The 144,179-nt window shown below is 43.5% G+C and overlaps 2 protein-coding genes across 3 annotated transcripts; both read right to left on the reverse strand.

Annotated features, from left to right (window-relative positions):
• Positions 1 to 25,550: 25,550 nt before the first annotated feature.
• LOC144499257 (insulin-like) lies at positions 25,551 to 28,398 on the reverse strand. The gene is made up of 2 exons (XM_078221372.1): positions 28,157 to 28,398; positions 25,551 to 25,740 (listed from the first exon to the last, which is right to left on the reverse strand). The coding sequence occupies exons 1-2, from the start codon at positions 28,396 to 28,398 to the stop codon at positions 25,551 to 25,553; spliced, it is 432 nt and encodes a 143-aa protein (XP_078077498.1).
• An 11,993-nt stretch (positions 28,399 to 40,391) lies between these two features.
• th (tyrosine hydroxylase) lies at positions 40,392 to 112,419 on the reverse strand. Of its 2 annotated transcripts, none has more exons than XM_078221233.1 (13): positions 112,336 to 112,419; positions 108,959 to 109,174; positions 93,650 to 93,821; positions 88,729 to 88,817; positions 66,749 to 66,816; positions 65,962 to 66,012; positions 64,196 to 64,341; positions 58,427 to 58,562; positions 47,927 to 47,996; positions 43,928 to 43,984; positions 43,669 to 43,764; positions 42,434 to 42,567; positions 40,392 to 40,551 (listed from the first exon to the last, which is right to left on the reverse strand). In XM_078221233.1, exons 1-13 carry the CDS (start codon positions 112,417 to 112,419, stop codon positions 40,392 to 40,394), a joined length of 1,479 nt encoding a protein of 492 aa, XP_078077359.1. The 2 variants fall into 2 exon arrangements, with proteins under 2 accessions (XP_078077359.1, XP_078077358.1); XM_078221232.1 differs by having other exon boundaries at positions 112,309 to 112,419.
• Positions 112,420 to 144,179: the final 31,760 nt, after the last annotated feature.

A 144,179-nucleotide genomic window follows, 5' to 3' on the forward strand; every position in this document is an offset into this window, starting at 1 on the left:
TTCCAGCCTATCTACATACCAATATCCTATCCACCGAGCTGTCCCTCACAGCTATGATGCTTTGTTCATTACAACCTATTAACTTACCCCCACCCCCCCATTCCAGACCATGTGATCTCCAGGGAGAGGCGAAAACCCAGAGTGAAAAACCCCAGGGCCAATATGGGGAAAAAAAAAAAATCTGGGAAATTCCTCTCCGACCCCCTGAGGCGATCGAAACGAGTCCAGGAGATCACAATGGCCCCGATCGGAAAATGCTTCCCAACCCTAGTCATTTCCACTTCCACGAACACCATATGAATTCCCTGCCCCCGAGACAGGTTCCCAACTATCCGCAGTAATACATACACACTGTTATTGTTGATTGGGTCTTACCCTACTGGAGGGGGTTGGGGGTGGGGGGCACAGTGGCACAGTGGCTAGCACTGCTGCATCACCATGCTAGGGACCCAGGTTCGATTCCTGTCTTGGGTCACTGCCTGTGCGGAGTCTGCACATTCTCCCTGTATCTGTGTGGGTTTCCTCCAGATGCTCCGGTTTCCTCCCACAGTCCAAAAGGCGTGCTGGTTAGGTGCACTGGCCATGCAAAATTCACCCTCAATGTACCCAAACAGGCGCCAGAGTGTGGTGACTAGGTGATTTTCACAGTAACTTCATTGGAGTGTTAATGTAAGACTACTTGTGACATTAATAAATAAACTTAAACATCAATCTAATTTACTGGATGAGCCAGTGAAGAAAAAGGGTTCTTACCATTGGATTCTAAGAACCCAGCAGGTTTATATTAAATTTGCTGTCAGTACTTTGGAGACGGCATACAATCATCCCAAGATATGTGGCTGTTAACAGTAAAGTGTCAGACTAGGTAGGTAACACAGTGACACAAAGTAATCAGAGGGTTGTCTGAGCACCTAACCGGTGCTAAGTTTTCATAGATTGCAATGAAATGTAAATGATCCCAAGCTCAGAATAGTTTTACCTTCTCCATTGTAATTAAGTATCCAAGTTGTCATTTACACTGGAGGAGGTGGGGGGAGACAGATGATTCTCCAGCGCAATTGGTATGTTAATTTGTTAACTACTGGACTTATCACAAACCCACGGCAATTATTGATGCAGGTTTTGTACTGCAATAATGTCCCATTTCAAATGTGGATGTAGATGAATGCATCAACTTCACGAATATGGAGGGCATGTAAGTTTTGTACAATTCACATTCAAAAATATATTCAGCATGATCGAAGGTTGTGAAACTTATGAGATAATTGTGTTCTGTGGCCATGTGACAGGTTATCTGGCTGCTATTAACTCATTGTCAAAGCTATTTTCACTGTTTGTGAGCTGTTTAATTTCCTCTTTCAAAATAGACTAGTGTGATGGTGTTCGGGTATGCCTAATTTAGCAAAAGGATAAATACGTTCGATACTTGCCTTCTCTCAGAATAAGGGCACCACTCATGCAAGCAACTTAATACTATTTCATATTTTTGAGGGGCATCTTTAATATGCATCTATTTAAAATGAAAATCAGCACTGTTACACTCTGATCTGATTTTCCTGCAAATAAAACTGACAGTATCCTGCAGTGCGCTTTGATCAGATGCTGGTTCCTTTCTCAGCCAGGGATGTGGTAGAGTTAAAATTGGCCTCTGCCCCCTGAGTTCGAGAGAAAAAAATCAGCATCCCTTTCCTGCTTCTGATTGCTTTCTAACTCACCATGTGCACATTGGGTGAGGACAGGATGGGTTTGGTTATGTTGCTTCTCTGTTACGTATATATTAACGATCTAGATGACGGGACTGGGAGCATTCTGGCCAAGTTTGCCGATGATACAAAGATAGGTGGAGGGGCAGGTAGTATTGAGGAGGTGGGGAGGCTGCAGAAAGATTTAGACAGTTTAGGAGAGTGGTCCAAGAAGTGGCTGATGAAATTCAACGTGGGCAAGTGCGAGGTCGTACACTTTGGAAAAAAGAATAGAGGCATGGACTATTTTCTAAACGGTGACAAAATTCATAATGCTAAAGTGCAAAGGGACTTGGGAGTCCTAGTCCAGGATTCTCTAAAGGTAAACTTGCAGGTTGAGTCCGTAATTAAGAAAGCAAATGTAATGTTGTCATTTATCTCAAGAGGCTTGGAATACAAAAGCAGGGATGTACTTCTGAGGCTTTATAAAGCACTGGTTAGGCCCCATTTGGAGTACTGTGAGCAATTTTGGGCCCCACACCTCAGGAAGGACATACTGGCACTGGAGCGGGTCCAGCGGAGATTCACACGGATGATCCCAGGAATGGTAGGCCTGACATACGATGAACGTCTGAGGATCGTGGGATTATATTCATTGGAGTTTAGGAGGTTGAGGGGAGATCTGATAGAAACTTACAAGATAATGAACGGCTTAGATAGGATGGACGTAGGGAAGTTGTTTCCATTAACAGGGGAGACTAGGACGCGGGGGCACAGCCTTAGAATAAAAGGGAGTCACTTTAGAACAGAGATGAGGAGAAATTTCTTCAGCCAGAGAGTGGTGGGTCTGTGGAATTCATTGCCACAGAGGGCTGTGGAGGCCGAGACGTTGAGCGTCTTCAAGACAGAAATTGATAAATTCTTGATTTCTCGAGGAATTAAGGGCTATGGGGAGAGAGCGGGTAAATGGAGTTGAAATCAACCATGATTGAATGGTGGAGTGGACTCGATGGGCCGAATGGCCTTACTTCCGCTCCTATGTCTTATGGTCTTATGGTATGTGGTTCATAGGGAAAGCTTTCTGGATCGTCCTAGCTGGAATCTCTAGCATTTAAATCTCAATCTCCTGGCGACCGGAGCTGAGAAAAACAACTGCTTAACTGATGGACAAGAATCATTCACCAACAGTGAGTCTCTTTAGATTCCAATTGGCATGCACCTCAAGGGTGGGGAATGGCAAGAGCATCATAGAATGCCTAAAGTGCAGAAGGAGGCCATTCAGCCTGTGCCAACTCTCTCACAGAGTGTACTATCTTCTCCCCTGCCCTATCCCTGGAACCCCACGCATTTGCCATGGCAAATCCATCTAACCTAGACATCTTATGATACTAAGGGGCAATACAGCATGGCCAATCCACCTAGCCAGAACATCTTTGGAGTGGGGGAGGAAATCGGAGCACCCGGAGGAATCCCATGCAGACAAGGTGAGAATATGTAAACTCCAAACAGGTGGCCCCTGTTAAAACCCAATTCTGGCCAACTCCTCCTATATTTCCGTCTTTGATTCAGCATATATTTCTTGCACCTGCCTCTGTAATGAATAATGAATTATTTTTTCATGAAAGTATGTTATACAAATGCAAAATGTTGCTTACCCTTCCAAAGCATGTGGAACTATGAAATCATGACTCATTAAAACGTTTCCTGTAATTTTTAACTTTACTGTTTTGTGCATAATTCTGCTAAAATTGAAGCAAACCAAATTCATGGCAAGGTTTTCACCCACCTACCTATCAGCAAAATGTCCTTGGTCCAAATCTGTGCTTGATGCTGTAGCCTCTTTCTTGAATGTGGTCAGAGGTTTTGTTAAACAGGAGGATGACAAATTGGTGGGAATATCCTAATGGTTCTCCCACTGTTCCTTTGCAGTAGAGTCCTTTGAACAAATTTATTTTCCAATGGGCTCTATAGTTCTCCTACCAAAGTTGCGGTGGAGAACCTGGGGTGAATTTCCATCCCAAGAAATTCATACTTGTTGTATTAAAGCTACAAAATTCAGTGTAGTTGAGTGATAATTTGCATATATCCTTCAAAGTGTCAATAATAGAAACCACGAACCCTTGAGACCATTTAACCTTGTGTAAACAATCATTGCGAAATTGACCGCAGAGATCAAAGACCACTTTTATGGTCTGTATTCATATTGAAAATTAACATCAAGTGAGCTTTTGCCTTTCTGCTCCATGGTAGGGTTCTGACCTCCCTGAGCTCGCCTTAGGACACCCATGTTGCAGCGTGACAGGTGTACCACCCCGTCAAACTTCCCACCTGCCAAGTGGCATGGGGAATGAGGAACATCTTTAGAACTTCCCATCTAAAAGGTCCTCTTATTGCAGATCATCCTCTGAGGGGCTGTGAACCACCACTCTTTAAAAGCCTGGCCTGATCCAGTGAAAATTAAGGAGGAGTAGGGAATGCCATTCTCCGCAATGGAGCCATCCGGGTGAGGAGTGCCGGGCGCAACCTTTTGGCAGGAAGAAGCCCACAAAGGCACTCCTGAAAATCAGACATCCCGGGAACGGGGTCAGAAATCCCAGAATCAGGACCCGTCATTTTTAAAAGGCCCCCAAATCATCCTGACTTGGTGAAAATTCAGCCCCTAATCTAAAATTTCACTGCATTATTCTACACATGCTGCATTATTAGCTGTGCCATCTTTCAGATGAAACGTTCAATCGAGACACGATATGTCTGCACAGGTAGGTGTAGAAGGAAGAACTTTGAATGGGGAGGGTAGCCTGCTGATTTCCAAACATAAAAGTAAGCTAAGTGGTCTATGCAGCCAATTGTTGACTATTCATGTTAAGTACAGGTAGCTGGCAAATTATCCATGAATTCTCCAACTTCTCTGACATGGCACTGTTTGAGAAAGCACATGGGCATCATTCTGGCAAAGCAAATCACTTAAACAGATTTACTGAGATGGTTGCTTTCACAGAAAATCGCAGGATCTTTGCAGTGCAGAAGGAGGCCATTTGGCCTATCGAGTCTGCACTGGGCCCTGAAAGAGCGTTCTATCAAATCCCACTCTCTTGCCTTATCCCCGTAACCTTGCATATTTTTACTTTTCAGATAGTAATCCTATTCCCTTTGAACACCTCAATCAGACCTGACTCCACCACCCTCTCTGGAAATTCGTTCCTGACTCAATCACACTCTGAGGGAGAAAAAAATCCCTCATACTCCTTTTACCAATTATTTTGAATCTGTGCCTTCTAGTTCATGATGATCTCTTGAATGGGAACAGTTTCTCACTATATACCCCATCGATATCCCTCAGGATCTTGAATGACGGCACAGCGGTTAGCACCGCTGCCTCACCCTGCCAGGAATCCAGGTTTGATTCCCAACTTGCGTCACTGTCTGTGCAGAGTCTGCACGTTCTCCCCATGTCTGCGTGGGTTTCCTCCAGGTGCTCCGGTTTCCTCCCACAGTCCGAAAGATGTGCTGGTTAGGTGCATTGACTATGCTAAATTCTCCCTTGGGGTACCCAGACAGGCACCAGAATGTGGCGACGAGAGGATTTTCACAGTAACTTCATCGCAGTATTAATGTAAGCCTACTTGTGACACTCACAAATAAACTTTAAAAACTTAGGTCTGTTCTCAGCCTCTCTCCGGCAAGCAAAACAGTTCCAACCTCTCAAATCTATCCTAATAGCTACAGTTCTTTATGCCTGGAATCATTCTAATGAATCTCCTCTGTACTCTCTCTAATTCCTTCACATCCTGGCACCCAAAGCCAGGGGATGGAATTTTATCATAACAGCAAGAATTTTATCATAACCGCATCGGTCTGTCCGGTACGGTCCATATTGCAATAGTCCCACACTTAGTCATTTTTTGGAAGGTGGTGAGTTGCACACAGATTTTGGGAGGGATGGGGCCTAAACACACTGACGAATCTGGCTGCAAAATGATCAGGTGGCATTTTGAAATGGCATCTCAATCTCACAGTGCACTGGGAGACTCCCTTTCTCCCCCATGGACATCGGGACCACCCCTCATCGATGGCACATTTCCCTACCCCCTCCAACATCAAGGCAGTGGGGCCCTCCCATTGGGTGCCCCTTCTTGGCCCTTGACATGCCCTTCCACCCCCCCTGTCCTATCCCCCATCCAAACCCCTGCTCAAGTGGGCACTGCCAGCATGCCAGGTGGACACTGCCAGGGTGCCAGGTGGGTACTGCCAGATGTGCACTGCCAAGCCATGTCCCCAACCACCCAGGGCATCAATGGCCTCTGAGCCCCCGCAGTGTGGCCGTCCCGCCTGGTCTCCGCAAGTGGAGACCACTAGTATTTCTCACTGGCCTACGCCGCGCCTGAGGGTCGGCAGATCAGGCTAAGCATATTTAAATGCTACTTTAAATATACTAATCGACCTCATGCAGTTCTGGGCGAGATCCTGTTTGAGTCAATAGAAAGGGACCGGGACAATTGCAAACCATTTGGCGTTGGGTACATTTTTAGGCCAGCACGCAATTTTCTGGGATCGGCGCGATCTGTGCCAGGTGCAGCAAGACCGGAAACTTGTCCCCAGGGTTTCCACCAATCATCTGAAATGGTTATGATGGATGATTGTGAGAACTGCCAAGGAAATTATCATATTTATTTCATTGCTGGTTTTAGGACTTTCTTGTGTGGCAATGAGCGACCAAGTTTCTTCTCTACACTACAACAGTAGTCTACTTCAAAAATACTTGCTTTGCTGTCAAGTGCTTTGTAACAACCTGAGGATGTGAAAGGTTTGATACAAGTGCTACTTCTTTCTGACAGTTAAAACTAATAGATTGCAGATACAAAGAGATCCATTCCAGAAACCCTCCTATCCATCCTTTTAAAGTCTATCATAGCCACTTCATTACGAATTTGCAGTGTGAAGAAGGTTGCACAGGAACTTGGTGTGACGGGGTACATTCCTCTGTTTGCTAAGAGAATACAGTAAGAAGTTTAACAACACCAGGTTAAAGTCCAACAGGTTTATTTGGTAGCAAAAGCCACACAAGCTTTCGGAGCTCTAAGCCCCTTCTTCAGGTGAGTGGGAATTCTGTTCACAAACAGAGCTTATAAAGACACAGACTCAATTTACATGAATAATGGTTGGAATGCGAATACTTACAACTAATCAAGTCTTTAAGAAATGAAACAATGTGAGTGGAGAGAGCATCAAGACAGGCTAAAAAGATGTGTATTGTCTCCAGACTAAGAGAATGACATAGCATCTGCTACACAACTGGGTGCGTGAGTGAGTGAGCCTAGGAAACATTTCACGGACTCACAGCATTGTGGTGAGGGAAAAGGACAGATAAAGTCAAATCGATTGAAGGAAAAGGTGATGTTGATTTTGACTGCGCTCAAAATGCAAAGGAACAGAATGAAATGTTTATGAGTTTGCTATCTGGTGTCAACTAAAGATGTCAGCAAGTGGCTGACTGAGGCCTGGATTAACCTTTTTAAGCATTATTTTAAAGGCTCCCCAGTGCCTGTCCACTATCTGCAAGGCACATGTCAGGAACATGATGGAATATTCTTCGGGCTCTGAATACTTTGCACAAAGAATCTGGAGGCCTGGTCTTTTCTGTTATGCTGGTGGTGCGGGGTCTGATAAATCCGGCAATGGCAGCTCCACAGAGATTGGGGTGCGGTTTGTGATGCGCGATAAATCACACGGGAGGCAGGATGTACCCGGGAAATAAAGGCTTTTATTGCCAACAATAATGGAACTACTATATACAATATACAATCCCAGACTAAAGGGTCACCAGGCAGAGCAGTGACCTTTATACCTCTCCCAGGAGGCGGAGCCAACTGGGGTGTACCATAGGACTACATTAACAGGTAGAACAGCCCAACCCTAACCCCAACAGTAACATATCTACAGACTCATAGTACTGGCCAGACCATGGCTCAGCACTCCTGGTGGTAACCAACAATGGTTCACCACATTCACCCCTCCTTTGAAAACAAAGGCTGGCGGGGTACAAAACACAGAACAAATGTTCATCTGTCTATAAGTTCAAACGGTTTGGGGGACCGCACCGTCGCTGTGACCTCCTCAACACCGGCGATGACACCGGTTCAGGCAATCGCGGTGACGTTCTCTCCAAGGCGGTGTCCAGCGACTCCTCCAGTTCCTCACGGGCCGGTAGACCCCGAGGTGGTGACAATCCACTGAACTCGGGCACGCCTTGAAGTGGCGACCATCTCCTGGACTCAGGCAAGCTGTACACGGGAGTAAGAGGGTTAAGTGGTGGTCCCAATACTGCCCGCGTCGTGTCAGGAGGGGAGATAATGGTCGGGGGGGTCCCTCACTGGGGGTGTGGGAGCGACAGGGGTTTCCAAGCCCCCTGCTGGCGCCAGATCTCGAATCGAGACCGTGTCCTCTCGCCCGTCAGGATATGCCACATAGGCATACTGAGGTTTGGCGTGGAGGAGATGGACCCGTTCAACCAAAGGGTCGGACTTGCGGGTCCTAACATGCCGCCGCAGGAGGACAGGTCCTGAGTACGTCAACCAAGACGGTAATGAGGTCCCAGAGGAAGACTTCCTAGGGAATGAAAACATTCTCTCATGAGGAGTAGCGTTGGTTGCCGTACACAGGAGTGAGCATATGGAGTGGAGCGCATCAGGGAGTACCTCTTGCCAACGGGAGACTGGAAGACCTTTAGACCTCAACGCCAGTAAGACAGCCTTCCAGACTGTAGCATTCTCTCGTTCAACCTGTCCGTTACCCCTTGGGTTCTACTAGAGGCAATCCCATATGAGAGCAGGTATTGCCTCAAGTCGTCGCTCATGAACGACAAGCCCCTATCGCTGTGGATATAACAGGGGTAACCGAACAGGGTGAAAAGATCACGTAATGCCTTGATAACCGTGGCAGCGGTCATATCAGAACAGGGAATGACAAAAGGGAATCGTGAGTACTCATCAAACACATTGAGGAAGTACACGTTCCGATCTGTCGAGGGAAGGGGGCCCTTAAAGTCCACACTCAGTCTTTCGAAAGGACGAGTGGCCTTAATGAGGTGTGCCCTGTCAGGTCGGTAGAAGTGCGGTTTGCATTCCGCGCACACAAGGCAGCTTCTGGTTATGGACCTGACATCCTCCACCGAGTAGGGTAGATTCCGGGCCTTTATGAAGTGGAAGAGCCGAGTGACCCCCGGTCATTGTGGAGAGCCTGTAATCGATTCTCCTGCACACTAGCGCATGTTCCACGCGACAGGGCGTCTGAGGGCTCATTGAACTTCCCTGGACGGTACATGATATCCTAATTGTAGGTGGAGAGTTCGATTCTCCACCTCAAAATTTTATCATTCTTGATCTTACCCCGTAACGTGTTGTTGAACATGAACGCCACGGACCGCTGGTCCGTGAGCAGAGTGAACCATTTTCCCGCCAAGTAATGGCGCCAATGCCGAACGGCCTCCACAATGGCCTGGGCCTCCTTTTCCACCGCCGAATGTCGAATTTCAGGGCCTTGGAGGGTGTGAGAGAAAAAGGCGACGGGCCTGCCCGCCTGGTTAAGTGTGGCGGCCAGGGCGAAATCAGATGCATCGCTCTCCACCTGGAAGGGGATGGACTCATCGATAGCGTGCATCGTGGCTTTCGCGATGTTGGCTTTTATTCCTGCAAAGGCTACGCGAGCCTCTGTTGTTAGGGTAAAGGAGGTAGACTTGATGAGCGGACGGGCTTTGTCCGCGTAATTGGGAACCCACTGTGCATAGTATGAGAAGAAGCCTAAACATCTGCTCAGTGCTTTGATGCTAGTGGGCAGGGGGAGTTCGAGGAGGGGACGCATACGGTCTGGATCAGGGCCAAGGACCCCGTTTTCCACCACGTATCCGAGGGTAGCTAGGCGGCGCGTGCGAAATACACACTTCTCCCTGTTGTAGGTCAGATTCAGGCGAGATGCAGTGCGTAAGAATCTAAGAAGGTTGGCATCGTGGTCCTGCTGGTCATGGCCGCAGATGGTGACGTTATCCAGGTATGGGAAGGTAGCCCGCAGCCCGTTCTGGTCCACCATTCGGTCCATAGCACGCTGGAAGACCGAGACCCCATTCGTGACACCAAAGGGAACCCTTAAAAAATGGTACAGGCGACCATCCGCCTCAAAGGCCGTGTATTGTCGGTCCTCTGGGCGAATGGGGAGCTGGTGGTAAGCAGATTTTAAGTCGATGGTGGAGAACACCCGGTACTGCGCAATCTGGTTGACCATGTCAGATATGCGCGGGAGGGGATACGCATCCAGCTGCGTGTATCTGTTAATGGTCTGACTATAGTCTATGGCCATCCGGGGTTTGTTCCCATTCTTAACCACCGCGACTTGCGCTCTCCAAGGACTAGCGCTAGGTTGTATGATCCCTTCCTTGAGGAGCCGCTGAACTTCAGATCGAATGAAGATCCGATCCTCAGCGCTGTAACGCCTGCTCTTTGTTGCGATGGGCTTGCAGCCTGGCATGAGATTCTGGAATAGGGAGGGTGTGGTAATCCTGAGCGTTGAGAGACTACATGTGGAGCGCGTTGGGCAATTTAGAGGCTGCGGATCTCCCACTGAAAGCGGAGGGAGTGGCCCATCGTACTGCAGGGTTACACTCTTCAGGTGGACCATAAAATCTAGTCCTAGGAGTATCGGCGCGCAAAGGTGCGCTAACACAAGGAGCCTGAAGTTCTCGTAAACCGTGCCCTGCACCGTCAGATTGACCACGCAGCTCCCTAGCACGGTGACAGACCGCGACCTTGACGCCATCGAAATTGTCTGCTTGACAGTCCGAATTTGGAGACCACACCGCTTCACGGTGTCAGGGTGAATGAAGCTCTCCGTGCTCCCGCTGTCAAACAAACAATAAATCTGGCGTCTGTTTACCTGTATGTCCATCATGGACTTTTCGAGTCTGTGAGGCTTGGCCTGGTCCAGGATGATTGACGCCACCGTTGGTTCGTGGGTGCAACTGCAGGCAGCTGAGATGGTCGATGACGGCCCCTGCTGGTCATTCGCGGTCAGTGCCGATCAAAATGGCTGCCCCCATAGGTCGCACGTGGACGATGGCGCCAAAACCTGCGGCCCCTGCAGGTCACACGTGTCTTGCGACTCCGTCGTTAGGAATGGCGACGTCCTGGAATTGCACGTGGTGGACGACCTCGAAAACGCAGAAGACAACGAGGCCGGCTCCGGGGTGTCACACGCCGCACTGCTGTTTTTGGAGGGAGGTTTGGTCCAGCATACTTTGGAATAATGTCCCTTCTTGCCGCAGGCGGAGCACGACACCGCTTTAGCTGGACATCACTGCCGAGGGTGTTTCACCCCCCCACAGAAGTATCACCGCGGGCCACCTGGAGCTGCTGCCGTCGTCAGGTCCGAGGCTGGAAACGCAATCGCGCAGTTTTTCGATCCCGCTGAATAAAGTGGAGTCTGCGGCTGCACTTGCCACAATGTCCCCACGCGGTCGTCGGGGTACATCTCCAGACTTTTGGAGGCCGTTTCTAGAGCGTCAGCTAACTCTACGGTTTTAGTGAGATCGAGGTTACCTTGCTCCAGCAGCCGAAGGCGGATGTACGACGAGCCGATTCCCGCCACGAACGCATCTCGAACTAAGTCGCTCATGTACTGGGCTGCCGACACTGACTTGCAGTTGCAGGCTCTGGCTAGCTGCTGAAGTTCACACACGTACTGTTCCGTCGTTTCGCCGGGCTGCCGCCGTCGAGTGGCTAGAAGGTGTCGAGCATGGATCTCATTCGGCGGTTTGTTGTATTGCTTTTTGAGAAGCTCGAGGGCCCCTTTGTAGTCTGGGGCCTCACGGATCGCTAAGTATACAGCGCCGCTTACCCTCGCGTGGAGAACCCGGAGTCTGTCGGCGTCGTTGGTGACTGCTGTGGAGGCGTCGAGGAAATCTTGGAAACACTTCAACCAGTGGTCGAAAGTGTTCGATGCTCCCGCCGCACGTGGGTCCAACGTAAGCCGTTCGGGTTTCAGCATTTGCTCCATGTTTTCTTTTGTTTTTTTTTCAAAAAAGAATTTACTTGTTGGCAATAAAATTGATGCGCGATAAATCACACGGGAGGCAGGATGTACCCGGGAAATAAAGGCTTTTATTGCCAACAATAACGGAGCTACTATATACAATATACAATCCCAGACTAAAGGGTCACCAGGCAGAGCAGTGACCTTTATACCTCTCCCAGGAGGCGGAGCCAACTGGGGTGTACCATAGGACTACATTAACAGGTAGAACAGCCCAACCCTAACCCCAACAGTAACATATCTACAGACTCATAGTACTGGCCAGACCATGGCTCAGCACTCCTGGTGGTAACCAACAATGGTTCACCACAGTTTGTAAAGAGCACCTTGATCTGAGCTAAAAACAATACTTCCCTGCTACCCCCTGCCCCCTTCCCATTGATATGGGGAACCGCTCCCAAATGCACTGGGCTACCTTCTCCCCCCACCTTCCACCCACCCATGGATAAAGGGCAGTGCCGGGGAAGTGCCAGGACACAACCAGAGCATGTACTCCTCCCCTCAGGGACTATACTTACCTGTGCATCTCTGGCGTGTTCCCCTTGACAGCTTCAAGTTTTTAAAAAGCAATTGTAAACCTTGCTGATGTGACACTGCGGCACAGTGACACAGTGGTTAGCGCTGCTGCCTCACAGCGCCAGGGACCCAGGTTCAATTCCGGCCTCGGATCACTGTCTGTGTGGAATTTGTACGTTCTCCCGTGTCTGTGTGGGTTTCCTCCAGGTGCTCCGGTTTCCTCTCACAGTCCAAAGATGTGTGGGTTAGGTTGATTGACCATATTAAATTGACCCTAGTGTCTGGGGATTAGCAGAGTAAATATGTGGGGTTACGGGGATAGGGTCTCGGTGGGATTGTGGTCGGTGCAGACTCGATGGGCTGAATGGCCTCCTTCTGCACTGTAGGGATTCTATGATTCTATGTTTCTAGTCATCACGTCGGCGAGGGAGGAATTCTAAATGTGGGTGGAACATATAGCAGGATGTCTGCTAATTATATCAAAATTTATTAAAATGTATTGAAATTAAGTTCCCACAGAGGCAGGAATCTCGTTACGTTACCGGCGAGTGACGGAGTACATTAGAAAACAATCAATGAGAATCACATTTTCCGATTCTTGTTAGATTTTGTACATATTATGTTGTTTGCACTCACGATGAATTTGGGTGCAAAATCACCCCCTCAATTTGGCTGGATGAGCACAGCTCCAACAAGTCTCAAGAAGCTCAATGCCATCCAAGACAAAGCACCCACTTGATTGGCACCCTATACATCACCTTAAACATTTACTGCCTCTATCACTGGTGCTATGACAGCAGTATGTACCATCTATCTACAAGATGCACTGGGCAAATTGCTAAGGCTCCTTCAATAACATCTGCCAGACCCAGTGGTGTTCCTCAGGGCTCTGTACTGGGACCTCTGCTATTTGTGATATATATAAATGATTTGGAAGAAGTTGTAACTGGTGTAATCAGCAAGTTTGCGGATGACACGAAGATGGCTGGAATTGCGGATAGCGAAGAGCATTGTCGGGCAATACAGCAGGATATAGATAGGCTGGAAAATTGGGCGGAGAGGTGGCAGATGGAGTTTAATCCGGATAAATGCGAAGTGATGCATTTTGGAAGAAATAATGTAGGGAGGAGTTATACAATAAATGGCAGAGTCATCACGAGTATAGAAACACAGAGGGACCTAGGTGTGCAAGTCCACAAATCCTTGAAGGTGGCAACACAGGTGGAGAAGGTGGTGAAGAAGGCATATGGTATGCTTGCCTTTATAGGACGGGGTATAGAGTATAAAAGCTGGAGTCTGATGATGCAGCTGTATAGAACGCTGGTTAGGCCACATTTGGAGTACTGTGTCCAGTTCTGGTCGCCGCACTACCAGAAGGACGTGGAGGCGTTAGAGAGAGTGCAGAGAAGGTTTACCAGGATGTTGCTTGGTATGGAGGGTCTTAGCTATGAGGAGAGATTGGGTAGACTGGGGTTGTTCTCCTTGGAAAGACGGAGAATGAGGGGAGATCTAATAGAGGTATACAAGATTATGAAGGGTATAGATAGGGTGAACAGTGGGAAGCTTTTTCCCAGGTCGGAGGTGACGATCACGAGGGGTCACGGGCTTAAGCTGAGAGGGGCGAAGTATAACTCAGACATCAGAGGGACGTTTTTTACACAGAGGGTGGTGGGGGCCTGGAATGCGCTGCCAAGTAGGGTGGTGGAGGCAGACACGCTGACATCGTTTAAGCCTTACCTGGATAGTCACATGAGCAGCCTGGGAATGGAGGGATACAAACGATTGGTCTAGTTGGACCAAGGAGCGGCACAGGCTTGGAGGGCCGAAGGGCCTGTTTCCTGTGCTGTACCGTTCTTTGTTCTTTGTTCTTTGACCCATGACCTTTACCACCTGGAATAACTAGGGCAGTGATGCATGGGAACACCAGCATGTGCAAAATCCCTTGAAGTCACCCACCATCCTGATTTGAAAATTTATAATCCTTACTTCATTGTCACTGGGTCAAAATCCTATGTGATAATCTGCACCACAAGGACTGCAATATATCAAGGAGCCAGCACACCATCTCCTTCTACAGGACAAGTAGGAATGGACAATAAATGTCACTATGCTATAATCAAATTATAATCCCTAATCCATTGGTCGCATTCTTCCTTTGTTATATGCTCAGTTGTTTGATAGCAAATAGGCAACCAATGTGTCTCATGCACCAAAAAGATACACATAAGGACAATACAAATTTAAGTTGTTCCTTTTGGTCTTTTTGCATTGCTGCAAGAAGGAAGAGAATATATCAAAATGGAGACAGGCTCGGTTTATATAAAAAAAATACGAGGAATGGAAAGTAATATCCAAAGCAAGATGAAAAGAATGCAGGGAAGAAGAGAGAAGAATGAGGAAGATGTAACATTAAGTCAAATATCAAAATATTAAGCAAATTTTAAAGAAAAGTCATAACAAAAGTAACAATGTTGAGGAAGAGAGAATGGAGAATCAAGTGAGAAGCCAGAAAAGTGGAGCGAACAGATTGGTGTTAAATTAAAAGGGATTCATATCTGAGTCACATGTAAAAATAATAAGGTTCCTGTGGTTCTCCATTGAAATCAAACCTACAGAGATTTTGATGTGAAATGGGTAATAGAAATATTCCATGAGAAAGCCTCCATTCAAAGGAAGATGGCCACAGTTGTTTCTTAAGCATATTTTCACAACCATAATATTCTTTCCTTTGGGGAATAGTGGTTATCAGCCCCGTGATCTGCATTGTGAATGTTATTTCTGTGACCAATAATTCCTGACATTGGACTTGAACCTGGAGTTTCTGGTCCAGAGGAAGGAAGGCTACCACTCTGCCACAAGACCTCCTATGCCAAAGTTGTTAATTGCCAGGGTTGCTCCCTGCAGGATTGTATGGCCAAAATGTCTTCAGTAAAATGCAATCAGGGATGATGATGGAGGAGACTTGACCATAGTTCTCATTAGTCTGTCATTCACAAGTTATAACAGGTGAATTAATGATCTACTGCTGTCTTTAGATTACAAAATGGGGAGGAGATATGGGTTAGGGGGAAGAACAAATCAGAGAGCAAGGTGGACTGATGCTTGGTTGGGAGAGATATTGGTTGGTGCTATATATTAACTTTATTACTTTGTTTTATTTCACTACAATAGGAGGGCCTCACACATCCCTAATTCTGTAATCTCCAGACCTACAATCCTCGAAGAACCCTCTGCCCCTCCAATTCTGGCCTCTTGCATAACGTGGAGATGCCGGCGTTGGACTGGGGTAAGCACAGTAAGAAGTCTCACAACACCAGGTTAAAGTCTAACATGTTTATTTGGTAGCACAAGCCACAAGCTTTTGGAAGCTTGTGGCTTGTGCTACCAAATAAACCTGTTGGACTTTAACCTGGTGTTGTGAGACTTCTTAGTGCTCTTGCATAACCACAGTGCACATCTCCAATTTCCATTTTCCCACCATTGGCAGCTACACCTTTAGTTTCCTAAAATATTGAACTCTTTGAGAGCACCAACATGGATTTATAAAGATACAGCACACCTGATGAACCTGGCTGAATTTTTTGAAGAGATGATTAAGGTAATGGATGGGTTGATGTCATTTATATAAAAGAGTATTAGCTCAAGGCGAAGTTCATGGAATTGAAGGCAAATTATTGAACTGGTTTGGAAATTGGCTGAATGGAAAGAGACAGAGAGATAATGGGCAGATGATCTAATTGGCAGAATTTGACTAGTGGTGTCCGTTAGGGATCAGTGTTGAGGCCTTAACTACTCATTCAAATTGTTAACAACTTAGATGATGAGCCACATAGCCAAGTTTGCCAATAACTCAAAGACAGGGGGCTGAATTTTCTCAAATAAATTCTAAGAATTGAATGGATGAGTAAACTATTGGTTTTCTCACCGGTTTTTCAGCGAGGTAAGTAACGTGAATTTATGGCACTCTGTGCACAACAGGAATCGTCACGTGATTCTCACCAGTGGGGTGGGGGCGGGGGTGGTGTGGAGCCTCAGCTCACCTGTACAGCTGGCTGCTGAGCTCTAGAGGTGCCATTGCACAGGCACCCTGATCTCCCAGAATACTGTGTACAGCTAGCATGGTATGGCGAGCTGGTAAGATCGTGCCCAGGGTGGTACTGTCAGCAGTGTAGATGAAAGCATAAAATTACAATGTTAATAAATGAGGTGAATGAACAAAACTGTGGCAAATAGATTTCAATTTAGGCCATCCATTTTGGACCTGAAAAGGATAGATCAGAGCCTTAAAAATATTAAAATATCATGAATGGAATGATAGCTTTTATAGCTATAGGATTGAAATATAAGGAGCTAGAAGTCATGATACTGCTATACAAAAGTCTGGTCAGACCACACTTTGATTACTGTGTTCAGTTCTGCGCACCACATCTTAGGAAGGATATGTTGATCTCAGAGGGTGTGGAGGGAAGATTACCAGAATGATGCCTGGACTCCAAGGGTTAAATTATGAAGCAAGGTTATTAAATACACCATGGTGGTACTCACTGGAACTTAGAAATGTAAGGGTTGACATCATCCAAGCTTTCAAAATGTTAAAGGGAACAGATAAGGTAGATAGAGAGAAATAATTCCTGCTGATTAAGGGACATAGGGCGAGATTTTACGGCCTCGCTTGTCCCGAAACTGTAAGATCCCGCTTGAGGTCGACGGACCTTGCCATTGTCCACCCCTCACCCGCTCCGATTCCCTTGGGCGGTAAAACTCCAGCCATAATCTAAAAATGAAAGCCGTTCAGGAATGAAGACAGGAAATCCAAAAGAAGGTAGAAGTTTGGAACTCACATCTACAAAGAGCAATTTACGCTGTATTAATTGTTAATTGAAAACTGAGTTTGATAGATTTCTGTTAACCAAAGGAATTAAATGATATAAAGGTGGCTATGTGGAGTTAGGTCACAAATCGCCCATGATTCCATTAAATGGCAGACAGGTTTGAGGAGTTATAAATGCAATGTGTTGCTGTATTGGTGGTTGCTTCTGTTTTTGGTGGGGGGACAGTTGCAGACAACTTTCAGGCTTAAGAATTGCAGAAAGTGGTAAGAAGATGAAGACATATACTTCAGGTTTAGAATAATAAATAGGCACTTTCAGTAACTAAACCAATTTCCTGGAATGCAGAGGCAATCCAACATGAAACAATGTCTCGAATCCGCCGAGGAATGGTAATCATTGTTAGACTACCGCTGTGTCCAGATATTTCTCCATCCTAACACTGCTCCACATTTCTACCCGTGTCCTCTGAAACAGATGTGTCAGAAATACAGACCATAAAATCCCTCAAAGAACTCGAACCTAGTATAGTCAGGGGGCGTGATGACATGCCCAGGCTTTATGACACCAGCTGCCGTATAGTAAGTTAAAAGATCCAGTCAGAATGTTAGTGAATGAATATGTCTGAATGGGTGAGTGGATGAATGGGTAAATGGGTGAGGTGGGTACATGGGTGGAGAGGTGGGAAAGAGGTAAGTGGGAAAGAGGTTGCGGTATGTAATTGAGTTGGGGTACCTGGATGAGGTAAGTGGGTAGGAGGCAATTGTGGGTGGGTGAGTGAGTGGTAAGTGGGTGAGTGAGTAAGTGGTAAGTCAGTAAGGAGTAGGTGGGTGAAATCAATAAGTGGGTTAGTGGCAATCAGGTTGGGGACGGTCAGGCCAAGTTGGGAGGGTAGGCGGGTTGTCAGGTGGATGGTCAGGGGTTGTCATGGTAATGGGTCGTCGAGGGATAATCAGGAGATCGGAAGGTTGCTTGGAGGGGAGGTTGGGATTGTTGGGAGGTTGGTCAAATGGTCAGGTGATTGGGATAGCATGGGGATGTCAATTGAGAGGTAGTCAGCTTGTCTGGAGGGGTAACTGGGGGCTAGTTACATAGTTAGCTATGAGTTAGACATTTCTTTTTACTGTCTAACATTTCCTGGGTTACTATTCAGCAAAGTAAACCGGAACCATCCAAAGCCTCTGACTCCAGCTTAGAGTTGGAGACATTCATAGAGGGTCGCAGGGAATCGGGGAACTACCCATTGGAAGGTGAAACTTCCCAGGCAATTATCAGGTTCACAGGGTCCGATGTGTGCCTCAGTTATACATCCAATCTCCGATGATCTGGAGACTGGAAGATTTGACCCAATACCTTGCTTTTGTGACTATCCACTTGCCTATCACCTCTTGGTCAAGATGGTTTAGTCACAATTATGGCTATTCTGTAGCAGGAAACCCTTATTTTATGATAGATATTTTAGAATGTCCTGTGATTGACCACAATTGAGACTGAGACGAAATAGGATGGGTATGAAGAAGGAGGTTGTCAAATCAGGTTAGGCATCAATTTAAACTGACATTATTTATTTTGTAAGCTTGCACAGTTTAGAGGGTAGAGAAGGATGAGTCCAATGATGATACATCAATCTTTCACCCCAGAAAGTAAATTGATTGCTCTGTATTCCTACTTCACAACAGTGACAACATTTCAACATGACTTGGTTATAAAGTGCTTTGGAATATCCTGAGGTTGTTAAAGGTGCTATATAAATGTAAATCCTTTCCTTTCCTTAGACATTTGTGATTCCCCTCAGCATGTACTATGACAGTCTGCTAAGTTCTTCCCTTCGCAGAGAGTGCTGGGCAGAGAGGGTAAGCAATGTTAATGATCCTAAGATAGGTTTGTTGGGGTTCATGTTGGCAGTGTAAGCTTTGTAATGTTTACAGCAGAATGGATATATTGGTACTTTTGGAGGTAACAAGACCCTTTTGGCTGCCAGAGTGCTCAAGGAATAATTGGGACCTGATCTTTAATCTATACTGAGTTAGCTGGCATTGCCCTTTTGCCTGAGGGTACTGAACCCAGGAATGAAAGGAACTAACTTGGCACAGTTCAGTGATCAAAGCTGAGCTGTTAGTTGTCTGTATGCTTTAGGATCATATTGTGCAATGTCTCTCTCCATCGAGCCATGGAGTAACCTACATCATTAATTTATAGCTTCCTGGCAATGGTATCCTATTTTAATTGCAAGTTTGGCTTCAATCACAATAGACACACGGTATAAATCCTTTCAGGAAATGATAAGTTGCAAATTAGACATTTCCGATTATGGACTCTTCTCATTAATACCAAGTAGCTGTATATTCGTGCTGCATCTTCAAACATGGCCAGAATCCAGATATTAAAGCTGGATCTTTTTCTTGCACATTTATTCCAGCATCTCCCTTATTGCCATGCCACATATGATAGAGAAACGTTTCAAAGATAGCAATGTCACAGATGTGTCACATTTGATTTCAATAATGGACACTTCTTTAAAAATCACTCTTGGAATATGGGTGAGCAAGGCCAACATTTACTGTTGATCTCTAGTTGACCTTGGGAACGTGGTGGTGAGCTGCCATCTTGAACTGTTGCAGTCTATGAAGTAAAGTTATTTTCACAGTGCTATGAGGCAGGGAGTTTGAAGAGTTTGATATATTTCCAAGTCTGGATTGCATGTGACTCTGAGGGGAATTTGGAAGCAACGTTGCTCTTATGCAGCCGAGGTAATTGATGTCACAGGAATTTTGTTGTTTGTTGAAATGTGAAAATCAATTAAAGAATAAAATTAAGCACTTATCATTTGTTTGCAATGGGGTTATACTAGTGACTCTGTTAGAATATTGGTAAATGTTATTGAATCATGTCCTTTTTGCAGGAGTTGTGAAGCTTATAGACTGAATACTACAGTTTAGTGTATTGTGCTTGTTCCATGCTTGGGTAACTGGGAAGGGTTAACAACAGGAAGGGTACCAGGTGGTAAGACCACCCACCAAATGCAACTGATTGTTGATATGAATGAACATTGTACCCATGTTGGGACTTACAGTGCAGGCGACATGCAGGGTCGCTGCCTGAACCCTGTGAGGAATGGGCAAAGGTTACCATCCAATAGACAAGGATGGCTAAAGAAGAATGTCTGAAGGAGAGGTGAAAGTTGACCAAACCCAAAATTGCTAGTCTAAATGTAGATAGCCTGACAGGGAGAAGTAACTCAGCTGATGGCGAGAAAAGAAGTACACATCATTTGGCTCTAGGAAACTAAGAGGAAGGGCAGCAATAAAAGAGGATATAAACTTTACCACCATGGGCAGGATGAAAGAAGAAATGCTTATTGTACTAAGAAAGGAATGAAGGGCATGGTATTGGCAATGGACAGACAAAATCAGTGACAGAATTGTCAAAGTAAGGCTGGAAATCGGGGGTCAAAATGTGAAACATGGTTAGCTGTTCCACACCAGAGAGTAGATGTGGACAGCAGAGAAAGAAGAATTCTGGGAAAAAATGGACAACACAATTCAAACAATGCCAAGCAGTGACAGGCCAGGTATTGCAGGTGATTGGCTAGCGATTGCAGTTGACCTAAAAGGACACGTGGGGACAGAATGAGTGGGATATGAGGTTGTCCATGGATGATATGGTTTTGAAGAAGCCAGTGAAGAAGGATTCATTATCCGGGAGTTTGCCATGTCATACCACCAGGTAATACTAAACACAAAAACACGGAAACTACCTTATAACCTACAAGAGTGGTAGCAGAGAAATGCAGCCAGACTACATTATGGTTAAAAAGGAAGGAAAGAACTGCAAAGTTTTTCCAAGAATGGCACTGCCTACCTAACATAGAGCAAGGAAGGCAGAGCTGATTGCAAAGGGGACAAATCAGGAGCAGCCGGATGGTAGACAGAACATCTGGTGGTGGAAACACAAAGGTCTTCAAGTGAAGGGGGTATTCAGAGAACAGATGGAGAGATGGCAAAGAGAAATAGAAGTTACGGCAGACACCATGGAAGACTGGTGGAACACAGTGGCAGACTTGAGCATGAAAACTGGTGGTGTGAAAGATTATCATGTAGGAGAAAGGCTAGAAAAGAAAGCTGTGTTTAATGGGAAGGGAACACAATGGATTAATGTGGGACTGAATACAGGACCACCCACACATGATGTAACACATGTCCCGTTCCTAGGGGTCAGTCAAGTGTTGGACAGAACTGTGTGCACATGCAAATATGGAGATGGTTCCTTGCTTGAACCCTTTATGGTCTATATGTACATAGTTCTTGTAGTTAATAAGTACAATCAGTTAACCTACTTAAGACTATGAAGATTTCATTAAGACCTACTAAAGGGTATCCAATGCCCTACAACAGATATGATCATCACTCAAAGAGTCAAAGAGGATAACGAACAGGACAAAAAGACAAAGAAGCAATGCAAAGGAAGTGATTGCTAGAGAAAGATCCTGGTTATGGAAGAAATATATGACAGTCTGGATGCAAAAGAGGGTCACAAGAAGTGCCAGACAAGAGTAAGGAACAGTATGGGGGAGATTGAGAGTTATAAAGCCAAAGTTGTATTGGAAGCAATGAGTCCCTTCCTCTTCCTGACTATTATGATGTTCTAACTGAGCAACTGAGACAGGAAGTGTTATAGTCAATGATGTTTACAGATGATATTGTCATTGGGAATGATGAGAACATGACCGACTGGAGAAATGAAGAAAAGCTCTGGAAGACAGGTATGAAGATCAGTAGGCCAAAATCACAATTTATACATGGTCAGTTTGAGCCGAGGGAAAATTTTCAGTGTGAAGGTAGGCATTTTATAGGTGAAGACTTGGAGAAAGTGAATAGTTCCAAGTGCCTTGGTTCAATGATGGCAGAAGATGGAAGTATGAAATTGGAAATTAAGCAATGGATTAGCTCTGGCTGGGATAATTGGAGGAAAAGGAGTGGAGTGTTATGAGATAGAAAAATATAGCTGAAACTGAAAGGAAGAATCTGCTGGACAGTTATGAGATTGACCTTGTTATACAGTGCAGAAAATAGGGCAACATCAAGAGGAGAGGAACAATGACTGGTTACTAATGAGATGTGGATGCTGGAATGGATGCATGGAGCGACAAGAAAGGACAAGATCAGGAACCATTACATCAAGGGGGCATTGAAGATTGTATGAGCATTGAAGATTGTATGAGCTGAGAAGAGACTGAAATGGTGTGGCCATCTGTTGCGGGAGAGAGAGGAAATGTGAGGTGAGTGATGGAGATGGGGCTGCCAGGTTGAAGGCCTAAGGCCAGATGGAGAAATGCAGTTGTGTGAGACTAAACACAAGATTGGAAGAGGAATAGGTGACTGACCGGAGGAGTTGTAGAGCGGAAATCATCTGGCAATATAGAAATTCCAAGTAAAAGCTGAAAGATGAAGAAGGAGGCTGTAGTTTACCTTTTCCATTTGTTCTGCTCCTGTTATCTGTTGTAACATCAGCAACATAGTTTGTGCTGTTGGTAATTATGGATAGTGAGCCTGGAAGTGCCTCTTTGCTTCATACATTGTTAGGCAGCAAACTGGCTGAAATTGGAAATTGTCTATTTGCTAGGCTGTGAGGAGGCAAATGGAAAAGATGGAGGAAGAAGGTGGCATTGACTGGCAGTGTCCTCTTTATTGTGTGACAGCTGCTTCAGTTTCCTTTCTGTGCAGTTGAACCCATGGAGGTAGCTTTGTTCTATTATTGTTGGATAGTTGTACAGAGTATGAGCAGCTGTGTTTATTAACAAAAAGCAGGTAGAAACAATTGGACCCTTGTTCCATTTGATCTCCATGTGATCACTTCTTTGATCGTAATCTAGCTTACAATCCAGTGATAGAAAGGTATGAAAAGCAGATCTCGCATCTTGCACTAGAGCATTGGAGAAAACAATAAATACTTTTTAGTTAATAATCCTGCTAGCTATTAATTTTAGGTTGACGACCCTAATGGGAAACCTTGGACACTATCCAATAACTGCCGTGTGCTGGCCTGTGAAGAGGAAAAGCAGCCTTAGTCCTTTGAACTGTTAGCCATCCCATCACTCATGCCAGCTGGTGCATGTGGGTGGAGTTGGGTGAACTTAATGATGCCACCTCCAAAGCTGAATGATCCTGTCAACTCACAGTTTAGACTCACATCGAAAATGGCCACCAATGTATTTGAGTGCAACCATGCCCTCTATATCTACTGAAGGAAGGAAACTTACAAATAGTTCTCTCTTTGTGTGATTTAAGGTGCTCATCCAAGAAAATGAAAGAGCACACAGGCCACCATTTGATTGTTTGTTATCTGCTTCAGGTAAACAGAGAAATAGGGAAATGTACAATCATCATTTGTTTCAGGCTTTAATGTACGAGAAATTGCTAGAGAATAGAGTTTAATTTAGATAAATGCGAGGTGATGCATTTTGGTCGATCGAACCAGGGCAGGACTTACTCAGTTAATGATAGGGTGTTGGGGAGAGTTATAGAACAAAGAGATCTAGAAATACAGGTTCATAGCTCCTTGAAAGTGGAGTCACAGGCGGACAGAGTGATGAAAAAGGCATTCGGCATGCTTGGTTTCATTGGTCAGAACATTGAATACAGGAGTTGGGACATCTTGTTGAAGTTGTACAAGACATTGGTAAGGCCACACTTGGAATATTGTGTACAGTTCTGGTCACCCTATTATAGAAAGGATATTATTAAATGAGAAAGAGTGCAGAAAAGATTTACTAGGATGCTACTGGGACTTGATGGTTTGAGTTATAAGGAGCGGCTGAATAGACTGGGACCTTTTTCTCTGGACCATAGGAGGCTTAGGGGTGATCTTACAGAGATCTATAAAATAATGAAGGACATAGATCAGCTAGATAGTCAATTTCTTTTCCCAAAGGTAGGGGAGTCTAAAACTAGAGGGCAAAAGTGAGAGGGGAGAGATACAAAAGGGTCCAGAGGGGCAACTTTTTCACTCAGAGGGTGGTGAGTGTCTGGAACAAGCTGCCAGAGATAGTAGTAGAGGCGGGTACAATTTTGTCTTTTAAAAAGTGTTTAGACAGTTACATGGGTATAGAGGAATATGGGCCAAACGTGGGCAATTGGGACTAGCTTAGGGGTTAAAGAAAGGAGCGGCATGGACAAGTTGGGCCAAAGGGCCTGTTTCCATGCTGTAAACCTCTATGACTCTCATGGGCTGTTCAGTTTAAATGGGCACCCTTTTCATAGAATCATAGAATTCCTACAGTGTAGAAGGAGGGCTTTCAGCCCATCGAGCCTGCAGTGACCACAATCCCACCCAGACCCTATTCCCATAACCCCACATATTTACCATGTTAATCCCCTGACACTAGGGTCAACTTAGCATGGCCAATCAACCGAACCCACACATCTTTGGAGTCTGGGAGGAAACCGGAGCACCCAGGGGAAACCCACACAAATACGGGGAGAATGTGCAAACTCCACAGAGACAGTGACCCGCGGTGAGAATTGAACCCAGGTCCCTGGAGCTGTGAGGCAGCAGTGCCACCGTGCCGTTCCCTTGGTACTGGTATGAGTGAATGTTTTGTTGTTTAATCTGCAGTCAATTTTTTCTACTCATTTCAGTTCTTTTCAATAACTCTTAAGATTTTGTGGAAGTAGCACCAATCTAAAGCTATAAAAGGATCAGAGACTTGTACCAGCCAAAAAAGTCCCCAGCATGGGAGTCATTGAATACAGTTTGGAGCATTCCAACTACCACCTGTGAAAGGAGCTAATTTATCCACGGCATTGAATCTTTTTGTGTGTATTACTCCGTCACGATTGTCAGATGAGCAATTGGCCAGCCCATCATTTTAATCCCTTTTTCAGATTTTATACTGACCATCTTTAATCCCTTTTCTACTTTGTGTAAAGCCCTGATTCTCTTCACCTCAACCTACATTCATGGAGTTTGCCTTACCACCATCATTTCAAAACATCTTGGGTTATGTGGGGCCTGTTTTAGCAACACATTGAAGTCAACTTAGGAAGTTAAGAAAAGGAATTGAAAAAGAAAATTGGAGGCATCAGAAGCTGCTCTTTATTTTTAAGTTAAAATATAAGTAATAGGATACAGACTGGTTCAATCTGCGAAAGTGCGTAGAATGTGCTAGGTCATCCATATAAGCAGAGTTTGCTTCATATAAATGTAGGAGGCAGCTCCATCCATTTTAATAAGGGGGCGAAGCAGTAGATAAAAGGCACTTTAAAAATGACAACGTTTTCCTCATAAAAGTAAAATCAAAATTGTACTTTTTATGCAATTTGCCACCAGTTATTTTAAATTTTTGTATGGTTCAAAATCTTTTTTAAATAAAGGACATGACAAAGAACTTGTCTCCTACACAATGGCTGCACACTTCACTTTCTGACATTCACGGTATTTCAATTACTTATTGGTTGCAGTAGCCTTCCAGATCATAAAGGGAGCAAGTATTGTGACAGCAGTGATCCACTATTCCCCTCTTCATCACCTGGCCCAGCCGTTTATTGAATGGAAATTGCTGCTCTGTCTCATTTTCTTGAATGGATTCTTCACCACGTAATGCTGGAAGAGAATAATTCAACAATATTTTATTTCTCCTGCTCTCAGAAAGTCAGATAGTATATGTGCAGAAACAAACAGCCCGCGGCTGTGATCCTATCTGCTCCCGCTGCAGTGAATGAAGATTTGGCTGAGCACCAAATTCTCCATTCTTGCTGGCAGTGGTAACGGTGCAAACAAGATCAGAGAATCCCGGCCAGAGAAGAGAATTGAGGAGCATGTTGTTTTCATGCAGCGAGTATGGCCAGGGCCAAATGCCTGATGGTGTGGAGGAAGCAAATTCAATGGTAACTTTCAAAAAAAAGATTGCATTTGTACTTGACTAGGAAAAATGTGCAAAACTATGGGAAAAGAATTGGGTGTTCTTTTAAAAAAGACAATGGGAAAGAGTAAAGGGCAAGATAATAGATGGGAAGTGCTGGGATTTTCAAAAAAAACCTTTGATATGATATTCAGTAGTAGACTCGTGGTCAGAATATGTTGAGTCAGGGAACAAATAGTATAATAGAGAGCAAGGTGGCTACAAAACAGAAAACAGAGATTAAAGGTTCAGGGTGGTTAGTCAGACTGGCAGAAAGTGGAAATTATTGTTCCACTTAAATTGGTGCTGGATTCGCTGCTATTCACAATTTGAACTCAGGAATCAGAAATGAGCAGTATTTTTCAGCCATCCTCCCACCCCGGTATTTTTCAGTTTCGCCGAACTCAATGGATTTTGAATGACTTCCTGCATTTTCCAGCCTCACCCCCACTATGACTGGGGCTGTATAATTTCACAGTAAGAGTTTTAACAACACCAGGTTAAAGTCCAACAGGTTTATTTGGTAGCAAATACCATTAGCTTTCGGAGCGCTGCTCCTTCATCAGATGGAGTGGAAATGTGCTCTCAAACAGGGCACAGAGACACAAAATCAAGTTACAGAATACTGATTAGAATACGATTCCCTACAACCAACCAGATCTTAAAGATACAGACAATGTGGGTGGAGGGAGCATTAAGCACAGGTTAAAGAGATGTGCATTGTCTCCAGACAGGGTAGACCGCAAGTCCAGGAGGCAAACTGTGGGGGTTACAGATAATGTGACATAAATCCAACATCCCGGTTTAGGCCGTCCTCATGTGTGCGGAACTTGGCTATCAGTTTCTGCTCAGCGACTCTGCGCTGTCGTGTGTCGTGAAGGCCGCCTTGGAGAACGCTTACCTGAAGATCAGAGGCTGAATGCCCGTGACTGCTGAAGTGCTCCCCCACAATTTCACCCATAACTTCACCCACAATTTCACCCATAATTACAAAATTTACAAATGAAACCAAATTGGGTATATATTTCATACTGAGAAAGAATGAAATTAGACATTAATAAACTTGCAGAATTGTCGTGCAAATGACATGAAGTCTAATATACATAAGAGTAAGATGTTGCATTTTGATGGGAAAGAATAAGAGTGTCATAAACAACTTGGGAAATGTGAGTCTAAAGAGGATACAGGAACAAATAGATCTCAAGAGGATAGCTTCACCAGTCATTAAAATTTTCATAAATTTTCACAGTAACTTCATTGCAGTGTTAATATAAGCCCACTTGTGACTAATAAATAAACTTTGAATTGGCAATACAAGTTAATGGAGATCAGAAAAATACAACCAAAGCCCTCCGAAGCGCCTTTATAGTAGAACTGAAAAGCAGGGAAGTTACAATAAACTTGTTGGATCACACTTAAGAATACTGCATACAATTCTGGTCTCCATATTACAAAACAAAAGGGATATAGAGACACTGGAGAAGATGAAGATGAGGATGGGAGTACCAGAATGGAGAGTTTCCAGCTCTCAGGAAAGACTGAACTGCAGTTTGGGAATCTTTTTTTCTAGATAAGACAAGGCTAAAGGATGGCCTAATTGAGATCTTTCAGATTATGGAAGAGTTTCGTAGGGCAGAGGTAAAGAAAATGTTTCCACTTGTGGGGGATCCAAACTAGGGACAATAAAAAGAAAATATAGTCACTGATAAGTCGAATAAAAAAAATTCAAGAGAATTCTACACCCACAAGCAGTTAAAATGTGGAAATTGATTTCAAGTGGAAAAGTCGAGGCAAATAACAACATATTTAAAGGGAAGCTATAAGTTCTTGAGAAAAAAAAGAAGAGAAGGACATGTTGATACGGCTAGATGAAGTAGGAAGCACAGAGAGTCATGCAAAGCAGTGTCCAAATGATCTGTTTCTGTTAGTAAATTGTTTGTAATTCTATGTAATGATGTCCCAATGGCTCATGAGTTTTGAATGTTTCTGTTGTAAGTACTAGCAAAGGAGGGGGACTAATTTGATAACTCCACTTAGCATTCTTTCAAAGTCCATCCAAATGAAAATCTAACCTTCATGATTCAGATGTTGCTAGAGTGTGCTTTCTAATCCCCTGCCAGATTCAGGACAAGCATTTGCATCCCCATCATTACGACATGCAGAAAAGAAATCCATTTATTAATTGTATCCAGAGTTTGGCCAACATACCTAGAAACTGCTCCGTGCCTCTTTTTATTTTAGGTACATAGTAGAAACCCTTTTGTCCACACACAAAATATAGAGTCTCTACTAGATGCGAGCCACACAGGTGCTGTGATGGTAGTGTTTCTAATCCTTTAGGGCAAGAAAAGACGATCAATACAGCCACCAGCACGATTTGGTTCCAAAGCACCATTTCAATGATTAAATGTGGAACTCCCTTGAAAAAGAAAATAAAGAAATCATTGCATGTACATAATGTCTTTTACATCCATGTTATGTGCTTCAAAGTGAATTGATTATGTTTGAACTGTTGCCACTGTGTTTACAGACGGTACCTAATTTTTGCACAGCAAGATCGGAAAAACAGTAAGGAGATAAATGATTAGTTTGACTTGTTTTGGAGGTGGTATTTGAGGGATTAAACGTTGGCCAGGGCATTTCCTTTATCTTCTTTGAAAAAGGAGCCCTCACTTCTACCTTGAACAGATTGGCTTGGCTTCCCAATTTCACCTCTCATCTGAAAGACAATGTCAATCCTTGTCAGCCTTGATTAAGCATCCAAATCCTGAAAGGGTGGGGGCTTGAACATGCAACCTTACAAACAGTTGAGGGTGAGGTTTGCAAAGCTTGTAAAGACCTTGGAGGAGCAATTCGATCAACTTGATAAATAACATGTTAAACCATGTTCAAAGTTTCATTTGGATCTCAATTTAAGAAACATTTCATAGTATTCTTACCTGACCAGTCTGTTGCAGCTTCTCTGAGCCTGTTTGAATGTGTAATGACCACTAAGAGAGCAAGTTAATTTATACAGCAAGCTGCTCATCTGTGTTTTTTAAAAATTCTGTATTTGGCACTTAAAACATTTCTAAACCTTGTTCATCTGGTAAAAATATCGCTGTCTTTGCACATTAGGTAATTGTCAGATTTTGCAACTCATTTAACTTCAACTCTAATTGTTTGCACTGGTAATCTCTATCCTTCATTTAGTCCCAGCATCACAGGCTGTTCATAAAACATGGTCATTTCACTTTCAAGAGCTGTTAAACCTTACTGAACAACTCTGAAATTGTCCACTGGTCAATTAGTAACGACTGCGCCCATTTTGGTAGGTGCTGTTGATATATTAATTGCATTTCATTGTTTTACTTATTAGAGTCAGTGACGAAAAGAGGACACTTCTGAGCACTTAAAGTCCTGGACTGCCCATCTTAATGAACCTGTTGATTTGTTGATGTAGCAGTTTTCTCAGAATTGAACAGAATTGTATTGACGTGTGTTGAGCAATGATTTTGCCATCACCTTTCCTATTACAGGTAGAACCCTCTGATCTCCCCAGATCTGTATGATTAATAGCTCACTCTCTTTTTCCCTCTGTTCAGCTATTTCTGTTTCCCTTTGCTCCCTGCTTTTTCTCATTCTTTCTGGTCCCGATCCAATCCAAAGGTGCCTGTAGTTCTTGTATTTTATAATGTTTCTTTTTTTGAGTCATTTCTCAGGTCCCGCATCCGCAGTTTGAAATGTTGATCCTCTGCTTAATTTTCTTCACTTTTCTCCTTCTATCTTGGGAAGATGTTGGGGACCAATCTCAATTTTGTCTAATAGTGTAAATGGATGATAGTGAATCAGCTGCCTGATTGCATCTCACCGAGTTTATCTTTCCATTGACTTCAATGGGTGAGATGGGAAGCAGCTTGCTGACTCAGTCAGTCATATTCCACACATTTGCACAAAGCCAACATCTAGCCTGTTGACTCCTACTGGGTCATTTTCCATGGGAACAAGCAGCCCCCCAGTACCTCACCCAAGTGGCTGGTCTCCATGTGGGAATCAATTCAATGTCAACAGACCTTTACACAATGAAGGCCCAACCAAGCCCATTTCGAACCAGAGTCAAGGATAGTACATGCATCCCACCTAAACAGGAATCCCTGGACAATAATTAAGAATAGAAACTCTGCCTAGCTTTTTTCCTTCTTCAGCTCTCACCTACTCACATCCTGGCTCAGATCAGCCATTTCAGGAAAAGAATGGATCTTCCCAGCCTGAATGGTTCAGGTCCTTGTCAGACATGAGCTGTCAATCAGGAAACCAAATAAGCATGATATCTAAATGTGTGCTTTTTAACTTGTAGCACTTCTCAGATGTGAGAAGTAATAACATAATTTAATATAAGCCATAGCTTATGTACAAAAAAGGCCTGTAGAAATTTTGGGACAGTGGCTGAAGATATTAGATACTTACCTCAATGTCCCCAAGTCCCTCAGTGCTTTTATCCAAGTTACAGATCACAAGATATCGAATCATAGAATCCCTACAGTACAGAAGGAGGCCATTCAACCCATTGAGTCTGGGTGCAATAGAAGACCAGAATCGAACCTGGGCTGTGAGGCAGCAGTGCTAACCACTGTGCCACCGTGCCTCCCCGATCTTCCTGGAATCTGATAAAAAACCTGCTTACATTTTCATGTACATTTTGGTCAGAGACACATGTTTGGGCAAGGACTAGATTTTACATGTTAAGGTTTAGAGTCAGTTGTTTTCACAAACTGTTTCACACTTTGAATTATTTTGCAGTCCAGTGGCCGCTAGGTATGTAAATGTGCACAGTAATTCTGCAAAGGGAGGATTTGCAGTTTGTGGAATGGATAATGCAACAACAAAGGAAAATGGCATCACTATACATGTATGAAGGCACAGCTGTCCATGGTGAGGTGAAAGGGCAGGAATACACAAGAGGCTAGAGTCAGAGCAATGGATAGTTGGGGTGGGAGGGGTTATAATATGGGAAGAGGTCACTGAGAGAAGCAACTGTGAACGATGGAGTGATTTTAATGTAAGCCTAAAGGTGGGGTTTATCACCATCTCTATGACGTGTTTCCCAGTGGCAAAGGTGGCTCACCATTGGCTGGCAGCGGGATTATCCAGTCTGTTGATGTCCATGGCCTTTTGCGTTGCTTGCCAGCTGCTCCGCCGGGGATCACACTGCGGAGGGGGGGGTGGATGGTTGCCATTGGTGGGACCAGATGATCCCACCAGTGGGGAGGGTCAGAAAATTCAGCCCTAAAAATATGAAATTTATGGCACTGGAAGACCAGTAGCCAATGTAGAACAATTCTGATGGTTGTGCTGTGGGGGCAGGATCTAAATACAAGGAGCAGATGTTTAGGGAGGGTGGAGGGGACTGGTCTACGATAATTTACTCTGTAGCAGGCAAAGGTATGAATGAGGGTTTCGTTGTCTGAGATGGTATCTCTTGTCCCCAAGGAGCCATCCCTCCAGCCACTGCACTCCCTCAAAGATAGCAGCAATCTGAGAGCAGCCTAGAGTGTAGCGATTGTGGACGCTCCGCAGGAAATGGGCACACACCCGCATAATGTGTTTGGCCTTACGTCGCGGATGATCTGTACTTTGTGGGAGTGGAATCCCTTGCGGTTCATGAAAGGCACCCTATGTATACTATGGGAAACATAGAGTCATGTGGGTGCAGGTAAAGTGAACCTGCACTTGGGGTAGGCCAGCCATGCGGGTAACACCCATGGCTTTGGTGTTCTGCCTAGCCTGGTCATGGTCAAAGCTTATGTAGTTATGAGCACTCACAAATAGCACATTGGTCATCTCTCTTATGTACTTGTGTGCAGTGGACTGGGAAATGCCATAGAATTCACTCGTGTAGCCCTGAAATGAGAACTAACAGAAAGGTTCAGCACGGCTGTGACCTTCAGGGCCACAGGCAATGGGTGACCTCCCAACTCATGTGGCACCAACTCCTGCATGACTTGGCATAGGTTGTCTACCCTCTCTCAGGACAGATGCAGTCATCACTGGCATTGCTTCTCCATCATCTGGAGGTATGCCATGCTCCTTCAGCAGACCGATGCCCAGGTACTGCCTCCACCGAGTCACCTCAATATGTGGTCCTGCCCTCCGGTAACTCAGGATGCCCTGCCACCCCCTCCTCTGCAGGGTGCTGGCCCTACCCCCAGTAACGCAGCAGGCCCTGCAATAACACTTGTCACGGGGCTGCCTGATGAGCACTTTACCGTTGCCCCTCATGTTGGAGAATAAGCCTATGTCATCTCTCTCATTGAGAGGTGAGTTCATGCCATGGAGTTCAATGCTTGGGGCTGAGCTCCCAGATTTTATTGAATTCAAATTTCATAATCAACTGGTGGGCTTCGAACTCGGGTCTCTCTTTTTACTAATCCAGTGACAATACCACTATGTCACTGGCTGCCCACCAAGCTGACTGCACCTGGTATTCCAGATGGTCTCCCAACTAACCAAGCCTGAGTCTGCTCAGCTTTCAAGATCAGATGCGATCAGGCATTTTCAGACTAGTAGGGCCATAGGGTTAATTAACGGGTGGCAATCAGTGGCAGAATCACGCATTACAATACTGACTTAATGGGCATAATTGACTCATCAAGGAGGGATCTGATTTGGGAAGTGGGTTCCTCCTGTGGCAACTGAGGCTCACCTGACTTATTTCAAGCTTCCAGGTTACACACAATTGATCATTCACTTTAACCTGTATTCCCCCAACTTTCATGCGAGCAGATCATACGAGCCTTCCATCCTGTACACCCAGCACCCCCCATGATAATATCCCTGATAGGCTGGCCTCCTGGACCATAGGCAGCGCCCGTCCATACAGCTCATGCCCTTCAGCCATCCCTTGCAGTCTGAGGATGGGAATAAATATGACTGGCCCCATCATCTCCTCTGTGTCAGTGTCCTTTGCCCTCATGGAGCTAATTGCTGACCCATGTCATAGACCTCCACATTGCCCGCCTGACCAGGAGTGTCACCAGACCTCACCTTGGGACCTCACCATCATCCCCTGTGCTGACCCTGTGAGTTTCCCCTTTCCCACCGACTTCTAGCTGCCACCCCAGAAAAGCAATCCCTCTGAGGAACCATCACTTAAAATCTATCAAGGGTGATCTGAGATGCACAAAGTCCACACTAAGTTCCCCTGCCCCTCCAAGAAGTCTCTGGAAACCATTCCAACGGAAGGCTTTGACTCCTTTACCATGATACCTTGCACTAAACAGCTGAGGACCCCATCTTAGCCACCTCAGTGGCTCTTTTGGTATCTGAATGCACTGCTGAAAATCTATTAGCTAAGTGAGTTGAAAAGTGATCAGGCCTAGGTAGATGACTGGAATCAAGTATTAGTAGGTTAAAACAATGATTGAACAATGAGAGACCTTCAAAGAGGGAATCGTTTGGCACAGGGGTAGATAAATTCCCATGAGGGGGGAAAGAAGGGCATTCAAAACTAGGTCTCCCTGAATGACAAGAGATTGGTTTCCAGAGACTAGTTAAGAAGCTGATTGACATTAAAATGATTGCCAACATTCATCAATGATGTAAACCCTAGTTTAAACAGTCCAAAGGATAAAGATGGAGGAAATAGTAGGAAGAGTTCAAGTTGCCAGTTGCAGGTAAGTCAGAGTTGTGGGCTTGAACAGAGACATAATGGTCTCTACTAACAGCAACCAGCTGTTTGGGACTAAACATGACTTTGGTGTGGATTTCAAGCACTGCATAAAGTGACTCGCAGCATTTCATGTTAACTTGCTGCCTGAGCTTTGAGGATTTTGAACAACTTCCTGGGACATTTTATCAATACTTCATCAACACTGAAGCTACATTTAATCTTGAGATTCTCCAAGGCCATCACCTCAAAAAGAATGATTGCCACTCTACCTGACAGGAGTCACCAGCAGAAAGGGAGAGCTTGGTTTTGAGCACTATGCTAATACGCCCTTGTCATGATGAGGAATGGAAGGAGGTCATGTGTCCAGACATGTTACTGCTTTGCAATTCCAGGCAAGTTCAAATTATGGTAATCAGCAATTAGGAACGGAATTGTGCACTAAATCTTTCAAACAGGTATGTTTTATTAGAACAGTATCTATTTACTGCCTTTCCTCACTCTCTTACAATAAAAGATCCCTCCTTAATGTTTTAAATCTGCATAGAAATCCAGCCTTATTATTTACGAGGTGTATTTTGGCCACTTGGTGATGACAGTGAGCAAGCTTCCAACGTGTAGCAATATTAGTTGAGTAAAATGTAATCGGCTCGTACCTTACTGATCAGTTATCTTGTTTAGTTGAAATGTTACTTCATTTAAAATACACAGGTTGAGGGAATCGTTAAAATAGCAGTTAATGTTAAAGCAAAGAAATCTCATCTGAATGCGTCAAATCATTTGGTCTTGAATTGGCTGAATATAATTCTTGCTGTCAGCTCCCTCTACTGGCACAAAGGTGAAAATGTGAAATCCTGAAGTAGAACTGGAAAATTCTGGAATCCGACAATAGCTCCTTTAGCAACTGAAAAAGAAAAGCTAGCTGTGGTGGAGAGGCTTTGTCAAAACACACAAAATATTTACTGTTTTTCACAAACTATTTCATCATTCGTAGTGCATTGGGCTTTATGCTGCTGTGATGAGATCAGTCTGCTGCCTCTTGCAGTTGATTGAAGATTGTAATGTGAATCAGGGATGCAATAACTTCTTGATCATATGTCTCCAAACTAACTGGTCATCATTCAAGGCATGCACTTCTCGAAAGACATAGTTTGGGTAATGTCTCTTATCTGATCACAACATGGCACCCCCAGTACTGTAATCCTAATGTGAAACATATCTTTCTTTCAGCTTACAATACCAGCTCACCACTGACCACATTTTCCCTGTCCCTGCTCTGCTTATTCATTCTTTCACTCCTCTGATTTTCAGCTGTTCTTCCCTGGGTGCTTCCCTGTACAGCCTATGATATTCAACAGCAGTTCATTTATCTTTCGACACCAAGGGACAATTTAGCATGGCCAATCCACATCTTCGGATGCCGGGCCATGAGGTTACAGATTGTGGATTTCTTTTGCCCGGTTGGATTTGTGGAGCCAGGAAGTGTTCCGTCTCTCCCCTCCCGACCTGGGAACGAAAACCAGGCCTAAGTTTTTATTTCTAGTTTACCACATTTGGTGACTCCATCCCCTCCTGACTACTTTTTGGTGGTCCAAACTTGGTGACCATACTCAGGTACATTCACAGTAACATAGTGGTTATGTTGCTGACCAGATAACACAAAGGCAGGAATTCAAATCTCTCCGTGGAAGCTGGGAAATTTAAATTCAACTATTTGAATAAATCTAAGATAACAAACTACTATGGTGACTATGAAACTACCAACCAAAAATGAATATCATCTCATAGAAATCATAGAAGAAATCATAGAAACCCTACAGTACAGAAAGAGGCCATTCGGCCCATCGAGTCTGCACCGACCACAATCCCACCCAGGCCCTACCCCCATATCCAAACATATTTACCCACTAATCCCTCTAACCTACGCATCTCAGGACAATGGGCAATTTTTAGCATAGCCAATCAACCTAATCTACACATCTTTGGACTCAAAGTCTGGGTCACTAATTTCCTTTAGGGAAGGAAATCTGCTGTTCTTTATGTAACTTCAGACCCCAATAATATGGTTGGCTCTTAACTGCTCTCCAAAGAGACAGACCAAGCCACGTAATTGTCTCGAGTCTGATTAACAATGGACAATAAATGCTGACCTTGCTGGTGTTGTCCACATCCCAGGAATATTTAAAAAATGGTGTCACCAAAGTTTCCCCAGTGATAACCTTTAACCACAGCTTTTCATAAATGCTGAATGGTTGAAAGGACATGAAGGATTTGACAGCAGAATACGAGGCTATCACGTCAGACGTCCAGTACGTGCAAACCACTGATGTGACACGTGAGGGCCTGAACCACAAAAGATATCCTTATTTTCTCTTGACTTGCTCACAGCAAGTGTTGGGAGATTAACCTTGTGACTCCAGGACAAGATGTGGAGATGCCGGCGTTGGACTGGGGTAAAAACAGTAAGAAGTCTCACAACACCAGGTTAAAGTCCAACAGGTTTATTTGGTAGCACAAGCCACTAGCTTTCGGAGCGCTGCTCCTTCATCAGGTAAGTGGGAGTTCTGTTCACAAACAGGGCATATAAAGACACAAACTCAATTTACAAAATAATGGTTGGAATGCGAGTCTTTACAGGTAATCAAGTCTTAAAGGTACAGACAATGTGAGTGGAGAGAGGGTTAAGTGGAGAGAGCGTTCTCCAAGGCGGCCTTCACAACACACAACGCAGAATCGTTGAGCAGAGACTGATAGCCAAGTTCTGCACACATGAGGACGGCCTCAACCGGGATCTTGGGTTCATGTCACACTATCTGTAACCCCCACGACTTGCCTGGGCTTGCAAAACCTCACTGGCTGTCCTGTCTGGAGACAATACACATCTCTTTAACCTGTGCTTAACCCTCTCTCCACTCACATTGTCTGTACCTTTAAGACTTGATTACCTGTAAAGACTCGCATTCCAACCATTATTTTGTAAATTGAGTTTGTGTCTTTATATACCCTGTTTGTGAACAGAACTCCCACTTACCTGATGAAGGAGCAGCGCTCCGAAAGCTAGTGGCTTTTGCTACCAAATAAACCTGTTGGACTTTAACCTGGTGTTGTGAGACTTCTTACTGTGTTTACTCCAGGACAATCCAGGAGAGTTAGCTACTTACTATCTAGTTGCTAACTACTTGCTCCTTTTTATTCTCTCTCTGTTCCCAATTTTTTTTTCTTTACTTGCAAACATCAGTGCAATAAGAAGAAGCTTCAATACACTGACTGCCAGCTCTGATGAAGGAAGGGTCAACCTAACTTTCTCTTTTAGATTCTAACTTGCTTGTGTAGCCTTTCAATCATTTTCTGTTTATTTTAATTACAGATTTCTGTGGTTCTCTGAGTTTCGGATGTTGGTTTGCAAATGTTTTCTCACATGGCCACTTCAGGTCTTTGGAGAGGTAATTCAATACAAAATTAGAGAGTTTTTTTTCCAACCAAGATGCTGTTTATTCCGTGGAGCAGAGACACCATTTAATCCCAAATGCTGAAGATTCCAAGGACAGACAAGAACTTGACTATTGCCACATATTGTGGAGCGAAACAACAAAATAACAGGACGGCAACAGGCTCGTTGGTGAGAATACACACACTGAATGAAGGTTGGCCAGAGGGACAATTGGCTGACACAAGCAGGTCGATTTTCCAAAACATCAAACATGGTCATTACTAACACTATTTCAAGCTGAAAGTTGCAACATCATTTACAGAGACACCAAGGTAATTTACAGGGCAAAATTAATTCTCACATGGAAAACTATGTGTTAATAAGGGACAGGCAGTACAGATTTGTTAAAGGTAAATCATACCTGATTAACCTAATTAAATTCTTTGATGAAGTAACAGAGCTGATGAAGGTAGTGCAGTAGGTTTTCTACATATGAACTTTCAAAAGACATTTGTTAAAGTACAACATAACAGACTTCTTCAGAAAATAGAGGTACTTGCAGGTAAATCTACACTTGGGATGTGGGAGTCTTTTAAAAGTGAAATAATGAGAGTTCAAGGCCAACGTGTTCCTCTCAGAGGGAAGGGCAAGGGCAGCAAGTCCAGGGAACTCTGGATGACAAGGGATATTGAAGGTTTGGCAAAGAAATAAAAGGAAGCATTTGGTAGGTATAAAACACTAAAAATGGGGAAGGCCCTTCGGGAGTGTAGAGAGTGTAAGGGGTGCTTTGAAAGAAATTAGGAAGGCAAAGAGGGGCCACAAAATATCATTGATAGATAATATTAAGGAAAACCCTCAAGGCATTTTATCAGTATATTAAGAGCAAGAGGATAACCAGGGAAAGAGCAGGGCGCATTAGATATCAAAAGGGCAATCTGCGCATGGAACCAGAGGATGTGAGCAAGGTCTTAAATTAATATTTTTCATCTGTACTCACTAAGGAGAAATACATTGTAAATGGAGATTTCAGTCGAGACAGTGAAATTCTAGAGCATGTTAAGGTTAATAAGGACACGGTATTAGATTTTTTTGTGGACATAGAGGTGCATGAATCCCCAGATTGCTATGGGAGGCCAAAGGAGGAAATTGCAGGGGCCCTGATGTAGATATTTAAATCTTCACTGGCCACAGGTAACTGCCAAATGACTGGAGGATAGCTAATGTGGTACATTTATTCCAGAAGAGCAGCAGGGATAAGCTAGCTAATTACAGGCCAGTTAGTCTAATGCCAATGGTAGGGAAATTATTGGAAAAAAATTCTGAGAACAGGATTAATCAACACATGGAAAGGCAGGGATTGATCAGGGATAGTCAGTACAGGTTTATCTGTGGATGATCCTGTCTAACTAATTTGAGTTTTTGATAAGATAACTATATATTTATAAGGATGGAGCAGCTAATGTGGTTTACATGGACTTCAGTAAGATTTGTGACAAGGTCTCACATGGAAGGCTGGTCCAAAAGGTTACAACCAATGGGATCTAAGGGAAGTTGGCAAATTGAATCCAAAATTAGCTTGTTAACAGGAGGCATTGGATGTTGGTGGAGGGTTGCTTTTGTGACTGGAAGCCTGTGACCAGTGGTGTACCACAGGGATTAGTGCTGGGACCCTTGTTTGTTATATACATAAACGACTTGCCTGTGAATGTAGAAGGTATAATTAGTAAGTTTGCAGATGACATGAAAATTGGTGGGTGTTGTTGATAGTGAGGAGGATAGTCTTAGCCTACAGACTGATATTGATCAACTATTAAGTTGGGCAGAGCAATGGCAGATGGAATTTAATCCTGTTAAGTGTGAGGTGATGTATTTTGTAAGTCCTTAGGGAGTATTGAGGAACAAAGGGACCTTGGTGTACAATTCTGTAGATCCCTGAAGATGGCAGCACAGGTAGATACATTGGTGAAAAAGGCATACGGGATGTTTGCCTTCATTAGCTGGGGCATAGAATATAGGAGCAGGGAGGTCTTGAGACAACTTTATAAAACATTGGTTAAGCCACAGATGGACTATTGTGTGCAGTTCTGATTACTACACTATTGGAAGGATGTGATTGCACTGGAGAGGGTGCAGTAGAGATTCACCAGGATGTTGCTTAGGATGGAAATTTAAGCTATGATGAAAGACTGGATAGGCTTAGTTTGTTTTCCCTGAAGCAGAGGAGACTGAGTGGTAATCTGATAGAGGTATACAAAGTTATGAGAGGCATAGATAGGGTAGATCATAAGAATCTTTTCCCTGTGGCAGAGGTGTCTATGACCAGGGGGCATAGGTTTAAGGTGAGGAGTAACTGGTTTAGAGGGGATCTGAGGAAAAATGTTTTCACCAGAGGGTGGTGGAAATATGGAACGCACTGCTTGAGAGGGTGGTGGAGGGAAGTATTGCAACATTTAAGAAGCATCTGGATGAGTACTTAAATTGCCAAGGCATTGTAGGCTATGGACCAACTGCTGGTAAATGGGATTAATATAGATTGGTATTTGATGGTCAGCATAGGCATGATGGGACAAAGAGCCGGTTTCTGTGCTGTATGACTCTATGCCTCTATGGTTCTAAAGAGACAGAGGCAACAGGTGCATAATCTGGTTATATATTTCTGTGACAAGGATTTAAGTCAAGGGAATATCATTTTGAAGTTTGTGATTGATCGAAATTTGGGAAATAACTAGTAGGATAGCAACAAACTGCAGGAAGATTGGAACAGAAATGGGCAGACGCAATCTAATGTGAATAATTGAAAAATGATAATTTTGGGAGAAAATATATATGGTGAGGCAGTTTTGAGGGGGGTGCATGAGCCCCTTTTAAAACAACACTTAAGAACATTATTGGGGACGAGTCAGCACAAAGGGTAGACCCTTATTCATTCAAACAGGCCTGGCTACTTACATAATTTGGAACCAGGGTGGGGGATGTTGCAAAACAGGCTGATAAAGAAATTGATAGCATTTTAACACCGCTCCCATTTTCTTTACCTGTGTTAAGTAGGCTGCCAGTTCACTATGAGCCCATTTTGTGGTATGGCAAAGACCAATTTCTAACATTCCACTATTCAGGGGGCACAGGAAATAGAATCCATAAAATAAAATGAAGCAAACCCTTCAATTGCTTGAACTTTACAATAGTGCCTGCGGACACAATGCTACATCCAAATGAAAGCTAAGAAGTTTGACAGATGTATGATGAAGCTTACAATGCAGCAGTAATATAGACAGAACACATCTGTATTATGTGACATGTGCAGAGCTAGAGGTTAGGAGAATACATCCAGTGCATCAGCCAGCATCTTCAACTCGTCCTTCAGATTGTCCAGCAACTTCCTGATTTTCTGAGGATTATCCAGTACTTCAATGGTCTTGGAAAATGGATCATATTTCACGGAAAATGGCCTCTTAATGCTCGCTGCATACTTTCTGCAAACACAAAAGACAAACTCTGTCAGGACTAATGGTCAGTACAAATGTTTGATTCAAATGATTAAATGCTGGATTCAGTGTATTGACAACATTTTTATTACACAAGATTGTACTTTCCAAAATGATCCTGATCAAGCAGCATAACATCCACAGTTTGAACTGTGAAAATTTAAGATAAAATTAAGGAGCAAGTTGTGTTTGACAAATTTAGGATTATTGAGGAAGTAACCAACAACAGAAAGGGTTGTTCTCCTTTGTTTAGTCACCTTTCCATTGTGGAAAATTACTATATTCTATAATAGTATATTATTATAGAGATTACATTTTGAGAGTACGTAATTGGTTGTAAAACACTTGATAATGTCCTGAGACGGAAAGGCATTATATAAATGTAATTTTATATAAAATAAAGTTTTTTTTTCTTTTAATTTTGATATCCTCCAATTTACCTGGCGAAATTTGAAAGATGGATGATTGAAGAATTGTGGTCATTTCCTCTGCTGACTGCTTCCTGATTTTTTTCATCAGCTGAGGGTGCATAGCGTAAAGGACTGACCTTTCATCTTAATTTTTCCCTCCAAGTGTCTCCTATTAATGCTCTTCTCCTGAAGCCATTGCCTATGCTAAGAGAATCATGGTTGAGCCCATCTTTGTCCTCACCCATTATCTCAACACTTACATTTTTAAAATCACATAACTGCTTCACTGATACAATGAAGTTGGGTGGCACAGTGGCAGTGGTTAGCACTGCTGCCTCACAGTGGCACGGTGGCAGTGGTTAGCACTGCTGCCTCACAGTGGCACGGTGGCAGTGGTTAGCACTGCTGCCTCACAGACAGTCACCCAAGGCTGCAGTTCAATTGCAGCCTTGGGTGACTGTCTGTGTGGAGTTTGCACATTCTCCCCGTGTCTGCATGGGTTTCCTCCGGGTGCTCTGGTTTTCTCCTACAGTCCTAAGATGTGCGGGTTATGTGGATTGCCCATTCAAAATTGTCCCTTAGGTTTAGAGGAACTAGCAGGGTAAATATGTGGAATTACGGGGATAGGGCCTGGGTGGAATTGTTGTCGGTGCAGGCTCGATGGGCTGAATGGCCTCCTTCTGCACTGTAGGGATTCTATAATTCTATACAGATATAAAATGGTGCTATGTGAGACAGGAGAGCACATCCAATAAAGAATGATGATTGGAATAACGTATTTTTTTTTATTTTAAGAGGTTTGTGTCACACAAATTTAATGCCCATTTTCAGTTGCTCTGAAGAAAATTGATGGGCTTTATTCATGAATTGCTGAACAGCTTGAACTAGATAGATTTCTAAACACTGAAGGCATTAAGGGGTATAGGGAGAGAGTGGGAGTATGGTATTGAGACAGAGGATCAGCCATGATCATGTTGAATGGTGGAGCAGGCTTGATGGGCCGAATGGACTACTCTTGCTCCTATTTTCTATGTTTAATACAATTGATTTGCTTGCTCAACCTATTCAGAGACCAGTTACGATTTAACCACGTCAGTGCAGGAAAGGTGTCACATGAAGGCCAGATTAGGTAAAGGTGGCAGCTTTCCTTCCTCAAAGTACATCAGTAAAATGGCTGTGTTTTTACACAAATCCAACAGTTCCTTGGCCATGTTGACCAGAAGCAGTTTTTTATTTCCAATTTTTAAGAAACTACCATAGTGAGATTTGAATTCCTCCTCTCTGGATTATTAAACTGAGCCCCTGAATGACTGATCCAGTAACACAATCTGATCTACAACTGAGGTGTTAATGAGTAGAAGAGACATCTTTGGTAACTCATCTGGGTGATGAATGCTGATGTTTTGGTTTTAACAAACTGGACAGGAATTACACTGCCGCAGTTTGACAGAGCCGCTTACCTCAGTTTGTCTGTAGCATCGCTAAAGCTTTCAGATACAAAATACACTGGTTGATAAGTCTGATCCTGATAGGGCTGAATTGCAGTAGCGTTGGGGTCAAACTCCCGTAGCTCAGGTTCACCAGACAGAGCGTGCTGTGTACAAAACATTTATGTCAGATGAAAATCAGCCAACCTTAGCTATTGGTTGAAGTGTAATCGCAGGTTTGCTATCTACTTCCATACATTAAGGGACATGCAGATTTTCATTTTTAGCAAGTTCCGAAGCCACATGGAATATTGCTCGTTATACAAAAAAGCAATACTTTATTCCTGCTCTCTAAATCGCCCAAAACAGATGCATTTTGAAATACGCTCCAGGTACTGATTTCTCACGTCTAGCTGGGTTACAGATTCAGGAATGCAAACAGTCACCTAGTATCTTGTCAAATTCACACAATCCTTCATGCGTAAACTCACAATAGCAAACTATTTGAATATTGGCACATCAGAACCAAACCCAATGCTTTCTTTACCTGAAGCACATGGTGGGGCGAAACACGGCAGGAGGAGTGCCTCATTAAGAGGGCAATCGGGTAAGAGCCCTAAAATTTGCAAATGTGTGTGAAACTGAAGATCAACACAATAGTTGATCTACAGTTTACTATAATATAGTAAATATTCTGAATGTTTATGACATTTAAAGGGAAGATATGGACAACATACACTCTCCAAAAAGGGATAATCAATGACTTTGACATCAGTGTGAGGCAGACTTAATCAATAATTACCCAAGAATCTCCAGTACTTTTCCAATACTGGTGAGAGGGACCAGACCCATTTGTGAGGTTTTGACAATCGTTGTAAAAGAATCATTGTAAAAGATTCCAGAGAGATTGCAAACAAGTCAGGTTATCAGGAGAAAGCTTGAAAATTACACAATAACCAAGTTCACAGCAGTCAACCTGCATTCTGATGGGAATGGGGCTGCCTGACCAATCTCTTCAACCTCTTTAAGAATGGTAGCATCCCAGTGCACTGTGCCAACCCCTACAATGTGTTGTAAACTTGCAAAAGTCAAACTCAAAACTATGGGAATTCAGGATAAATCTTCATGTAAATCAGGTGAAACATTGGGAAAGAACCAGAAAACGAAAAGGTCACTTTTGAAAATCTCTTTGAAGTTAAGTTGAAAAAAAAAGAATATTATGCTGGAAAAATTATTTTTGAGATTAAAAAAAGGTACACATCACTCACAATTAGTTCACCATAGGCTGACAGCAGACCAGCTCCATATGCTCTTATTTCACCATTTTCCTTGCACAGTCCAAACTCCACAGTAAACCAATATAACTGCAAAAGACAGGTTACAAAGAATAATTACCCAGCTTTGTTCAGTGCTGTGTGGGGGTGTAATGAGGTAATTTGCGTGGTGTTTGCTTTATATTGCTTATTTGAGAATTTAAATTAACAATCAACATGAATTGCATACAGGTGTGAATATTGTAAAGCTAACCGTGGAGAGCTTTTCAATTTCCTCTTCAGTTGCTCCGAGGGAGGCAAGGCCAATATTCTGAGGTGACAGAAAGAATTAGAAGTTATTGTAATCATGGGCAAAAAAATAAACACTGCCCATTCACTGAAACTTTCTTTATTATTCAGGAAGCCATGTTTCTCCAACATCGGATGGTGATGGCTAGCACGAGGGGACATAGCTTTAAATTGAGGGGTGAGAGATATAGGACAGATGTTAGAGGTAGGTTCTTTACTCAGAGAGTAGTAAGGGCGTGGAAGGCCCTGCCTGCAGCAGTAGTGGACTCATCAACATTAAGAGCATTCAAATGGTTATTGGATAAACATATGGATGATATTGGAATAGTGTAGATTAGAGGGGCTTTAGATTGGTTCCACTGGTCGGCGCAACATCGAGGGCCGAAGGGCCTGTACTGCGCTGTAATGTTCTATGTTCTATGTCCTATAACATTGAGACTCTCAAACAGCCTAATCACCTGTTTCCCAGTGCAAAACTGGTGATTTCCATCACTTCCAGGATAAAGACAGTGGACGGTATTTTACCGCCCCACCCGCCATGGAAATCGGAGCGGGCGAGGGGTGGACAATGGGAAGGTCCATTGACCTTGGGTGGGATGTTAAGGTTTTGGGAGGAGCGAGACTGTAAAATCCTGCCCAGCAGGTGCATGGGAACACCACTAGCGCAATGTTCCCTTCTATGTCACCATCCTAACTTGGACAGTTTTTGCCATTCCTTCATCATTGCAAGGACAATTCTTGGAACTCTCTAGCAAACTCCAAAACTATTCCCATTGCTATGCAATCTTCTTCTGCTTCATATATTTATTCTATTTTCCCTTAAAAAAAAATCAGAGTCCCTATCTTGATCAGCATTTCTTAAGTAGCCCATTCTCTAGCAACCTTCTCTCTTCCACTTCTAAACGAATGATCCTTCATTATTGACTCCTGAATGAGAGTTTTTCCTATTTAACCTATTAACTGACAAATCCCCAGGACCCGATGGAATCTATCCAAGGCTGCTCAGGGAGATGAGAGATGAAATCGCTGGGCCTCTGACGCAAATCTTTGTCTCGTCACTGGACACAGGTGAGGTCCCAGAGGATTGGAGGATAGCTAATGTGGTCCTGTTATTTAAGAAGGGTAGGAAGGATAACCCAGGAAATTATAGGCCGGTGAGCTTGACGTCCGTGGTAGGGAAGTTGTTGGAGAGGATTCTTAGAGATAGGATGTATGCGCATTTAGAAAGGAATAAACTCATTAACGATAGTCAGCATGGTTTTGTGAGAGGGAGGTCATGCCTCACTAACCTGGTGGAGTTTTTTGAAGAAGTGACTAGAATGGTTGATGAGGGAAGGGCCGTGGATGTCATCTACATGGACTTTAGTAAAGCGTTTGACAAAGTCCCTCATGGTAGGTTGGTGCAAAAGGTTGGATCTCATGGGATAAAGGGGGAGGTGGCTAGATGGATGGAGAACTGGCTTGGTCACAGAAGACAGAGGGTGGTAGTGGAAGGGTCTTTTTCCAGCTGGATGCCTATGACTAGTGGTGTTCATGGTGTGGAGATGCCGGCGTTGGACTGGGGTAAACACAGTAAGAAGTTTAACAACACCAGGTTAAAGTCCAACAGGTTTACTTGGTAAGCCACACAAGCTTTCGGAGCTGCAAGCCCCTTCTTCAGGTGAATGGGAATTCTGTTCACAAACAGGGCATATAAAGACACAAACTCAATTTACATGAATAATGGTTGGAACCATTGAAGAAGAGGCTTGTGGCTCCGAAAGCTTGTGTGACTTTTGCTACCAAATAAACCTGTTGGACTTTAACCTGGTGTTGTTAAACTTCTTACTAGTGGTGTTCCGCAGGGCTCTGTATTGGGATCTCTGCTGTTTGTGATTTATATAAACGATCTGGGAGAAGGTGTAACTGGGGTGATCAGTAAGTTTGCGGACGACACGAAAATGGCTGGACTTGCAGATAGTGAGGAACATTGTCAGAGGCTACAGAAGGATATAGATAGGCTGGAAATTTGGGCAAAGAAATGGCAGATGGAGTTCAATCCAGATAAATGCGAAGTGATGCATTTTGGTAGAACTAACGTAGGGGGGAGCTATACGATAAATGGCAGAACCATAAAGGGTGTAGATACGCAGAGGGACCTGGATGTGCAAGTCCACAGATCCTTGAAGGTGACGTCACAGGTGGAGAAGGTAGTGAATAAGGAATATGGCATGCTTGTCTTTATAGGACGGGGCATAGAGTATAAAAGTTGGGGTCTGATGTTGCAGTTGTATAGAACGTTGGTTCGGCCGCATTTGGAATACTGCGCCCAGTTCTGGTCGCCACACTACCAGAAGGACGTGGAGGCTTTAGAGAGAGTGCAGAGGAGGTTTACCAGGATGTTGCCTGGTATGGAAGGGCTTAGTTATGAGGAGAGATTGGGTAAACTGGGGTTGTTCTCACTGGAAAGACGGAGGATGAGGGGTGACCTAATAGAGGTGTATAAAATTATGAAAGGCATAGATAGGGTGAACGGTGGGAAGCTTTTTCCCAGGTTGGTGGTGACGTTCACGAGGGATCATAGGTTCAAGGTGAGGGGGGGGGGGGAGGTTTCTCACGGATATCAGAAGGACATATTTTACACAGAGGGTGGTGGGGGCTTGAAATGCGCTGCCGGGCAAGGTGGTGGAGGCGGACACACTGGGAACGTTTAAGACTTATCTAGATAGCCACATGAACGGAGTGGGAATGGAGGGATACAAAAGAATGGTCTAGTTTGGACTAGGGAGCGGCGCGGGCTTGGAGGGCCGAAGGGCCTGTTCCTGTGCTGTATTGTTCTTTGTTCTTTGTTCTTTCTTTAAAACTCTTCATAATCTTAAAAGTCTTTATTAAATCTCACATTAGCTTTCTCTGCTCCAATGGAATAGTCCCTGTATCTCAAGATTCTTCTCAAATATGAGTGCATTCTCATTCCCAGCTTCAACCTCTATGCCATTAGCTCGCTATAGTTTTAATGTTTGGAATAGGTACTCAACCTGTGTCCATTACTAGAACTGTAGCCTCCTCATCCCTGTGTCCTAAGGATTATGGGGAAGGGAGAAGCAAGGACATTAGCTGATTAACAGTCTCTACGTGACAATGAATTCCATGTCTACTCAGTGTTCAAAGGTAATGATCAAGGGGGCAACAAAAAGGTTTTGAAGAGACGGTTGGTATTTAAGTAGCTCCAGTAATTGAAGTTGACTGTCTATTCTACAATATCACAATGTGGAGTCTTTAGCAGTTGGGTTGGTTAACTGTAAATATCCCAGTTGTAAGGAAGAACTTCTGTGTCAGTTCTGATGCTATAGCTGCTCGAAAATTACAATTACCTTAATATGTCTCGTGAATAGAATACATTTATCATAACACACAGGTTAAAATTTGACTGGTTCCTTAAATCAATGAATAGTTTCTATCTGTAAGAAATTCAGTAATGTGCTGGGGTTGCCAGTGTAATAAAATTTATCCCATTGATTTTTGCAGGGTACATAGAACAACATCCTGAAACAACAAAATAGTTATGAAAAATACAGCAGCTCCATAATTCAAGATATGATCAAAATCTCACAGATCATCAGATAATTAGTCCCAATCCCATGCCCTTTCCCCATAGCCCTGTAAATATTTTCCCTTCAAATATCTATCCAATTATCTGTTGAACATTATTTGCTTCCATTCCCCTTTCAGACAGTGCATTTTAGATTATAACAACTCATTGTGTAAAAACATGTTCTCCTTATTTTTGCAAATTGCCTTTAATCCCTGTCCTCTCATTTCAGAACCTTTGTCAATGGCAACAGTTTCTTCTTTTTTAAGCTATCAAAACCTTGCTTATTTTGAACACCTCTGCTAACTCTCCCTTCAATGTTCTCTGATCTAAGGAGAACTCCATTGTCTGTTACTGTACATGATAAATATTCACAACAAAGGAAGATGGAACTACCTGAGAAAATTGAGCAAATGTCTTGTCAGCCAACATGGGCACATGTCCCAGCAGCTCATGGCAGCAATCCCTACATATAAAGAGTGAGAAGATCAATGTCAACCAATGTTATAAATTATTCCTCTATCTTAATCAATATGTTCTACAATGAGCAATTCTTCATGATGCTGTTTATTTCTCTTCCTCTTGCAGACTATGAGCCTATGGGACAGTTAGTGCCACTGGCATCGCATGCCCATGAGTCCCTTGTCCAGGTGTGAGGCTAGAAAGCAAAGCTCTGAAATCTCTGGGCTGTATACAGGCACAATGGCTGATTTCCACCTGGGGCAGCCACAATTCTGCCCTCCTTGCACCAGTCTTTTAAATTTCAGCAGAGTCCTGTGCGTGGATGTTTTGCTTTTCCCCAGTAAGTCAGGAAGGGGTGGCTAAGAATTTCCTGCTCCCGAGAAATCTCAGTTGGAGCTGGTATGAATCCAACTGAAAGCCTTAGGAACCCTCAAACTTCATAGGGAAGAGTGATGTAAATCCCAGGAATAACCTTCTGCATAGGACCTGCTCATTCCATGGGAGCAGAAAAAATAAAGAAAAGAGCTTTGTGAATTCTTCACTATCTTCCCCTCTGCTTGGTGATGCTTCAAAGCAGGGTTGTCATTCCTGGCTGGCATTGCTGACATACCCTTGCAGACAGGTTGCACATGATAAATAAACCCTGGTAATACCAATAACCCCAACTCTGTGATTTGGGATAATGACTCCAGCCAGTAGGTGAAAAGGAAAATGTGGTATGGGAGTCATTGTTGGCAGGGTGGGTGAGGTAACGTTGGGGTTGGTTTGCTGAGGGTTCTGTTCTGCTATGCTTGCACCAGCAGAGTACTTCCCTTGTATTCCCTTGGAATTTCAGGATTGAATATTGATAGGTTATCTCTCCTTGGGGATGTCATACATAACCTGCATGTAACTAACGTACACATTCCAGTAGAATTAATTGGATAACATTGGGAACCATGGCTGATCCCGTTTCCTCTCTACTTTGCACAAAGTGATCAAGAACAATTGCATTAGTCTCACCGTTGATCTGTCTAAGATCAGCTAACACAGTAAGAAGTCTAACAACACCAGGTTAAAATCCAACAGGTTTATTTGGTAGCAAAAGCCACTAGCTTTCGGAACAGGCTGTCCCTTCATCAGGTGGGTGGGAGTTCTGATCATAAACAGGGCACAAAGACACAAACTCAATTTACATGAATAATGATTGGAATGTGAGTCTTTACAGCTAATCAAGTCTTAAAGGTACAGACAATGTGAGTGGAGGGAGCATTAAGCACAGGTTAAAGAGATGTGTATTGTCTCCAGACAGGACAGCTAGTGTGATTTTGCACATCCGGGCAGGTTGTGGGGGTTACAGATAGTGTGACATGAACCCAATATCCCGGTTGAGGCTGTCCTCATGTGTGCGGAACCTGGCTATCAGTCTCTGCTCAGCGACTCTGCGTCTTTCTGCCCTGTTTATGATCAGAACTCCCACCCACCTGACGAAGGGACAGCCTGTTCCGAAAGCTAGTGGCTTTTGCTACCAAATAAACCTGTTGGACTTTAACCTGGTGTTGTTAAACTTCTTACTGTGTTTACCCCAGTCCAACGCCGGCATCTCCACATCAAGATCAGCTAACACAACGCTAAGGATCAAACGTGGGTCTTTTCTGATCTGTTGTGGCTCACTAGCAGATAATGCATTGCCCAATGAACCATCAAGGAGTTCTTACACTTCTTTGAATAATTAAAGGGGAGGTAAACATTAATTGTCACTATTGGTAGTGTAAGTCTACTGTGACTGATACCCACAATCTATTGATTAATATACAATATAATACGACATCTTCCCTGATGGCTTAATGAAGAAGTTCATGTTCCATAGTATTAACCATACACAACATAAGATTCATTTCCTGCTCTGTGTTAAATTAGCTGATCTCAGCCAGGATGGCAACTGAAGTACTATAATTGGCCTCAGTAATGTGTTTATGGAAGATTCTCTGTTAAAAATACTCTTAGAGTATCACATAATGACAAAGGCTGACTGTGATGCCCACTACAGTAAAATAGACCATTTCCACAATATCAAGGCTTGCATTTGAATAATGGGCACTTGGATGAGTTACTGGAGGGTCACTGGTACCTGCAATAAGGTGTCAGTGACCTTGAAAGAGAAGGAATGGAGGGATGTTGGAGAACTGAAATTCCTTTCATCCTTTCATCTCCCACTTCAGATTACCACATCCATTTTTTCCCCCATTCATCAGTTATTTTCAGATAAGTACTTACATCTGTGTGGTAACAGCACTTACTTCCAAGCCCCTTTGGAACATTCCATCAAAGAAAATCAAAAGCAATTATAAAGTGTGATTGTTGTAATGTATTCACTCTCATCAGAGTGGGTCATCTCATGTTCAGTTAACAATATGCAAGTCCCAGCCATATGTTATAACTCAACTGTTAAAATTGTGTTCAGTGTGGTGAAGGTTGGTACCAGCTTGGAACCAGGATGGGTAAGTTCATGATTTTAGGGAAACTCTCCTGATATAAGGGAAATTTTGTCATCTTGTACTGATTTTCCTTCTCCAGACAGCGAGAGTATGTATCTCACCATATTGATTCTCGGGGGTTGCATTTTTAGCATACAAAATATAATCCTCATTGCTTATATATGATTGACAATTCCAATGTGTCTAAAAGATGACAGGTGTCATCAGTTCATTTTGGCGATTTCCATTATTGCTTCCTGCACTGTCTGATACTGTCTAAATTATCGCAGCTTCTGGTCCTGGTTATCAAGCTAGGTAGAATAATTCTGCATCAGTCCATCCCATTCTTTTTAGATCAGAAGACAAAGAAAACAGACAATACAAAATCATGAAGAAAGCTCACTCAGACGTAAGCAGTGCTAAGAGTGTCAAACTCAATCATCAGTACCAGGCACGATGTATATGATGTCTATCAAATGCCTGTTTCAGATCACAATAATGATAATAGTTGTCAGTTCTGCCTTGGCTTCTTACTGTTTCCTTAGGTTTTTCCTTCAAACGAATAACCATGACAAAGTAAAAAATGTGAAAACACATGGAGTGCATCGATTGTGTGAAATTGACTGTGATCTACTTCTATTGCCTTTCCTGGTTTAGTGATGTCCTCCCCATTAGCGCTGACGAAAATCCCCTTTGGGGTAAATGCCACAACTCCCCTCACTCCTCCAATGGTCTTGTGCTAATGTCAAATTGATGTTGTAAAAGTGATCACCTTTCTTTCCCAGCCTTACCTGTCCAGTTGCTTCAGTTGACCCACTCTTACTACCATCCTACTGGTACAACTAAGTTTCTTTCAACTCCCACTTCTGGTTTCAAGCTAACGTTGACCTTCATCCTACTCATACCAGCTTTGTTCATTGGTGGGTCGTTCTCATGCAGCAATTACCAAACTCAAACCCCTGTTTAGTAGAAATCAGTATGAGACACACTAACAAAGCTTCACTCAATTGTTCTCACATCATTCTGCTTTCAGACAATGTTATAACTGCCACAGATTTTCTCAGAGATCAGGTCCCTGCAAGTTTCTTCCAACAACTCTGCAGTTCCTGCATTTGGATTGAACCAGTTTCCAAATACTTCTTAGGACATTATTGGCAATAAGTATCCTTCCAATGGCAATGTCCATTTGGCATTTTGGGCAGAGTTTAATGCCCCAAATGCCAACTATTGACTGCTATGGTTCCCTGCCTTGTCAGGCCTTCTCACATTTCATAGCTTTGAGATATTCAAGTTGGAAAAGCCCATTCAATTCTTAGTCAACTTGGGGAATGAGGCAATAATCAACAGTCTTTTATCGTCTATGAAATCACCTTATTCAGATCTTTTCTGACATTCATAATCTCTCAGTTCCCTGTGCCAACCTGAGTTGGTAGAGTTTTGAAACCAGGGCTAGATAAAATCTTATTCAAGCTACTCTCCAACACAATGCCCAGTTCAGTCTATCAGACAACCGTTCCCATTACACAAGAGCAGCTCATAAATCTACTATAGGTTCAAACTGAATCTTTGGTTTGTGATTTGCCACATCCTACTTCTTAAGAAGGAAAGTGTTATTTAAATTTAGATAATATGAAAGGAGTGAAGGACTGTGGTGATTTACCAGTTGAAAAATCTACCAAATCAGAATCCACAAATTTTGCAGAAACCTTTAATTTCCAAAGCTCTGGGTATCATTCTTGCAGAGGGTTATGACACCAATTTGAAACCCTTTCTATACATTTCCCCATAAACACTGGCCTTTTATGTCCATGGGCTTTCCTTTATGTCAGTCATTCATTTGTCAACACTATCTGTAGTTGGCAGTTGTGCAGGGGGAGTGGTGGTGGTGGAGAATGAACTCAGCAGTAGTGTGCAGCCATAAGTTATCAAATCCTATAAACTCCAGTTTAACAAGGGTTCCAGTTTCCAGATTCCGTTTCAAAGGGTAAAGCTTTGGTTAAAAAGTTTTACTACTTTACCCTTCTTCCTCATTGAGAGATTTCACTAAATTCTGTTGAGTGGTCACAATGCACCTCTACAGTTTCAAATACCCAACATTTGGACAATTGGGTAGTTAGGTCCATGCATGGCATTTGATTGCAAGGGCGAATCTTTTTGCTGAACAGGCAGAAGCAGCTGAAACAAAGTTATGGGATTAAGATCTGTGTGAGACAACAGCCAACAGACCATAATGGAGCTTTAATGCTCAATTGATGAATATATTCAGACAAAGACTGACAGATTTTTAGGGACTAAGTGAATCAAGGAATATGGGGGTGGATTGTGCAGGAAGGTGGAATTGAGGTCGAAGATAAGCCATGATCTCATTGAATGGTGAAGCAAGCTTGAAGGACCAAATGACTTACTTCTGCTCCTATTTCTTATGCTTCATGTTCTTAAGCAGTATACCAGACCAAATTTCCCTGATATCTCAAACTACCAGACATACAGTATTGTCTGAGCTTGTCAAGGTCTATGCAGTCACATTTAGATGTTTCCTGACTTAAAAGTGATGAGCTGCTATTGTTTCTTTCATTGGTTGATAATGGGTTGATAATGTTCCTTGTCTTGGTTGATAATGAGTCCTCTCACAAATTAATATTAATCCTATTAGATTAATTACTCATATGCCAATCACATTGCCTGCTAGTTAAATATCATTAAACTGTTTTGATGGGAAAATTTGATTTGATTTATTGTCACATGTATTAACATACAGTGAAAAGTATTGTTTCTTGTGCACTATACAGACAAAAGATACTGTTCATAGAGAAAGAAACGAAAGAGTGCAGAATGTAGTGTTACAGTCATAACTAGGGTGTAGAGAAAGATCAACTTAATGCAAGATAAGTCCATTCAAAAGTCTGACAGCAGCAGGGAAGAAGCTGTTCTTGAGTCGGTTGTACATGACCTCAGACTTTTGTATCGTTCTCTCGAAGGAAGAAGGTGGAAGAGAGAATTTCCAGGGTGTGTGGGGTCCTTAACTATGCTGGCTGCTTTGCCGAGGCAGCGGGAAATGTAGACCGAGTCAATGGATGGGAGGCTGGTTTGCATGATGGATTGGACTATATTCACGACCTTATGTAGTTCCTTGTGGTCTTGGGCAGGGCAGGAGCCATACCAAGCTGTGATACAACCAGAAAGAATGCTTTCTATGGTGCATCTGTAAAAGTTGGTGACAGTCGTAGCTGACATGCCAAATTTCCTTAGTCTTCTGAGAAAGTAGAGGCGTTGGTGGGCTTTCTTAACTGTAGTGTTGGCATGGGGGACCAGGACAGGTTATTGGTGATCTGGACATCTAAAAACTTGAAGCTCTTGGCCCTTTCTACTTCGTCCCCATTGATGTAGACAGGGGCATGTTCTCCTTTAGGCTTCCTGAAGTCAATGACAATCTCCTTCATTTTGTTAACATTGACGGAGAGATTATTGTTGCCACACCAGTTCACCAGATTCTCTATCTCATTCCTGTACTCTGTCTTGTCATTGTTTGAGATCTGACCCGCTAAGGTGGTGTTGTCAGCAAAGTTGAAAATCGAATTGGAGGGGAATTTGGCCACACAGTCATAGGTGTATAAGGGGCCTTGTGGGGCACCGGTGTTGAGGATGATCATGGAGGAGGTGTTGTTGCCTATCTTTACTGATTGTGGTCTGTGAGTTTGGAAGTTCAGGATCCAATTGCAGAGGAATGTGCCAAGGCCTAGGCCACAGAGTTTGGAGATGTGTTTTGTGGGAATAATAGTGTCGAAGGCGGAGCAGATGGAATTTAATCTGGACAAATGCGAGGTGATGCATTTTAGTAGATCCAATTCAGATGGGAGCTATAAAATAAATGGCAGAACCATCAAGAGCATAAACACACTGGAGATTGAGGGGTGACCTTATAGAGGTCTATAAAATAATGAGGGGCATAGACAAGGTAGATAGTCAATATCTTTTCCCAACGGTAGGGGAGTCTAAAACTAGAGGGCATAGGCTTAATGTGAGAGGGGAGAGATACAAAAGTGTCCAGAGGGGCAATTTTTCCACACAGAGGGTGGTGAGTGTCTGGAACAAGCTGCCAGAGGTAGTAGTAGAGGCGGGTACAATTTTATCTTTTAAAAAGCTTTTAGATAGTTACATGGGTACGATGGGTATAGAGGGATATGGGCCAAATGCGGGCAATTGGGATTAGTTTAGGGGTTTTTAAAAAAAAGGGCGGCATGGACAAGTTGGGCCGAAGGGCCTGTTTCCATGCTGTAAACCTCTATGACTCTATGACACACAGAGATCTGGGATCCGTGGCCTGGCCCTCAGCACCTCCGTTTGCGACTGGATCCTGAACTTCCTAACTCACATTTCTTGGACACAAATATCCACTGTGAACAACTAGAAACTAGAGGAAAATATTGACCATGAAGGCGGCTGTTGTTTGAGGGGCTAAAGGTCTGCAGGAGAGCCTGACCCACATAAGTGTGTTTACCACAATTACACAGCTTGTGGAATGAAGAGCTGGAATTATTTTTTAAATTTGTCATGAAAATAAACAACATCCCTTTGCATGTACATTCCAACATGCTCCAAATTCCAAGAGCAAGAATTTAAATGGCTCCCCTGCAATGAAAAGTTGTTGTTATTTCAAAGAACAAAGAACAGTACAGCACAGGAACAGGCCCTTCGGCCCACCAAGCCTGTGCCGATCACGTTATCCTATCTTGACCAACTGCCTGTATCTCTCTATTCCCCACCTGTTCACGTGTTTATCCAGATAAATGTCGCTAACATGTCTGCCTCAACCACTTCACTTGGCAGTGCATTCCAGGCCCCCTCTGTGTAAAAAAACTTCCCCTGCACATCTCTACCGAACCTTTCCCCTCCCCTTACCCTGAATTTGTGCCCTCTTGTAATTGTTATTTCTGCCCTGGGAAAAAGTATCCAACTGTTCACCTTATCTATGCACTCATAATTTTATAAACTTCTATCAGGTCGCCCCTCAGCCTTCGTCTTTCCAGGGAGAACGATCCCAGTTTATTCAATCTCTCCTCGTAGCCAATACTTTCCATACCAGGCAACATCCTGGTAAACCTTTTCTGTACTCCCTCCAAAGCCTCCACATCCTTCTGGCAGTATGGTGACTAGAACTGGACACAGTATTCCAAATATGGCCTAACCAACGTAACATAATTTGAAAACTTTTATACTCGATGCCCCAGCCAATGAAGGCAAGCATGCCATATGCTTTCTTCACCACCTTTTCCACCTGTGCTGCCCTTTTAAGGATCTATGGACCTGCACACCCAGATCTCTCCGTGTCTATGCTCCCGATGGTTCTGCCATTTATTTTATAGCTCCCACCTGAATTGGATCTACGAAAATGCATCACCTTGCATTTGTCCGGATTAAATTCCATCCGTCATTTCTCTGCCCAATTTCCCAGTCTATCTATATCCTGCTGTATTCTCTGACAATCTTCATCACTGTCCGCAACTCCGCCAATCTCAGCATCACCCGCAAACTTGCTAATCAGACCAGCTACGTTTTCTTCCAAGTCATTTATATATATTGCAAACAACAGAGGTCCCAGCACTGATCCCTGTGGAACACCACTAGTTACAGACCTCCATTCAGAAAAACACCCTTCCACACCTACCCTCTGTCTTCTATGCCAAGCCAGTTCTGAATCCACCTCGCTAGTTCACCCTTGATCCCGTGTGATTTAACCTTTTGCACCAGCCTGCCATGAGGGACCTTGTCAAATGCTTTCCTAAAGTCTATGTAGACAACATTCACGGACCTTCCCTCGTCAATCATTTTTGTTGCCTCCTCAAAAAATTCAATCAAATTAGTGAGATGTGAACTCCTTCGTACAAAACCGTGCTATCTGTCACTAATAAGACCATTCAGTTCCAAATGTCTATAGATCCTATCCCTAAGAATCTTCTCCAACAATTTCACTCTCACTGACGTCAAACTCACTGGCCTAATAATTACCCGAGATATCTTTGCTACCCTTCTTAAATAACAAGACAACATTGGCTATCCTCCAATCCTCTGGGACCTCACCTGTGGTCAACGAGGAAACAAAGATTTCTGTTAGAGGCCCAGCAGTTTCCTCTCTTGTCTCCCTCAGTAATCTGGCATAGATGCCATCTGGCCCTGAGGATTTGTCTACCTTAATGCTTTTAAATATACCTAATACCTCCTCCCTCGTAATGATGACTTGCTCTAGAGACACTATCAATCAATGTGTCCCTCTCCTTTGTGAATACTGATGCAAAATATTCATTAAGGATCCCACCCACATCCTGTGGTTCTATGCATAATTTCCCTCCTTTGTCCTTTCTTTAGCTACCCTCTTGTCCCTAATATATGTATAAAATGCCTTGGGATCCTCCTTAATCCTGCCTGCCAAGGACATTTCATGACCCTTTTTTGCCCTCCTAACTCCCTGTTTGAGTTATTTTCTACTTTCCCTGTATTCTTCAAATGCTTCATCTGTTTTTAGTTGCCAAGACAATGTACGTCTGCATTTTTTTTTGACTAGATTCGCAATTTCCCTGGTAATCCACGGTTCCCGAATCCTGCCTTTCCTGTCCTTCCTTTCCGCAGGCACATGCCTGTCCTGCAATTAAAAGACTCCCACATGCCAGATATGGATTTACCCTCAAACAGCCTCTCCCAAACAACAGCCTCCAAATCCTGCCGAATCTGCCTGTCGTTAGCCTTCCCTCAATTTAGTAACTTAATCTTAGGACAACACTTGTCCTTTTCCATGAGTATTCGAAAACTTACGGAATTGTGGCCACTGTTCGCCACATGTTCCCCCACTGCAACTTTGATGACCTGGCTGGACCATACCAGTTCGGAACATTTTTCTCCCACTTTTCTCCCCAACTCTTTGATGATGCTGGATAAAATGTGGGTTCCACAGGTGCCAGTTGTCCTCAGGTGCTTCAATTAAATGGCAGCTCTTGAAAAGTGAGCTTAGACAGTGAGAGCATAATTTTGACTTTAGACAACTGTACAATATTGGCTCATCTTCTGTCAAGCACCTCTGCCAATGTTCAGTTCCATTGACATCAGTCCAATATAACATGTTATTGCTCAAAATCGAGAGTTACCCTGGGTCAGTGATGAAAAACGTCCCAACCAAGGCCCATCTGCATTCGCCCTTCATTCAAAATCCAGTTATTCTGTGAAGGTCCCTGGACATCCAGTAGGACCGGGCTAATTTTTCCACTCCCTATCGTCCATGGGGATTGAAGCTATTTGTAGCTCTCTATCTACTGTGTTTACTTTTCACAGTGGCACAGTGCTTAGCACTACCGCCTCACAGCACCAGGGACCTTGGTTCGATTCCCGGCTTGGGTCACTGTCTGTGTGGAGTTTGCACATTCTCGCCGTGTCTGCATGGGTTTCCTCCGGATGGTCTGGTTTCCTCCCACAGCCCAAAGATGTGCGAATTAGATGGATTGGCCATGCTAAATTGCCCCTTAGTGCCAGGGGGACTAGCTAGGGTAAATGCATGGAGTTAAGGGGGTAGGGCCTGGGTGGGATTGTGGTCGGTGCAGACTCGATGGGCTGAATGGTCTCCTTCTGTACTGTAGGATTCTATGAATCTAAAACTCAGCAATTCGAATGAAAGCTACCAAAATAAACATTTTGCACAAGTATCAACATCAGACGTTTTAAATTGATGATTTTTAAGAGCTGTGCATTACACACAAAGAAACAATCACGGCTCAGTCCATCTTGCCCAACAATGGCACGGATATTCCTAACTAGAAATAAGAACATAAAAGTGCTGTCAGCATCCATAAAGAAAATGAACACGGCTTCTGGCTAAATCATAAGGTGTTGACAGACCCGCTGTGCATTTCCAGCACTTTCTTATTTCATTACAAATTTTCAGTAATTCATTTCCAAAACTTGCTACCTGTGTTTATTTAATCCATCTACTTACGGCTCAGGGGTGTGCATTGGCGAGGAGGCATGTCTTACATACTGTGTACACTGGAAAACTCGAAAAGCGAGGCTTGCCAGGAAGTCCCGGGCCGAAAGTAACCCAGCAACAGGCCACAGCTGAAATCCTGTGTGTTCTGGCACAGACAAACATGGAACAACTGTTACACTAAATCACAATGCATAATAATAAAATTAGCAGCAGTTTTCTCTTTTGTTGCGGAAAAATTGAACTTTTGATTTTTTTCAGTTTGTAAGCAGATAAAATTGATACAGGGAATATAGAGGCCTAGAAATTCGGTGAGATGTGCCCATTTTTCTGGCACTAAATCATTGCCTGAGCCTCCAATATGGCAGGGAAGAAACACACACTCATTGTATGGGCAAAAAAATAGGAGATCAGGAGCCTCAGCTGAAACAAGTGTTATCAAATCTGCATTTGCAAATAAGGGGCCTATGTCTGTTTGAGGCCCAGTCTGCAATATTGGTTTGCTTAAGTGAGCCAGCGAGCCATGGCATCAGCTGCATTCTGGAACAACAGCTCTACATGCAGTCTAACAAGCTTTTGCTGAAGAGGCCATGGTGGGCATCCACTGGAAAGGATTAAAAATTCTTACCATAATGTGGAGCTGGGAGGAGAGCTTCTCACATTCAAACTGTACAGGTTGTTGATGGCCACTGTTTGCCCTGCACCACACTGATCCTCCTGATCACTCCCTCCCAGTTTCCCTCCATCCACCTGCCCACTCACTGCCCCATTTTATTCTGCTTCTTGAAGAACCATTGCCAGCATTGTAACGGTCTATTGGTTGAACCCTCTTTTCCAATGAGCTGCGTGGGGATGTCCATCAGGTGGCACCAATCACCAGTTGAGTGATAATGAGGCCAAGGGAACAATATAAAGTGAGTACTGGGCCTATCCATAGAACCATAGAACCATAGAAAATTACAGCTCAGAAACAGGCCTTTTGGCCCTTCTTGTCTGTGCCAAACCATTTTATGCCGAGTCCCACTGACCTGCACTTGGACCATATCCCTCCACACCCCTCTCATCCATGAACCCGTCCAAGTTTTTCTTAAATGTTAAAAGCATTTACCACTTTATCCGGCAGCTCATTCCACACTCCCACCACTCTCTGCGTGAAGAAGCCCCCCCTAATATTCCCTTTAAACTTTTCTCCTTTCACCCTTAACCCATGCCCTCTGGTTTTTTTCTCCCCTAGCCTCAGCGGAAAAAGCCTGCTTGCATTCACTCTATCTATACCCATCAAAATCTTATACACCTCTATCAAATCTCCCCTCAATCTTCTACGCTCCAGGGAATAAAGTCCCAACCTATTCAATCTCTCTCTGTAACTCAGCTTCTCAAGTCCCGGCAACATCCTTGTGAACCTTCTCTGCACTCTTTCAATCTTATTTACATCCTTCCTGTAACTAGGTGACCAAAACTGTACACAATACTCCAAATTCGGCCTCACCAATGCCTTATATAACCTTACCATAACATTCCAACTTTTATACTCGATACTCCGATTTATAAAGGCCAATGTACCAAAGGCACTCTTTACGACCCTATCCACCTGTGACGTCACTTTTAGGGAACTCTGTATCTGTATTCCCAGATCCCTCTGTTCAACTGCACTCTTCAGAGTTCCCTCCCTAACGGCATTGTGGGTCAACCCACAGAACATGGACTGCAGTGATTCAAGAAGCCCTACCCCCTTAACTCCATGCATTTACCCTAGCTAGTCCCCCTGACACTAAGGGGCAATATAGCATGGCCAATCCACCTAATCGCACATCTTTGGACTGTGGGAGGAAACCAGACCATCCGGAGGAAACCCATGCAGACACGGCGAGAATGTGCAAACTCCACTTCTCAAGGACAACTGGGAATGGGCAATAAATGCTGGCCAGGCAGCGATGTCCATGTCCCAGGAATGAATAAAAAAAATTTCCTGCAGCTCCTCTTTTTGACACAAAGTTTTGTCCACCAACAACTTGAAGACAGCTCTCCTGATGCCTCAGGCACAATTGCTGATCAGCATTGAACTGAACCCCTTTCAGCCAAAGTGTTCACTAGATTAATTCCTGGGTTGAGAGGCTGAGTAAATTGGGCCGATTCTCTAGAGTTTAGGAGATTTAATTGAAAGATTAAAGATTCTGAAGGGGTTTGAAAGGATAGGCATCAAATGCTGTTTCCTCTGACTGGGGAATCAAGAAGAAGGGGGCTCAGCCCCGCGGTAAGGTGTCAATCATTTTGGACTGACTTGAGGAGAAGTTTCTTCACCCAATATTTGGAATTCTCTAATGCAGAGATTGTGGATTCTCCGTTGTTGAGAATATTCAGTGTTACGGGTAATGTATTAGCATGGATAGAGGATTGGTTAACTAACAGAAAGCAAAGTGGGGGGTAAATGAGTCTTTTTCTGGAAATTGTTTCCACTGGCGGGTGAAACTAGAACTAGGGGGCATGACCTCAAAATAAGAGGGAGCAGATTTAGGACTGAGTTGAGGGGGAACTTCTTCACACAAAGGGTTGTGAATCTGTGGAATTCCCTGCCCAGTGAAGCAGTTGAGGCTACCTCATTGAATGTTTTTAAGGCAAGGATAGATACATTTTTGAACAGTAAAGAAATTAAGGGTTATGGTGAGCAGGCGGGTAAGTGGAGCTGAGTCCACGAAAAGATCAGCCTTGATCTTATTGAATGGTGGAGCAGGCTCGAGGGGCCAGATGGCCTACTCCTGCTCCTAGTTCTTATGTTCTTATATTCTTATGTATTCAAGACTGAGATTGATAGATTTTTGATCTCTTAGGGAATCTAAACCAAGGAGGCATGTGCTAGAAAGCTAAGTCAAGTTGGAAGGTCAGCCATGATTGTATTTGATGGGATTGCAGGCTTGAGGAACCGAATGGTTTACTCTTGCTCTTATTTCTTATGTTCCTATGTTATATTCTTAACAAAGGAAAAACCTGGCAGACTTTTGCCTTTCTGAGGCCAGGGTTCATGGTAGCAGCCCTAACGTCACTAAAGCTGAGATCATTTGAAGTGTTGTTATACTGGCATGAGGTTTCTGGCATGCACTGATGAGAAAGCATGGCTTCTGGGAACTTTTAAAAACTTTGTTTTTCTCGATTAGTTTATGAGAAAACTGACAATCCTCTTCTAACTTCTAGCTTCTGGTTTCCAACACCATGCAGCATGTGGGCAGATGTCTGACCCTATGTCCGAGCACGTGTACACAAAAGTCCTTTGTGGTTACCATCAGTGTGACCTGAACCAAGTATAACTCCAGTTTGACAGCTTTGTATCCTACATGGAATTGATTTTTTTCCACATCTGGGACCAGTGAATTATCTGGGCTGGATTTTACAGCCACAAATTGGACCCACCCCTACCTCACTCCCAGCGTTTATACAAAATACAGCGTGATGATATCAGATTGGCAATCCTGTGTCATCCTGCCAGTCTCTGATATTATGGAAGGCGAGCGGGCACTGAAATTGGAAGCTTGCTTGCCATTTTGAACAAAAGGAGTTAATAAGCTATTGAGCCTGTTATTGACTGTAATCTTACATTGTCCCTCCATTTTCAGTAGACACATGGGAAAACATTGGGACTGATTTCCACCAGATATGAGAAGATGGAACAAGTGCTACTGAAAGGAGCAGCAAACGGGACCATTTAAGCAGCAGAGTTTACTGGTGAAGGACCCTTTGGAATTGATTACTCTTTATTTATTCACTGTTTCTAAGCTGCCAGAAGAAACAAGAACAGTGAGAGGGAAGGTGACTGAGAGACAGGATATCCTCGAGAGTGAGGACTTCAGCAGGGGAACCAGAGCTTGCTGTCTCCTTGGGGATTGTACAAAATGGAGGAGGTGGAAAGGAGGAGAAAGAGACAGAGGAAGGCAGCTGTCCAGGGACAGGTGTAGCCTGTGGTCCAGGCAGGTGAGAGACCTGTTGCTGTGCATGGACCAGAACAAGACAAACATTAACAGCTCCAGTATGTGGTAGGAAAAGACACTACACTCTGCAGAGAGACTACAGGCTCTCAGAGGACCAGTGTCTTCACTGGTATGGCTTGGTATGGCTCTTGCTCTGACTAAGACTGCAAGAAACTACAAAGGGTTGTGAACGTAGCCCAATCTATCACGCAAACCAGCCTCACATCCATTAACTCTGTCTACACTTCCCACTGCCTTCGAAAAGCAGCCAGCATAATCAAGGACCGACACACCCTGGACATTGTCTCTTCCACCTTCTCCCATCAGGAAAAACAAGACAAAAGTCTGAGATCACATACCAACCAACTCAAGATCAGCTTCTTCCCTGTTGCCATCAGACTTTTGAATGGGTCTACCTTATATTAAGTTGATCTTTCTCTGCACCCTAGCTATGACTGTAACACTGTAGTCTGAACCCTCTCCTTTCCTTCTCCCCTATGTACTCAATGAATGGTATGCTTTGTCTGTATAGCATGCAAAAAAACAATACATTTCACTGTATACCAATACATATGACAATAATAAATCAAATCAAAATATGTTCCAAGTCATGATACAGGATAATGCCTATAGATTCAAATAGTGAGTTTCAGTTGATGAGTTGAAGCACTAATAAATCAGCCATGAACCTATTGAATGGCGGAGCAGGCTCAAGGGGCCAAATGGCCTACTCCTATTTCTTATGATCATCCCAAATTTCTTCAGTCCAACATTGGCACCCATGTCTTCAACTCTCTATGCTCTAAGTTCCTCAATTCCCTCCTCGAACCTCTTTACCTCTCCATATCCTTTAAGACCCAGCTTAAAATATACTTCTTTGACCAACTATGACCCTGTTGTAATGTCTCCTTTATATGCTGTATCAATTTGCTGTTTGATAACACGCCTGCAAACTGCCTGAGGATGTTTTACTATATGTTAAATGTGAGATATAAATGTAAGTTAAATGTAAGACTGTGTAAATGGCCTCTGCTTGAGTCGGTGGCCACGCTGGACACCACGGCCACCGCGTGTCTCTGGCTGCCGGATTTCCAGTGCCGTCAGCTCCTCGCCAGAAATTGATGCGGAGCTGTATAAATGATGGAAATTAGAATTTCCATGTAATTATTGGGCCCTGGGACTGAAGTCTCCGGGCCTGCTAGTGGATCCCCCACTCCCCAGGAGTGTTTCACTCCAGGGGGGGTTTACAAAAGCTCCACACTTGCGGGGAGTTGGCGGCCCAGCTCCTCTGGAGTGAAGGAGGGCCATGAAGCCCCACCCAAGAGGTCGGAGGTAAGTGCCCCCTGGAGGAGGGTTGGCCTTCTGTGGGGGTCAGGGTTGCAGGTGGGGGTTGGCCTGCCAGGGGGGTTGGGCCTGCCAGGGGGGTTGGGCCGGCCCGGATAGATCTGGGTGGCCAGCAATTGGGCAGTGGGGGGATCGGTGGGGCAGCAATGTGGGGTCACGAGGCTGGCCAGTGATCGAGCTAGCCAGTGATCTGGAGGCAGGCACTGTGGGGGTTACTGCGCATGTGCCAATTTCGCTGCTCATAGATTGGTGCATGCGCAGTGGCCCGCTCAGCGCCATGCTGCTGGCCTCTCCAGCGGAAATTCACACGAGTGCACTCTGCAGTGCACAGAGTGTGGGAGATTCATTTTGAAAATCCCGCTAAAAATATCAGCGGGATTTACTCAGTTTTGATGCAAATTCAACACTTAGAATTTTTTTGGGAGGACCCTACCTTATATCTTTATGACTATATTTCAAAATTTAATCCAGTGCAAACCTTTCAAGAAACTGGAGACATCCTCAAGTTGGGGGATGTTGTCTTTGTTGTAATGGCATTGTTTCTCCAGCAGTCTGAAGGCCTCCACGTGTTCAGCACAAGCATGTGTTGGATACAGAGTCTTCAGGTTCGTATACACTTCTCTCCTGGACAGCAACACGTCAAAAAGATTAACAATGAATGCAGTTAACTCAACAAACATCAGACTTTCCCAAGGTCTTTTGTTATGCTGCTGGTCTAATAAGCTACTCTTTGGTGCTGATCTCTTCCTCCTTACCGAGATACTGATTTAATTAAGATAATGTTAAATATAACAGTATGACTGACGTGGAGATTATGGGACACCAGAGTGTTGTGGCTTCCCTGTTGTGATTTTTACCTTTGATTCTCATATTTAAAAAGCTCAATATTCAAAGGTGACCAATGGTGGCTCACAAGTGTTGGTCTTCAGTCTCATTGGGCCTTTGGATGTCAGTAACTATACACTAGACTTTGCCATTAAATGTATGAGACTTTATAGTAATTAGTAGAACGTAAAGACGTCTACCTTAATTTTACACTGAAGTCAATGAGACACATTCACCACTGCATGGTCTAAGATTAATTGACATAGTACAGGCCTACAATCAGCTTGGAACATTCCTGATCAGGAGTATATTTGACCAGTGGCTCATTGGCAGAGCTGCCTTGCTGTGGTTTTTAATCTGTGACCAAAAACATTTGAAGTACACAGTAAAGTCGCACAAAAAATACAATGAGATAAATGAACAGATATTATGTTTTTGTGATATTGCTTGTTGGATACCCTAGGCAAATCACAAGTCTTTCTTCAAATGGAAGCTTTTATGTCCACCTGTGAGGGCAGACTGGGCATTTATTTAACGTCTGGTCTGAAAGATGACAGCACTGACAGTGCTGCACTCCTTTCATACTGCGCTGGAGTGTCAGCCTGGATTTTGTATTAAAGTCACTGGAATGATACTGGAAATCTCAACCCTCTAACTCAGAGGCAATCGAGAGTGTACTGACTGATCCAAGGCTGACACCACAGTCATATATATGAGCAGTATTGGGCAGAGAATTAGCACAATCTACGACCTGCTGGCTCATGCATAGATATTGCCCATCCCTTAACCCCAAACCAGCCCCTGATTTAACACAAAGTTGGGAATCTCAAGCAAGGAGGATCCAAGGATAGCCTAAGCGGAAATTGGAAAAGCTCCAATAGGAGATGGCATTGAACCTGAAAGACCACCGTTTGAGTTGAAGTCTTCACTCTGCAGCTGAATGTCCGCCAAACTGGAAGTATTTGAATCTGACAAGCCTGCCTGAAGTGGGAGCTCACATCATTCTTCAATGATACAGCTTGATGACAATGTATCAAAGAACAGTTGCAACATGGATAATGACAGAACTGTTTTATCCACTAACAAGTCCTTCTAGGTCTCAAATATGGACAACTTCAGGCGCAGAGGGAGTGAAATCCCTCCTGTAGATAATTTAACCCAAGGTGTGAATGTAAAACAATCACAGGAAGGAGATTAAAGGGGAAATATCACTGACGTTCAAAACAAGCTGAATTGTAGAAGAGGAGAGATGGGATACTGGAGCATTAAGCTTGGTTAGGCTAAATGATCTTTTATTGACCTTGATGGTTCTTCTGAATGTTCCAGTTTCGATTCAGATTTCTTTTTCTTACCAGCAATTTCTTTTTATTGACAGGGAGAATTATTTCTCAGTGGAAAAGAATAAAGAAGTTGACTAACCAAGTTGCAATTTCCTCTGGGTTGTATTCGACTCTAGGGATTGGTTCACCGCTGTGGAGACAAGCAACAGTTAATACTGATGGTTTTACATCACAACAGGAAGCAAAGCAAGTCAATGAAAGAGACTATACAAATTCGAACAATGTGGGAAGTGGAATCACAGACACTTGGGACTGGATTTTCTGGCTCGTCAGCAATGGGTTGCGGGCAGTAGGGGATCCTGTAAAATGCCATGAGTGCTGTGCCCACTGCCTACCTGCCTGCCTTGCTGCAATTTTAGCTGCAGTGGAGAAGGCTGATGCTAGGAATCCACCTTGGCAGCTTTCAGTGGGCGTGCTGGTAGCAGGCAAAAGAGTTGGGGAGGAATGTCTGCTTAACGCTCACTCCTAGGTCATTCTCTAGTCCCAGTTCCCCTCACCCTTGGCCTGTCTACCTTGGCACCCAATCCCCTTTCCCCCTCACTTGGTTCTTTCAGCTTGCCTCAGTGATGCCCCCTTTTACCTTTCAGTGCACCCTCCACATTGGCTCTGGGCCCTGAACTGTGGGCACTGTTGCAGTCCCAGCATTGACCACTGCTCCCAGTGGTGCTGCTGGGACAAGAGAGCTGGCAACCAATGAAATAGCCCAGCTGGGAATGGAAATCCCACCTTTAACCAGTTAATACTCCACCAAGCACTAAATCCCTGTGAACCAAACTGCCAGAGTGGGGGGAGATTCTTTTTTACCAGAAGGACTGGGACACCAATGCTCCATTAGATCCAGCCCTTAGATTGCACAATGAACTTACTGTTTATAATTCATTGCAATTTCTGCAATCTGTTTCCGTCGTTCCCTGTATTTAACATCAGAGTATCCCTGTAATAAATCAGAAAAAACAAAAGTTATATGAATCAATCCAGCAAGGTGACAGAATTTATGTAGATCCTCTCCTCTGTCTGGAATAAAACATCAGTATACATCAGGCCATGTCTGGACATGTCAATAAAGATTGATTGCTATGATTTGTCAATAACTCCATTATCATTATATCATATTAACAGGATGGTAGAAGGTAAGCTACATGGACCAGTTTTTTGTGATTGGGTGACATTATGGGTGATTTCAATGGGGTGAAGTGCCCAACACAGACACTTAAATGACAGGAATGGAGATTGGAGAATATGGTTCTGGTGTTAAAGCTCTACCTCTGATTGCTGTTCTGTCTCATGAGGATCTACCCTGGGAGAGGATCTTTACTGAACCTAATAATTGGAGTCAATATCTGCTTTTTCTCTTGCTGGAATACACAAGGTCTAAGTTTGACAAAATCATGACAAAGCTCTCTGTAGATAGTACGAAAGATGATGAGAGTCAAGCCTAGAAATGAATGTTAGCAATTAGTGGACAAATGATTTACAAGTTGATATGACTTTAATGCATCTAATATTTTAATGCAGTTTTTACCCAGTCATTTTAAATGGGTTAACAGCTTTATGGGAATTTCAGGCAAATATTGTCCACTGTTATACTGTTATATCTGCAGGTATAATAATTAGGTTGCATAAACAACCACTTTGATGTGGGTAATCCAGGACAGTAATAAGTATCCGGGATAATAAATCAAATCAAAACTGTCGGACTGTCCCAGACGACTACACTTGAGGGAAGAGCGTACAAATGAGGCTCCTAATAGATTGCTTAGATCAACTGGAGTGTCAGGTGGACACACTTAAGAGCTTGCATATGGCAGAGAGCATCATAGACAGAAGTTTCAGGGAAATGACCACACCCAAGGTTGAGAAAGATAGATGGGTGACAGTCACAAACAGTAGATAGTCAGTGCAGGAGCCCCCTGAGGCTGTCCCCCTCCCTCTCTCAAACAGATACATCATTTTAGATGCTGTTGAGGAGGACAGCATATCAGAGGATGATGAAAGCAGTAGCCAGGACAGTGGCACCACTGCTGGCTCTGCTGTACAGCAGGGAGGGTCAAAGTGCAGGCATGCAATGGTAGTCGGGGATTCAATAGTAAGGGGCACAGTCAGGCGTTTCTGTGACTGCGATCGAGACTCCAGGATGGTCTGTTGCCTCCCTGATGCCAGGATCAAGGACATCTCTCAATGGGCACAGGGCATTCTGAGGTGGGAGGGTGAACAGCTGTTGTTAGTTGGAACTAACAACATAGGTAGGAAGGAAAATCCGGTCCTGCAAAATGAGTTCAGGGAGTTAGGAAGGCAGCTGAAATGCAGGACCTCCAGGGTTGTATTCTTAGGAATACTCCCTGTGCCACATGGTAGTGAGGCAAGTAACAGGAAGATAGTACAGCTTAATAAGTGGCTTGAGAGTCAGTGCAGGAGGGAGGTTTTCAGATTTTTAGACCACTGGGATCTCTTCCATGGCAGATGGGACCTGTACAAAAAAAATGGGTTACATCTTAACTGGAAAGGCACTAACGTCCTAGCAGGGAGATTTGATTGTGCAGTTTAGGTGGATTTAAACTAATAAGGATCCATAGCAGTCGGTCAGAAAGTACAGAGACTGTGGAGAACTCAGTAAATGGGTCCAGTAAGGCTAAGAGACATAAAATACAGGGAGAGTGTACAAAACATGACAGGACAGGTGGTCTGAGGTGTGGTTGCTTTAATGCAAGGAGTATGGTAGGTAAGGCAGATGAACTTAAAGCTTGGATTACTACATGGAATTATGATGTTGTGGCAATTATGGAGACTTGGATGAAAAAAGGGCAGGACTGGCAGTTTAACAATCCAGGATTTAGATGCTTCAGGTGAGATAGAGAGGGTGACAAAAGAGGTAGGGGTGTTGCTTTACTGATTAGGGAGAATGTCACAGCTATACCTGAGGGACAACTTTGTGGGATCATGCAGTGAAGCCAAATGGGCAGAACTCAGCAACAGGGGCAGTGCAATCACACAGTTGGGGTTGTACTACAACCCCCCAATAGCCAGCGTGAAGTGGAGGAACTGATATGTCAGCAGATTATGGGAAGATGTAAAAACAAGAGGGTTGTTGTGATGGGTGATTTTAACTTCCCCAATATAGACTGGGATGTGGTGGATGGTGAGTGAGGAAAGGAGGATGTTGACATTCTAGGACGTGTTGAGATAAAAAAGCAGGATGTATTGGAGGTTTTGAAAAACATTAAGGCGGACAAGTCCCCAGGGCCAGATAGGGTCTATCCCAGAATACTGAGAGAGGCGAGAGAAGAAATTACTGAGGTCTTGGCCAAAATCTTTATATCCTCTTTAGCCATGGGTGAGGTACCAGAAGATTGGAGATTAGCTGACATTGTTCCTCTGTTTCAGAAGGGTAGAAGAGACAATTTGGGAAATTACAGGCCTGTGAGCCTTATATCAGTGATTGGGAAATTATTGGGGAAGATTCTTAGGGACAGGATCATAGAATCATAGAATCCCTACGGTGCAGAAGGAGGCCATTAGGCCCATCGGGACTGTACTGACCACAATCCCACCCAGGCCCTATTCCCATAACACCACACATTTACCCTGCTAATCCCCCTAACATTCAGGTCAATTTAGCATGGCCAATCAACTTAACCCGCACATCTTTGGACTGTGGGAGTACTATGGATGCATCTGGAAGAGAATAGACTTATTAGTTATAGACAGTATGGTTTTATGAAGGGACGATCGTGTCTTACAAACTTGATTGAGTTCTTTGAGGAGGTGACAAGAAAAATTGACCAGGGCAGGGCAGTGGATGTTATATACATGGACTTTAGTAAAGCCTTTGATAAGGTTCGTCATGGCAGGCTGATTCAGAAAGTGAAGTCATATGGGATCCGAGGTGAGCTGGTAAGATGGATACAAAACTGGCTCTGGGCATAGAAAGCAGAGAGTAGCAGTGGAAGGGTACTTTTCTAACTGGAGGTCTGTGACAAGTGGTGTTCCACAAGGATCAGTCCTGGCCTCTGTTGTTTGTAATATATATAAATGATTTGGAGGAAAATGTAGGTGGTCTGATTACTAAATTTGTAAATGATACAAAAATTGGGGGAGTAGCGGACAGTGAGGAGGATTGTCAAAGGATACAGCAGGATATAAATCGGCTAGAGACCTGGGCAGAAAGATGGCAGATGGAATTTAACCCGGACAAATGTGAGGTGATGTGATTTGGAAGGCCTACTGCAGAAGGAAAATATACAGTAAATGATAGAGCCTTTAGAAATATTAGCATACAGAGGGATCTAGGCATACAGATCTGCAGTTCCCTGAAGGTGGCAACTCAGGTGGACAAGGTGGTCAAGAAGGCGTATTGCATGCTAGCCTTCATCAGTCGGGGTGTTGACGGTAGGAATTGGAAAATCATGTTGCAGCTGTATAAGACTTTGGTTAGGCCACATTTGGAGTATTGTGTACAATTCTGATCACCACATTACCAGAAGAATGTTGATGCACTGGAAAGGGTGCAGAAGAGATTTACTCGGATGTTGCATGGTTTGGAGGATATGGATTATGAAGAAATGTTAAACAAACTTGGATTGTTTTCATTGGAGCGTCGGAGGATGAGGGGGGACCTGATAGAGGTTTACAATATTATGACAGGCTTGGATAGAGTGGATACTCTTTTTCCAAGGTTCAAAGGGTCAATTACTCAGGGGCGTAGGTTGAAAGTGAGAGGAGGAAAGTTTTAAAGAGATGTAAGGGGCAAGTTTTTCCCACTGAGGGTGGTAAATGCCTGGAACGCGCTGCCGGAGAAGGTGGTGGAAGCAGATTCTATAACAAAGTTCAAGAGACAATGGATAGATACATGAATAGGCAGGGAATAGAGGGATATGGATCACATAGTAGGTTAGAGGCATCTGTTTCGGCACAGACTTGATGGGCCAAAGGGCCTGTTCCTGTGCTGTACTGTTCTTTTTTCTTTGTTCTAACACACTGGAGAAAATCATTAAACAAGATGATAACATTTTGCTGCATGAAAAGTGGCAATTTGATGGATTTTTTTCATGAGTCACACAGTCTAATTCCACTGTACTCTTCACTCCCCATAACCATTCCTTTTTATTCAAACAACCATCGGATTGCTATAGTTTAAACAAGGGGAATTGAGAATGCTTTGCAGTGTAGAGAACAACACCTTCTTACCACTGGCTGTAGAAATATTGTCCTCTAACTCTTTTATTTTTCTCATTAACTCAGGTCTAATGATTTGTTACTGTCTTGCCAGCCAGCAGCAAGTCAAGTTCATCTTCTTTACACTGGTGCAGAATAACTTAACCTCCTCTGAACTGTGACGCCTCATCTCTTCACCCTGTCATTGCTTTTGCATCCTTCCTACAATGAGGTGGTCAAATTGTACACAAATCTAAATTCAGGCCAACTGTGATCTTTCAACAGTCAAACACTTCCCTTTTGCTTTCTAGACATCCAGATACAAAACCAATTTGCCTTTTATATTTCAGTTTTACCGACTGTGCTGTTAACTTGAATGGTTTTTACATTTGCACACCAAATGTTCCTCCTCATCAAATCTTTTTGTATGTTATCAAATTAGGTGTGTTTTCCTCATCTATTTTAAAATGTATGACTACATTCTTCTATACTTAGTTGCGTCCAAAGTCTATTTAACTCCTGCGATCTTTCTGAACCCTCAAGACAATTTGCGATATCCCCTCAAACCGGTGTCATTAGCAAGTTTCAGTGTTGCCTCCTCAGTTCCTAAGGTCAGCTCAGTTGTGCGCAGAGTAAATCAGAGGGACCCCACACAATTGATGTCTGTAGCACATAATTCATCTCATCTCTCCACTTCTTTTACCCTCCTATCCATGTGGCGATATTGCCTTTCAATTCCATGTTCCACTCTATTACTCATTAGTCTCTTTGGTGACACCATATCGAATGCTATTTGAAAATCTGCACACACATACGCACCCACTGCATTTCCTGAATCTTGAGGATGTGAGGATGTGCTATTTTCTGGGATGTTCTCCTTGCTCAGGCCCTTTTAAAAATCATCCTTTTTAGAGCCTGGTTTACATTTTAGGATTATCTGTGCACCTCAGACAGCACTAGAAAGCCAGACTGTCCAGTCCAAACCACAAGCAAATGCGCCCACTTACAACATACGTGGAGAGAAAGGCTTTGGCTGCAGCTAAAATAAACTGAGTACATAGAAACAGATGTAAAGTACATGATGTGCTTCGATAGAATGTTGAGTCTGGGTAGAGTCCCATAAACGTTCTGAGCTCTGCGGGGCCGAAGCTGAGAATTTATAGGATTTTAGACTCTGTTTTGTACTTCAGTGAAAACAAATAATAAAAAAGTTACGCTGATCTTTTTGGCAGGCTCCATCTTTCAGGATAGACAATTGGGACGAGGCAGTGACCTAAACACGATGAGCAACTTGAATGATGGTGGATCACAAAATCTACTATCCTAAAGGGGGAACTGGGTTAAATAGTGACTCAATATTAAAAGGTGGCTTATTTAAGCTGCGAGTGGTATTTGTAATGCAATGAATCATGTAGTTATTTTAAAAATCTTCAAAATGTTAGATGTTCTGCTTTACTTTCATTGAATATGTGCATGCGTGTGTGCGTGTGTGTGTGTGTCCGTATGTGTATGTATCAGGAATTGCTTGATCTCAGATACAGGTGGTAGCAGCAGGTAATACAGGAGATGATCAATTACAGCCTACTTGCCAAAACTCCTCTGGCCGATAAAAAGGAGCTTAAAGAGCTGGTAGATTCTTCCCGTCTATCCACCTGGTAATGTTAGTTTAACAAACTCAGGGTTTGAGATGTTCATTTATGAACCAAAAATCCAAGACATTGCCTCTCACTAAAAATAAACACAGTTAAAAACAGTGTAATTTGCTACATTGTACTCTGGGTACAGTTAAATAGCAATTCACTGCTCTTCTTTCTAATTTTCCATTTCTTCCTTCCTCTAATTCTTTTTCTCCAGTGCTGTTTTTTATTTCGTACTCCACAGTTGATGGGATTTGTTGGTATTTTCTCTTGATTGGGATTATCAGAGAGCGCAGGAGTATATTGAAGCCATGGCTATCTGGATTGGAGCCAAGGGAATTCTCTGGATGGCTGGTGGGAGACCACTGCCCTCAAAGTTTGCCCTTACTTTCCCTGCTGGAGAAAAATGCTGGCAATTACTGCCATCGCCAATGCAAACGGGAAAGCCAGGCCACTAAGATCTCATGTGTCAGCCTCGCATTAAATTGGAACTTTGAAAGGTAAAGCAGATTAAGAATTCTCGCAAATCTGCCCCTGATCCATTAACACTCGCATGTCCAGTAACACACAGAGAAATAGCCCCACAGAATGTGTTCATGCATTAATAAAGGCAAATCATGTAGCTATATCCTATGCTTCTATGGGACGGATTCTGTGCTTGTTTGCAGTGTTTCTGCATTATGGGGTGTTTTATTAAGGGGCTTCATATTCGGCTGTGGTTCCAGTGCACAGACTCTGTTGGTCCCTGTGTTAATCCACTCACATTGGTGTATCTGCTACAGGCTTTAAATGACAAGGAGTTTGAGGAAATCTGAAAATTGGGAAGGGAGAAATGACGAAAGGTCAGGTTCAATCATTCAGTTTTGTTAGAATATTTTATGATTTTCATTTCAGCACCTGCACAGTGACAAATGAAGGAGTTGGCGAGTGGCAAAGGCTCATCGCCCCATGGAAAGTAGTCGTATTTTTTGACTATTAATAAACGAGTGCAATGGTCTCAGTTGTACCACATCAACGCTGTATAATATCTGCAGAGTGATCCTGCATCACCTGTTTGTGGCGTGCTAACTGAGCTATCGCCATCTGAAAAAACAACCCTTTGGTCATCTGGTGATTTTCCTGATTTCACAGTGTGTCCTTTGTTGCCCTCTGTTGGTCATGCAGAGAACTGGCTGAACACTGTAGCTGCAAATGTGTAAGGTGCCGATAGAACCAACTTCCACAATGCAATTTTATCAAAAAGATCTACTTTTTATGATATGTCATTATTGTTATACATTATTACAATTTTGGCTTTTCAGTGCAGATATCTCTCTGGTATAATCCAGTATTCAGAAATGCCGAGGGTCAGAGGGCAGGTAAATAAAGACAAATTATCATTCCATCAGGAACAGTAAGGAATTGCTTCTGCCAGCACAGAATATACAAGTGCGGGTTAGAGCACTGAACTGGAAAACTGACTCAGGGCAAAGTCCTTAAACTGCCTAACACAAAATGCATGTTCACACATTCAGCTCACCCACATTAAAAACAAGCAGGCAGGCAGTGCTGTCACTCACTGCATCAGTTCTGATCACAGGTCATTGACCTGAAACATTATTTCTGTTTCCATCTCTACAGATGTTGCTTGTCCTGCTGAATACTTCCAGCATTTTCTGTTTTTATGTCACATTTCCAACATCCAAAGTTTTGCTGTTTCATTGCTGAAGTCACAATTTGTAACATGGGGCACTGAATTCCGTGCTCTTAATTCTTAATTTCTGAAGCAGACAAAGGATGGATGTGAGGCAGGTTCTGATGCTCTGGAGGTATTCTGTATGTCTTCACCCTTAACCATGCAGCTGTGTGCACTGAGACTCAGAGAATGTCCAATGACAATTGGCTTTGCAGGCACCAGTTCTCCAGGGCAACAGAGCCATCTGCTGGTATCTTACAATAAGGCCGTGGAAATGGGCATACCTGTGAACTTTTGATTCTCCCATTGCGACCCGCTACTTTTCTGGCGGGTCGGGGTGGGAGACGCGTGTCTGCAGCCTTGAACATGGATTGCGCATGCGCCGGGAACGCATGTGCATCTTCTAGAGCCAGAGAACAGTTGACGGTCAAACCACGCTGGAAATCAGCGGGAAGGCAGGTATGTGATTTAGATATTTTCTGCATGTGTTTTAAATATGTATATACGTTCATTATCTCCCACCCCTCCAGGAGTACTTCATTCCGGCAGGGTTCAGACTACCTCCCCACATTTGGGGAATTAGCGGGAGAACCTGCCCGAATGAAGGGGGAGCAATCGGGGGCCCCCAAGGGGGTCGGGCAGCAGGGCGGGGGTGGTGTCCCCTGGGCATGGGCACCCTGGCAGTGCCAGTCTCTGCCCCCTGGCATTGCCAAGGGGTAATGAGACCATGCCCAAGGAGCACCATGGCACTGCTCACCAGGCATAGGACAGTGCCAAGGGCGCGGGCGGGGTACTGTGGGCGGGGCCTAGGGGCAATGTATGGGCATGGTGGGTTCTGCTGCCACTCTGCATTAGGATCGGTCTGTGATGGAGGGAGGGCAGCGATTGGGGTGGGCTGGTGGGGGAGGGGGGGGGGTGGTTTGCCTGGGGGGCTGCCTCTGAAGGGGTCTGACCCCGGGGGCGCATTAGCGGGGGGGTGGCCAGAGCCAGGATGAGGGAGGTGGGGGGATCGCCACTGCTGGGGGGGTGATGCCTGGACATTGGGGGGTCAGGGCTGGCCTGAGAACTGCTGTGGGGGCTGCGATCAGGCCACGGAGGGGGGCTGGAGGGGCAGCACAGCAGTGCTCCCAGGCTGGCCAGCGATCGAGCTGGCCAGCAAACGAGAATTTGATAGTTTGGGGCCAGAACTGTCAAACTCCGGCGCGAATAGACCTACCCTGGGTTTTTAATGAGATTCCCGACTGGGACTTCTGCAGTGTACAGAGTGCGGAGATTCAGGTCAGAGGCTGAACTGTCAGCACAGTTGGGATTTAGAACAGTTTTCCCGCCAATTCAGCACTTTTTGGGAGAAACCCCCCCATTAATGTCTCCAGTTTCTTCCTAGCCGTGGAAAATTGGCAGCAGCATTGCCTTTGAGTCAGAAGACTGTTGGGTCCAAGTTGCACTCCACAGTCTTGAGCACAAAATTGAGGCTGGTACTCTAGTGCACTACTGGGGGAGTGCTGCACTGTCAAAGGTGCTGTCTTTTGGATGAATCTGTAAACGGAGTCCTCGCCTGCCCTTTCAGCTGGATATAAAAGATCCCACCCACAATTTTGAAGAAGAGCAGGGGAGTCCTCCCTGGAAAACTGGCCAATAACCCTTAACTAACACCAATAAAAGAAAAACCGGTTGTGTGGCTGTTATCACACTGCTATTTGAGGGAGCTTGCTGTATTTAAATGGACTGCCGTGTTTGTTTTCCTTTAGGGAAAATGAAACAAGATATGGCATTGGCTCTTTCTTTACTATATAGTAAAATCAGATGCAAAGTCAGATGAAGTAAAATCAGATGCAAAGTCAGATGAAGTAAAATCAGATGCAAAGTCAGATGAAATAAAATCAGATGCAAAGTGTTTTCTGAACTGGAGTTGGAATATTTGAACTCGGAAGAAGGTCTGGATAATTTATTAAACTTCATGGGTAAGATTTATCAAAAGGATTACTTATTAAGTGCATATGAAGCCTGGTCAGAACTTAATAGATTTTGGAAATCAGAGGATATTCCTATTGAACAGTGTGTGATGGAATTTAGTAAACTATATAAAAAGCTGCAAAAACACTGCCTGGAATTTCCACAGTCCATGTTGGCATTTAAGTTACTGGACTGTGCTAAAGTTACCAATATGGATCGGCTCCTGGTTCTGACAAGAGTTAAGTTTGCAGATAATAATACCTTATTTGATCAAATGTCAGAGGCCTTAAAGTTTTTAGGGAAAACATTCTATCGCTACGGCTTTTATGACACAAATGGGTCAGTCAGCAACAAAAGAATGCGGAATATACACTGTTAACAGGATGGCAAGATCGTACGAGCACAAGCAGGCTATGAGAGTATGGCAGAAGATTGGGACCCAGAAATTATGAGAACAGAAACTCCTTTAATACCCTATAGCAGGAGGAAGGATATGGAGAATGGTAACAGAAAAATTAACTCCAGAAATGGCCAGGGTGTGATAAATTGGTGTTTTTGGTGTGACTCTATATTTAATTATGCTTTCAACTGTCCGAAACGATTTAATAGAGTGTTTGAAGCTACACATGACAGGCATTGTTCCATTAATGAGAAGTTTTACTCTTGTAATGAGAGTTTTGGTTGCCGAGTCCTTTATTTGTGCAGTATGAGACAGTGGCTGCATGTCGACCGTGTGTGGAATTGACTGTTAAAATGTCACCTGGACACTTTAAATCGGAACAAGATTAAAGAATTTGAAAGTTCCAAAAGTTTCAGGTTTGGGGATGATAATATCCTGAAGTCACTGAAAAGAGTAGTGATGCTTTGGAATATTGCCAGAGTGAATCATTTCATTAGCACAGATGTTGTGTCAGGTGAGATCCTTTGCTTCTGAGTAGACCATCGATGAAGAAAGCACAGGTGAAACTGGATATAGAAAATGATAAGGCAACAATTTTGAAAAAACGGTGGACACTATTGTATTCCGTTAGTGACAAATATCAGGTAAAGAGGTTAAGGAAGTGTTATTAACATCCAGAAATGGGCCGTTAGCCGATAAAAAGCTCACTGTATTGAAGCTGCATCGGCAATTTGCGCATCCATCTCCTCAGAGCCTGAAAAATGTATTAAAGGATGCAGGGGTAAGAGATGAAGACTATACTAAACTGATAGAACAGGCCAGTGATCGGTGTGAGGTTTGTAGCAAGTACAGAAGCACACCGTGACCGATAGTAACTCTACCCTTGGCCAGGGATTTTAACGACATTGTGGCCATGGACCTTAAGATCTGGGATGAAGCAAACAATATATTTATTTTGCACTTTGTAGGTTTAGTGACCAGATTTAGTCAATCAACCATTGTACGTAGTAAAGAAAAGAGAGTAATTCTGGATTAGATCATGGAAAAATGGATAGGGACAGGAATGGGGCCACCAGCAAAATACCTTACAGACAAATGGGAGGGGGGGGGGAATTTACTAATGATGAGTTTTGGGATATGTGTGAAAACATGAATATCATAGTCATGAATACGACTGCAAAAAGCCCATTTAGTAATGGTGTGTGAGAGAAACCATGCAGTAATAGATGAGATGCTCTGGAAAATTTTGGCAGATAGACCAAATTGCAAGTTAAATTCAGCCTTAGCATGAGTGGCACATGCAAAGAATTTGTTGCAGATGGTTGGGGGCTGTAGTCCCTATCAATTACTATTTGGTAGAAATCCTAAAATTCCATCCATTTTGAATGACCAGCCTCCAGCTTGAGAAGGGACTACAATTAGCTCTGCCTTTGCTGAGCATTTAAATGCACTGCATAAAAGTAGAAGAGCATTTTTGGAAGCAGAAGTCTCTGAAAGAATTCACAGAGCTTTAAGGCACAATGTACGGCCATCAGATACTGTTTTTCAGTAAGGAGAAATAGCACACTATAAGAGAGACAATTTTGATAAATGGAAAGGCCTGGGGAAGGTTATAGGCATAGATGGCAAAACAATTGTTTTGCAACATGGTAATCAGAATGTTAGGGTACATTCATCAAGGATAATGGGTACAGATTACAAACTTGTGAATTTGGAAAGAGTAGATGAACATGATGAGGAACCAGGGTCATCTGATACTCACGTGTTACAAAACTGAGGACCAGTTAACTGAAATAGATAGGATACCTATAGAGGAACGCAATACTTCTGATGAACTAGAACAGGCCATTTTTCCAAAAGGAAAACTGCCAAAAGTTGATACAAAAGTGATATACTTGCCTGAAGGGTCCAGTCAATGGAGGGATGCAACTGTCATTAGTAGAGCAGGGAAGGCAAGTATAAACACTGGTTGAATATATAGAATACAGTGGAGGCCATCAAGACCATGGATTGGGAACACAAAGTTCAAATGTGGAGAGCACAGAAACGTAGCGCCAGTTCAGATAGTAAGTCCAATAGTGAACGTGGTCACAGGAAGAGATCGAGAACGATTGAAAGAACATCCCACAGCAGGATGGAAAGATCAAGCAGTCGTAGTACAGAACGAGATATCATGCGGGATAGGGGGCGCAGCTTGACAAGGTCTCGGAATATGGGTAAGACTGCAAATGCTACTAGAAGTAGAGGCCCACATGCTCATGAAATTTTGGTGACTTCCAATAAATTAGATGAAAAAGTTATAAAAGATGCCAAACAACTAGAACTGCATAGTTGGAGTGAATTTGGGCTATACATGAAGGTACCAGATAGGGGACAAAGAGCTCTATTTCACGGGTGGATTTGCACAGAAAAGGTGCTTCCCCATGGAACATATAAGGCAAAGGCCAGGCTTGTGGCAAAGGGATTTGAAGAAAATTTAGACCAGAATTTAAGGATGGATTCACCTACAACAGGAAAGGTTATTCTGAGGATTTTCTTGGCTCTGTTAGCTAAAAGGCATAGGAATGCAAATCTATAGATACAAAAGCCGCCTTTTTGCAGGGGCATCAGCTTCAGAGAGACATTTTTCTCCATCCTCCTAAAGGGGCAGCTAACGCTGAAAGGCTACTCTGGAAGTTAAATAAATGTGTAAATGGGCTAAATGATGCATCTAGAGTTTGGTATTTTTCAGTAAGGTCAGTTTTGTTAAAGCTGTTGGCAGTTGAAAGCAAATCCTGTGATGTTTTACTGGTACTATGAAGAAAATCTTTCTGGTATCTTTATGATCCATGTCGATTTTTTTGTGGGGTGGTAGTAGTGATTTCAAAGCTATAGCAATCTCTGGGCTGAGGAAGGAATTCAAGGGTTGCAAGTTAGGCTTCAGGTGCTTTCAAATATATTGGGCTGGAAATTGGACAAACTGAGTCAGGTATCACTTTACATCAGCAATCTTATTTGGAGAGTATCAGCCCAGTAGCAATTAATCGTGGTAGGCTTCGCAAAAGAACGCGGTGGTTTCTAAGACGGAAAAAGAGGAACTCCGCAATTTGGGCAACTGAATTGGCTAGGTAGACAGATCAGACCGAACGTTAGTTTTGAGGTCCTGGAGTTGAATACAAAAATGAATGATCCTGTGATGGAAGACAAAATGGGAGCAAACAAAACATTAGCCAAACTAAAAATGCAGGAGTGTGTTTTGAGGTTCCCGTTTTTGGGTGATCTTAAGCACCTGAAACTCATAGTTTATAGTGACGTATCCTATGCCAATTTATGTGATGGGTTCTCAAGCACGGGAGGTTTTATAATATTTCTTTTGTAGGAAAATGGAAAATGTTACCCCCTTGTGTGGGAAACAAAGAAAATAAGGAGAGTGACACTAAGCCTTGTAGAGGCAATGGATATATCCCAGGTATTAACAGAAATTTTGGGGTTAGGGGATTTGGGTAAAATACAATAAGTCCCTGTGTGAAGATGTGCACTCCACAAAATGTAAATGAGAAAAAGTTGAGGATCGACATAACCAGCTTAAAGCAGATGCTGGACAAAGGGGAAATATCAAACAATAAATAGGTCGATAGTAGCTATCAGTTATCCAATTGTTTTACTAAGAGAGGGGCTAGTTAAAGAAACTTTTGGACGTTATTAAGGAAGGGCGTATCGTTCTGTGAATGTATGTTTTTTTCTTCAAGAAATGTATTTTTAAAGAAAGGAAGGGGAAATAGAGTGTTTTGTGTTTTCTGCTTTTCTGTGGAAAACAATATTCATCAAAATTTCTTTTTATCCAAGGGGAGACTGTTAGGAATGGGTTAACGGACCTTCCAATAAAGTCCTAATTTGATGTCAATTATTCAATAGAAGTCACAGATACATAAGGTGGCACTGTTTGTTGGTGGAGATTTGTGTGTAGAGTTGGATCAAAGAAATAAAGGTATTTTATGAAGAAGCAGAACTTGTGTCTCTTTTACTCTACAGCAACCGAGAGGCTCAATCACTGATGGCATCCATATAGCCACCTATGGAGCCTGTTTCTGCTCCTCTACTGCTACTATCACTACCATTCGCCTTCCACTCCCTAATTGAATTTTCCAGGTTGTGTGTACGCTGTGCTGGTGCTGATATTAGATAGATGATGCAGGGTGATGTGAACTGGCTAGTTCTTGGCCATAGATGCTAGTATCAGACTCCATCTTCAACCTAAGATGACAGGTTGACCAGGGGTGGGAAATAAACATCCTGCATATTCAGTATTTAGAAAGAACAGACACTGAAGAAAAGATGGTGGAGCTGCATTGTTAGTTAAAGAGGAAATTAATGCAACAGTGAGGATGGATTTTGGCTCCAACAATGTGGAATCTGAATGGGTAGAGCTGAGAAACACTAGGGGAAAAGACATTTGTATATAGACCCCCAGTTTGTATGCCTCTTCCTGGGGTCCAATACTATTTCTAATTTCCCTTGTAAGCCATGGTTTGGCCATCTTTCCCATTTTATTTTTGTGCTAAACAGGAATAAACAGTTGTTGCAGTTCCCTCTATGCACTCTTCGAACGTTTGCCATTGCCTATCCACCGTCATCTCTTTTAGAAACGTTTCCCAATCCAACTCGCACCTCATCATCGTAATTTCCTTTATTAAGATTCAGGATCGTAGTCTCGGAATCAACTACTTTACTCTCCATCTTGATGAAGAATTCTATCATACTGTAGTGGTGATGTTGGGAATGACATTGAACAGGAAATTAGACACATGTGGTAAAGGAATATCTGTAATTATGGGTGACTTTAATCTGCATATAGACTGGGCAAATCAAATTAGTCAGAAAATCTTAAGAGGAGGAACTCTTGGGAGTGTGTATGGGATAGTTTTCTGGACTCAGACATTGAGGAACCAACTAGACAACAGGCCATCCTACACTGGATACTGTATAATGAGAAAGGAATAATTGGCAATCTAGTTGTGTGAGACTCCTAGGGATTAGTGACAATAATATGATAGAATTCTTCATCAAGATGGAGAGTAACGTAGTTGATTCCGAGACTAGGGTCCTGAATATTAATAAAGGAAATTACGATGATGAGGTGTGAGTTGGATTGGGAAACGTTACTTAAAGGGATGACGGTGGATAGGCAATGGCAAACATTCACAGAGTTCATAGAGGGAACTGCAACAACTGTTTATTCCTGTTTAGCACAAAAATAAAATGGGAAAGATGGCCAAACCATGGCTTACAAGGGAAATTAGAAATAGTATTGGATCCAAGGAAGAGGCATACAAACTGGCCAAGAAAAAAAGCAAAACTGAGGATTGGGAGAAATTTAGAATTCGGCAGAGGAGGACTAAGAAGGGGAAAATAGAGTAAGTTTGCCGGGAACATAGAAACTTTTACAGTCAGTTTTTATAGGTATGTGAAGAGAAAAAAAGTGGTGAAGACAAATGTAGGTCCCTCATAGTCAGAAATTTATAATGTGGAACAAAGAAATGGCTGACCAACTAAATACGTACTTTGGTTCTTTCTTCACAAAGGAGGACGCAAGTAAGATATCAGAAATGTTGGGGAACATGGTGTTTAGTGAGAGGGAGAAACTAAAGAAGATCAGTATTAGTAGAGAAATGGTGTTGGGGAAAATGATGGGATTGAAGGCCAATAAATCCCCAAGGCCTCATACTCTACATTCCAGAGTACTTGAGGAAATGGCCCTCGAGATAGTGGATGCATTGGTGGTCATCTCCCAAGATTCTAAAGACTCTGGAATAGTTCCTACAGATCGGAAAGCAGCTAATATAACCCCACTATTTAAAATGGGAGGAAGAGTAAAAACAGAATTATAGACAAGTCAGCCTGATGTCGGTAGTGGGGAAAATTCTAGAATCCACTATCAAATATTTTATAGAAGAGTACCTGGAAAACTGAAAACACCTGAAGAATCGGACAGAGTCAGCATGGATTTACAAAAGGGAAATCATGCCTGATAAATCTACTCGAGTTCATCAGGGATATAACTAGTAGAGTTGATAATGGGGAGCGAGTGGGTGTGATTTATTTGGACTTTCAGAAGGCTTTCGACAAAGTCCCACAAAAGAGATTGGCATGTGAAATTACAACGCATGGGATTGGGGGTAGTTGATTGAGATGGATAGAAAACTGGTTTGCAGGTAGGAAGCAGAGTAGAAATAAAGGTGTCTTTTTCCGAATAGTGACTAGTGGGGTACCGCAGGGATCAATGCTAGGACCCCAGCTATTCACGATGTATATTGATATTTTAGATGAGGGAACTAAATGTAATATTTCCAAGTTTGCAGTGACACAATGCTGGGTGGGAGGGTGAGCTGTGAGGAAGATGCAGAGATCCTGCATTATGATTTGGACTAGTTGAGTAAGTGGGCAAATGCATGGCAGATGCAGTATGATATGGATAAGTATGAAGTTATCCACTTTGGTAGCAAAAACAGGAAGGCGGATTATTATCTGAATAGCTATAAATTAAGAGAGGGGAATATACAATGAGACCTGGGTGTCCTTGTATACCAGTCACTGAAAGTAAGCATGCAGGTGCAGCAAGTAGTAATGAAAGCAAATGGTATGTTGGCTTCCACAGCGAGAGGATTGAGGTACAGGAGCAGAGATGTCTAAGGCCACACCTGGAATATTGTGTGCCGTTTTGGTCTCTGTATCTGAGGAAGGATGTCCTTGCTGTAGAGGGAGTGCAGCAATGGGTTACCAGACTGATTCATGGGATGGTAAGACTGACGTATGAGGAGTGGTTGACACAAAGCTGAGTGGGAAGGTGAGCTGTGACCAGGATGCAGAGATCCTTCAATGTGATTTGGACAAGTTGAGTGAATGGGCAAATAAATGCGAGATGCAGTATAATTTGAATAAATGTGGAGGTTTCCACTTTGGTAGCAAATATGGGAAGGCAGATTACTATATGAATGGCCATAAATTAGGAGAGGGGAATATGCACCGAGACCTGGGTGTCCTCTTACATTAGTCACTGAAGGTAAGCATGCAGGTGCAGCAGACAGCAAAAAAGGCAAATGGTATGTTGGCCTTCATAGCAAGAGGATTCAAGTACAGCAGTAGGGATGTCTTGCTGCAATTATACAGGTCCATGCTGAGGCCATACCTGGAATATTGTGTACATTTTTGGTCTCCTTGCCTGAGGAAGGATGTTCTTGTTCTAGATGGAGTGCAGAGAAGGTTTCCTAGGATGGCAGGTCTTGCATATAAGGAGTGATTGAGTCAGTTAGGATTATATTTGCTGGAGTTCAGAAGAATGAGAGGGAGATTGCATAGGAACCTATAAAATTCCAACAGAACTAGACAGGGTAGATGCAGGAAGGATGTTTCTGATGGTCGGGATGTCCAGAACCAGGGTTCTTAGCCGAAGGATACAGGGTAAACCTTTTAGGACTGAGCTAAGGAGAAATTTCTTCACCCAGAGAGTGGTCAACCTGTGGAATTCGCTACCACATAAAACAGTTGAGGCCACAACATTGTATGTTTTCAAGAAGGAGTCAGACAGGGCAGAATTCTCCCTAAAAAAATTAAAATGTCAAATTGGCAGGAAAACTGAAGTAATTCATGCTGGTTTTTTCAGTGGGAGTTCGGATAGAACCTCCCACGCTCTGTGCAATGCAGAGGCCACCAGTATGAATATCTTTAGATTTCAGGGGGCAGGGCCTATTCCCATCTAGGAGGCTGAAACCAGCTGGATTCTGCGCATATGCAGTGGCCCCGAACTGTCAGCCTCCCGTTTGCTGGCCAGCTTGATCACTGGCCAGCCCGAGACCCTCGCAGTGCTGCCCCCAGCCCCCCACGATCCAAATGGCAGAGTGACAGCGGGAACCCTCTCCCCACTAATCGCCCCCTTGGCACTGCCTCATGCCTGATGGGCGGTGCCAAGGTGTCCCCTGGGCATGGGCACTTTGCCCAGCGGGGCAGTGCCGGGGGCACGGTCTGGCACAGCCTGGGTATCCATGCCCAGGGGACACCACCCTCCACCACCCGACGCCTTGGGTAGCTCCGATTACCTCCACTTCACTCCAGTGGGGTCGTCCCAACAGTTCCCCAAAAGTGGGATACTCCTGGCAGGGTGGGACAGGCTAGCAGGCCCGGAGAATTCAGTCCTGGGCCCGCTAATTACATTAAGAACAGATTTAAAATATATTAAAATGACTTACCTCGTCTTCCTGCTGGTTTGCAGCACAGATCTGATAGCGCCAGAAATCTGAGTTGGGAGATGCACTCATGCGGGAATGCAAGCGCGAATTCCGCGCATGCCCGGCTGCAAGTTTCTCCCACCCCACTGCGCTAGAAAATGAGCATGGCAGGGTGAGAGAACTGCCCCCATAGTTCTTGGGGCAAAGAGGAGCAAAGGATACGCGGGGGGAAGGAGTTCGATGATGTGCCATGATCATGATGAATGGTGGAACAGGCTCAAAAATTCCTGCCCCTATTTTCTATTTTCTTCTGACAACCAAACAGCCAATGCTTGAACGTTTGCTCTCATCCAGGCTTTTCAAGTTTAAGAATTTTCATGACTCTTCACCAATGGAAGAACCATTCTGTGGTTCTTCCACTTCATTGATAGCAGTATCAAGTAGAGTTACTCAGAAGTGTCTGCTGTAGTGAGGCCATGATGCAAGGGAGTGAAAACACCAGAGAGCACTTACTATTCCCAGTTGGGCAGAACTGAACTGCATGATGCTGAGAAGTGTTACATAAAATCCTATCTGGAGGCAGCAAGTGAAAGACTGCAGCATGAAAGCAAGGAACAATGTGCGAGGTGGCCAATAAGGAATACACCTATCTCTTTTAATAATGTTATAACCGTTAGTTTGTTTTTAGTTGTGGCAGAGATGACAGGAGAAAAGTGTTTTATGTAAAATTTGTAGCGCAGAAACAGGCCATTTGGCCCAACTGGTCTATGCTGGTATTTATGCTCCAAACTAACCTCCTCCCACCAGATTTATCTACCCCTTTGCATTGAAAGTGCTTGATTGACCTTTGTCTCTCCAGCAAGAACATAGAACATAGAACAGTACAGCACAGTACAGGCCCTTCGGCCCTCAATGTTGTGCCGAGCTTAGTTCGAAACCAAGATCAAGTATATCCCACTCCCTATCATTCTGGTGTGCTCCATGTGCCTATCCAATAACCGCTTGAAAGTTCCTAAAGTGTCCGACTCCACTATCACAGCAGGCAGTCCATTCCACACCCCAACCACTCTCTGAGTAAAGAACCTACCTCGGACATCCCTCCTATATCTTCCACCATGAACCTTATAGTTATACTCCCTAGTAACAGTTACATCCACCCAAGGAAATAGTCTCTGAACGTCCACTCTATCTATCCCCCTCATCATCTTATAAACCTCTATTAAGTCGCCTCTCATCCTCCTCCGCTCTAAAGAGAAAAGCCCTAGCTCCCTCAACCTTTCCTCATAAGATCTACCCACCAAACCAAGCAGCATCCTGGTAAATCTCCTCTGCACTCTCTCCAATGCTTTCACATCCTTCTTGTAGTGAGGTGACCAGAACTGCACACAATATTCCAAATGTGGTCTCACCAAGGTCCTGTATAGTTGCAGCATAACCCCATGGCTCTTAAACTCAAATCCCCTGTTAATAAACGCTAACACACTATAGGCCTTCTTCACGGCTCTATCACTTGAGTGACAACCTTCAGAGATCTGTGGATATGGACCCTAAGATCCCTCTGTTCCTCCACATTCCTCAGAACCCTGCCGTTGACCCTGTAATCCACATTCAACTTTGTCCTACCAAAATGAATGACCTTGCACTTATCAGGGTTAAACTCCATCTGCCATTTTTCAGCCCAGCTCTGCACCCTATCAATGTCTCTTTGCAGCCTACAACAGCCCTCCACCTCATCCACTACTCCACCAATCTTGATGTCATCAGCAAATTTACTGACCCATCCTTCAGCCCCCTCCTCCAAGTCATTGATAAAAATCACAAATAGCAGAGGACCCAGCACTGATCCCTGTGGTACACCGCTGGTAACTGGTCTCCAGTCTGAAAATTTTCCATCCACCACCACCCTCTGTCTTCTATGAGATAGCCAGTTACTTATCCAATCAGCCAAATTTCCCTCTATCCCACACCTCCTTACTTTCTTCATGAGGCGATTATGGGGAACCTTATCAAACGCCTTACTAAAATCCATGTATACGACATCAACTGCTCTACCTTCATCTACACACTTAGTTACCTCCTCAAAAAATTCTATCAAATTTGTGAGGCAAGACTTACCCTTCACGAATCCGTGTTGACTATCCCGGATTAAGCTGCATCTTTCCAAATGGTCATAAATCCTATCCCTCAGGACATTTTCCATTAACTTACCGACCACCAAAGTAAGACTAACCGGCCTATAATTACCAGGGTCATTCCTATTCCTTTCTTGAACAGAGGAACAACATTCGCCACTCTCCAGTCCTCTGGCACTATCCCCGTGGACACTGAGGACCCAAAGATCAACGCCAAAGGCTCTGCAATCTCATCCCTTGCCTCCCAAAGAATCCTAGGATATATCCCATCTGGCCCAGGGGACTTATCGACCCTCAGGTTTTTCAAAATTGCTAATACATCTTCCCTCAGCACATCTATCTCCTCCAGCCTATCAGCCTGTATCACACTCTCATCCTCAAAAACATGGCCCCTCTCCTTGGTGAACACTGAAGAAAAGTATTCATTCATCCCCTCCCCTATCTCTTCTGACTCCGTGCACAAGTTCCCACTACTATCCTTGACCGGCCCTAACCTCACCCTGGTCATTCTTTTATTTCTCACATAAGAGTAAAAGCTTTGGGGTTTTCCTTGATCCGTCCCGCCAAGGACTTCTCATGCTAGCTCTCCTAAGCCCTTTTTTTAGCTCATTCCTTGCTACCTTGTAACCCTCAAGTGACCCAACTGAATCTTGTTTTCTCATCCTTACATATGCTTCCTTTTTCCTCTTGACAAGACATTCAACCTCTTTTGTGAACCATGGCTCCCTCACTCGGCCATTTCCTCCCTGCCTGACAGGGACGTACCTATCAAGGACACGCAGTATTTGTTCCTTGAACAAGCTCCACTTTTCATTTGTGCCTTTCCCTGACAGTTTCTGTTCCCATCTTATGCTCCCTAATTCTTGCCTAATCGCATCATAATTACCCCTCCCCCAATTATAAACCTTGCCCTGCCGTATGGCCCTATCCCTCTTCATTGCAATAATGAAAGACACTGAATTGAGGTCACTATCTCCAAAGTGCTCTCCCACAAGCAAATCTAACACTTGGCCCAGTTCATTACCCAGTACCAAATCCAATGTGGCCCCACTTCTTGTCGGCCTATCCACATATTGTGTAAGGACACCCTCCTGCACACACTGCACAAAAACTGCCCCATCCGAACTATTCGACCTATAAAGGTTCCAATCAATATTTGGAAAGTTAAAGTCACCCATGACAACTACCCTGTGACCTCCACACCTATCCATAATCTGCTTTGCAATTTCTTCCTCCACATCTCTCCTTTCCTATTTCTAACTTCAGCCCATATTACCTCAGTAGGCAGATCCCCCTCAAACTGCCTTTCTGCAGCCGTTAAACTATCCTTGATTAACAATGCTACTCCTCCACCTCTTTTACCACCTTCCCTACTCTTACTGAAACATCTATACCCTGGAACTTCCAACGACCATCCCTGTCCCTGTTCTAACCATGTCTCCATAATGGCCACAACATCGTAGTCCCAAGTACCAATCCACGCTCCAAGTTCACCTACCTTATTCCGGATGCTCCTTGCATTGAAGTAGACACACTTCAACCCACCTTCCTGTCTGCCGGTACACTCCTGCGACCTTGATATCCTCCTCAGTACCTCACTACACTCAACACTGACTTCTGGACTACAGCTCATTTTCCCATCCCCCTGACAAGGATCCCCCTGAGCAAAGATCCTTTCAAATAAACGCTCAACTTACCGGGTGATCGAGGTCCAGGTCTGGGTCAAAATTTGTAACTAATTGATGGCACCTGTCCAAATCCGATAACTTTTTTGGAAACCAATGAACTAGAGGCAAAAATAGAGAAAAAAATGGATAAATATCTGTAGCACTGCACTGCATCGAGAAGCCCTGTGCTGTAGGAACCTGAATATTATTGATGGCGATCACTTTACACAGAGCCAGTAACGGAGAGAATAACTCAGCAGTATTTTTAAATGAAAACCCAGCATGAAAACAGAGGCACTAAGTAAGGGAGAGGTAATGTAGCTTGTTACCAATGTGTACCTGGACCTATACTACTTGTCTCAATGAATATCCCACATGGAATGTGGTGGATTCAGAGTCATTGAATGAATGGAATTATCAGCAACATCAGAGACACAGCAGTTAATGTTGTTTCATCTTTTCTTGGTGCAATTTCAGAATACATGCTAGGCATAAACTCTGCTTTAGTGCATGAGGATAGATGGGAAGGATTGCTACCGAGGTTTTTCAGTCTCTCAGTTTTCCAATATGTTACATAAGTGCTTAGAAATGTGTGGGTTTGGAGTGTCTACTGGAATATGCATATTGACAGGAGTCGGTTTATTATATTGTATAGAGCATGTATTTCAAATAGTATAATTGAAAGAATATATATATCTCATGCACATATAGAATCTATGATTAATATTGCTTAAAATCGAAACAAAAAACAAATGGAATAAATTAGTACATGACATAAAGCACAAGAAAAGCCTGGCAGTGTGTCAGCTTAGCTCAGTTTGTAGCATTCTGATCTCTAAGTCAAAGAGACGTGTGATCAAGAACTAGCCCAGGATCTGAATATATTAACTGCTGACATTTCAGTGCAGTACTGAGAGAGTGCAGCACTGTCAATGGATGGAGTCTCAATATGTCTGTTTCAAGTGGGAAATTAAAGATCCCATGTAGTTTGAGGAAGAATCAGGTCACCTGGATAACATTCTTCCATCAACTAACAGCAGAAACAGATTAACCTGGAATTCACCTTGTTGTTGTCTGTGGTCATTGTCCAGCTCACTGACCAGAACATTATACTGCAATTCAGGTCATAGAGACATAGAGGAGTCGCAGAGTCATAGAGGTTTACAGCATGGAAACAGGCCCTTCGGCCCAACTTGTCCATGCCGCCCTTTTTTTTTAAACCCCTAAGCTATTCGCAATTGCCTGCATTTGGCCCATATCCCTCTATACCCATCTTACCCATGTAACTGTCTAAATGCTTTTTAAAAGACAAAGTTGTACCCGCCTCTACTTCTACCTCTGGCAGCTTGTTCCAGACACTCACCACCCTCTGTGTGAAAAAATTACCCCTCTGGACACTTTTGTATCTCTCTAACCCTAACCCTAAACCTAACCTCTCACCTTAAACCTATGCCCTCTAGTTTTAGACTCCCCTACCTTTGGGGAAAGATGTTGACTATCTAGCTGATCTGTGCCCCTCATTATTTTATAGACCTCTATAAGATCACCCCTCTGCCTTCTTCACTCCAGAGCAAAATAAAAGCAGTCTATCCAGCCTCTCCTTATAACTCAAACCATCAAGTCCTGGTAGCATCCTAGTAAATCTTTTCTGCACTCATTCGAGTTTAATAATATCCTTTCTATAATAGGGTGACCAGAACTGTACACAGCATTTCAAATGTGGCCTTACCAATCTCTTGTACAACTTCAACAAGACGTCCCAACTCCTGTATTCAATGTTCTGACCAATGAAACCAAGCATGCTGAATGCCTTCTTCACCACTCTGTCCACCTCTGATTCCACTTTCAAGGAGCTATGAACATTTACCCCTAGATCTCTTTGTTCTGTAACTCTCCCCAACGCCCTACCATTAACTGAGTAAGTCCTGCTCTCATTCAATCTACCAAAATGCATCACCTCACATTTATCTAAATTAAACTCCATCTGCCATTCGTGAGCCCACTGGCCCAATTGATCAAGATCTCGTTGCAATTGGAGATAACTTTCTTCACTGTCCACTATGCCACCAATCTTGGTGTCATTGCTTTTCTCAACAGTAAATACTGATGAGAAATATTCATTTAGGATCTCACCCATCCCTTGTGGATCTGCACATAGATGACCTTGTTGATCCTTAAGAGGCCCGACTCTCTCCCTTGTTACTCTTTTGCCCTTTATGTATTTTTAGAAGCTCTTTGGTTTCTCCTTTGCCTTATTTGCCAAAACAATCTCGTGTCCCCTTTTTGCCCTCCTGATTTCTCTCTTGACCCTACTCCTACACCCTCTATACTCTTCAAGAGATTCACTTGATCCCAGCTGCCAATGCAAGTCATGTGTCTCCTCCTTCTTGACCAGGGCCTCAATATCTCGAGTCATCCAGGGTTCCCTACTTCTGCCAGTCTTGCCCTTCACTCTAAGAGGAATGTGCTTACCCTGAACACTGGTTAACACACTTTTGAAAGCTTCCCACTTACCAGACATTCCTTTGCTTCCCAGAGACTCCCCCAATTAACTTTTGAAAGTTCCTGCCTGATACCATCAAAATTGGCCTTGCCCCAATTTAGAATTTTAACTTTTGGGCCAGACCTATCATTCTCCATAGCTATCTTAAAACTAATGAAATTATGATCACTGGTCCCAAAGTGATCCCCCACTAATACTTCTGTCACCTGCCCTTCCTTATTTCCTAAGAGGAGGTCATGTTTTGCCCCCTCTCTAGTCGAGCCATCTACAAACTGAATGAGAAATTCCTCCTGAATACACTCAACAAATTTCTCTCCATCCAACCCTGTAATACTATGGCTGTCCCAGTCAATGTTGGGAAAGTTAAAATCTCCTACTATTACCACTCTATTTTTCTTGGAGCTATCTGTAATCTCCTTACATATTTGCTCCTCAATTTCCTGCCAACTATTTGGGGGCCTATAGTACAACCCTATAAAAGTGATATCCCCCTTCTTATTTCTCAGTTCTACCTATATAGCTTCAGTGGCCGAACCCTTGGATATATCCCCTCTCAGTACGGCCGTGATGTTTTCCCTAATCAAAAGTACAACTCCCGCTCCTCCCTTACCTCCTGTTCTATCTTTCCTATAGCATCTGTACCCTGGAACATTGAGCTGCCAGTCCTGTCCCTCCCTTAGCTATGTTTCAGTAATTGCTGTAATATCCCAGTCCCATGTACCTATCTATGCCCTGAGTTCATCTGCCTTGCCCGTTAGGCCTCTTGCATTGAAATAAATTGAAGTTTAATCTGGACTTCCCTTGCTCTCTGTCTTGCTTTTGCCTGATCTATCTGGTACTAGGATTACTGACACTGCCTTTACTACTTAATGTGCTCTCTTTAACTTCTGTACTGTCTTCAAACAGTTGAAGCATTTGTGTGAAGAACCCTATGATATTCTTGAGAGTCACTGTGAAGCACTGGATCATTGCAATATCTTTAAAGACAACATTGCAGTTCTTATCATCCCAGTTTATCTTCAAGCCATCAGACCAATTGCAGCCTGCATCTCATTGATAGCCATAATGATCTGTTGTCTAATTTAGGAACCGTATTCAAAAAGTGCAGTAATACTACTGCCTGAGGTGGTTTCTTTAAATGCTCCAATTTTCTTTATAATTTTCCCACGTTGCCCCTCTCCTCCTGAAGGTGGTGATTCAAGCTGGGATGCACTTCCATGGGTGCATAGTTGGATTTTTTTCAAATAGATGTGGTAGTTCCACCAATGGCTTGGTGAAAGAAATAAAACATCTGATATGGTAGGAATCAACATCCTCTTTGATACTGAAAACACATGTCTGTCACCTAAACCTCCTACACCCAGCTCTGTAAAATCACTCATCTCTGCTATTGTTTCAGCTCACCCGTTGCTGAAATCATCAGTCACTTCTTTGTTATCTCTAGACTTGACTCTTCCAACGCACCCCAGGCTGGCCTGCCATTTTCTACCCTCTAAAAATTTGACCTCACCTCATAGGCTTCTGTCCATATTCTAACTCACACCAAGTCCTGTTCAACCATTAGCTCTGTACTCACTGATCTATATTGGCTCCTAGACCAGCATTGCCTTCATTTTGAAATGCTCCTCCTTGTTTCCAAATCCCTTGCTCTCCCTGAGTCTGTAATTTCCTCCAGCCATGCACCTTCCAAAATATCTGAGCTCCTTCAATTTTGACCCCTTGTCCTTTCCCAATTTTAATCCCTCCATCATTGGCAGTCATGCTTTTAGCCTAAACTCTGGAATTCCCTCTCTAATCCTCCGACTTCTCATTTCTCACTAATGACACTCCTTAAACCTTACTTCTGTGACCAGCTCACTTATCCTTATGGCTTATGTTGATTAATGTAAAATTTGGATGGATAACTCTCCTGTGAGGTGCTGCGGGACATTCTCCAATATTAAAGGTACTATAAAAAAATGCATGTTGCTGTCACTGTTGCTATTGAGAACTGCACGTCATAAAGGTCCAGACCAATCCTTTGTCTCTGCTGAGTTTGCTGATCTCTGGGACAGCAGTTGAGGTGCACAGTCATTTTCAACTATGAAGGGTAAAAAAGAATAATCCAGTGTTCCTGCTCCTGATTGATAGGCTATTTCCACACTCACCCTTTCCCCCTGTAATATCCTGCTGGATTTGATAGGACTCAGCTACGATAGCAACTGTTAAGACTCACAATAACCAGTTGGATATGTGTCCTGGGGCAATCTGTAACCATGGAACTGTATTCCAGCATGAAACAATTTCTTTGACAGAGGACAAAATCAAATGAAAACCCAAAAAGAAATGGGCTCAGTATAGAGAGCATGACAGGATAATGATCACTGCTATTCACTGAAGGGAGAAGTATTGGACTTGCACAGCTGTAGAGAAACACACAATAGCCAAAGGAAAAGGTTTCATTCTTACATTTCTCTTCTTTTGTTGTCTTTACATCTTCAGCAACTCTTTTCAAGGAACTGAGCAAGGTGCTGATATCTGAACTGTTTGTTTCACAACGGATGAAGAATTCCAAAACTTCTTTTTCTTTAGATTTTCTGGATGGTCTTGTTTCAATGTGGTGTATTTGAGCTTCAAAAGTCTATAGGAAAGGATAAGGAAAATATATGTTTACATTATATAATTATACTTAACATTAGAAAATCCAGAATAAGAAAAAGTCACTTTGCAAACTGAACCTCATCCATCCAGATGCCGTGTAAGATTATTCTATTTCAGATCCCACTTCCCACTGATCTCCTACCTTCGGTAACACAGAGCTTCTTCCAAATGACTCAAAGTAAACAGTGATGATATCTCTTTTACCATTGATCCCATACTCTGCATATTTCAGTTCAGCTGCTTCTTAAAGATATTTCAAATTAACCCTGATCAACGACCCTCTCTGGAAGCTTGGGCCTCACATAAAATATCAAAGATTATTTTTTAACCTCTCCCCTTGCCTGAGGTTTGTGATTTTTACACTTAAGCCTTTCTTCATAAATTAGTCCCCAAAACCTGGAGATCATCCTGGTCATTGTTCCCTGAATCCTCACTGATGGATCTTCATCTTTTCTGAGATATGGTGAACAAAATTTGATAGAACATTCCAGAATTGGTCCCATCAATGGCAAAGTTAAAGGTGATCTGAACACTAACAGACTTGTCAAGAAACATTTCTGTGGAAATATCCAAACATTTTCCCCATTTATAGTTTTTCTTAACTATTCTGATGAATTTTCAATTTATATCACTGGTTTATCACTTTTTTCAAAATTAGTGATTCTCCTATGATGTTGTTCATGATCAAATGACATGCTAGTTTATAAATATCGGAGTGTTACACAGGTGGTTTCAATCATATGGTCAGCATGAAGGGATAGCACTCATGAAACCTCATCTGGCTCACTCATGTCCTTGAGAGAAAGAAAGTTGTCTTCTTTACCCAGTCTAGCCTATATGTGACTCCAGACTCACCGCAATATGCCCAACTTTTAAATACTCGAGTTTAAGCTACTCGAGTGCACTTAGAAATGGACAATAAATGTTAGCTTTGTAAGTGACATTCAAATCGTGTGAATGGCCAATGTAACGCACAATGTAGTCTTCTATGGGTATAGTTTTTAAATCATGTTTAGACTACAAAGTATATTGCTGTTAAGTAAATACTGAATGATTTTATTCAATGATCAATTACCTTGCAAACTGGAGACGGGAACCTGGTCTTTACATACAAAGAACAAAGAACAATACAGCACAGGAACAGGCCCTTTGGCCCTCCAAGCCCGCGCCGCTCCCTGGTCCAAACTAGACCATTCTTTTGTATCCCTCAATTCCCACTCCGTTCATGTAAAAGACTTGTGGAAATTGGAGCTCTAAGTTCTGTTCCTGAAGTGCTTTTATTTCAAAATGTCAACTTATGAGTTTTTGTAGGGTTTTAAATTGTGATGCAGCAATTTACATTAGACATCATGTGACAAGCATAGGTAAGGCTTTCATGCTATAGATAGGTAGACATCCCTTCCTCAGGAAATTGTGTGGCTGGGGTTGTGTGGGTACAATGAAGTACTTTGAAGCACACAGAGCTACCAGTAACAGCAACAAGATGATGTCTCAATAATCTGCTTTTTTAGTGACATTGATTACAGGACAAATATTGGCCAAGATTTTGTGGGAACTCCTCTCCTCTCCTTTGAATTGAGTAATGGGATCTTTTAGATGTACCTGAAAGGCAAATGAAGTCTCTTAACATCTCATCCAAAAGTTAGTGTAGATCTTGTGCTTATGTGGAACGTAAATCCACGACCCTCTGACTCTAAGACATGAGTGCTACACTTGAGCTAACAGCTATAATTTGCTCAGTCCATTGAATGTGACATTACAGCAAGTGTGGCACTGGCAGTATGATATGACAGATAAAATGTTTTGATGGGTGAATGGATGGAAACTGAATCGGCTTTTAGTGATTCTTTTGAAAGCGTTTTTAAAAACTCCGAGATTGAACATTGCATTGTGATGAATACAATATACTGACACTAAAGAATAATAGACACAAGCCAGTATTCTCAGTGAGATGTCGAAGACATCAGAAAGCACTCCACCAAAGTTTCACCAGTTTATAACCAGTGCTTGAGACCTGAAATGTGATTGTAAATTCGAAATCACTCTGGGATATGCATGTATTTTCTGTACAATGGATAGATTCTGAAGTTGTATCGGTGAATCGATTCAGAGTTTAAATCAATATTACTTTTGCAGACAGCCACGATCACTGATCATTAACCAGTCAAGGTGGTCATGGTAACAAATGCCACAGGATTACCAATTTTACCATGCTCAATATAAGGTTTTTGCCATCATCAATGTTCTCCCTCCACTATCAAAACACTCAAGAAGCTCAACACCATCCAGGACAAAGCAGCCCACTTGATTGACACCCCATCCATAAACATTCACTCCTTCCACCACCAGCGGACATTGGCAGCCATGTATACCATCTACAAGATTACACTGCAGAAACTCACCAAGGCTCTTTTGATAGCAGCTTCCAAACCCATGACACCTATCAGCTTGAAGGACAAGGACAACAGACACATGGGCACATCAACATCTGGAAGTTCCCCTCCAAGTTATTCACCATCCTGACTTGCCATTTTTTTCACTGCAACTGGATCAATACCCTGGAACTCTCTCAGTGTGAGTGTACCTGCACCACATGGACTGCAGTGGTTCAGGAAGACAGCTCATCATTACCTTTGCAAGGGAAATTGGGGATAGGCAATAAATGCTGGCCAAGCCAGTGATGCCCATATCTCATGAACAAATTAAAAAATACTCTGGCTATGTAAGTGCTGGCCACCTGCTGGTGTTTTATCTTTGTGGTTGTTTTTCTTGCGAAAAACATTTGATCCCAAGGAGCATCATGACTGATCCCATCCTGTCCTCACCTGCCACCCAGTCCATGGGGAATTATTAAATCATGATCAGGATTTGGATTTTTTTCCTGTCCCTCAGGTTGCTAAACCAGTTGTTCTGCCCTCATTGCTCTCCTGGCTGAGATTAGCCAGTGCAACAAATATCATGGGATTTTCTGGGCTCTGAAGAATTATGTGATATGCTTAATCCCCACACCATAAACCAGCAAAACCTTATGAAGTACTTTGATTTGATTTGATTTATTATTGTCACATGTATTAACATACAGTGAAAAGTATTGTTTCTTGCGCGCTATACAGACAAAACATACCGTTCATAGAGAAGGAAACAAGAGAGTGCAGAATGTAGTGTTACAGTCATAGCTAGGGTATAGAGAAGGATCAACTTAATGCAAGGTAAGTCCGTTCAAAAGTCTGACAGCAGCAGGGAAGAAGCTGTTCTTGAGTCGGTTGGTATGTGACCTCAGACTTTTGTATCTTTTTCCCCAACGGAAGAAGGTGGAAGAGAGAATGTCCGGGGTGCGTGGGGTCCTTAATTATGCTTAAGGGTATTATAGGATGTTGTAGGACTTTCGGACACCGATTGCCAATTACATAATGTACATTATATATGCTCAATAAACTATAGTTTGCACTGCTTCACCAATTAGGATGTAACATAATCAGTTTTAAAGCCATTTTTCTTATGTTACAGAACCATCTTGCTCAGTTCCTGCACCGTAAGCTTAAGGTTGTAAGAAATGTTAGCAGGAGTAGACCATATGGCCCATTGAGCCTGCTTGGTCATTCAATATGATTATGGCTGATCTTCGCCATCAACTCCATTTTCCCACCTGCTCCGCATATTTCTTAATTCCCTGATACCACAATATTTCTTTCCCAGCCTTAAATGTATTCAATGATGGAGCATCCATAACCTTCTTGAGTAGAGAATTCCAAAGATTCACATCCCTTTGAGTGAAGTAATTTCTCCTCATCTCAGTCCTAAATGATTGTCTCCTTGTCCAGAAACTTTGCCCCTGTGTTTTAGACTCTCCAACCAGAGGAAACAATCTCTCAGCATCTACCCTATCAAACCCCTTCAGAATTTTGTAGCTTTCAATGAGATCACCTCTTATTCTTCTAAAGTTAAGAGAATATAAGCCCAATTTACTCAGCCTCTGATCACAGGACAACCCCCTCATCCCAGGGACCAATTGAGTGAATATTGGCCTCCAATGTATTGCCTCCAATGTATTGGCCTCCAATTTGAATATAGCCTCCAATGTAAGTATATCCTTTAAATGTGATCATTTCATTTTATTAACTATTTAAAGGATGAACTAAAAAACAAGAATCTGGGAGTGAGCAGACACCAATAAGTTTAATTTCAGCATTCTGCTGCTATTGACACTGAAGTTGATTGTTGCTAGACTAGAACATAAGTGTTATTCTTGCTGCCGAAAGCTCTGGCTGAATCTCCCCAAAAAATTCTAAGTGTCAAATTCTCAAAAAATCTGAAGTAAATCCTGCTGGTTTTTTCAGCAGGACTTTCAAAATGAATCTCCCATACTCTGTGCACAGCAGAGTGCACCAGCATGCTGTCATTAGAAATAAGGAGGCAGGGCCTATTTCCACTGGAGAGGCCGACAGCACAGCGCTGAGCAGGCCATTGCACATGCGCCGATCTGTCAGCACCAAGATCTGCATGTGCACAGTATCCCTGCACTGCCGGCCTCCTAATCGCTGGCCAGCTTGATTGCAACCACCCATCGCTTGCCCTCTGGATGTGTCCGGGCAAGCCCGACCCCCCGCCGACCCCCCCCCCCCCCCCCCCCGACCCCCACCACCACCTCAATGACCAGCCCTGATTGCTGGCCTCCCTCCCTCCCTCTGTCACTGCCGAGTGCAGAGTGGCAGCGGGTCAAACTCCCCCCAGAGGTCCCTCCCCTGCTCTGGCCCCACCCCCTCAGTGCTGCCCAATACCCGTTGGACAGTGCAAAGGTGCCCCCTGGGCATTGGCACTCTGCCCCTTGGGCAGTGACAAGGGCCAGGTTGGCACTGGCCTCCCTTCACTCCAGTCGGGTTGGGCTGCCAGCTGCCCGCTAGTGGGGAGCTAACTGTAAACCCCGCTAGAGTGAAACACTCCTGTAGGGAGGGGGAGACTCTAACGGGCTCGGAGACTTCAGGCCCACTAATTATATTTAAATCAACATTTAAATAACTTGTGCAGCTCTGTACCGATTTCTAGTGTGGAGCTGATGGCGCTGGAAATCCGGTAGTTGGAGACGTGTGAGGCTGTGGCGCCCAGTGGAAAGTCAGCTACATGGCCTCCGCTTGAGGCTCCTGGCCCCTGCACTGCTTTAGCAGTGCCGCAGGCTGGGAAAACTGCCCCCGTAGTCTTCAAATTATTCCAAGCTGTCTAAGATTTTATATTTTATTCTTGAACATTTACACAACTATGCCAAAACTACATTATTGTAAAGTACACTCACATAGATTATTCCAGTTGGTGACTAATCCATTTCCTTTTTTTCCCAATATTCACAGTATCTCACTTTTATTGTAGCTGCACATATGGTTTGGCAGCTCCTTCACTCTCTTGAACAGATTTTGATTTTGTTATGAACATATATATAGAAAGAGAGGATTCCCTTGTTGATTTTGGACGATTTGAAATTTATAACATTCCCTCCATGTTTTTGCCAAGGTTTTTTCTTGATACCTATTCCTAAAACCTCCTGAGGGTCTGACTCCATGGGCACAAACAATATTGTGGTAGTTTACCCAAATAGCCATTCTCCTTATTTAAGGTTAGACAATGACTTCTAGATTTTACAGTACCCTTCTGCTGGGTAGAGCTGGGACAAGGATGGGTAGACATTTACTGAGGTAAATACTGTGCTATGCCTCTGCCCCTGTGCACAGCCCTCACCCCTGCCCCATTTTCTGCTGATTGGGAAGGTGGCACAAGAAGTGCCCACTTGTGCATTGACATTATCATTCAGATCTGGCATTCTGTGTTCAGCAGAGAGGCTTAAAAATGAAGCAGCAAAGTGTTTTGAAAATGAATGATCTGCAACCACCACTCTGAAAGACCCTCTCATCTGTCCGTCTCCACCCCCCACCCCGCTACCCCGCAAGGATCAATATTCAAATATCCATTGGCAATTATCAGTTCAACTCTCTGGTGTATTCCTGAGAACACATCTCAATAGTATGAACTGCTTCTCAGGCCTAAACTTCAGCTGGGGTCAAAGACACAACTTCATGCTGAGTGCAAGTCCCTTCAGAAATGCACCTTAGTCAAAGATGACCGGATACCCCTGACCTGAGTGCCAATGTGCCAATGGGATATTTATCCATGTGAGAACATTATGGCCAAATCTGAGCCTGTTCTCAATTGCAGTTGGCTTTAAAATAGGGATTACTACAGAGCGAAAAGGAGCACAAGCCATGGCCGTGTTTTCCCTTCTCTACCCCAGAGGACGGTTGTGGTATTCATTATTGTCAGCTTCACTGAGAACATCCAACTGAGCACAGGCAGTGAATCAGGGAAGAACATACGAAAACAAGAAGTGACTTAAATTCTTTGAAGCCTCTCAATTCATCTCCAACAACGGGAAAAATAAGTTGTAAATTCACGTGATTTATATAATTGACAAAATGTGATACAATATCTCAATTCAATTTCTGTGTGTTTGATATTCAGACTCCCACCCTTATTAAAGTCGCTTGTTCAATCAATTTAGATGGGGAAAGAAAACCTGACATTGAATATTAAATTACCCTTCTGTGTGACTACAATAATGTAAGGCTGGTTTCTGGCTATAGCCCCAGAGGCTGTACTTTAGCATACAAATACTATTATACCTGAATCTCTCTTCACAATTTATTTGTTTTGCCAAAGGGTCCTCGAAATGAATGCTGCAATCTCACATATCACTCATGTGGGGCTGCAGATCTCTGATTCTTTCTTAAGTGAATTACTCCAATTTGAAACTGTGAATCACCATCAGTGTCTCTGCACACCATTCTGACTTTTTACAACTTGTATTTTCTTAGAATTGTCCACTCTTCCTCCTTCCTGCATCCTCATGATGTCTAAATGAAGACTCATTGTAGTGATTCCTACTCCGATCAATTCTGCCCCAGGATTGTTAAACTATAGAAGCTTCTATCTACCCTTCCCCTTGTAACAATTTGTAGACTTTAAAAACAAATCTTGACTTCTTCATTCATTTCCGCTTTTTACAGCCTTCTCTGTGTTATGCAGCATGACCTTTAGAACATAGAACATAGAACATTACAGCGCAGTACAGGCCCTTCGGTCCTCGATGTTGCGCCGACCAGTGGAACCAATCTAAAGCCCCTCTAATCTACACTATTCCAATATCATCCATATGTTTATCCAATAACCATTTGAATGCTCTTAATGTTGACGAGTCCACTACTGCTGCAGGCAGGGCATTCCATGCCCTTACTACTCTCTGAGTAAAGAACCTACCTCTGACATCTGTCCTACATCTCTCACCCCTCAATTTAAAGCTATGTCCCCTCGTGCTAGCCATCACCATCCGAGGAAAAAGGCTCTCACTATCCACCCTATCTAATCCTCTGATCATCTTGTATGCCTCTATTAAGTCACCTCTTAACCTTCTTCTCTCTCACGAAAACAACCTCAAGCCCCTCAGCCTTTCCTCATACGATTTTCCCACCATACCAGGCAAAATCCTGGTAAATCTCCTCTGCACCCTTTCCAACACTTCCACATCTTTCCTACAATACGGTGACCAGAACTGTACGCAATACTCCAAATGCGGCCGCACCAGAGTTTTGTACAGTTGCAGCATGACCTCCTGGCTCTGAAACTCAATCCCTCTACCAATAAAAGCTAACACACCGTATGCCTTCTTAACAACCCTATCAACCTGGGTGCCAACTTTCAGGGATCTATGCACATGGACACCCAGATCCCTCTGTTCATCCACACTACCAAATATCTTACCATTAGCCCAGTACTCTGTATTCCTGCTACTCCTTCCAAAGTGAATCACCTCACACTTTTCCGCATTAAACTCCATTTGCCACCTCTCAGCCCAGCTCTGTAGCTTATCTATGTCCCTCTGTAACCTGCTACTTCCCTCCGCACTGTCTACAACTCCACCGACTTTAGTGTCATCCGCAAATTTACTAATCCATCCTTCCACGCCCTCATCCAGGTCATTAATAAAAATGACAAACAGCAGTGGCCCCAAAACAGATCTCTGCGGTACACCACTAGTAACTGAACTCCAGGATGAATATTTCCCATCAACCACCACCCTTTGTTTTCTTACAGCTAGCCAATTCCTGATCCAAACCACTAAATCACCCTCAATCCCATGTGTCCGTATTTTCTGCAAAAGCTTACCATGGGGAACCTTATCAAACGCTTTGCTGAAATCCATATACACCACATCAACCGCTTTACCCTCATCCACCTCTTTGGTCACCTTCTCAAAGAACTCAATAAGGTTTGTGAGGCAAGACCTACCCTTCACAAAACCGTGCTGACTGTCCCTAATCAAATTATTCCTTTCTAGGTGATTATAAATCCTATCTCTTATAATCCTTTCCAATACTTTGACTTTAGGGTTCACAATGCCAAAGTGGGGCACTTTTGCAAAACAAACCCTTCCACAGGAAACTCTGGCTGGGAAAATCCTCCTGCAGTTTTACCAATCGGCCATTGCAATTTGGTAGAAATCTTGTTCCTATATCTGGGCTTTTTTGCCGATGTTACGATGGTTGATCTGGATAAATCACCCCCTTCCTTTACCACCTTGAAGAAATCCAACACTTATTTTATCTTTCACATGACAGTACTGTTTTGACTGTGATTAGGAAAGCAATTCACACCTCTTGTGAAGATGTTAGGAAGCAATTTTGAAGGACTGATTCTGTAAAGGGTCAGTGAGCTTAGATGGCGAGAGTGTTGTGCAGAATAATGATGAGAGCACAGGTTGAATCCCTGTACCAGCTGTGATAGTTCTTCCAGCCTGCCCCCTTGTCTTGTGCCATAGTGATATTACAGCTTGAACCCTGATTAGCAACCGTCAGACAATGAGGACCCTACACAGAGAAAGGGATAGTGGCTAATGGGCAACATTGATTCAAGCACTTCTGTTGCATCACTTCCAATTCATATTTCATGTTTCCTTTTATTTATTTATGGGATGTGGGTGGTGCTGGCTCAGCCAGTATTTATTTCCCATCCCTAGCTGCCCCTGAGAAGGTGGCGGTGAGCTACTTTTCTTGAACCACTGCAGTCCCCGTGGTCTAGGTGCACACACAGTAATTGTGTGAGGAGGTTCCAGAACGTTGTCCCAGTGACAGTGATTGAATGGCGATATAGTTCCTAGTTAGGATGGTGTGTGATTTGATGGGGAACTTGCAGGTGGGTGACGTTCCCTTGCAACTGCTGGTTTTGCCTCATAAATTGATAAAAGTCATGGGTTTGAAAGATGCTGGGGAAGGAGCCTTTGTGAGTTGCCGTAGTGCATCTGGTAGATGGTACACACTGTTACCACTGTTCATTGGCCTGAATGTTTAAGGTACTGGATGGGAAATGTTTGCACTGGTGGCTTTGTCCTAGATGGCGGTTCTTGAGTTTTGTTAGAGCTGAACTTATCCAGGTAACTGGAGCGTATTCCAAGACCCTCCTGACATGTACGTTGCGGTTAGTGGACAGTCTTTGGGAAGGCAGGAGGTGAGTTACATCCTGTAGAATTCCCAGCCTCTGACTTGTTCTTGTAGCCACAATATTTATATGGCTGGCCCAGTTAAGTTTTTGGTCAATGTTAACCTCCAAGCTGTTGATGCTCAGGGAATTAGCAATTGCAATATCATTGAATGTCAAGAGGACGTGATAACATTCTCTCTTATTGGAGATGTCGTTGTCAGGCTCCTTCATTGTGCAAATGTTACTCGCCATTTACCAGTCCAAGCTGTTATCCAGGTCCTGCTGCATATTAACATGAACTACTTCAGTATCTGAGAAATTGTGAATGGTACGGAACATGCTGCATTCATCAATAGACATCCCTATTTCCGACCTTACGATAGAGAGATGATCAGTGATAAGCAGCTGAAAATGGTTGGGGTGGGAACAATGATGTCCTATGTGATTGGCCTTCAATAATCACACATCTTCCTTTGTACTAGGTATGACTCCGATCGTCCCACTGATTCTCAAGGAGTTCAATTTTCTAGGGTTCCTGATGCTACAGTCAGTCAAATGCTGCCTTGGTGTCAAGGGAGTCCTTCTCACCTCACCTCTGGAGTTCAGCCCTTTTGTCCATATTTGGACCAAGGCTGTAATGAGGTCAGGAGCTGAATGGTCCTGGCAAAATCCAAACTGAGTGTCAGTGAGCAGGTTATTAATGAGTAATGCTTGATAGCACTGTCAATGGCACCTTCCATCACTTTGCTGATGATCGAGAGTAACCTCACGGGTAATTGGTGGGTTGAATGTTTCCTGCTTTTTATGAACAGAACACACTTGGGCAACTTTCCACACTGTTGGTTGGATGCTAGTGCTGGAACTATACTGGAACAACTTGGCTAATTCTGGAGCACAAGTCTTTAGTATTACAGCTGGGATGTTGTCAGGACCCTTAGCCACTGTTCTTTCTAATGCCTTCATCCATTTCTTCACACTATATTGAGTAAATCAAATTATCTAAAAACTGACAACTATAATGGTGGGGACATAAGGAGGAGGCCAAGTTGCATCAGCTACTCTGTACTTCAGTCTAAAGATGTTTGCAAATGCTTCAGCCTTGTCTTTTGCATTGATGTGCTTGGCTCCCCTATCATTGAGGATGGGGATATTTGTGTATTCAGTTCATTTAATTATTCACAACCATTCATGACTGGATGTAGAAAGACTGTAGAGCTTTAATGCTGTCTGTTAGTAGCAGAATTGCTTGAGTCTAGTACGACTCATTTTACACTATTGTCCAAAGTTAAATATTCTCCCAATGACAATGTACCTCCCAATGAGGTACACTTCCATTGTTACTGACATTTCTGTATATCATTCAGGTAGCCAATACTTATGTTTCATCCTTAAAACGTTAGTGCTAACAAGTTTTTATGTTGACAGGGGCACATCAGTATAGCCTCAACTAATTTTCATACACATGCACTTCCAGTAGCAGTTGCTGCATAGGGAGTAGGAACGGAATCAATGGACGACATTTCACTCCTCAATCCCAGAGTTTCTGAGACCAATCATAATCCCTTGAAAGCTGTCCCAGCTGAAATCAGCTATCTCAGCACGGACTGGGAAAATTATGTTCTGATGCTTTTCTCTGCTAGGCTGTAGAGTTCACAGCTTTCTCATGAAGCATTGATGTCCTGATGTCAAGATAGATGCTAGTACATTCATAAGAAGTTGGGTTAATAAGGATACTATTGCACACATCACCCAGTCATCTAATGATGATGCTAACAAATGGCCAATTATCAGAAAATGGAATACGTCTTGAGAGAGGGGAAAATACAAAGATCAGTTCAAAAGTAAAGATATTGCTTCTCACAATGGTTGAAGTTGGTCCCATTGCCATTCCTGAATGAGACTGAAGTCTTCTATAAATATCTGTTGGGACTAAACTGTAGGGAGATGAAGCTGCTGGAGGACCTACTCCTTTCACTAAGTTAGTGCAGCACTGCTCTAGGAGCCTGCCACCACCTTGGTATGTGGAAGTGGCAATAACGCAGAGGAAAATCTGTTACAGTTGTCTGCCACACCCCCCCCCCCCCCTAATAACAGTAACATGCAGGAGCTAAGGAAAAAGGGATGGCTGGTGCTCCCTCCAGGGTAAGAGCGATGGGTTAGACAGGTTGGGCAATGAGGTGGCGATAGGTCTCATTGCCTGCATTTCCTTCAGTCTCCACCGTATTCAGAATTGGTCAAAATGGTGAAGTAGAATGTTAATCAGCATCTCTAAAAACTGCTTATTCACAGTTTGATGCATTATCTTTTTTGTAGCCCAGATGTAATAATGAATGCTGACCACTGTAACATATTAGCTGAAAGGCTTGTAGGGTTCCCAATTATATTTCCTGGGGATCTGACCAGCAGAAAAATCCACAACACTAGTCCACTTAGTACAGGGCAAATGACTGAATAAGTACACTTGTGATTATAACATCATTCTGTGAAGTAGAAATATGGTAAAAACTGAATTGGTAATTACAATGAATAAGGAATTATACTGCTCCCATTGTGTTGATCTAATGGGCTGTAATATCCTGTGCCCCAAAGATACCTGAAAAACATTTGAGCCAAAATTACTGCCACACTTGAGAAGATCCAGGGGAGAAATGCACACCTGGATCTCCTTTCAGACTCAATGCTGCACTGATGGGCATATTCGGGCACAGGACATTGTTCTGAAAGAGAAAATGCTGGAAAATCTCAGCAGGTCTGGCAGCATCTAAACAGCAGCTCTTTTCTCTCCTTACAGATGCTGTCAGACCTGCTGAGATTTTCCAGCATTCTCCATTTTGGTTTCAGATCCCAGCATCCGCAGTAATTTGCTTTTATACATTGTTCTGAAAATTGAGCTCCATTACTTCTGTACAGTGTACATTATCTAATAACTAATCCCTCCTCCCCCATCACTCAGTACCCCCGCACTCCTTCCCCACTCCACCACACCCCCCCCCCCCCCCCCTTCCCGTACTCCCATCCCCACCTCGCAACATTGATGCTAACACCTAAGCAACTATTTGGTACATTTAGGGACGGAATCAACTTGGCGAAGGAAAGGCCACCCACTTACGAGTGCAGAGATGAATCAAACATTTTGTACACGTTGCGACTTTAAAGCTAAGGTGTAAAGTGCAATTTAGAATGAGCACACCCCATTTTATACATCAGGCTCTCCCCGGCTAAGAAACACACTCTGCAACTGTCAAGAGAGAACTCCACATTTAATTCCCAGCAGGTAAAGTTGAAATTTCCTGAGAGCTTCCGTCAAGTCAATAAGACCAACATTTTTGGCACTTGACCACTTTGCAAATCGAGATTGACACTATGCTAGAGTGTGAAGTTCAAGTGAAAAGTCCCCCTTAACATTGCTGCACTCCTGAGTCACACTGTGATTTGATTGTGAAGTTAGACCATGCTAGTGTAGGATTATGCTGCAGCGAAATGCTGTACTTACAGGACTTAAACTTCCGTGTAAAACTTAATACTAAAAAGAATGCTATTATTATTAGAAACTAACATCTATCTTCATTAGAATTTGTCTTGGTAGTATAGGAAAATGTAAATATTATTTTCCCATAACATTAAGAGTTGTCCCAGGTCTCCCGATCCTGATCGGAAACCCTTTCTGATCAGACATAAAACGCGCACTTACCTTCCTCTGATTTTCCTGAACAACTTTCCGATGGAGGATCCTGCAGAGCTGATTCAGTGCAGTCATACTCAGAGTCCGCGCAAAAGCCGCTCCCTATTTTACCGACACTAGCTGTCGTATTCCAGTACATTGAGTTTATATGTAGCAAAGCATATTTGAAAAGATAAGTGCATATGGTAAGGTAAGGGGGTACGGTGGGTGGTTGAAGTAATGGGCAAAGGGTAGGGTGGATAGGATAAGGGGGTATGGTGGGTGAGGTAATGGGGTAGGGTGGGTGAGGTAAGTGAGTAAGAGGATAGAGTGGGTAAAATGATAAGGGTAGGGTGAGTAAGGCAAGGTGGTAGGTAGGTAGGGTAAGAGATAGTGTCGGTGAGGGATATGGTGGGTGAGATGAGTAAAGGGGTAAGGTGGCAGATAGATAAGGTGCGGAGATGGGTGAGTAGGTAGTTGGGCCAGGGGTAGTAGGGTCGGGTTGGAAGGCGTCATCAGGTCAGAGGAGCTTGGAGGTGGGAGTCGATGGATTGGGACAATCAGGAAGTTAGAGTGGCAGTTGGGGGTTCAGAGGGGTAGACGGAGTGGTTAGTGTGTGATGGGGAGAGGGTGTGTGTCAGTTCTGTAGTTATCCATAGGTTAGGTTAGGATTTTTGTATCCAAAACTTCCTGGGTAACTATCCAGGTAAGTAAATCGGAACTATTCGAAGTCTGACTCTAATTCAGAGTTGGAGATTTTTTCTGACTATCCAGGAAGCAGGGAATTGCCCATCGGAAGTTCAAACTTCCCACGGAGTCATTTGTATTGGGATTTTGGTAGCGCAACTTCGACCACCCAGAGACCACAGGATCTGGACCAATAGTGAGTGTAGAATGAGTGAAAAACAGCAGGAGGGAGATGAGATTGAAACAATTGTGGAAGACTATCTGGCGGCACGGTAGCACAGTGGTTAGCACTGCTGCTTCACAGCTCCAGGGTCCCGGGTTCGATTCCCGGCTCGGGTCACTGTCTGTGTGGAGTTTGCACATTCTCCTCGTGTCTGCGTGGGTTTCCTCCGGGTGCTCCGGTTTCCTCCCACAGTCCAAAGATGTGCGGGTTAGGTTGATTGGCCAGGTTAAAAAATTGTCCCTTAGAGTCCTGGGATGTGTAGGTTAGAGGGATTAGCGGGTAAAATATGTGGGGGTAGGGCCTGGGTGGGACTGTGGTCGGTGCAGACTCGATGGGCCGAATGGCCTCCTTCTGCACTGTAGGGTTTCTATGATTTCTATGACTATCTCTCAACCAGTCTGAGTTAGCACCGGAGGCAAACACACATCGTAAAAAGTGCCCAATCGAGACCGCTGTGAGAAACTTTATAAACTGACTCCTCGGTGTTTTTAATGGTCAATAGAAGGTGGACAATCTCACCGGCACTTTCTACAGTTTAATTAATAACCGCAGATATTTTAAATATAAAAATATTATGCACAAACAAACTCGAGTTCGAGCAAAATCGACTCAATTACTGCGAGAGCCCCACAAACTCCCTCAGTCACAACTCGCTGATCATTTCAAAGCTTTTCCCGTTCTTTCCAAGTCTGCTTTTGCCCGAAATCACAGCAGCCAGTGCGGTGTTTGTAACTACTGACCTCAGTGTGATCAATAACCGTATGTGGAACTGGAAAATGTGTCACCGAAGGAGCTGATGGTGGTTGCTGCAGCTGGCACAGCTATCAGAGCTAAAAGCAAAGTCATGTCACATCTTTCCCTCTGTCACCTCACCTTCTCACAGTCATTCTTTCAAAGACTGAGGTCCTCCTTTTGGTTTCAGACTCGCTCGAGCCCCAGCCCTGGATAATTTAAACATTTTATAAGAACCGTATTTTCTTTTGCTTCATTCATTGCGCACACTGGTTAATGTGGGAGGGGTATTAATTACCTCAAACACTTTGAGGGTGCGGGAGAGTGAAGTGTTCTTGGCCCCGCGGAAGGTGAAGAATAAGTTCACCATGGCTCTGCCGTCTTTCTCCTCAAAGACCAGCTGGTCCCCGGGATCCACCGACTCGGCGGCAGCGGCGGCGGCAGCGGCGGCGGCTTCCCGTTCCTTCCGAGCATGTTCAATCAGCGACTGTCTGCGCCCAATGAAATGGGGGGACTGACAAACAGGAAACAAACATAGAAACAGGGTCAGGTTGGAGCCAGCTGAGGTCCCAGCAAACAGGGGTCAGTCTAAAGACAATGAAACCTATCAAACAGAGAGGAAGGTCGGCGTTAGGATCAGAGAGCGAGAGGCAGAAGTGAGAGGATAGGATAAAAAAGATGAGGAAACAGAAAAAGGAACTAAGAGTGAGAATGAATTGGAGATCAATAGAGTTAGAGCGGAAAACCACACACAGAGAAATGAAAGACAGGATTCGAGATATGATAGTCCCAGAGAGAGAGAAATTAGAGAGGTGCAGCAAGCTATTAGGAAGGCCAATAGAATATTAGCCTTTATCGCAAGAAGATTTGAGTGCAGGAGTAAAGTCTTGTGTAGGAGCTTGGTTAGACTGCGCCTGGAGTACTGCGGACAGCTTTGATCCCCTTACCTCAGAAAGGATATTATTGCCATGGAGAGAGTACAATGAAGATTCACCAGACTTGTTCCGTGGACGGCAGGGCTATCTTTATTGAAGAGAGATTGGACAAACTGGGCTTGTATTCTCTAGAATTTCATACAGTGAGAGGTGATCTCATTGAAACCTACAAAATACTGAAAGGAATAGACAGAGTAGATGCAGGTAAGATGTTTCTCGTGGTTAGGGAAGTCTGGAACCAGGAAGCACAATTTCAAAATAAAGGGAATGCCACTTAGGACCGAGATGAGGAGAAATTTCTTTATACAGAAGATGGTGAATCGGTTGAATTCTCTGGCCCGGAGGGCTATCGAAGCTCAGTGTGTTTGAATCAGAGATTACAATTAAAATTAATTAAATCAGTGATTGATAGATTTCTGATTAACAATAACGTGAGGGGTTATGGGCATAGTGTAGGTAAAAGGCATTGAAGTGTCCGATTAACCCTGATCATATTGAATGGTGGGGCAGATGGGATGGGCTGAACAGCCGACTCCTGTTCCTACGTTCCTATAATTTGTGAGACCGGGGAGAAAGAGGAACAGCAGAGAGGGGAATCAGAGAGATAGGGATTAAAGAGTACCAAGTTAAATACAAATAGAAATCAAAGAGGCAAAAGACAGAAAGGGAGAGAGAGGAATTAGAGAGAAAGAGAGACTAAAGGAATAGGAATCGGTGCATTAGAGAGAAGATCAGAGAGGGTAAGATTTCAGAGTAAGAAACAATGAGAAGTGGGGAAGATACTGATCTCAGGGACACAGAAACAGAAACACACACCAAATCAATCGGAGGACCATGAAAAATGGAAAGGAACAATTGTGTGAGGCAGATGAGAGCGCAGCAATTGAATGAACAGAGGGTGAATCAGATAGACTGACCGGTGTGAAACATGAACTGTGTTTCTCTCTCCACACCAGCTGCCCGACCTGCTGAGTGTTTCCAACATTTGCTGTGTGATTTCAGATTGAGAATCATGTCCCACTGCCTAGTAACAGCCCCATGCAGCGGAGGAAAGGTGCTGGCTGAAGTGCAACTAAGTGACGGATGGTAAGTTTTAACCGGAGGAGGGGAGGCGGAGAGGGTTCTCTTTCAGTTTGGCTTTTGAAGTTATGGAATTTTTAAATACGAAATGAAATAAGATCATACGCCATTCTGTTATATTCTGTTCCCGGAATACTGAGTGTAGGAATCGGATTAAGAAGCAGTTCCCATCCTCTTGTATTTAAACGCAGACTGAGAGCACATTTAGTCGGCACTACCCAGTACATTGCATATGGGCACTGAACAATTGGCAATGGGTTGTTCAGCAGCATCTTCTGAAAAACGGAGAGACATATTTGGATTTGAAGAAAACTTGGCAGGTTAGTTGATTTTTACATGCCAGTTCCCCAGAAATTTCAATGTTAAATTAAAAGCTTTCGGTGATCTATTTCCTATTTGAGTATTATTTTGGAATTGCGTTTTCTATTTCGAGGGTTTGACCTGAACTGGACCTGCTGCTAGCAGGCAGCCCGAGTTTATCAATGAAATAAATGACTGAGGAACGTAGAGAGGGGAATCTTATTTAACCTGTCTCTGGGGTAGGCTGGGGTAGATGATAGTGGTGGAAGTTGTATGTCCGGAAACAAAGCGGCTCACTCCATTACACAAAGAGAAACCGCTATCTCCCAAAACCATATGAAGAAACAAAATATTACCCCAAAAAGAAAATGTTTTTCATTCAGTTTCCAGTTGGCTCTGTAAGTGTCCAGCTGCTGGACTGACCGCCTGTGCCTAAATGACTCCAAATGTTTGCATCTTGAAATCACCTTCATTAAAATAACACGCAGTTAGATTCTAAAAGTTCTAACTTTAGAGTAAGCTCAGCTATGGAGTCATTCTGATTAAAGCCCAATCTATAATCAAACAGAAAATACAGGAAACTCTCCAGGTCAGACTGAACCTGTGGAGAGACAAACAGAATTAACCTGTCTGGTTGGTGACCTTTCATTAAAAAGATATAATAATTTGGATCTGTGCACAATTTCTCTTGTACCTCTTATTTCCCCTGTATTTGGTAGAGAATAGTTCAGATTGGTCATGTCTGTACTATAATCGAAAGGTTAAAATCGCATCGGGGGTTAACAGCGATGTGAATAGACTCTGCCCTGTCATTTCCCTTGAGGTGCTATCGCGCCCTGTGTGATTCTATGGACTGTATTGTTTCAGACAGCTCCTCCTCCGGATGGCACCGAGTTCTCCAGACCATTCCGTCCACTCTTTTGCCCGTGACCCCTGTGGGCGTGGGTTTCCAGGTTGGTGATTTCTATCCAGTGAAAATAAAATGTCAACTCTTAACGGAAGGAATTGAGTGAAAAGCGGGTCCTGTCGACTCAAGGTGAGACTTACAGGTACAGATTCTCTTCAATTTGGATTTAACAGGAAGAACTGCCATAAATGTTTGAGTTTTTTTTAAAAATAGGAACAAAACGAGATATTTTAACCCTTGGAAGTCATGGCAAATTCTGGAAAAGGTGTTTGTTTTTATCAGCTAAACCTTGTGGGTAAAATCTTTCACCTCTGTTAATGCAGCGAGTGCACACACATACACATACACACACATACAGGAATATCAGCAATGCACACAGACTGATTTCAGGATGAGAATGAATGTGATCACTATTAAGAAAAGGACACGGGAGAGTTGGAAGAGGAATCTCACCGTCACCGCCTCGGCTTGTTTGGAATCCAGTTCGGAAACTGTTCTGCGGAATCCCTTGGCTGAGGAGGAGCTGGAAGTGGGCATCATTGAACTTGGCTAACGAGTGACTCAAGCCGCTTCCCCTTCTCTCCTATTTATGAAGCGGCTGCATCTCCTTTCTTACGTCAACCACTCTCATTTACTTCTCTGACAGCCTATCGCGTTCAGTTCTTGGATTTCCCGAATCTGCCCCCAGCACTCAACCCCCTTGCAAAAAACAAAGAAGCCGATGGGCAGAGTTTCTGACACAAGTTTCCCCATGAGGATGAGATAGAATTTAGAGCCACGGGCCGATCGGCCTTCACCCTGCTCCTCCCATCACATTTTATTTAACCTTATCCTCTATCCCTTATCCCCGCCTGTTATTAGAGTTATTGGAACTATAGAGGGGCTGGGCACAGGGGCAGACCATTCGCACTATGGTTTTCAGCAGAGTTCTCCAATAAAAGCCACTTTCTTTGCTTTTTCCACTCGAACCCTGGGTGATTTTCCCTCAAATATTAATCCACTTCTCTTCAGTTTCATTGTTGGATCTTTCTTAACCGCCCTTTCAGGCACTGCGGTCCAAAGTAGAAAAAAACTGTTTCCTCAAGTCCTTATGCCAATCAGTGTAAATCCATCTGGCCCCTGACTTTATCAAAACCATTCGTGGTCCAATCCCCCAGAACCCTCTACCCCACGGAGAACTGCCTCAGCTCCCCTCAGTCTGAATTCTAGTACTTGTCCCACAGAAGACGGGATTCCCCGTACCAAGTCAGTGCCTTTGAATAGGGCCATTCCCCCTTCATTTCACTGAGGTGCTGTGTGCAGGCGGTGGGATGGTGGAGCTGGACAGAGGTCAGTCTGTTCTTGCAGAGAGGAGGCTATAAAACGGGGGCTGTAAATGCCCAGAAAACCAGGCGGCTCTCATTTCATGACCTCCACCGATATCGCTCCTGGACAAGGTGGAGGAATAATTGCTCCATAATGTCAATGACATTCGGCAATTGCTGCATCTGGTGACTGTCCATTTTATTCTGAGCTTCACTCAACACTCCCCAGGACTTTCTGACATCTCTGCTTGACAAAATCATCTTCAAACCAAAACAAACATAAAAGACACGATTCAGACCCGTGTAACTTTACAGAATATATCAGTTGTTAAAAAGCGACTTGGGAGGATTAACCAATCAGATTAGCACCTCCTAAAATTAAAATTCTATCGATCAGAAATTCTGATCTAACAGTTATCAAACTCTGCAGTTGTCTGGGAAGTTCCCAACACGAACACACTCTGGGAAATGCCCCTATAATTTGACAAAGGTGTTTGTAGAGGTTCTCAATGCAGAAACTCATTTTCTGTTTACGGTGCAACATCAGAAATGGGAAATAGTGAAAAAGACAGACCGGGTGTCACACAGAGAGAAAGAAACTCAGGAACTGGCAGAACCCAATGAAAACCTAAGTCGTTAAACAAGCAGATATCCTAGTTTGAGGTTTTAAAATTAAACCATTTTGAATCCCACCTTGTATGAAAGGAGCGACAAGGATTAACTAACACCTTAAAGAAAGTGAGTCTGGTAAAGGTAAAGAGGTGAGTCTGGTGACCCACATACACAGTCGAGTGTGTTTCATAGCTGGAAGTTTAATACCACACTCGGGTTAAAGTTAAAACAACATCTTAGCTCATTGATCTTTACATTTTACTTCATCCCTTTATTTAACACAAACAAGTTGACAGGCTGGATGGAGGTGGTCTTTCCTTGCCCCATTTTTACTGTTACACTATTCAAAGGACTATAAAATGAATCGCCATTTCTAACAGGGGCTACACTGCATGAAGCACAACACGTGGTGATTGGATAAAAGCAAAATTCTGCCGATGCTGGAATCTGAAACAAAAACAGAAAATGCTGGAAAATCTTAGCAGATCTGACAGCACCCGTGAGGAAAGAACAGAGCCAATGTTTCGAGTCTGGATGACCCTTCGTCAGAGCTGAGAGCAAAGAGAATCAGCCGAGATTTATATTATGAGAGTTGGGGAAGGGTGGGAGGTGGGGGTGCGGATGGGACAAAGGGAATGTAAATGAGGACAGGGAAGGCTGAGAAGGTGCTAAAAATGCCCATAGGACTTGGCTTTGTACCCTTACATCTTCACCGCCATGAATTTCAGGCTTGACATGATGCTGAAGTCTTCTTCCACTGCCTTCATCTCCATGCTCACTTCTTTGGGCAGGAGTCCTCTCCACCTTTCACCCACCTCCAGCATTCCGCTCTCCACCTGGACCCTCCCTCCGGCCTCCTACCTGCTCTTGATCTTTTCATCAGGAACTTTCGGCATGACATCGGCCATCTCAATTTCTCCGCTCCTCTCAACCACTCTAACTTGTCTCCTTCTGAACTTGCTGCACTTCGCGTTCTTAGGTCCAACTCTGACCTTGTCATCAAACCCACCACCGGGGCGGTGCTGCTGTTGTCTGGCGTATGAACCTCTACCTCGCAGAGGCTGAGCACCAACTCTCGGATGCTTCCTCCTACCTCCCCCTGGACCACAACCCAATAACTGAACATCAAGCCATTGCTTCCAGGACTGCCAATAACCTCATCTCCTCTGGAGATTTTCCCTCTACAGCCTCCAACCTCATAGTCTCCCAACCTTGGACAGCCCGCTTCTACCTCCTTCCCAAAGTCCACAAACAGGACTGCCCCAGATGGCCCATCGTGTCAGCCTGTTCCTGCCCCACTGAAATCATTTCCTCTTATCTTGACTCCATTCTCTCTCCTGTTGTCCAGTCCCTTCCCACTTACATCCGCGATTCCTCCAAAGCCTTACGCCGCATCAACAATTTCCAGTTCCCCAGCCCAAACCACCTCCTCCTCGCCATAGATGTCCAATCCCTCTGCACCATCATTTCCCACCAGGATGGCCTCAGAACTCTTCGCTTCTTTCTTGAACAGAGATCTGAACAATCTCCACCCACCACCACTCCTCCGTCTGGCTGAACTGGTTCTCTCACTCAACAATTTCTCCTTTAACTCATCTCACCTCCTCCAAATAAAAGATGTGGCTATGGGCATCTGCATGGGTCCCCGTTATGACTGCCTCTTTATGGGTTATGTGGACTTTGGGATTCTCTTTTAAGTTAACTGTCAGTCCCTTTTCATACTCCCTCCTTGTGTTTCATTTTTGTTTCCACCTTGTGAACCTTCTATATTTAACTTGATTTCAGTTGTATTTTCTACCTGCTTCAGTCATAAACAAACATTTGTCCCAATCTCTACCTCTTTTGTCATGCTGGGACTCTAAATTTGTTTGCCTTAACTTTCCCTTTTGGAGGGATATACCTTAGCTGTGCCCAAACTAACTCTTCATAGAAGGTAGCACATTGTGGAATTGTCATTTTATCTGCCAATTGTGAGTCCAATTTAATTGGCCCAGATCGGTTCCTCCATCATTGAAGTTGGCTTTCCTCAGTCTTGCTCTGGATTGTTCTTTGTACTTTAGAGCCTATAATAAAATGATAACTATTCCCTAAATGTTCTTTTACTGACACTTGATACATTTGGCCTGCCTTGTTGCCAAAGAAGGGAGTGATGAAGTGGTAATGTCACTGGACTAATGCTCTGGGGACACAGGCAATTTAGTATGGCCAATCCACCTAACCTGCATATCTTTGGACTCACTCTGATTCCCCAAAGCTTGTCCACTATATATAAGGCACAAGTCAGAAGTGTGATGGAACACTCTCCACATTCCTGGATGAGTGCACTTCCAACAACACCCAAGTTCAACACCATCCAGGACAAAGCAGCTTGCTTGATTGGCACTTCACCCACCACCTTCAACATTTATTCCTTCCACCACTGACACACCATCTACAAGATGCACTGCAAGAACTCGCCAAAGCTCCTTCGACAGCGCCTTCCAAACTCACGACATCTACCACCTAGAATGACAAGGGCATTAGAGGCATAGGAATGCCACTGTTTGTGAGTTCTCCTCCAGGTCATACACCACCCTGACTTGAAACTATACCACCTTTCCTTCAACTATATCACTGGGTCAAAAGCCTGGAAATCCCTCTCAGCCTATGGGTGTACTTATACCATGTAATGCAGCATTTCAAAAAGACAGCTCACCATCACCTTCTCAAGGGTAATTATGGATTGGCACAAATGAATAAACAAAACATATACTGGTTGGCCTCAAATGTTCATTTTTCACTTGCTTATGTCGATTGATTTCAAACTTCGTTAACCTATTGTCTTTACCAGTTGATCTCAAATCCCACATTTCTACATCATCTGTATTTTGAATCTCTAATTCACTTTTTCCTATCGGTTACAGTGATTGAACTCAAAACACTTTCCCCATTGCCTGTACTTCTCGATTACCTAATCTGATGGTTTTCAAACCCACCTCTCTCCTACTCTCAAACTGATTAATCTTCCCTTTCAAACCCATCTCCCTTTCCCCATCAACTGCACTGATTCATCTTTGCCTATCATTTGTATTGCTTTACTTCAAACCGGCTTATGCTGCTTGCTCTCAAATCCACCTTTTCCCATAATTTACACTGCTTAATTTGAAAGTTTCTTTCCATATCATCTGCACAATTTGATGTAGAACCTACCTGTCCTCATTACACATATGGATTGATCTCAAGTCTAACCTTTCCATCACCTACAATGACTGATCTCAAACCCATTTGTTGCCTTCTCTTTTTTGACAACTTTTGAACCAATTCTTTCCTTTATCTTCACTGGTAATTTACATCACAGCCATTTGCCTTTTGTATGACAATTCTGACTAGGTTTTATGTTCATTATTCCAATTATTTAAATTATCCAGCATTCAAATTAAAGTTAAATTAAAATCAGTGTATATATAAATTAGCATTAACAATTAAAATCAACAAATGAATATAGTGGTGTAGTAACTGCCCACTGCAGTATGCACATTCGTGGCCTCTTGATATTTATACAATTCCACTTACATTTGTTTGAGGAACTGGAGATAAAATGTATTAATGCTGCTGCCAAAAATGATTAGGAACGGATTTAAAATTGTAGGACACTAAATGCTGACTGCCATTGTTGTTTTAATTTTACATATTTGAAAAGGTACACCTATTCTGATTTACACAACATTCTATTGACTACCTTCACATATATGCCCGTATAAGTTGCGACACAAAGATCCACATTTACCTCCCCTTTATTGAGTGAAATATTTTAAAATATGTTCTAAATAAAGATATATTTGTCTCAACTGTTGGCAGATCTTTTTTTCATCTGCTCATATGTAAACATGATGGAGCTTCTGGGGAGTACTTAGGCAGCAAAATACTTTTTCAGGATAATGTACACAAATGATATAAAAATGTTCAAAATTATGAGCATAATTAGTTTAACATGGCTAATTGGAAATCGCAATAATATTTGTCCAAGTTGGTAAGCAAAAATGTTGTTAAAAACCAAAGAATGAATGTCTAATATAATAAATATGGCTTTGAGTATTAAACATATTTAGAGTTAAATGCTTGTTGGGAGTGATTACAGCACTACTTATAATAGCACTGGTTAAGTAATCCAGTGTTTAGGATATAACTTTCTCCCTTAAGAAGAAAGTGGATCTCGCTTTCCTTCTTTTCTTTCTTAGAAGGTCCCTCATGACTTGCTTCAATGAGTTCTGAAATGGCTGATAAGTTCAATCCACAATCTACAGACTGTGCCACCAGCTGTGCTTGAAGAGTCAAGCAGATGAGTTGTTTGAAGGTTTGTGTGCTCTCTCTGAGGCCTCAACTTCGCCTCTGCATGCTCTGATGAAGCTTCTTGATGCCTTCCCAAATGAACATTCTCTATTTTGGTCAGTCACAAGCCAGGGTCTCCCACGAATGGCAGGAATGCTTGATCTCTCCAGGGATCCTTTGCAGGCACCCCTAAAGCTTTTCTACCATCCTCTTGGTAGTCTCCTGCTGCAGTCAAGTTTTGAATAGAGCAGTTGCCTTGCTTTCTTTACTCTCTAACGATGGATGCCTCTCACCACTTCCTCAGTAAAATGGGTCACTCAATTATTCATCAATAAAGGATTGTATTCATAATATTTTGTCTGGTTGCTTCTGCCCAAGTGATTACCTGATATTTAATACAGCACATACAAGTGTGTAGAAGACTGTGCCAAAGAAGCAAATCTGTGTTTCCCAACTGGAAACCATGGATGAACACTGCTTGCTGTAGTCCAGGTCTGAGGTGTTCAAGTCAGGCAGCCCTGACCTATACAAGAAAGTAAGAAGTCTCACAACACCAGGTTAAAGTCCAACAGCTTTATTTGGTAGCAAAAGCCAGTAATCCTGTTGGACTTTAACCTGGTGTTGTGAGACTTCTTGCTGTGTTGTGGCTTTTGCAACCAAATAAACCTGTTGGACTTTAACCTGGTGTTGTGAGACTTCTTACTGTGTTTACTCCAGTCCAACGCCGGCATCTCCACATCATGACTATACAAGAAAGCCAGATATGATTTAAGGAGATCCATCAAAGATGCAAAAGACAGTACTGGACCAAGCTAGAGTCCGAGGCTCGTCACATGGACCCCGCCGACTATGGCAAAGTCTGCAAGACATAACAGGCTACAAGATGAAAGCATGTAAAATCGCCGGCTCCAAAGCACCCCTCCCCAATGAGCTCAATGCATTCTATGCCCGTTTTGAGCAAGAGGTCAGCGAGAGCACGCCCTCCACCCTGGGAGCCTCAGATAAACCTTTATCTGAGGTTACTATTGCAGACGTAGAGCAACCTTCTCGAAGGTCAATCCATGGAAAGCGACTGGCCCGGATGGGGTACGAGCACTCATATCCTGCGTGGACCAGCTGGCGGGGATATTCGCAACCTCTCTTTACAACAATCTGAGGTTCCTATCAGCTTTAAATAGACGGCCGTCATCCCGATACCAAAGAAAAACCAGGCATTGTGCCTTAATGACTATCATCCGCTGGTTCTGACATCCATCAATTCCAGCCTCCCAGATTGCCTGGATCCACTACAGTTCGCCTACCGCTGCAACAGGTCCACAGCACACGCCATTTCCCTGGCCCTGCACTCAGCCCTGGAACACCTAGATAACAAAGACATCTATGTCAGACTCCTATTTATTGACTACAGCTCAGCCTTCAATACTATTACTCCTACAAAACTCATCTCCAAACTCCGTGGCCTGGGGCTCAACTCCTTCCTCTGCGACTGGATCCTGAACTTCCTAACCTACAGACCGCAACCAGTAAGGATAGGCAACAACACCTCCTCCATGATCATCCTCAACACCGGTGCCCTACAAGGCTGTGTCCTCAGCCCCTTATATACTTCTTATACACTGATGACTGTGTGGCCAAATTTCCCTCTGACTCGATTTTCAAGTTTGCTGATAACACCACCGTAGTGTTCTCAAACAATGATGAGACGGAGTACAGGAAAGAGATAGAGGATCTGGTGAACTGGTGCGACGACAATAATCTCTCCCTCAATGTCAACAAAATGAAGGAGGTAGTCATTGACTTCATGAAGCGTAAAGGAGAACATGCCCCTGTCTACATCAATGGGGATGAAGTTGAAATAGTCGAGGGCTTCAAGTTTTTAGGTGTCCAGATCACCAACAACCTGTCTTGGTCCCCCCATGCTGACACTATAGTTAAGAAAGCCCACCAACGCCTTTACTTTCTTAGAAGATTAAGGAGATTTGGCGTGTCCACCACGGCTCTCACCAATTTTTACAGATGTGCCATAGAAAGCATTCTTTCTGGTTGTATCACAGCTTGGTATGGCTTCTGCTCTGCCCAAGACTGCAAAAAACTACAAAGGGTCGTGAACGAAGTCCAGTCCATAACTCAAACCAGCCTCCCATCCAATGACACCTTCTACACTTCCCGCTGCCTCGGAAAAGCAGCCAGCATAATTAAGGATCGCATGCACCCTGGACATACTTCCTTCCACCTTCTTCCATTGGGAAAAAGATATAGAAGTCTCAGGATACATACCAACTGATTCAAGAATAGCTTCTTCCCTGCTGCCATCAGACTTTTGGATGGACCTACTTGCATTAAGTTGATATTTTTCTACTCCATAGCTATGACTGTAACACTACATTCTGCACTCTCTCCTTTCCTTCTACATGTACAGTGTGCTTTGTCTGTATAACACGCAAGAAACAATACATTTCACTGTATACTAATACATGTGACAATAATAAATCAAATCAAATACTTATCACTTACACAGTAAGTTACTTAAAGTGGGGAAGATGATGGCACAGTGGTTAGCAGTACTGCCTCATAGCACCAGGGATCTGGGTTCGATTCCAGCCTTGGGTGGTTGAGTGGTTGTCTATGTGGAGTTTGCATGTTCTCCCCATGCCTACATAGGCTTTGTCCGGGTGCTCCAGTTTCCTCCCACAGTCCAAAGATGTGTATGTTAGGTGAATTAGCCATGGTAAATGCATGGGGTCACAAGGCTAGGGTGCGAGGGTAAGATGCTCTTTCCGAGAGTTGGTGCAATCTCAATGGGCTGAATGGTCTCCTTCTGCACTGTTTGGTTTCAATGGCTCCATGGATACTCTGCAACTTCAGTTATATTCACATATATAAGGTGGTCTAGTGGTAATGTTACAGGACTAGGAATCCAGAACCCAGACGAATACTCTATGGGGACATAGATTCACATCCTGCAGCAGCTTGTGGAATTGAAATTCAATTAATAAATCTGGAATTGAAAGCTTGTTTCAGTTATAGTGTCCACACAACTATCATCAACTGCCATAAAAATCCATCTGGTTCACTAATGCCTTTCAGAGAAGTAAATCTGCTATCCTTACCCTGTCGGGCCTACACGTGACTCCAAACCCACCGAAATGTGACTGAATTTTATTGTGCTTGGCAATTAAGCTGAGCAATTTTGGTGGCCAACAAATACTGACCTTGCCAGGATGCCCACATCCCATGAAAGAATAAAGAAAAAAAATAAACTGGTGTCAGATCGCAAAGACATGCAGCACCTATATAATATTTTCCCAGAGTTTGCAGGAGCATACCTCATGATTTTGACTTTTCCCTGTGCCCTTTAGCTCAAAGCGTCCTGTAAATTACTATAAGGAAAAGCTGACAATGGCACACACGGCAAGTGTGCATCAGGGATCGTGGCGCATAACAGGATCAACAGTATGTTTCCTTAACCAATGAGATTTCAGGATTGAGAACGAAATAGAGAAATAACATGAAAGGAAATAGGGTAAGTTAGAGAAAAATCAAGCAGAGAAAGAGAAACCAAATGAGTTAGAGGAGATTGGATTAAGAAAGGAAAAAAGTAAGAAAAAGATGCATAAATTTAGCATTATAAGAGTTTCCAAGAGCAGTATATTACATGCAGAAATTAGATTCCACAGTTTCAATCATTCCCTTTCTGGGGAGGAGAGGTTAATTGGCATTGCAGGAATATAAATTTCATAATTGAATGCTTTAATGCTGATACTTATGTACTTCTGCTTTTCAGTACCAGCCTTGACTCACTGAATAATTGGTTTTAAAAGGACATTGTTTTCACAGTAAAGCATCAAGCAACTTTATCATAACTGCAGAGGGAGATGACATTCCGCCTCCCCCCCCCCCGCCCCGTGTATCCACTCCTCGAAAAAAAAATCATAATGAATGCAGTGCATAAGTTTCAATCTGATTTAAAGAAATGCATCAGATAGAGTGACAGAGGGGTTAGATTATTAATGTTAAGAATGTCAGCAGATCAGATGTACCTGCTATGTGATAAAAGTGGGATTTTGAAATATTATTGGACTATATCAGCAATATGTAAATATGTTTCCATAAGAAATTAAATTATATTTTGTGATGCAGACATAAATTAATGCAGTTTATCCTTAATAAGACCAATTACTTTTTCAGTAAGTCCAGCTCAAGATGTCAGTCATGGTTCCTTGGTAGGATATTGCCCTTCGAGTTAAAGGGTTCCGGATTCCATTCCCAATCCAGAGTTTTGAGGTACATAATCCAGTCTGACAGCCCAATGCAGTACTGAGGGAGGACTACACTGTTGGAAGTGCCACCTTTCAGATGAGATATTAAATTGATAGGAGGTTACAGAGAAGATGCCTGAATACCATTTCAAAGAAAAGTAGTGAATTCACCCTGTACTAATGACAACTTATTCCTCATTGCAAAAACAGATAATCTGGTCATTTGTTTCTTTGCTGTTTGGCTGCTGTGTTTCATATTTTACAGCAGTGATTGGAGTCAAAAATAATTCATTTATAAGTGATTTAGGTGTCCTGCGGTCATGGAACGTGCTATATAAATAAAAGCTCTTTTATTTTTTGCTGCCTTTAATTTGGTTCAGCTTCACCAAAGCAGATATGGTTTAACAAGTAGAACAGCTGATTGAAAGTGATGGCATCAGGAAACCTATTGCTAAATGCACAACTTGTAGTGTACTAAACACACCTATGCCAATGTAAACAGATGGAAAACTTAATTTACAAAACTGATATAGTAAGGAATTACTGTTACTATAATGAGTGATTGTTCCCTATTGATAGTCTGATGATGTAATAAGAAGCAAACATTCACTCCCTCCATAACTGGAGCAGCATCAGCAGTGTGTATCATTCACAAGATACACTGCAGGAACTGAACAAGCCTCCTCAGACAGCACCTTAAATCCATGACTATTACCATCTAGTGGAGATGCCGGCGTTGGACTGGGGTAAACACAGTAAGTGTTTACATTTACACTTAAGTACTACACTTACTGTGTATTACCATCTAGTAAGAAGTCCCACAACACCAGGTTAAAGTCCAACAGGTTTATTTGGTAGCAAAAGCCACTAGCTTTCGGAGTGCTGCTCCTTCGTTAGGTAAGTGGGAGTCATATTACCATCTAGAACAGTGGTGGGCAACCTGTGGCCTGGGGGCCACATGCAGCCCATCTGGGCGCTGAGTGCAGCCCACAAGACATTGGGGCCGATTTTACCAAATCGGCTCTAAGTGTCGGGTGCTGTCGTAAATCAGACCCGCGCCCGGCAGCCACGCTCCAGCGCCCCCATACGCCCCCATACGCCTAGGCGGGGCCTAGCGCATTTGCATCTGTCGGAGCACCGAACTGCGCATGCGCAGTTCGAAGCCGACAGCACTCAGCGCGCCCGAGCATGAAAGTCAAAGGCAGCGCTGACAGCACTGCTGTCTGCGCTGCCTTTGACTTTCCCTGGTGGGGCGGCGGGGGTGGGGGGGTGGGGGGGGGGGGGGGAATGTGACGTCTCTTCCCTGGGGGAGGATGGGGGGGGGGGGGGAATCTGACATCTCTTCCCTAAGGGGAGGGGGTTAGGGGAGTGATCTAACATCTCTTCCTTGAAGGGGGGGGTAGGGGGGATCTGACGTCTCTTCCCTGGGGGGGGGGGAAGGGGGGGATGTGATGTCTCTTCCCTGGGGGAGGGGGGATGTGACATCTCTTCCCTGGGGGGTGGGGGGGGGGGGGGTGTGACATCTCCGCCCCCCCCCCCCAGGGGCAGAGATGTCACATTCCCCCCCCCTACCCCCCCTCAGGGAAGAGACGTCACATCCCCCCCTACCCGCCCCCCCCAGGGGAAGAGATATCACATCCCCCCCTACTCCGCCCCTCAGGGAAGAGATGTCACATCCCCCCCCCCACGCCCAGGGTGGTCCGATCGGTGGGGGGGGGGCTGCCGGGGTAGTTTGCGGGGGCGGTCTGCGAAGGGTGGTCGGGGGCGATTCAGCGGTTCAGTTGCTGAGTTGAAGCCCTATCGGACTTGAATTCAACAACACGGTAAATGCGCGGGCGCCGATCGGATCGGAGCCTTGTAAAGTGGGAATCCTGGGGTAAGTTGGGCGCGGGCTTCACTATGCCGATTTAAATGCATGCAAATGCATTTAAATCAGCCCACTGGCCGATTCAGGCACGCGTCGGATCGGCGCCCAGATCGGCCGTTGGTAAAGGCGCGATTGGCCTTGGGTCGGGTCTGGACCGCATTTTAGGCCCGACGCCCAACTTTACCACGATTTCGCGCCACATTCTGCTAAATTTCCATCCACATTTTTTTCCTACCGGTATGGTTGAAGTGATTGGCATGTAAATCAAGGGCAAGTGAAGTGAAGTGCATGCTGATTGCACATAACAATGACTGTAAAAGGCTTGTGCTCCAGCAGCATTCCAAGTGTAAATATTTCTTGTTTTACCATTTGAATTTGAATGCAGTTTTATGAATATATAAATGATTAGGAATTTTCTATCACTTATTATGAAATATTTGGCATGTATTCAATGTATTTAATCTTATTCATGGGGTCTTGGTGAATAAATATGCCCAATTTCAATCTTGCAGCCCATGGAGGTGAAGGAAGCCACTCATCCAGCCCGCTCACCAGCCTAGGTTACCCACTACTGATCTAGAAGGATAAGGGTAGCAGAAACATGGGAACACCATCACCTGGAATTCCCCTCCAAGCCACTCACCATCCTGAGTTGGAAATATATCACTGTTCCTTCAATGTCATTGGGTCAAAATCCTAGAGCTCTCTCTCTAACTGCAGTGGTTTAAGAAGGCAGCGCACCGCTACTTTTGCCAGGGCAATTAGGGATTGGCAATAAATGCTGGTCCAGCCAGCAATGCCCACATCTTAAGACTGAATTTAAAAAAAGATACTGCTGTACCAATGGTGTAATAAGTAAATCGCTCTTTGTTAAGCTGGTTCTCTCATTGTGAATTATGACTGTTATACGCCTTATACTCTTCATCTGGAGATAGGCATTTAACTAGGAAAATTACATGGTATTGGTTTGATTGTTCTATGCTATCCCAAAATGTACAGATTATTCATTGAAGGCACTATGTAAATGTTTTCTCTTCAGTGAGGTGTTATGGCTGATAACATAACACACACACGCTAAAGTGCTGCACCCTTAAAAAATGGTTTCAGCAAAAATAAGTGCCTAATTTGTCGTCTGATTTAGAATGTTGATTCCTTTAGTTGTAATTGCTTGATTTCAGCGTTGATAATTACAGTGTGTCACATTTTGCAGTAGAGTGGTGTTTGCTCTGTTGCTGGATATTTCCCTCCCCTCTCATTCCCAAAAATCTCCATCACAAATAGCCATAAAACATGTTTTAATAACACGTAATTATACCTTGTATGATAGACCATGCTTTCAATTAGCTATTGCTACCCGTCCTCCAGCATAACGCACACTCACATTAGACGGTGCTTATGTTTGGGTTCTTCTGACCAGCTAAACCTTCAATGTGTCACATTCATCTATGGGACAAACTTCCAAGTGACTATTGCCTTCCCAAAAAAGAAGAGACAGCATTGTAACGCTGTCTGGGGAGGAAGAAACGTAACATGTTCATTCAGATACATTATATAACCCCAAAATACATGTTCTATCCAATTTAACTAATCTCCTGGGTTTATGAGATACTGTTTGCCTCACACTTCTTGGTGAAGGCAGTACAAGATCATTAATGTGGTTTACTTGGTATCACTTTGAGTCAGCTAGCCCCGGTTCAAATCCCACTCCATATGATCTGAGCACATAATCTAGGATGATACTTCAGTGCAGTACAGGGGGAGTGCTGTTCTGTCTGAAATGTCAGGTGAGTGATTAAACCGAGGCCTCATCAACATCTCAGCTGTATATGAAGGATCCAATTTTCCCTGGTGTCTTGGCCAATATTTACCTCTTACCAACACCAGCAAGACGGTGGCATATAGGTATTATTACTGGCCTAGTAATCCATCTACCTAGAGGAATGCTTTGGATTCGAATGCCACCATGGCAGATGGTGAAGTTTGAATTCAGTAAAAATCTGGAATTCAAAATTAATGATGACCACAAAACTATTTCCATTGGCAAGTGTTGTAAAAAAAATCCAGTTCACTATTGTCTTTTAGGGAAGAAAATCTGCTGTTTTTACCTGGCCTGGCTCATATCTGCCTCCAGATCCACAGCAGTGGCTCTTAACTGCCCTCTGAAAGTGCCTAGCAAAGCACTAAGTTGAAGGGTAATTAGGGATGGGCAATAAATGTGGACCCAGCCAGTGGCGCCACATACCACAAACAAAAAAATCTGGTGATTGTCACACTGTTGTTTGGAGGAGCTGGCTACATTGAAATTGGATTTGGAGTGCTTCCTTCAAAACTTTCATTTTCCGGTTCACCACTCTGCAGAAATTAACTTCAGCTCCAGAGGAGAGGCTGAACCCACACCCACATCTTTGGCAAAATCATGCTTCCTGATTCCCTTTGCCAAGCCACACCAGTCCCCCAAGCAGAGTCATGTTGCCCTCTTGTTTCACTCTCCACAGGTGGGCGGCATGGCCTCACAGTGCCAGGGTCCCATGTTCAATTCAGGCCTCGGGTGACTGTCTGTGTGCAGTTTACACATTCGGCCCGTGTCTGCGTGGGTTTCCTCCAGGTGCTCCGGCTTCTGTCCCACAGTCCAAAGATGTGTGAGTTAGGTTGATTGGCCATGCTAAATTGACCCTAATGTCAGGGGGATTAGCAGGGTAAATGTGTGGGGTTACGGGAATAGGGCCTGGGTGGGATTGGGGTCGGTACAGACTCGATGAGCCGAATTGGCTTCCCTTAGTGTATATAGGGATTCTATGAGACGCTGACCGATCTGCTGAGGTTTTCCAGCACTTTCCGTGTTTATACTGCACCTTTAGTTGGAGAGGTGAGAGGGACACGGCTCGGGAGAGAGGGATTCTGTTGACAGCTACGTTGGGCTGTGAAACTGCGCCCAGGAAAACCTGTGACATCCAAGCCCAGATAAAATATCAGCGGTGTGTCCCCGGCGGAAAGTAACCATCTAACCTTCTCGCAGATACTTTCATTCACGTTGCAACTAAGCCTCACCAGTGAGAGGTTGTATGGCTATATAGCATAAAGCCATGTTAATGTGTTGCATTTACGGACATGGGTATAGTTAGACATGGTACAGGAAGTACTTTTAAAGTCGCATTTACACAGTATACTGGGACAGCATATACCTAACAGTATATAAGAATAAACGTCGCACTTCTAGTTTGCTAACTTTTACATACCTTCAGTAATATTTATTTAACTAGCATATACCATTTGTGTCAATGTGATATTAGCCACGCGTCTTTCTTTAATTTATATTTTGTATTCCGCATTATTCTACACAAGAAAGTCGACAAAGGTCTCGGTGTGGGTTTTTCTGATTTGCTCCAAAATCTAACAGTGCTAGTATACAAGGAGCTTGTACAGCGATGTTAAGAGTTTATTGAAACAGTAGCCACGGCAGATTTTCAACCTATGCAGAATGTTATAAGTTTATCCAATTGCTTTGCATTGGGAGTCATCAGAGCAAAATGTAAGATCCTCACACGGGAAGGTTTACCTATTCACAGCAAACCCTGAAGACCATTCAAATCAATGATCCTCTATATTCTGCGACATAAAATATCAGGTTGAGTGTAAGCGCCGACACACAGAGAGCAAACAAAGCGGCAGAAACTCTTCCTGCCCGCATCGATTCAGCTCCACTTAAGTGCAATTTTCTCTCCATAAAGAACCATTTTGAGACGGCAGTGTTTAATGGCACTATTACAGTGAAGGAATATGGGGAGACAAAGGGCGTTCGGATTAGAGAGGAACCGACCACCCTGTATGAGTCAGAATGTCCACACACACAAAAAGATAACAAGTATTTGTACACAGATCGCCCCTAAGCACCCTCTGCAATTTGTCAGTTTTGACAAATTACACGTATTGTACAAGCAATAAAGTACGATTTGGACCCATTACTCATTCACTCTGTGAGCCGGAGATCAAAGAGGCAACAGCTGTATTTTGACAGGCGTTCTAGCCATCGTCCTAATTGTGCATCAAAACCTCGATAGAAACACGACGATATGTTTCCTTCTCACTCATGTGACCACAAACTGGTTCATTTTATGTATTTATAACCAACCTGATGAAACAGTCTGAGTTAAAAACTGGAAAATCAAGGCCGCATATTTCCAATATTTATTTTCCCTTTTAAACAAAGGCAGCGTCAATGTTGAATTCCATCTGATTAAACTTTCAAGTCAACCCACGTGTTTTCTCCTTTGAGAGTTATGAAGACATGAGGATGTCCATGCCAAACACTAAGTGCACCGGTATATAAAGTAGTCAGAAAAGGTGGGGCCGGTAGCGCAGACGAAATATTGCAAATGCTGGAAATCTGAAATAGAAATTAAAGAAACGCTGAAAATATTCAGTGCCTCGGGAAGCATCAGTGGAGAGAATCAGAACCAACTCTTCAGGCCGAGAGGATCTGGAACTAACTCATGAATCTTTTCTACACCCTAGAGTCTCTAAAGCATTCCCATCCTTCCTAAAGTGTGGTGCCCAAAACTGGCCACAACCAGTTGAGACTGAAGCAGTGTTTTATAAAGGTTCACCAAACTCAATGGCCTGGAGCTCCTGAGGAGTGGAACAGTGGCACTTCACAGTGCTAGGGACCTAGGTTTAATTCTGGCCTTGGGTGACTTGTGTGGAGTTTGCAGTTTTCCCCATGTCTGCGTGGGTTTCCTCTGGGTGCTCCGGTTTCCTCCCACAGTCCAAAGATGTGTAGTTTAGGTTTATTGGCCATGTTAAATTGCCCCTTGTTGTCAGCGGGGAGATTAGTGGGGTAAATACATAGGGTTATGGGGATAGGGCCTGGGTGGAAATGTTGTTGGTGCAGACTCAATGGGTCAAATGGCCCCCTTATGCAGTGTCGGGATTCTATGATTCACAGTTGGATTGCTGCTCTGGTTGAACATTCCCTGACTTGCGCCGCTCAATGCTTGTTCCATGACCTTTCAAGCCCAGCTTTATCAGAAATTGGGAGGACAGCAGAATAGAACCCAGGCAGAAGACAGGACATGCCCTGTTGTTAAGTTTGAAGGTTGAGTTTGAATGTTAGTGAGTGGGTGATTGAATGGGCAGGGCGGTATGGTGAGGAGCTGGTGGCATGATGGGTAATAAAAACAGAAAGTGCTGGAAATACTCAACAGCTCTGGCAGCACCCATGGAGAAAGAAGCAGAGTTAATGTTTTGAGCCCAATATGACCCTACTTTGGAACAGTTTTGAAGAAGAGCCATATTGGGCTCAAAATGTTAACTCAATTTCTCTCTCCACAGATGCTGCCAGACCTGCAGTTATGTAGTTACCCAGGAATTTGACAAAGTTTTAATCAGCCTAACATCTCCAGGATAACTAACCAGGTAAGTACATTGGAACTGTTCAACATCTCCGGCTCTAATTCAGAATCACAGAAAATCGCAGAGGGTCCTGGGGCAGAGGGGAACTGCCCATGGAGGTCAGCACATCAGGACTTCCACAGAGTACTGACGAGCATCGCTGTCAAATTTTTAGGTTTCCATTGATCCAGAGATGTAAAGATTTAGGTCCATATCTCTATTTAAACAGCCTGGATTTGTATGCCCATTAATCACCTTCACAAGCTACCCTTCCAACTTCATATATCCTCAGATCACTCTGCTCCTGCAAAATCTGATCACCCTCCGCCCACCCTGAGAATTGTAGCCCATATTTTATATTGTTTCTCCTCAATATTCCTACCAAAATATGTCACTTCACACTTCTCTACATTAAATTTCTTCTGCCATGTGCCCATCTATGCCACCAGCCAGTTCATGTTCCCAGAAAGTCCATCACTGCCCTTCTCACAGTTCACAATACTTACAAACCTTGTGTCACCTGAAAACATGAAATTGTGCCCTGCACACCCAAGTCAAAGTCATCAAGGAGTTCAGCTCAACTCAACTTTCTTTTCCTGAGTGAGCACTTGAGGGAGGCACAGTGTCACAGTGGTAAGCACTGCTGCCTCACACAGGTTCGATTCCCGGCTTGGGTCACTGTCTGTACGGAGTCTGCACATTCTCCCCGTGTCTCCGTGGGTTTCCTCTGGGTACTCCAGTTTCCTCCCACAGTCCAAAAGACATGCTGATTAGGTGAATTGACCATACTAAGTTCTCCCTCAGTGTACCCGAACAGGCGGCAGAGTGTGGCAACTAGGGGATTTTCACAGTAACTTCATTGCAATGTTAATGTAAGCTTACTTGTGACTAATAAATAAACTTTAACTTTAACTGATATTTTCTTATATTTGCCTTTCCAATTCTTGGTCTTGTTTGAATGTCAAATCTATCCTTTTGTATTTCACTACACAGTAAGGCACAATTGCTGTATCCCTGATCCTGCTGCTCATTTCTTTAAATTTAAAGTAATGATGATCAGTTAACCCTTCCCTCACTGCTGCTCTTGCCTGCTGGGTATTGGCCCACTTCGTTCTACTGTCTTTTTAGCTTCAGCTATTGTAATTCCTGGCTATAAAGATTGATGATGCGGGGCCTAAGTACACCCCTCTGTCATTTTTGACCTTATTGTGACCTCCAGTATTGTCATCATTTTTTCCTGTTCTACAACTGATCCTGGCTCTTCATTTCCATGAAAATACCTTGATCAGTGGATCCTCTGACACTGCATCCTTCAAATAACTTCCATTTCACTTGCTGACTACACTTGTCTCTGAACATGGACAATTCCCATTGATGTTCCATGCTGACTCCATCCTATCGAGAGCAACTTCATCCCATGAAGGGACCAGTTACTTTAATTCTAGACTCCTTCCTCCTATCTACACCCTAGTCCCCATTTACTACCAGCATATATGAATCCTAATAATTGATTCATAATCAGACTTATGTAACTATGGACTTTTCCTGTTTATTTTTCAAACTTTTTCATCAACATACACATATTGGCTGAACCGGGTCTGAGTCCATCACTCCTATTTCTTATCTCTTCCTTTTTTGATTCTTTTCTCTTTACTGCTCTTTGATTCATCTTTCTTGTTAATGTGCCTCCCTTTATTTCTTCCAGTTTACTTTCCTCACAAATTTCTTCAGCAATCTTTGAGCTTGCTTTTCTCCCACCAATAGCCCAGCTTTGTCTCTCTGATAAGGCTACAGCTTCTCTTGGCATCCACTGAAGAGTCCAGCTAGGCACCCTTCGCTACATCTTTATGAAAAGCTCCACCTAGCAATCCTACTTGCTTCTATATCTGCCCCTATAAAAATCTCTCCTGATTTACTTACAATTGCACTTTTATATCCCAACTCCCTAGCGTTTTTGGCACCATCGATCTCCACAAGCACATGCTCACATTTGATTACTCTCTCGCATCCTAACACTTGCTCCTGGTATGGCCCTCTTCTCCTCTTCCTTAAGTCAAAAAGACGCAGATTTGAGTGGGTTGACATGGATCAAATGCCCTCCTTCTGTGCTGTAGCTTTTCTCTGGTTCTATGGTTCTTTGGATATAGTGAATACTGGTTCAGCCATTCGCTGCCATATCTGGGAGAGCCACATTGAGGATTATCAGTTCCTGCTCTTTTCTACTAAACTGCTCACTATTCCATGATCACCTTGGGATACAAAGATAAACCCTGGCTTCTTTTCTCTACTACAAACTGGCTTCTTAAACCCCTCTCCCATGTCCCCCTCACCCTCACCTCCAACAACAAATGTGAGGTGCTCATTGACACCTTGTCATTAAGACTAAATCCATCTGATCAGACATCTCTGCCTCTCCCTTCCATCCATCAGTTAGGGAAAATTTCTCCAAAGGCTGTCTCAGCCTTGCTCTGAAATTGCTTCTTTCTTCAGTTTCTCTCTTTCCCCTCACACCCTTTCCAAGATGATCTTGTCCATGGTAGCCATCTCCTGTTCCTTTGAGCCTATTCCCAATAAACTACTGGCCATCCAGCTCACCTTCGTGACTCCCTTGTTAGCTGATATTGTTAATGGCTCTCTCCCCTCCATCCCAACCTGCATCAAATCTCCCAACATCACTCATCTCCTCAAAAACTAACTTTTGACATCTTTTTTATAAATCACCATTCCATTTCCAACTTCCATTTCCTCTTCCAAGTTATTGAACATGCTGTCACCTCCCATGTCCATGACCATCTTCCCCAGAACTTCATGTTTGAATCCTACTAATCAGATTCCCCACTCTATCACAGTACCAAAACAACACTTAACAAAGTCACAGATGACATCCTATATGACAGTGACAGTTCCTTTTCGATGTATCTGCTGGTTTTCATATGATTGCCCACATCTTACTACTTCAATGTCTCTCTACCTCCGTCCAGCTGGGTGAACCATCTGGTTCTATTCTTATCTATCCAGGAGTAGACTGAGAGTCACCTGTAATGTCTTCACTCTTATTCCTGCATCCTTACCTTTGGTGGCCCCAAGGATCTACTAACCTGATGCCTCCTATTGTTCATCTACATGCTGTCCATTTGGAGACCTGATCCAAAAACATAGATCAGTTTCCACATGTACACAGATGATACCCAGCTCTACCTCACCACCACTTTCCCCAAACCCTCCGCCGTCTCTAAATTGTCACTCTGCTTGTGTGACATAGAGCATTGGGATAGAGTAACAATTTCCTCCAATTACATATCGGGAAGATCAAAGCCATTGTCTTGAATCTCCATCAGAAACTTTGTTTCTAAGTCACCAACTCCATCCCTTTCCCTGGCAACAATCTGATGCTGAAGCAGCCTATTCACATCCTTAGTATCATTTTTGACCCTAAGATTAATTTACTACCACATATCCACACCATTGCCAAATTTACCTATTTCCATCTCTACAACATCACTATCTGCCTTAGTTCATCTGCTGCTGAAACCCTAACTCATGTCTTTATTATCTCAGACTTGATTATTCCAATGTGTCCCTGGTCAGTCTCCCACTTGGGATTCCCCATAAACTTGAGATCATCCAAAACCCCGCTGTCTATATCCTTACTTGCACAAAGTCCCATTCACCAATCACCCCTGTACTCACTGACCTACACTGGCTCCCTGTTAGGCAATGCTATGACTTCAAAATTCTCAGACTTGTGTTCAAATACAACTATAGCCTCAGAAGCACTGAATTGTTGCAGCACAGACAGAGGCTGTTCGGCCCTCCGTTGGAGCAATTTTCCGAATGCCACTCCATCGTCTCCCCATTGCCCTGCACAATCCAATTTCCCCTTGATGCCTCAGTTGAACCTGCCTCTTCCTCACTTCAGGCAGTGCATTTCAGATCCAAACCACTCATTGTGAGGAAGGGTTTCCTCATGTTGCCATTCTTTCTTTTGCAAATTACCTTAAATCTCTGTCCTTTGATTCAAGAACCTTCCACCAATGGGAATATTTTCTTCTTATCCACTCTGTCCAGATCCCCCCCTGCCCCATGATTTTGAATTCCTCTTTCAAATCTCCTCTCAACCTTCTCTTCTCCAAGAACAGTCTCAACTTCTCTAATCTATCTACATAACTGAAATTGCTCATCCTTGGAAACCATTCTCATGCATATTTCTGCACTCTTTGCCTTTACATCTTTCTTAAAGTATGAGGCCAGATTTGAATACAGTACTTCAATTGAGGCTGATTCAATGTCTTATACAAGTTTAACATTATTTCCTTACTTTTTGTCTATGATTCTATTAATAAATAGCAGGATACTGGATGTTTTATTAATCATTCTCTCAACCTGCCCTAACACCATCAAGAACACAACACAAGAACACAAGAAATAAAAGCAGAAGTAAGTCACCGGACACTTCAAGCCTGCTTCACCATTCAAGGCATCTGTTGTCTTACTCACTATCACTACTGTCATTTAATCATCTCTTGTTCTGCAATTAATTACTTTATAGATCATTCTATTCCTTTCTTGTATAATGTGGTAATTTAGCAGGAATTGTGAATTGGATCATTTTACTTCTGCTTCAGTTTTGCCAGAGCCAACCAATCCGTTTGAAGGAATTGGATAAAGGAGTCACTGGGAAATCTGTGCCGTCAAGACTGTTGTGAAGCTAGTTAAAGAGGTTACATAGGAGTGGGCTGTTGGGATGATGACCATCAGATGGCTTATGACTGCCGCTGAAGGTGACTCAAGATCTGAATTGATTGAGTGGGCAAGTGAGTGACCCTAAATTTCAGATGCCGAGTTACAGAACTTTGAACCTGCATGTGATGCCACATGGGTGTTTTTGTTGTGTAGATGCACATTTGTTGTATCACTTACTTAAAGTGAAACTTATCTTTTAATTTGAAGTATTATGTGCCTGTTAATTCAATATTTTGTGTTGGTTCTGATTTGTGTTAAGGTAAAATGTGGTAAATGTTGGTGATTTCTTCATTTGGGGTTGATTGGTAAATTTGATCATTTTGTTTTCTGGATTCTCTACAGGGGTTGTAACAGGGAAATAATTCAAAAGAAAATAGTGACAAATATCGTGCGCAATTAAGGAAAACAAAAGCAGAACAGCTAACAGATGAATGGAAAGGTTAGTAGTCAAATTCAGTGGCAAAAGCTGTGTTAAGAATCCAAGGCCTATTGAAGAATGTGAGTATTGAGAATTGGCGTTTCTTGCTGTACTACATGATTTCTACATGCAGCTTACTCTCCTCATGCTATTCATTGGCTGGACACATCAGCATGCAGCCCAATATTACAAAAGGCTGGACCTAGTCAATGTTCTCTTCACCACCTAATGGCAAAATGCATTGTGGCTACAAGAAATGATGGGACTTTTCAAAAAGGCAGTTTGGAGGATGATAATGTCAGCAATGGATCAAAACATTGCTAAACAATGGGGCATGGGATCACATTTGGGAAGACATGGTAAATCAAAGAATAGAGACAAGGCAGTAGAGAAATATATTGGGAGCAATCTTATCTTCATGCCCCACCCGTCAATGGGTGGGATGAGCCGGTAACATCCGGAGAGAGCCGGAAAATCCAGTTTGTGCCGATCCAGCACCAAATATCCAGCAAGCTCAGCCTTACACCTGAAAAGGGTGCGTGGCTGATCTCAATTCTATTTAAATTCTACTTAAATAGATTTAAATTTTAAGATGAGCTCAGGATGCTTTCGCCTGGGCTCATTTGCCTCTGCGGACTCACTGGTGAGAATCATATTTAGTCCCCATCAACAGGGAACAGTCGTGATGGCCTCGCTGGTAGGATCAAAGGCCATTGAAGCCTCCATGGGAGATCGGGGGCAGGGAGGGTGCTAGCCTGGCACTGCCAACTTGGCACACTGACAGTGCCCACCAGACACCAGGCAGTGCCAAGGGAGCAGGGCCTACTAGGAGGGGTGGGGCCTGAAGGGGAAGGGCCTAAGGCAGAGGCGGGTGGGGGGACACTGCCAACTCTGCAACTGGGATCAGGGAGGTGGGGGAACACTCTGCACTCTGCAGCCAGTGATTGTCCAGTCTATGTGGAGTGGGAGTGGGGAATCGGATGGCCCGTATGGGGGTGGTGATCGGCCAGTCAATGAAGGAGGGGGAAAATGCCCGTGGGGGAGTAGGCAATCACCCAGTCTATGCATGGGTGGGATCAGCCGCGGAGGGCAGCAATAGCGTAGGGGTTAGTGATTGGCCGCGGAGGTCATCTCCTGCACATGTGCAATGGCATCCTCTACTGAAAGCTACTGACTTTTGGCGAGCTTAGGCCCCACCCCCTCCCGCTGCTGGCGGGAAACAGATCTTGCTTCATTTTCTTCCTCAGAATGTGGTAAAATTGGATTTTTAACTCGCCCCAAAAAAAGTGTGATTCTCTCTTGAAGCTTGTTTGGCACTTAAATGTTTTTTGGTAAGATCACCCCCATTCATATGGGAAATGATTAAAAGACTGTGACAGGAAAGGATAGAGAATACAAACCAATAAGCACATCAGCTGGTGAGGCTAGAGGTTACAAAATTTTTAAAAGGACAAAAGTAAAGGTTCTGTATTTGAATGCAATTAGCATTTATAACAAAATAGATAAACTGAGAGCATGAACAGGAATAAATAGGTCTGATCTGATAGCCATTATAGAGACATGGCTGCAGGATGATATAGATTGGGACCTGAATTTTGAAGGGTATCCAACATTTAGGAAGGATTGGCAGCTAAGGAAAGGTGGAGGGATGGCTCTGTTAATTAATCATGGTATTAGGTGGGATGATCTAAGTTCAGGAAACCAGGATGTTGAAATGGTTTGACAGAGATGTGAAATCATAAGGAGTCACTGTGGGAGTGGTGTACACGTCTTCTAGCAGTAAGCATATGGTAGGGCACAATATAAAGGAAGAAATAATGGGAGCTTGTGAGAAAGGTATGGTGCTAATCACGGGGGTTTTAATATACATATAGAGTGGGAATGTCAGATGGGAAAATGGAGCTGAGGTGAAGAGTTCATAGAATGTTTCTTAGAACAGAACATTCTGGAGCTAGCCAGAGAACGGGCTATAATAGAGCTGGCTTTGTGCAATGAGATGGGATTTATTAATGATCTCATACTGAAGGTGTCCCAAGATAGCAGTGCTCATATATGATTGAATCTTGCATTGTTTGAGGCAGAGAAGTGTGCTTCCAGGACCAGTATTTTAAACTTAAGTGAGACCAATTATGATGACATGAAAGTAGAACTTGCTAAAGTAAACTAGCAAATGAATTTAAGGGATCGGTCAATAGAGATGCAGATAAAGAGATATTACAGAATACTCAGAATAAATACATTCCAATGAAAAATAAAACATCCAAGGGGCAGATCTACCATCTATAGTTAACGAAAAAAAATTAAAGACTGAAAAGATCAGATATGTGCGCAAAGATGGCAGGTCAGAAGAGTGGGACAGAATATAAAGAACAGCAGAGAAAGACTAAAATAAAGGCAAATACTGCGGATGCTGGAATCTGAAGCAAAAACAGGAAATGCTGGAAAAACTCAGCAGGTCTGACAGCATCTGTGGTGAGAGAATAGAGCCAATGTCTCGAGTCAGAGTCTATTCTCTCTCCACAGATGTGGTCAAACCTGCTGAATTTTTCCAGCATTTTTGCGAAAGGAAGACTCAGGCCAGATTTTCCAGCCGGCCATGACAGCAGGATTTTCTGTCGATGGCATACCTCCACGGTGCATTTCCTGGTGGATAGGGGTGCATTCAATGTTGACATCCATGTTGACAACGGCAAGACTAAAAGTTTCTGCCCCCAGTCAATGGTGGGTTGCATTTGCTGCCACAAAACACAAAGTGGGTTGCGTGCAAATAAATAAAGAGGGAAAAATTAGAGTATGAGAGAAAGTTAGGTAGAAATATAAAAACAGATAATAAGAATTTCTTTAGATATTTAAATAAGAAAAAAAGTGAGCATTGATCTTATAGAAAATGAGTCTGGGGAATTAATACTGGAAAATAAGGAGATGGCTTATTATTATTTATATACATTTAATTTATTCAATTTATATCAATTGAACAGCTTTTTTGATTCAGTCTTCATTATAGAGGATGAAAGTAACATTCCAGAAATAGCTGTAAATCAGGAAATGGAAGGAAGGGATTAACTGAAGAAAACTCAATCACCAGGGAAGTGAAACTAAGTAAATTGTTGGAGCTCTGGGCTGATAAATCCCTGGGTCCTGATAGACATCATCCTTAGGTCTTTAAAAAAGTGACTAACTAGACTGTTGTTATGATGGTTTTAACTTTCCAAAATTCCCTAGATTTGTGGAAGATACCATTAGATTGGGAAATAGAGAATATAATTCCTTTATTCAAAAAGGGAGGGAGATAGAAAGCAAGAAATGAGGGGAAACGTTCGAAGCTATTTTTAAAGAAGCTATGGCAGGGCACTTAAAAATAATTCACGGCAATCAGGCAGTCAGTATCATGTTTAACAAATTTATTGGAGTGTTTTGAGGCAGTTTCTTCTTAGGCAGTTACTTGGAATTGAGGGCGACCTGCTTCCACACTAAAATGAGTTCTCAGATGACTGAGGAATCCAATGCATGACAATACAGGGGCAAATTTTCCTGTTCTGCCAACCACGGGAATTGGAGCGGGTGAGGGGCGGACCATGGAAAGGTCCGTTGACCTCAGGCGGGATTTTCTGGTTTTTGGGGTGAGAGTGGCCAAAAGATTCCCACCCACGGTCCCTGTCACAGGTGGGGCAGATGGAGGTTCAAGGAGCAGGTGAGTGGGGTGCCAGGGTTACCACATACTCCTTTCACAGTCACGCTAGGCTTCAGCTTGCTCTCGGCGCTGAAACCCGGGATGTTCAGCTCCTTGCCGGATGCGATGCTTTTCTTCCATTTCGAGAGGTCATGGCCCAGGGTTCCCAGGGGATGTTGCAGTTTTTCAAAGATGCTTTTAGGGTGTCCTTGAAACTTTTCCTCTGCTCTCCTGGGGCTAACTTGCCATGCCACAGCGCTTGTTTCGGGAGTCAGGCATGCAGGCGATGTGGCCCACCCAGTAGAGCTGACTGAAGATGGTCAATACTTCGATGCTTGGGATGTTGGCCTGAGTGAGAATATTGATGTCGGTGCACCTAACCTGCGAAGGGTTGTGCAGGATCTTGTGGAGGCAGCATTGGAGGTACCTCTCGAGGGATTTGAGGTGCCTGTTGTATATAGTTCTCATTTCTGAGCCATAGCAGAGGGCAAGTAGCACTTCTGCTCCGTAAACCATGAGCTTGATGCTAATGTCCAAGGTGCGTTGTGGATTTTGATAACACGGGCACTGCTGTGTGAGGAACAGGACAAGTTGATAGAGGACCTTTGTCTTACAGATGTTTACTGTAAGGGCCATGTTATTGTGCACTTTGGTGAAGGTCTTGATGATGAATTGGAGCTCGGCCTCTGATTGTGTGCAGATGCAAGCATCGTCTGCATGCTGTATTTCAATGACAGAGAATAGGATGATCTTGGATCTGGCCTGCAGGTGGTGGAGATTGAACAGATTCCTGATTGTTCTGTAGTTTAGTTCCACTCCTGCAGGGAGCTTGCTGAGGGTGAGATGGAGCACTGCAGCAAGGAAGGTTGAGAAGAGTTTCAGTGCAATGACACACCCTTGCTTGACTCCATCTAGCACGGTGGCACAGTGGTTAGCATTGCTGCCTCAGTGCCAGGGACCCGGGTTTGATTCCCGGCTTAGGTCACTGTCCGTGTGGAGTCTGCACATTCTCTCCGTGTGTGTGTGTGGGTTTCCTCCGGGTGTTCCGGTTTCCTCCCACACTCCAAAGATGTGCAGGTTAGGTGAATTGGCCATGCTAAATTCTCCCTCATTGTGCCCAAACAGGCACTGGAGTGTGGCGACTAGGGGATTTTCACAGTACTTCATTGCAGTATTAATATAAGTCTACATGTGACAAATAAATAAACTTCAAACTTTGACTCCATTCTGAATTTGAATTGGTTCTGTGGTGGATCTGTTATGATGTGGGGATGCCGGCGTTGGACTGGGGTAAACACAGTAAGAAGTTTAACAACACCAGGTTAAAGTCCAACAGGTTTATTTGGTAGCAAAAGCCACACAAGCTTTCGAGGCTCTGAGCCCCTTCTTCAGGTGAGTGGGAATTCTGTTCACAAACAGAACTTATAAAGACACAGACTCAATTTACATGAATAATGGTTGGAATGCGAATACTTACAACTAATCCAGTCTTTAAGAAACAAAACGCTCGACAATCACCAGGCAAGACTGTTCTCTTCCTGTTGGGGAGCACTTCAGCGGTCACGGGCATTCGGCCTCTGATATTCGGGTAAGCGTTCTCCAAGGCGGCCTTCGCGACACACGACTGCGCAGAGTCGCTGAGCAGAAACTGATAGCCAAGTTCCGCACACACAAGGACGGCCTCAACCGGGATATTGGGTTTATGTCACACTATTTGTAACTCCCACAGTTGCGTGGACCTGCAGAGTTTCACTGGCTGTCTTGTCTGGAGACAATACACATCTTTTTAGCCTGTCTTGATGCTCTCTCCGCTCCCATTGTTTTGTTTCTTAAAGACTGGATTAGTTGTAAGTATTCGCATTCCAACCATTATTCATGTAAATTGAGTCTGTGTCTTTATAAGTTCTGTTTGTGAACAGAATTCCCACTCACCTGAAGAAGGGGCTCAGAGCCTCGAAAGCTTGTGTGGCTTTTGCTACCAAATAAACCTGTTGGACTTTAACCTGGTGTTGTTAAACTTCTTACTGTGTGGCAACTAGGGGATTTTCACAGTAACTTCATTGCAATGTTAATGTAAGCTTACTTGTGACTAATAAATAAACTTTAACTTTAACTGATATTTTCTTATATTTGCCTTTCCAATTCTTGGTCTTGTTTGAATGTCAAATCTATCCTTTTGTATTTCACTACACAGTAAGGCACAATTGCTGTATCCCTGATCCTGCTGCTCATTTCTTTAAATTTAAAGTAATGATGATCAGTTAACCCTTCCCTCACTGCTGCTCTTGCCTGCTGGGTATTGGCCCACTTCGTTCTACTGTCTTTTTAGCTTCAGCTATTGTAATTCCTGGCTATAAAGATTGATGATGCGGGGCCTAAGTACACCCCTCTGTCATTTTTGACCTTATTGTGACCTCCAGTATTGTCATCATTTTTTCCTGTTCTACAACTGATCCTGGCTCTTCATTTCCATGAAAATACCTTGATCAGTGGATCCTCTGACACTGCATCCTTCAAATAACTTCCATTTCACTTGCTGACTACACTTGTCTCTGAACATGGACAATTCCCATTGATGTTCCATGCTGACTCCATCCTATCGAGAGCAACTTCATCCCATGAAGGGACCAGTTACTTTAATTCTAGACTCCTTCCTCCTATCTACACCCTAGTCCCCATTTACTACCAGCATATATGAATCCTAATAATTGATTCATAATCAGACTTATGTAACTATGGACTTTTCCTGTTTATTTTTCAAACTTTTTCATCAACATACACATATTGGCTGAACCGGGTCTGAGTCCATCACTCCTATTTCTTATCTCTTCCTTTTTTGATTCTTTTCTCTTTACTGCTCTTTGATTCATCTTTCTTGTTAATGTGCCTCCCTTTATTTCTTCCAGTTTACTTTCCTCACAAATTTCTTCAGCAATCTTTGAGCTTGCTTTTCTCCCACCAATAGCCCAGCTTTGTCTCTCTGATAAGGCTACAGCTTCTCTTGGCATCCACTGAAGAGTCCAGCTAGGCACCCTTCGCTACATCTTTATGAAAAGCTCCACCTAGCAATCCTACTTGCTTCTATATCTGCCCCTATAAAAATCTCTCCTGATTTACTTACAATTGCACTTTTATATCCCAACTCCCTAGCGTTTTTGGCACCATCGATCTCCACAAGCACATGCTCACATTTGATTACTCTCTCGCATCCTAACACTTGCTCCTGGTATGGCCCTCTTCTCCTCTTCCTTAAGTCAAAAAGACGCAGATTTGAGTGGGTTGACATGGATCAAATGCCCTCCTTCTGTGCTGTAGCTTTTCTCTGGTTCTATGGTTCTTTGGATATAGTGAATACTGGTTCAGCCATTCGCTGCCATATCTGGGAGAGCCACATTGAGGATTATCAGTTCCTGCTCTTTTCTACTAAACTGCTCACTATTCCATGATCACCTTGGGATACAAAGATAAACCCTGGCTTCTTTTCTCTACTACAAACTGGCTTCTTAAACCCCTCTCCCATGTCCCCCTCACCCTCACCTCCAACAACAAATGTGAGGTGCTCATTGACACCTTGTCATTAAGACTAAATCCATCTGATCAGACATCTCTGCCTCTCCCTTCCATCCATCAGTTAGGGAAAATTTCTCCAAAGGCTGTCTCAGCCTTGCTCTGAAATTGCTTCTTTCTTCAGTTTCTCTCTTTCCCCTCACACCCTTTCCAAGATGATCTTGTCCATGGTAGCCATCTCCTGTTCCTTTGAGCCTATTCCCAATAAACTACTGGCCATCCAGCTCACCTTCGTGACTCCCTTGTTAGCTGATATTGTTAATGGCTCTCTCCCCTCCATCCCAACCTGCATCAAATCTCCCAACATCACTCATCTCCTCAAAAACTAACTTTTGACATCTTTTTTATAAATCACCATTCCATTTCCAACTTCCATTTCCTCTTCCAAGTTATTGAACATGCTGTCACCTCCCATGTCCATGACCATCTTCCCCAGAACTTCATGTTTGAATCCTACTAATCAGATTCCCCACTCTATCACAGTACCAAAACAACACTTAACAAAGTCACAGATGACATCCTATATGACAGTGACAGTTCCTTTTCGATGTATCTGCTGGTTTTCATATGATTGCCCACATCTTACTACTTCAATGTCTCTCTACCTCCGTCCAGCTGGGTGAACCATCTGGTTCTATTCTTATCTATCCAGGAGTAGACTGAGAGTCACCTGTAATGTCTTCACTCTTATTCCTGCATCCTTACCTTTGGTGGCCCCAAGGATCTACTAACCTGATGCCTCCTATTGTTCATCTACATGCTGTCCATTTGGAGACCTGATCCAAAAACATAGATCAGTTTCCACATGTACACAGATGATACCCAGCTCTACCTCACCACCACTTTCCCCAAACCCTCCGCCGTCTCTAAATTGTCACTCTGCTTGTGTGACATAGAGCATTGGGATAGAGTAACAATTTCCTCCAATTACATATCGGGAAGATCAAAGCCATTGTCTTGAATCTCCATCAGAAACTTTGTTTCTAAGTCACCAACTCCATCCCTTTCCCTGGCAACAATCTGATGCTGAAGCAGCCTATTCACATCCTTAGTATCATTTTTGACCCTAAGATTAATTTACTACCACATATCCACACCATTGCCAAATTTACCTATTTCCATCTCTACAACATCACTATCTGCCTTAGTTCATCTGCTGCTGAAACCCTAACTCATGTCTTTATTATCTCAGACTTGATTATTCCAATGTGTCCCTGGTCAGTCTCCCACTTGGGATTCCCCATAAACTTGAGATCATCCAAAACCCCGCTGTCTATATCCTTACTTGCACAAAGTCCCATTCACCAATCACCCCTGTACTCACTGACCTACACTGGCTCCCTGTTAGGCAATGCTATGACTTCAAAATTCTCAGACTTGTGTTCAAATACAACTATAGCCTCAGAAGCACTGAATTGTTGCAGCACAGACAGAGGCTGTTCGGCCCTCCGTTGGAGCAATTTTCCGAATGCCACTCCATCGTCTCCCCATTGCCCTGCACAATCCAATTTCCCCTTGATGCCTCAGTTGAACCTGCCTCTTCCTCACTTCAGGCAGTGCATTTCAGATCCAAACCACTCATTGTGAGGAAGGGTTTCCTCATGTTGCCATTCTTTCTTTTGCAAATTACCTTAAATCTCTGTCCTTTGATTCAAGAACCTTCCACCAATGGGAATATTTTCTTCTTATCCACTCTGTCCAGATCCCCCCCTGCCCCATGATTTTGAATTCCTCTTTCAAATCTCCTCTCAACCTTCTCTTCTCCAAGAACAGTCTCAACTTCTCTAATCTATCTACATAACTGAAATTGCTCATCCTTGGAAACCATTCTCATGCATATTTCTGCACTCTTTGCCTTTACATCTTTCTTAAAGTATGAGGCCAGATTTGAATACAGTACTTCAATTGAGGCTGATTCAATGTCTTATACAAGTTTAACATTATTTCCTTACTTTTTGTCTATGATTCTATTAATAAATAGCAGGATACTGGATGTTTTATTAATCATTCTCTCAACCTGCCCTAACACCATCAAGAACACAACACAAGAACACAAGAAATAAAAGCAGAAGTAAGTCACCGGACACTTCAAGCCTGCTTCACCATTCAAGGCATCTGTTGTCTTACTCACTATCACTACTGTCATTTAATCATCTCTTGT

The sequence above is a fragment of the Mustelus asterias genome, chromosome 9 (assembly GCF_964213995.1).
Source record: "Mustelus asterias chromosome 9, sMusAst1.hap1.1, whole genome shotgun sequence".
NCBI classification, from domain to species: domain Eukaryota; kingdom Metazoa; phylum Chordata; class Chondrichthyes; order Carcharhiniformes; family Triakidae; genus Mustelus; species Mustelus asterias.

Excerpts from the sequence above, each read along its gene's own strand:
- LOC144499257 (XM_078221372.1), bottom strand. The coding sequence starts at position 28,398 with ATGGTGCTTTGGAACCAAATCGTGCTGGTGGCTGTATTGATCGTCTTT. Across the intron at positions 25,741-28,156 it reads GGATTTCTTTTCTGCATGTC|GAGAAATAAAATATTGTTGA; the intron begins GTAATGATGGGG and ends TTCTGAGAGCAG.
- th (XM_078221232.1), bottom strand. The coding sequence starts at position 112,419 with ATGCCCACTTCCAGCTCCTCCTCAGCCAAGGGATTCCGCAGAACAGTT. Across the intron at positions 64,342-65,961 it reads CCAGAGGAAATTGCAACTTG|GAGAGAAGTGTATACGAACC; the intron begins GTTAGTCAACTT and ends GTTGCTGTCCAG. Across the intron at positions 58,563-64,195 it reads TGTCTCCAGTTTCTTGAAAG|AACACACAGGATTTCAGCTG; the intron begins GTTTGCACTGGA and ends TGTCTGTGCCAG.